General features: G+C 43.6%; 1 long non-coding RNA gene across 1 annotated transcript; it reads left to right on the forward strand.

Moving 5' to 3' along the window:
* The first annotated feature begins 20,434 nt into the window (after positions 1-20,434).
* LOC143793064 (uncharacterized) lies at positions 20,435-90,549 on the forward strand. The gene is made up of 3 exons (XR_013220045.1): positions 20,435-20,515; positions 88,222-88,278; positions 90,268-90,549. It is a non-coding gene; the product is annotated as an uncharacterized LOC143793064 (long non-coding RNA).
* Positions 90,550-144,179: the final 53,630 nt, after the last annotated feature.

Consider the following 144,179-nt stretch of genomic DNA (forward strand, 5'->3'; position numbering starts at 1 on the left):
CCAAGATCTTATAAGGACCGATGAAGCGAGGCTTGAATTTAGGAGAGGAGACCTTCATAGGAACATACCGAGAAGACAGCCACACCAAATCCCCAACACGAAGTCGGGGACCCACACCGCGGCGGCGGTTGGCAAAGTGCTGAGCCTTCTCCTGTGACAACCTCAAATTGTCCACCACATGGTTCCAAATCTGCTGCAACCTATCCACCACAGAATCCACCCCAGGACAGTCAGAAGGCTCAACCTGACCCGAGGATGGAAACCAGAATTGCAGAAAAAAGGCGAAACCAAAGTAGCAGAACTAGCCTGATTATTAAGGGCAAACTCGGCCAATGGCAAAAAAGTCACCCAATCATCCTGATCAGCAGAAACAAAACATCTCAAATAAGTTTCCAACGTCTGATTAGTTCGCTCGGTTTGGCCATTAGTCTGAGGATGGAAGGCCGACGAAAAAGACAAATCAATGCCCATCTTAGCACAAAAAGTCCACCAAAACCTGGACACAAACTGGGATCCTCTATCAGACACAATATTTTCAGGAATGCCGTGCAAGCGAACCACATTCTGAAAAAATAGAGGAACCAAATCGGAGGAAGAAGGCAACTTAGGCAAGGGCACCAAATGGACCATCTTGGAAAAATGATCACACACCACCCAGATGACAGACATTTTCTGAGATACTGGAAGATCCGAAATAAAATCCATGGAAATGTGCGTCCAAGGCCTCTTTGGAACAGGCAAAGGCAAAAGCAAACCGCTGGCACGAGAACAGCAAGGCTTAGCCCGAGCACAAACCCCACAAGACTGCACAAAGGAACGCACATCCCGCGACAAGGAAGGCCACCAGAAGGACCTAGCCACCAAATCTCTGGTACCAAAAATCCCAGGATGACCCGCCAACACCGAAGAATGGACCTCGGAAATAACTCTGCTGGTCCATCTATCCGGGACAAACAGTCTCTCTGGTGGACAACGGTCAGGTCTATCCGCCTGAAATTTCTGCAGCACTCGTCGCAAATCTGGGGAAATGGCAGACAAAATCACTCCCTCTCTGAGAATACCAGCCGGCTCAGAAACTCCCGGAGAGTCAGGCACAAAACTCCTAGAAAGTGCATCAGCTTTCACATTCTTCGAACCAGGCAGGTATGAGACCACAAAGTTGAAACGGGAGAAAAACAATGACCAACGAGCCTGTCTAGGATTCAGGCGCTTGGCAGATTCAAGATAAATCAGATTTTTGTGATCAGTCAAGACCACCACACGATGTTTAGCTCCTTCGAGCCAATGTCGCCACTCCTCAAATGCCCACTTCATAGCCAACAACTCCCGATTACCAACATCATAATTCCGCTCGGCAGGCGAAAACTTTCTTGAAAAGAAAGCACATGGCTTCATCACAGAGACATCAGAGCTTCTCTGCGACAAAACAGCCCCTGCTCCAATCTCAGAAGCATCAACCTCGACCTGGAAGGGGAGAGAGACATCTGGCTGACATAAGACTGGAGCTGAAGAAAACCGGTGCTTCAGCTCCTGAAAGGCCTCCACGGCTGCAGGAGACCAATTAGTCACATCCGAACCCTTCTTGGTCAAATCCGTCAAAGGTTTAACCACGCTAGAAAAATTAGTGATGAAACGACGGTAAAAATTAGCAAAACCCAAGAACTTCTGAAGACTCTTAACAGACGTGGGCTGAGTCCAGTCATGAATAGCCTGGACCTTGACTGGGTCCATCTCCACAGTAGAAGGAGAAAAAATAAAACCCAAAAAGGAGACCTTCTGTACTCCGAAGAGACATTTTGAGCCCTTCACAAATAAAGCATTAGCACGCAAGACCTGAAACACCATCCTGACCTGCTTCACATGGGACTCCCAATCATCAGAAAAGACCAAAATATCATCCAGATAAACAGTCATAAATTTATCCAGATATTCTCGGAAGATGTCATGCATGAAGGACTGAAACACAGAAGGAGCATTAGAAAGTCCAAAAGGCATCACCAAGTACTCAAAATGGCCTTTGGGCGTATTAAATGCTGTTTTCCATTCATCTCCCTGCTTAATGCGCACAAGGTTATACGCACCACGGAGATCTATCTTGGTGAACCAACTGGCACCCTTAATCCGAGCAAACAAATCAGACAATAGTGGCAAAGGATACTGAAATTTGACTGTGATTTTATTCAGAAGACGATAATCTATACAAGGTCTCAAAGAACCGTCCTTCTTGGCCACAAAAAAAAATCCTGCACCAAGAGGGGAAGAGGATGGGCGAATATGTCCCTTCTCCAAAGACTCCTTTATATAACTCCGCATCGCGGCATGCTCTGGTATAGACAAATTAAAAATTTGTCCCTTAGGAAATTTACTACCAGGAATTAAATTTATAGCACAGTCACAATCCCTATGAGGGGGCAGGGCACTGGACCTGGGCTCATCAAATACATCCTGGTAGTCAGACAAAAACTCAGGGACCTCAGAAGGAGTGGAAGAAGCAATAGACACCAACGGAGTATCGCCATGAATTCCCTGACAACCCCAACTTGACACAGACATAGCTTTCCAATCTAAAACTGGATTATGAGCCTGCAGCCATGGCAGACCCAAAACAACAACATCATGTAAATTATACAAAACAAGAAAGCGAATCACCTCCTGATGTACGGGAGTCATGCACATGGTCATTTGCGTCCAATACTGAGGCTTATTCTCAGCCAATGGCGTAGCATCAATTCCCCTCAGAGGAATAGGAAATTCTAAAGGCTCCAGGACAAAACCACAGCGCCTGGCAAACGACAAATCCATCAGATTCAGGGCAGCACCCGAATCCACAAAAGCCATAACCGGGTAGGACGACAAAGAACAAATCAAAGTAACAGACAAAATAAATTTAGGCTGTATAGTACCAATGGTGACAGGTTTAGCGAATTTTTTTAAGCGTTTAGAGCATGCTGAGATAACATGAGTAGAATCACCACAGTAAAAGCACAACCCATTTTGACGTCTATGACTTTGTCGCTCAATTCTGGTCAGAGTTCGGTCACATTGCATAGACTCAGGTCTCTGTTCAGAAAATACCGCCAAAGGATGAGCAGATTTGCGCTCCCGCAAATTCCGATCAACCTGAATGGCTAAAGCCATAGAATCACTTAGACTTGTAGGGGTGGGAAACCCCACCATAACATTCTTAACGGCCTCAGAAAGACCTTCTCTGAAATTTGCAGCCAGGGCACACTCATTCCATTGAGTAAGCACCGACCATTTCCGAAATTTTTGACAATACACCTCTGCTTCATCCTGACTTTGAGAGATAGCCAGCAATGCTTTTTCTGCCTGATTCTCAAGATTAGGCTCCTCATAAAGCAGTCCAAGAGCCAGAAAAAATGCATCTACATTAAGCAATGCAGGATCTCCTGGCGCCAGAGAGAAAGCCCAATCTTGAGGGTCCCCACGCAACAAGGAGATAACAATTTTAACTTGCTGAGCGGAATCACCAGAGGAACGAGGTCTCAGAGATAGAAATAACTTACAATTATACTTAAAATTTAGAAACCTAGATCTATCTCCAGAAAACAACTCAGGAATGGGTATCTTTGGTTCTGACATAGGGCTATGAATAACAAAATCCTGAATACTTTGCACCCGTGCAGTAAGATGATCCACACTAGAAGTCAGAGTCTGAACATTCATGTCTGCAGCTGAGCTCAAAACCACCCAGAGTTCAAGGGGATGAAAGAAGCTAAACAGACTGCAGCAAAGGAAAAGCGGGAGGAGAAAAAAAAAAATGTACTCAGGTCTTCTTTTTATCCCACTTCTGCGATGCATTAAACACTTTTTGGCCTACTATACTGTTATGATCCTTAGTGGTTGAGGATCACAAATTACTCCAGCTAAGTAACAAACATAGGACAAGCTCTAGGGAGGTGGCAAACTGGACTGACCGCAAATCTGAACCTATCCAAACACACTAGAAGTAGCCGGTGAACGTGCCTAAAATCCTAGACGTCTCGAGCCAGCCTGAGGAACTAATTACCCCTAGAGAGAGAAAGACCTCACTTGCCTCCAGAGAAATAATCCCCAAAGATATAGAAGCCCCCAACAAATAATAACGGTGAGGTAAGAGGAAGGCACATACACAGGGGTGAAAGCAGATTCAGCAAATGAGGCCCACTAATACTAGATAGCAGAAAATAGAAAAGGGGTCTGTGCGGTCAGTAAAAAACCCTTACAAAATATCCACACTGAGATTTCCAGAACCCCCGCACCAACTAACGGTGTGGGGGGGAGAAACTCAGTCCCCTAGAGCAACCAGCAAGCGAGGAAATCACATTTTAGCAAGCTGGACAAGAAACACGATGAATGCTGATAATCAAAAAATGAACAAACAAAAACTTAGCTTGTCTTGGAGAGACTGGGAGCAAGGTAGTCACAAGGAATCTGAAGAGCACTGAATACATTGATAGCAGGCAAGGAACTGAGTATCCAGGTGAGCTAAATAGGAAACCAGCCAAGGATAACGAACCAGCTGATGCTGCCAACCTGCAGAAAGACAACACTACACAGTACCGCTTGTGACCACTAGAGGGAGCCCAAAAATAGAGTTCACAACAGATGGGTCTCCGTATAAAGTAGCCCTATTGGTAGCCCTAACCTCAGCTAGGAGGGTTAGTGACATCCAGGCCCTATCAGTACACCCACCTTTCTTGCTAGTATTTCAGGATCGAATAGTCCTAAAACATGATCCCTCATACCTCCCTAAGGTAGCATCCACCTATCACAGATCTCAGGAAATATTTCTCCCTTCCTTTTTTGATTCTCCTGTAACCCCAGAACAACATAAATTCCACACCTTAGATGTCAGAAGAGCCATCCTGACTTATATAGAGAGGTCTCAGATATAGAGGCAGAGTAGGGCTCTGTTTATCTCCTTTCAGGGCCGCAAGAAAGGACATGGGGTTACAAGAGCTACCATATCTCAGTGGATCAGAGAAGCAATCTGTTTGGCCTATACGTCAAAGGGTGAAGTTCCTCCGGTGGGCATAAAGGCACATTCAACACGAGCCATGGCTTCCTCCTGGGCAGAACAGGCGGATGTACCAATCCATTTGATATGTAAGGCGGCAACTTGGTCTACAACTTCTACCTTCTACAACCATTATAGACTTGATCTATCCACATCTTCTGATCTAACCTTTGGTAGAGCTGTTCTTAGTACAGTAATCCCACCCAGATAATGACTCTCTGAAAATCTCTCATGTGGGGTGCTGTCGTGGCAAAGGGTAAAAAGCCGGATTACTTACTGGTAATGCTCTTTTAATGAGTCCACGACAGCACCCATTTACAACCCTCCCTGATTATACACAGCTCTTTCTTTTAAGTTCACAAATAATGGTTGTATAGAGTTTAAGAAATTGATGTTGTAGAATAAGAATTAATACTAAAGCTTTTTGCGGTTCCCTTTTTATACTCTGTAAACTAAACTGAGGAGGAGAGGGGACCGCCTCCTTTTATTCTGTAGGTTTCCTGTTCCTATGGGGCGGATCCCTCTCTCTCATGTGGGGTGCTGTCGTGGACTCATTAAAAGAGCATTACCGGTAAGTAATCCAGCTTATCACGGACTTGCCCTCCTCAGCTGGGAACACAGTCATCTTGGTGATTGTTGATCGGTTCTCAAAAATGTCGCACTTTGTGTCTTTGCCTTCGTTGCCTAACGACGTTAGCCTAACGCTAAGACTCTGGCTCAGGTATTTGTGCAGGAGGTGGTCAGACTTCACGGGGTCCCATCTGACATCGTGTCTGATAGGGGTACTCAGTTTGTGGCAAAATTTTGGAAAGCATTTTGCTCACGGCTGGGGATCAAGTTTGGCATTTCATGCTCAGTCAAATGGTCAGACCGAGCGCATGAACCAAAATTTGGAGCAGTACCTACGCTGTTTTGTTTCTGACAACCAGGAGGAGTGGTCGACGTTCCTTCCTTTGGCTGAGTTTGCCATAAATAATCACCGCCAGGAATCTTCTGGGGAGTCTCCGTTCTTTTGTGTTTACGGGCACCATCCTCAATTTTGTACTTTGAGTCAGGGGGGCTCTTCCGGCGTCCCGGAGGAGGACCTGTTAGGAGCACAACTGTCTTCCGTCTGGAGGAAAGTGAAACAGCGCCTGTTGAGCGTGGGTGCAAGGTACAAACGTGTGGCTGACAGTAGATGTGTGCCAGGTCCAGACCTGAGTGTGGGTGACTGGGTGTGGTTGTCCACAAAAAACATAAGACTCAAAATACCATCCCTTAAATTGGGTCCTAGGTTTATTGGTCCGTTTAACCCGGTTGCCTACCGATTGGAGCTCCCTACTGTAAATAAGATTCACAACGTGTTCCACAGATCGTTATTAAAAAAGGTGGTGGGTTCTGTGGACGCGGCGCCGATGCCTCCTCCAGTCTTGGTGGATGGCAGTTTAGAGTTTGAAGTCTCCAAGGTGGTTGACTCTCGAGTGGTGCACCGCACGTTACAGTACCTGGTACACTGGCGTGGTTATGGGCCGGAGGAGAGGTCTTGGGTACCAGCCTCGGATATACATGTGGACCAGCTGGTCAGTATGTTTCACCGCCGCCATCCGGACAAGCCGGGTCCTATAAGTCGTGAGGGCCCTGGGGTCCCTCGTAGAAGGCAGGGTACTGTCATGTCAGACGCTGTTCACACTAGGGCGTCTGACAGACAGCGGTAATTCCTCATTCGTCCACTATATGCTCAGTGGCGCCGGCTAGATTGATCCAGATTGTCCGGGGTTAATCTGGCTGGTACTCGGGTTGGAGGCTTAGTCACGCCCACTGCCTTTAAATAGTTTTGCTGGGCTTTGGGCATCGCCGATTATAGCTTGTGTCTTGTGCCTGGTGATCTCGGTCTGGAGTGGTGGTCTAGGAGAGGAAATCGTATCTGGTGGTGTATTATCCTTCGTTATATTTCTCCTTCCTATATTTGTATTGTTTTGCCCTCTGCACATTATAGTGTTTTCCTGTGTGTCTGTGGCGTGGTGCGTTTTTTAGTTTTCCCTGTCTGTGCTTTCTGTAGGGGTTGGTGAGAGGTCTTATCACTGGGTGGCGGGTGGAGGTTTCAGCTTAGTACTGAAACAGGACTCAGGGTCTGGCCTGGCGGCCCAGACATGCACACCTTCAGTGTAAACTCTGGGAGAGGGACAGACAGGGTTTCCCTAGTTTGAGGGATATTGCAGGGGCCCGGGTAATCAGCTGTAGTCTACCCAGTACCCCCGTGACAGAGGCCTGCCATTTTCTTACGATGACGTCCTCTTACAGAATGCTGTAAATAAGCCCCTGATGCTGGTGGGCTTAGCTCATCTTCGATTTTGGGGGTGACAGGTTCCCTTTAAACAACCCTATTTTACTAACTGAATATTTGGTGAATATGCGCAATCAGAGAGATCCCCTCTCCTAGATACAGCTCACACACTTTTTGCAACCTTAAACCACGCCGATCCATTCACTCCCACCATTTAGCACAGGAGTTGCTCTTACAAATTACTTATCTATTTGCTCACTCTCTCTATTCTCCTTCTCCAAGTTACAGGAGACATCTACCTGAACCCCAGCCCTTCTTGTACTAGTAAGTTGCGGACGATGTGCTCAGCACGTTGACAGTAAGGGTTGGCTGCCATGACTGTACAACTGAGACGAGTGCAACCTGATAAAAACAAGAAACTGCACCAATGTTGTTCAATGAGGCGGTGCAGATCTATGTTTTTATGTGAAGAAAAAAGAACAACATGTAGCAATTTCACTCCGAAATCAGATGGGTGCAAGAAAAAAATGGGAGGCCATGCGGGCCAGCAGAGTGGCATCTGAGTTTTACGACTACATTCCCCATCCTGTAATATACAGTAGGTAACTGTAAATGATCCTGTAAAAGATTAATAGCTACTGAGCTAAAAAAAATAACGATTGCATAAGGATAACAAGTGAAAAAAAAAATTGTCCCACTCAGCAACATGCTGTAAAAAAAAGTACCAGTTTTATTAGCATTAATATTTTTTTTTAATTTCCTTTAAGGGTTTTTCAGAAAAAAAAAATTCCCATGTCTACACAGCAGAGGAGCGCATGCTCGACCTCTATTGCAATCATTGTGTATGGTACTGCAGGAAATAGTCACATACAGTTCTCGGCTTTCTGTGATAGTCCCATAGACAATGAATGGAGTGGAGGCCGAGCGTGTGCACCATCTGCTCCATTCAAGATGGGGTTGCTGAGCATCAATCTTGGGATTGCTGGGGATGGCAGCTGTTGGACCATCTGAGATCATAAAATTTTCCCATATCCATTTTTTATGGGGGGCGGGAAAGCATGGGGGTAGCCTGGGCAATGAGGGCATTAATCAGAGAGGCAGTGCAGAGGCCAAAGGTGACCCTGAAGGAGCAGCAGAGTTCCCAAGCAGAGACTGGATTATCTGTCCATATAATGACAATAAGCTGTACACTCCACAGAGGTGGCCTTTACGGAAGAGTGGGAAGAAAAAAGCCTGTACATACACACAAAAGTTGTAAGGCTCATTTTGAGTTTGCCAAAAAACATGTGGGAGACTCCCCAAATGTATGGAGGAAGGTGCTGTGGTCAGATGAGATCAAAATTGAACTTTTTGATCACCAAGATAAGCATTATGTCTGGCATTAAAACAACATAGCTCATCATCCAAAGAACACCATCCCCACAGTGAAACATGGTGGTGGCAGCATCATGCTGTGGGGGAATTTTTCAGGAGCAGAGAGAGAGGGAAAATGGTCTGAGTTTAGGGGATAATGGATGGTGTTAAATACATTGATAGTCTTGAGTAAAACCTGTTTCAGTTTGTCAGTAATTTTAGATTTGGACAGAGGTTCACCTTCAAAAAACACAATCACCCAAAGCATACTGCTAAAGCAACACTCGAGTGGTTTAAGGGGAAACGTGTAAATGTTTTGGAGTGGCCTAGTTAAATCCCAGACCTAATTCAATTGAGAATGTTTGCTCAAACATGAAGATCGCTGTTCACCAGAGGAAACATCTAACTTGATGGAGCTGGAGCAGTTTTGCCTTGAGGAATTTGCAAAAATCCCAGTGGCAAGATGTGGAAAGCTCATAGAGACTTATGCAAAGCGACGGGCAGCTGTAGTTGATCAAAAGGAGGCTCTACAAAGTACTGACTTTAGGTGGGTGAATAGTTTTGCACACTAAAGTTTTCAGTTATTTTGTCCTATTTGTTGTTTGGTTCACAATAAAAGGAAAACCAAATGTTCACATTTATAGGCATGTTCTTTACATGAACTCTTGGCAAACCCTCAAAATACTGAAACTCCAGATTGTGAGGTAGAAAAAAGTGAAAAATGCCAAAGGGGTGAATACTTTTGCAAGCCACTGAATATTTTTTTTTCAATCTGGGAAAGCATAGCATTTAAAAAGGGACTTTCCAGTAGTGAACAACCATCTTTAATCCACAGGATAGACGTCAGGTCACATTCTCACATCAAGTTTTTTCACATACGAGAAAAACTGACCGAGTTTCGTTGGTGATTTCTGTCAGAGGTTGGTCCAAGTTTCATCAGTTTTTTCCATAAGTGAAAAATAAAAGTTTTTCCACCTTTTCAAATCTAACAGTTCTTAAAAACCAAGCCGTACTCAAATGGCAACCAAGTGCTGTCCAATTTTTTCATGGACCTGTAGACTAGTATTGCCTATTTCGATTCAGCACTTGGGTCAAAATCAGACACGACTGTCAGATTTCTACCCACCCTTATCCACCGTGACCAAGTGGGGTTCATACCTAATAGACAAGGTCCCGATAATATTAGAAGAAATCTAAATATTATACATTCAGCAAACTACCATAAGCAACCCCTACTACTATTAGCTTTAGACATAGAAAAAGCTTTCGACTCGGTCTCGTGGTCCTATTTATTTGAAGTCCTTTCCAGATTTGGCATCCCTCGCACCCTTATTTCATGCCTCCAACTATTGTACGACAGTCCTACAGCCTATCTGAAACTCCCGTCAACTAAACCTACTCCTATCAACATACAAAGGGGGACGAGGCAGGGCTGTCCACTTTCTCCAGCCCTGTTTGCCATGGCCATGGAACCGCTAGCCGAGGCAATAAGGCTTAATCCAAACATACTTGGGCCTATAGGACTTGGCGCACAGTATAAGGCAAGCTTATTTGCAGATGATTTACTGTTGACTCTATCTAGCCCACTCACCACTCTCCCAAATTTATTTTCAGTTTTACGTAAATTTGAGTCGATCTCAGGACTCAAAATTAATGTTGACAAATCCGAAGCTTTATTCCTTAACACCAATAAGGACATGCAAACAAATATTATCTCCCAGTTTAAATTTACAAAGAATGAGCACTATATAACTTATCTCGGTGTCAACCTTACCTCTCATAAGTCGACCCTATTTAAGTGGAATTATCTCCCATTAATAAAAAATCTCCGAGCTGACTTAGCTAGATGGTCTGCCATGAAATTAACCTGGTTGGGCAGATTGCATGCAATTAAAATGGTCTCTTTGCCTAGATTTCTGTACTTATTCCGCTCTCTCCCCATATCATTACCCCATGAGACCCTACATGAGGTTCACTCTATAATTTCAAAATTTATCTGGCAGGGGAAAAAACCCAGAATCCGTCAAAAAACTATGTTCATACATAGAAGACTGGGGGGGCTTTCCATGCCTAACTTCACACTGTACTACAAAGCGGCTCAGTTAGCCCAATTGACTAATGCCTGCGCTGTCAACCGTGCTCCGAGATGGGTTGACCTGGAATCGTCCCTTCTACTTCCATTTTCCTTGCCGGGCCTTATGTGGTCCACACAAAAACTACCAAAGAGTCTACACATCACAGCACCTTTCACAGCACATTCCCTGATCCTTTGGAGGAAGGTAAGATTTAAATTCGAACTCCAATCTGGGTCTGCCCCTCTGACCCCCCTCTTCTGCAACCCCATGTTCCCACCAGGACTTGACCCACGTTCTTTTGCTTGGTGGAAAGTAAACGGAATTACTACTCTAAAGCACCTCTGCTCACCCTTTAATATAATTTTATCTAGACAAGAATTCCTTCATAAATACAACCCACCCATTAGCGAAACCTTCCGTACCTATCAGGTTTTCCATTTTGCGGAACAGTTTCTACAACGGAAAATCCCTTTTCGCGCGACTGGCTTTGAACAGAGATGCATGGATGACCCACTGGGAAGGGGAACTATTTCTCTGCTGTACGGATGCCTCAATGCAGCACATGGTGTTGACAAACTGCAATACATGAAACAGTGGGAGGAAGATCTAGGTTTCCAACTAACTTTGGAAAATTGGAGACGATGCTGTGACACAATTTCCAGGGGTAGTCATCAAGCCTCCCTGGCAGAGACGTCCATTAAGGTCTTACACAGAACATACCAAGTCCCAAGTAAACTTCACGCTATATACCCCAACATTTCAGATCAATGCTTTAGAGGATGTGGCGCAGTGGGAGATATGAAGCATATTTGGTGGGAATGTCCGATAGCCTCGGCTATGTGGCAGGAAGTAGGATTAATAATTGGAAAAATGTATGGCGGGACAATACAACCTGACCCGGCCACATTCCTCTTGGGAGCCAAATACCCTGGATTCACTAATAAATTCCACAAGCTGATAGGCCAACTGCTTATGGCTGCTAAGCTACATATAGCTACCAGCTGGAGGTCGCCGTTTCTCTCTGTCCAGACAGTTAGAGATAAAATGAATTCAATCCTCTTATATGAACGTATACATGCGACTAGGGAAGATGTGTGGGAAACCTTCTACCAGGTTTGGAAACCGTGGATAGATCTTAACGCGAACTTAAATCTTGAACAAACCCTGACTCTATCTATTTGAGACTCTATCCTGTGGGTGACTCTGATGACACTAGGGTCGAGCCGGCGTGGGGTGGGGTGCGGGGAGGTGGGAGGCAGAACTCATAAAATGGAACATAGTATATCCTTGTCTGGTAAATATACTGCAGCTTATCACGAAATAAAGTGCAGCATCTCATTACCCTCCCCATTTTCCCTCTTTTATGTCTCCCCATGTTCTTGTCTTGTCATATTTGTATCTTGGAATTTGAGTTAATATATGTATGTTTTTTCTTATTGAATTCCCTTGTAAGGGAAAGTGTTGTTCAATTACTATGTTATTGAAAATAAAAATTATTGAAACTAAAATCAGACACGACTGTGATTCTACGTGCAACGGACAAGTCAATGACCCCATTCACACTTATAGGTACGAGTTCTATCCATGAACATCGTGGACAGCATTCATCTGTGAAAAACAAATGAGGCCTTGGGTCCAGCTGCTGTGTCCACCATTTATCCCAAGACCAAGACTCTTGAATATCCATTTAGAGTTGCACCACTGCTCCATTCATTGTCTATGTATGGGACTGACAAAATAGTTGATGCCTACCTCTGCAGTCCTACTATCCAATGGGACATTTCAAAGCCCTTTTTTGGGGGGATTATGGGGTCACAGCATCAATCAAGTTTGGACAATCTCTTTAATTCTCACGCCCTATGTTTTGCCCCAAAATACTCCAGTCGGTCCCCTACAGACACTGTGCATTTAATTTACCAGTACGAAAACATCATAGAAAGGAACTGATGATTAGCAGTCATGATTTCCATCACAATGAATCTTTTAACCCTACGTCACCTTAATTATTTCTCATATTTCGGTCCCTGGTGTCAGGATAAATATGCACGCCTTACTTTCTTCCCAGCGAATGCTGCATGGTTATCCAGTGCATGATGCGATCAAGAAAAGCATGAAATCCAAATATTGTGTTGCGTTAATGAAACTTATACGCCATGAACCTAATTTCATCGTATTATCAATATACAGCTCTGTGAACAACATATGCTGCGGCAGATGGCTCCGAGTCAATCTCGGTAAAGAGATAGGATTTCACATACGCCATTTATTTGGGTTAAGTACGGGTGGTATGAAGAGGAGGATTTGTTCGTTTCTTTTCATGGATCAGAAAGCTGAATATTTACAATATGTGGGAACATAATAGCCATAGAGCTTAACACAAGTGGGATTATTATATAAGTGCACCTTCATTAACGAGTCCAATTATCACTCATTGAATAAGACAGAAATGAGAAAAATGCTCGGGTCTCGTACGTTTCTTAGAAATCTTAAAGCATCCCATTTATTATGTATATATCAGTAATACATGAGTATCATATTTCCAGACTGCAAAATTAAAAACAATCGGTATTAATAGTATAACTAGAGGACAGGGAGGTGGGGAGGGGAGGAGGGGTGTGCAGCTGCAGATTTTCTTTTTTTTTATCTCCATGTTTTTCTTCTTCCTGTAAGTGGAAAGAGAAAAGGTTAGGAAGATATCACTAAAGTGCTGTACTTTAATGGTATGTGTGGAGAAGGAGACTAAAAGGTAGAACAGGCAATCACATTGATAGAACAAAGCAACTCCAAGTGGCCATGGCAGTAATCTATGGTTACCGGATGGTAGCCTCATGAGCCACCTTCTACGTGCCATCATCCGCATCTCTTCTTTTGATTTGCCAGCCTGGAGCGATGCCACATGTGAGTCACACTGCTACACTGACACCACTTCAAGGCGGTTACAGATTTTTCGTCCTGACTGGTGGACCTCTCTCTCTATATAGGAGCCTTGCACAATGATGGAAAAAAAGCCTCAAAATTTGCCTCTACTGTAAAGAGTGAGACCGCTGCTGGAGTCCGAGAAGAAGAATCTTTAAGGCTCATTCACACGTCACTTATTTTTCCACACGGGAGGACTATCTTTGTTTTTCCTGGTGAGCACTTGTACCTTAGACAGTCTATGGGACTGTTCACATGTCAGCGATTTTTTTTTTTGTGGACTAAGTAGCCCGTGCAAAAACGTGGAGAAATGTCCAATGCTGAGCCATGTGTCTGATTAAAATCAGCAATGAAAGTCTATGGGTCTGTGAACAAAAATCAGACAGCACTCAAGTGTTGAACGTTTTCAAAGACTGAGAGCAGAAGTTGGAGAAACTTTTTTTTCTCATCAGAAAACAAAATTTTAATAAAACTGTGAGGAGTGGCTTTACTCAGGAAGGTTTAAAGGGGTTGTCCCTCAAATGAGAATTATGTCCTAACCAGATAATAGGGTATACGTCGTGTCTAATGAGGGTCTGGCATCTGGGACCCCCAGAGATCCTCAAAACAGGGATCTGGATCCTGAGAATTGAGAACCCCATCCTAGTGAAGAGGAGGAACACATGCCAGACCTCCAATCTAGTCATTGTTTGTGGGACATCAGACAAGCCCTGCTCCCAGGATTGCTGGGGATTGCCACTTTCAGACCCCTAAATTATCTCCTGTTCTACCTATTGTCTACCCATTTTTCCAATAACAGGTAGGCGATGCGAAAACCTTTAAACAAACTCTCACCCCAAAATGTCCAATTTCTCAAGAATTGAAAATTGTTTAGGGGGGATTTTACACTCCTCATCAGCTAGGCGTTTGTTACAGAAAGAGACTAGCATGCATGCCTATCCTTTTGAAGACCAAGAGTTTTCTTTTTTCTGCTCTTGACATCGAAGCCGTAGTGGAGGTCCCAGTCAGAGGAGGATGTTTGTGGTCACAAGTCAACACCAGAAGAGCAGGACGAGAGATGAGAAGATAGGTGACTAGCAACAATGGCTGCCATGTTGGCAGCATGTGGAGAGGAAAGTCTCACCTGCGGCCTCCATCTTACACTCTATTGTTTGTTATCAAATGTTTATGGAAATAAAAACTGAAAGTAGACTAGTAGAGTAATTGATACAAGGACTAATATTTGGTTGGGGGGAAATATTGATTTTATAAGAAGATATACTGTATGTGTACCTCGCCACTTACAATGCCAGAGTTAGAATGACGTTCTGCATAGAGGAGTAAATCTTCACCACTGAGCGCTATCTGTGGAAACACACGGACTGCTACTTTACATTTCCGTGCTGTGCATCTTAAGCTGGCTGCCGGCTCAACAGAAAACTGCTAAACTTAAGGAGATTTTTGTAAAAGCCAATTTCCCTGTGAGTGAGTGAGCGAAGGAAACAGATTTACAGTTTGATCCTGAAACTGTGGTGAAGGGAACTTCAAAGGCGATCAGCGACACATCTACTAACGAGGCTCATATTGTATGTATGTGCCAAAGTCTAGAAAATGGTGTTATGTTGCCTTAGTTTTCCAACAATGAAGCACAGAAGATCCTTGGTTTTCTACTATACATCACTTTAGAGACATTATTATCATCACTGCCCCTATCGGGGCTCACAATCTACCTTCCCTATCAGTATGTCTTTGGAGTGTGTGAGGAAACAGGAGTATGTGGAGGAAACCCACGCAAACACAGGGAGAAGACACAAAATCCTTGTTCTTGTTGGGATTTAAACCCAAGACCACTGCGTTGCAAAAGATAACCACTGACCCACCAAGCTGCTCATGTCATTACCATTCTTAGCATAACAAAAATATCCAATCACAAAAGAGTAACTCAACACCCAATAATGAAATGTTTTGGAAGTGCATTTGAACAGCAAGGTGGCTTGTTGTTGAAGGGAAATAGAGGAAAAAAAAAATCTATAAATCTTCAGCTTAGCGAGTGTGAGCGAGCTGAGTGTGACCTGAGCGTAAGTGTGGACGGCGGTAAGTGTGACTTGTGATTCAGTGACTTTGGAATCAGGGAGTTTCCAAGGGAGGAATTACTGAATTACTGTCTGTTTTTAATTAATACTTGTATTTATTTTTAATTAACGTTTATGTCTGGTGCAATCCCCATTAGGAAATGTGTTCCACTATTGTTAATGCCATCCAGTGCACATCTTGCCACATGTATGCAGTCCTTGATCAGCTGGTCGAGGGTGCATACTGCTGTGCGAGATGTGAGCACATTGTGCATTTGGAATCCCAGATTCTGAATCTAAATGTGCAGCTGGCAACACTGAGATCCATAGACAACATGGAGAGGAGTCTTCTGCTCACTGAGCAGAATCTCAATGGGATAGATGAGGAGGGGGATGGTAGGATGGAGCTGCAGGACAGTGAAGTAGGTAGCTGGGTGACATTCAGAAAGCGGGGTAGAGGGAAGAGTGCCAGGGAGGCTAGTCCTGATCTGGCTCACCCCAATAAGTTTGCTTAGTTGGCAGATGAGGGGGGTACCAGTACAGGGGTAGCACTGCTGCAGCCAGGCATGTCCTCTGAAAGCCGGAGGAGTGACTGCTCCAGTAAGGAGGGAAATAGGAGAGCAGGGCAGGCCAGACAGGTGCTGGTAGTGGGGGACTCAATTATTAGGAGAACAGATAGGGCAATCTGTCACAAAGACAGGGATCGTCGAACAGTGTGCTGCCTACCTGGCGCTCGAGACCGACACATCGCTGATCGGGTGGACAGATTACTGGGAGGGGCTGGTGAGGACCCAGCGGTCATGGTGCACATTGGCACAAATGACGAAGTTAGAGGTAGGTGGAAGGTCCTTAAAGATGATTTCAGGGAATTAGGCTGCAAGCTGAAAGCAAGGACCTCCAAAGTGGTATTTTCCGAAATACTGCCTGTACCACGTGCCACGCCAGAGAGGCAACGGGAGATTAGGGAGGTTAATAAGTGGCTCAAGAATTGGTGTAGGAAGGGGGGTTTGGGTTCCTGCAGAACTGGGCCGACTTCTCAGTTGGCTACAGGCTCTACGCTAGGGACGGGCTGCACCTCAATGGGGAAGGTGCAGCTGTGCTGGGGGAGAGAATGGCTACAGGGTTGGAGGAGTGTTTAAACTAGGGATTGGGGGGGAGGGTATTCATTTTATAGGAGGGGAAGATAGTGCAGATAGAGACCTGGGCACAAATAAGGAAGTTGGGGGTGGCGGTGGCATGGGGGGTGGGGTTAGAATAGTTAATAATTTAAGAAAAAATAGAAGTACAGAGAGGAACATCAAGTGCATGTATACTAATGCCAGAAGCCTCGCCAACAAAATGGAGGAATTAGAATTAATGTTGTTGGAGCATAATTATGACATGGTGGGGATATCTGAGACGTGGCTGGATGAGAGCCATGACTGGGCTGTTAACTTGCAGGGCTATAGCCTTTTCAGAAATGACCGTACAGATAAGCGAGGGGGTGGGGTGTGTCTGTATGTAAAATCGACCTTAAAACCCATCCTGCGTGATAATATAGGTGAATCTAATGAAAATGTAGAGTCCCTGTGGGTGGAGATAAGGGGAGGGGGAAAAAGTAATAAATTACTGATAGGGGTTTGTTATAAATCTCCAAAAATAATGGAAGCAATGGAGAATATCCTTGTAAAGCAAATAGATGAAGCTGTGACTCAAGGAGAAGTCATTATTATGGGGGACTTCAACTACCCTGAAATAGATTGGGGAACAGAAACCTGCAGTTCCAGTAAAGGTAATCGGTTTTTGACAACTATGAGAGACAATTACCTTTCACAACTGGTTCAGGACCCAACAAGAAGGGGGGCACTGCTAGACCTAATATTAACAAACAGGCCAGACCGCATAGCAAATATAAGGGTTGGGGGTCACTTGGGGAATAGTGATCACAAAATAATAAGTTTTCATGTCTCCTTTAATAAGATGTGTAGTAGAGGGGTGACAAGGACACTAAACTTCAGGAGGGCAAATTTCCAATGGATGAGAGAGGATCTTGGTGCAATTAACTGGGACGATATCCTGAGACATAAAAGTACACAAAGAAAATGGGAGACGTTTATTAGCATCCTGGATAGGGCCTGTGCACAGTATATACCGTATGGGAATAAACATACTAGAAATAGGAGGAAACCAATATGGCTAAATAGAGCTGTAAGGGGCGCAATAAGTGACAAAAAGAAAGCATTTAGAGAATTAAAGGAAGTAGGTAGTGAGGAGGCATTAAATAAATACAAAAAATTAAATAAATTCTGTAAAAAGCAAATCAAGGCATCAAAGATTGAGACAGAGAGACTCATTGCCAGAGAGAGTAAAAATAATCCCAAAATATTCTTTAACTACATAAATAGTAAGAAACTAAAAAATGAGAGTGTTGGCCCCCTTAAAAATAGTCTGGGGGAAATGGTGGATGAGGATGAGGAAAAAGCCAATATGCTAAATGACTTTTTTTCATCAGTATTTACAAAAGAAAATCCCATGGCAGACAAAATGACTAGTGATAAAAATTCCCAATTAAACGTTACCTGCTTAACCCAGCAGGAAGTACGGCGGCGTCTAAAAATCACAAAAATTGACAAATCTCCGGGCCCGGATGGGATACATCCCCGAGTACTGCAGGAATTAAGTACAGTCATTGATAGACCATTATTTTTAATCTTTAAAGAGTCCATAATAACAGGGTCTGTACCACAGGACTGGCGTATAGCAAATGTGGTGCCAATATTCAAAAAAGGGGCAAAAACTGAACTCGGAAATTATAGGCCAGTAAGCTTAACCTCTACTGTGGGTAAAATCCTGGAGGGCATTCTAAGGGATGCTATGCTGGAGTATCTGAAGAGGAATAACCTCATGACCCAGTGTCAGCAAGGGTTTACTAGGGACCGTTCATGTCAGACTAATTTGATCAGCTTCTATGAAGAGGTAAGTTCCGGACTGGACCAAGGGAACCCAGTAGATGTAGTGTATATGGACTTTTCAAAAGCTTTTGATACGGTGCCACACAAAAGGTTGATACATAAAATGAGAATAATGGGGACAGGGGAAAATATGTGCAAGTGGCTTGAGAGCTGGCTCAGGGATAGGAAACAAAGGGTGGTTATTAATGGAGCACACTCGGACTGGGTCGCGGTTAGTAGTGGAGTACCACAGGGGTCAGTATTGGGCCCTCTTCTTTTTAACATATTTATTAATGACCTTGTAGGGGGCATTCAGAGTAGAATTTCAATATTTGCAGATGACACTAAACTCTGCAGGGTAATCAATACAGAGGAGGACAATTTTATATTACAGGATGATTTATGTAAACTAGAAGCTTGGGCTGATTAATGGCAAATGAGCTTTAATGGGGATAAATGTAAGGTCATGCACTTGGGTAGAAGTAATAAGATGTATAACTATGTGCTTAATTCTAAAACTCTGGGCAAAACCGTCAATGAAAAAGACCTGGGTGTATGGGTTGATGACAAACTCATATTCAGTGGCCAGTGTCAGGCAGCTGCTACAAAGGCAAATAAAATAATGGGATGCATTAAAAGAGGCATAGATGCTCATGAGGAGAACATAATTTTACCTCTATACAAGTCACTAGTGCGACCACACTTAGAATACTGTGCACAGTTCTGGTCCCCGGTGTATAAGAAAGACATAGCTGAACAGGAGCGGGTGCAGAGAAGAGCGACCAAGGTTATTAGAGGACTGGGGGGTCTGCAATACCAAGATAGGTTATTACACTTGGGGCTATTTAGTTTGGAAAAACGAAGACTAAGGGGTGATCTTATGTTAATGTATAAATATATGAGGGGACAGTACAAAGACCTTTCTGATGATCTTTTTAATCATAGACCTGAGACAGGGACAAGGGGGCATCCTCTACGTCTGGAGGAAAGAAGGTTTAAGCATAATAACAGACGCGGATTCTTCACTGTAAGAGCAGTGAGACTATGGAACTCTCTGCCGTATGATGTTGTAATGAGTGATTCATTCATTACTTAAATTTAAGAGGGGACTGGATACCTTTCTGGAAAAGTATAATGTTACAGGGTATATATATTAGATTCCTTGATAAGGCGTTGATCCAGGGAACTAGTCTGATTGCCGTATTTTTTTTGCCTTCCCCTGGATCAACATGTTAGGGCATGTTAGGTTAGGCTATGGGTTGAACTAGATGGACTTAAAGCCTTCCTTCAACCTTAATAACTATGTAACTATGTTTTGTTGTTATCATATCCATACCTGGTCCTGCTATTTACTCGGTGGTTGATTCTTAAGATAGGGAGATGTTATGGCCAATGAGCTTTTGGTGGCACAAACATTGTCCAACCAGGAATACTGATGTGACTTGGATGCGGCGTTATCTATATAGGCTAATGGGTATGTGTGCTCAACAACTGCCCAGGAACAGTAATCAGCTCCCTGCTTTGACCAATGTAGCAGCACCACCAGTTATTGTTTGGTTTTCTTGTCATTCTTTATTGCTACTCCCGATGTTCCATCCTGATTCTTACCAGTCTCATGACCTGATCACATTTATTCTATTTTACATTCTGACTTTGACCTGGCATGTCTGACTTGGCTTTAACAGATCATTTAGTATCTAACCCCTTCTGTTTTCCTAACTATAGCTTGTCTATTAATTCTGCCCATAGATCTGTCCCTCCTGATGCTGACCTGGCTTTGTTTGACAATCCTTATCTCTGGATCACTTCTCCAGGGAGCAGCTACTCCATGGATGCAACAAAGGTGCCCAGCTGTACAGTAAAGTCCAGATCTGTCCATAGGAGTTTAAGGGTCAAAGATAGTTCTTGTAAGTTCTAGATGAAGTGCCTAGTGTCAAGTCTTTCTGTGGTAGCCTTTTTGAGTTGACGAGTTTGGACAGGCTTTACAGTTACCGTATGTTAAGTGTGGAGAGTTAACGTTCTCCACTGTTATATCATTTTTGCATATTAGCTTAAAGCACCATTCCAGTGGTTTTTTTTAATTTGTTTAAGCACTGGAGAGGTGGCACTAATCTAAGTTCTCTGATCCTTGTATTATAGTCACCCACTGCTGTTTTCCGTTTTTCCCGATGCCACCTTGTTACTGCAACTTCTGACTGACCAGAAGTCATAGGTAACGGTCATAATAAGTTCTCAATGCAAGTTTATGAGATCCACTTTCAGGCCCCATTCTGGTTCTCATGGTCTTACTTTGAGTAGTGACTTCCGGCTCACCCAGCAAACACCGGAGTGATCCGGCAGGTCACAACCTGCAGAAAACTGACCACAATAGTGGCAATAACAGAAGAAGATGGCGGCTCTGACTATAATACTAAGACCAGGGAACTTAGATTAATGCTAACAATTTAGTGCTGCAATAAAAAAAAAACACTGGAGTGCTGCAATAATGACGGTAACATCAAGTAACAGGTGTTTTTTTGCCCACCCAGATGTCTAGAGTCAATGGGCACTGTGAAGGTCACCTCATCACGTTGATCATCTCTGTATTATATTGAAGCTGACTTATAGTTTTTTCTTGACATTGCTTTAAAAATATTATTTCTAATATTTTAAAATTAATTATTCTATTTGAATATTTTGGAACTTTTTGTGAAGAACATGAGAAACTTTTTTATAATTGATAAAATAAGTCATTGTCGACTTCAGGTAATTACAGTTTTCGTAGTAGTTTCAGCTGCCAGTCTATCCATGGTCATTTATACTTATATCTTTCATCATACAATATGTCAGTAAATCCAAATCAAACTGCTGCTACATGCAAGCTTATCATGCAAATTGTGATGTGTATCATTAGGGACCTTTTGCTATAAGAGGATCTGTCACAAAGCCATAATTTAGGTTGTTTTTTTAGTTTTCGTCTTCTTTTTAAGTCACATAGATTTTCTTGACATTAATTTACACTGCCTCAAACATTTATGGGCACAAATTTATATCCCAGTAAAACCCTAAGTCAATTAAATGTCAGAGATGTCAATCTGAACCAGAAGTGATGAGGGATCAATGTCACTTTATTACAAATGTAAGTGACAACAGGAGAACCGGAGAGGAACATCAAGACATCCCCCCCAAAATTGTGGTATCCTTATCCTTTCTTACTGATTCTTCTCAATCTTTGACCCTACTAGTAGCAGACACGATGCATTGAGCCTATTCATGTTACAGAGGTCATCCAGCAATTCCAAGATGGCACATCCATACATACAGACACAAGAAGTTTTGCTGCGCTTCCAAGTCTAAGGAGGGAATTTGGCCCACAACTATTCCCGCCTCCCAAAACACCTTTCATTGGGGTCCCCGGGTGTGTGCATGCCATTGTGGTTCCATTATGGATACCCTCAGGATATGTTTTGGCACAATTTGTTGGCGATTGACCCCTTTAAATCCATGATAAAGAAAACATGGTTTTTCAAAAATAAAGTCTTGTTGATTGGGTTTAGAACATATATTCACAGGATAGCAGGAACAATGTTTGACTTTCTCTTCTGCACAATAAAGAGGCACATTCTTAGTGATTTTGGACGGTGACAAATTACTTGTGAAGAATGTTAGATATGCATAGCAGGTTATGCTGGGGGCCTGCATCTTCATGGTACAGGGACACATGGGTCAATGTGTTACACCGTGCCCACTACATCCTAGCTGCACTTTTGTGAACTGTGTAAGGGAGCTCTCACTAGCTACTACCTTACGGACGTGCCCCAGCCTTGCCGACCCCGTATTCTTTCACGAAGACCTCCAGGTATATCTAACACTGAGACTTGCATAAAATCTGATTGCATACAACTTGCCTGCTATAAGGAAAACTGCCGCCACTGTAGATTGCTTGCTTTAACTTTCTCCCTTGGAGATCTGTTTCTTCACACACACACCCAATGATGGCAAAACTCTCCTTCTCACTCTCTCTCTAGACTATCTATAAAACCAAGAACTAAAACACTAGTTCCCATTACTCCTCCCCAACTATGGGCCGGCCCTACAGATAAGCCTATCACTCCTGACTAGCTGGAAACGGCAGCCTACGTGAGGGTAAAACACCCAATAAAATACAATTCACACACACAATGCAACAACAGGCGTCTTGATACAGGGTGTAAGCCATCTTCAGACAACGTCATGTGATACCGTGAGGATTGTTCATCAATACCATTGTTCTGGACAGCCCTTTTAATTTTCTTCCACAGTCTAGTCTGGGGTTTTAATTTGGAGTCTTCCCTGCATCTGAATTAATTTTTGGAGTGTGTTTTGTGGTTTTATCTCATTTTGGGGTCTCAAATATTTTGTCTGAGGATTCAAAAGTTTGTTACGCATCATAGCCTATACTGGTCAACTGTTCTGAAATGTTGAGGTGGTTCGCAGAAAAAAAGAGAGACCTTCCAAACTCACTAAAGTTTGGTCCTTCTGATACCAATTCTTTTGGAAAAGTTCTTAGATGGATGGGGCAAAGAAGAGTGTTATAGAGGTATGGAAGATTTAGAATTGTTACGGTTAGGGTTAGGGTGTATTTTCAACTCATACTCTTTTTTTCTGGACATCTTTGCCAGAAAGTTGGGAATTTTATGCTTGAGATAAAACCCTGCAACTGACTGATTTGCACACGATCAGCCATGCTTATGGAGACAATATAGCCCATTATGACCTAGGATGACTTGAGAGTCCATATGCCAACATAACAGTAAAGTCCATGATGTGTCTATATCGGGTATGGTTCATTATAAGATGTCTGAGTAGTGTCAGATAGGACAGGATGCAATATTTTCATCACGCAGAACGTCCGCTCCAGAATTATTATTTACTTGTCCACTTGCGATACATACATAACCGAAGTGGTGAACGTCTTTGATGCTTTTTTTTGCAGCCTTATCACAAAGTACAAGCTGTCATTTATGAGTTGATGTCACTATGGGCCATTATCTCACTCACAATGTACTACTATTTTTGAAAGCCATGTTGCTTTGGCAACCCGCTTCACAGGGAAAACAGGTAACATTGCTCTTTCAAGCTGTAATAACCGAGGCAATCTAAGTGCAGGAAATTGTTGACCGCAAGTCTTCATAAACACAATTTATGCACAAATGCTTATTTTCTGCACTGACATTATTTTTCCTTTCTAATTTCACTGAACTATTTCTAATGGATGGAGAGCTGCTGTTCTTTGCAGCCCCATGCAAGCACAATGTTACTTTCAGGTCTAAAGGCCGCTAATCCCGGTGATTAAACTTTTCAGATATTAAACTGAACTGTACAATCTGTGCCATACCTGAAAGAGAAGGGGTCTCATAGCAAAAATCATAAAGCGCCCCCTCTTTATATATCATATTATTTACGCCTATAGGCCCTTTTCATAATATGGAACAACAGAAGAGATTGCAGAAACCCTACCCATATCCTAATTCCCTCAAATCCATAGGATTTTATGCACAAGTAATAGCAGAGGTACTACTTACATGATTGTTGGAAAGATCTATTGAAGTGCCGAATGTGTGATGTGAAGGATTTGTTATGTGTGAACGAGTACATTATATGCAAGAGACACAATTAGTCAGAATATTCCCATGTCAGGTGCTACTCCTTATCACTAATGAGTAGACATGGCAAACCATAGCGGTAAAGTTTGGGGTCTGTACTGAATACCTACTATTCGGGAACGGACCACGAACACAGACTTCTCCGGGAAGTCAGTGCTACTGTTCGAGTTCGGCACCCTGTTTCCCAAGCTGTCATCTACATGATAGCGTGAGAAACACCGGCGGCTCTGATCAGTGGTAAGATTATTGCCACAGGTCAGAGCGCCATGGTTCCCACGCTATCAGATGACAGCGTGAGCCAGCAGCTGTGACCAGCGGTAAAAAATTTACCACCAGTCACAGGCATCGTCTGATGTATTCATCAGCCAGCGTCTGCACTATAAATAAATCTAAAAAGAAATGGCATGGGTTCCCCTCTATTTTTGATAACCAGCATGGCAAAACTGACAGATGCGGGCTGTAATACTCAACTGTCAGCTTTATCATTGCTGGTTATCAAGAATAGAGGGGTCTCCAGGCCATTTTTTTAATTATTTTAATAATTTAAAAAAAACACCATGAAGCCCCCTCATTATTGACAGCCATGTAGTAATCCTATCAGCATTGTCTGACCATTCCCTGAGTATATACAGAGAGTTTTGAAACTTCTGTGTTCTTTTTTGTAAAGAGCAAATATATGCAGACTAGCAACATGCCAGAAGAGTAAAAGTATTAGCTAGCTAGTAAGTTGGAATTAGTATAATTTGCTTATGTGGAGCACTATCCCAGGGTTTTAGAAGGCTATGTAAAAAGCTCTAACCTGAGCTGCCTGCTAATGTAGTTTGTCCCAGGTAGATAAGACCACCCCACTTGCATGAGACTATTTTTATTATGATTGTTACCACAGCAGGGAACATAGAGGCTTGGATTATAATTTATGAGTCTTGGCACAACAAAAGAGTCTGAGCGCTGATGATGAATCCAATGATTAGCCTATTCACAACAGTTGGCTGAAGATTGCTGCATGTATGTGAAGGACTGTTATCTGGTAAATGTTTGAGTAGGTTCCAAGAAGGCAGAAATTGCCAGACAAGAGCAGCATAATTCTTGTTGGTAACTTGTTACACGGTAGTCCTGCCACTGCTTTGCCACAAACCCACAATGACCCATCCATTTTTGGATGAAGTTTGTAGGTAACCCTGCCCTTCTTGGCTCAGGTTGTCAAAAAAATCATGGAATACTTTCCAAAGAATCAGGACAGGCTTGTCAGATTTGGTATATATGTAACTTTTGAGGGGCATTGCTACCAAAATAGTGACCATAAGAAGGAACTTTGTGAGCGTGTGCACTGCTATATTATGAGAGACACAAAGACTAAGTGAAGGAAGTGCTGCTGAAGTCATTATTTATGAAGTCTGCAAGCAGGTGTCTTCTCAACTTTCTACCATTATTCAAAGCCTGTTGCCTCAGAAAGAGACTCTGTAACTATCAAACTTTTTGTCTTCCCTCCAGACCCATCCTTTTATGGATGGAGTTTGTAGGAAACCTTGTCCTTCTAGGCACAGGTTGCTAAATATTTCCTGGGATGCTTTCCAAGGAACCATGACAGACCTGGTTGTATGGCATGTATTGGACATTTGTGGAGCATTCCTACCAAAAAAGTAACCATGCAGAGGGATTTCGTAGATGGGTGTACTGCAGCATTATAAGAAGCACAAACATTGTGCTTGGGTGAAGGAAGTGCTGCTAAAGTGATTACTTGTACTCTTGCAAGTATGCAAGCAAAGTGTTGCAGGTGTCTTCCCAACAGTCTAGCATTGTTCAAGCCTGTTGCCTTAGAATAAGACTCTGTAACTATCAAGCTCCTTTCCTCCCAGTAAACACTCCCTGACGTTAAATTCATCCATTGGTTGTATAAATTATTGTTTTGATAGCTGAATCCCTCCAAAATGTTCTTTAGGTTAAGAAAATAAATTGGCATCAATGCAGAAATATTGATCAGTTAATGGACACTGAATGGTCAGATTTTGGCAAGAAAAAAGTTTTGTCGCCTGGTCATATAATGCATCCAATTCTAGTTTACATCCTCACCTGTGCTCAGTAAATGATCAGTTAATTAGTGTGTGTGTACAAAAAGAAACCCTGCACCCCAGACCTTCACTTGAACTGCAACTTGAGCTCTGACAACATGCCAAAAATCCACCCTGCGACCAAAATCTGGATTATCAAAAGGTTGAAGACCAGATCCACTGCAGAGGTGGCTGGCACCTTTAATGTGTCTCAGAGTCAAGTACAAAGAATTAAAAAAAGATTTGAAGATACTGCAGATGTGTTTGACAAGCCCAGGTCCGGCAGACGCCACAAGACAACTGCTCAGGAGGAACATTTGTTGGCTAGAAAATCCAAAGCAAACCCCTCTTCCACTGCAGCAGAGCTCTAACAGGCCTGGTCACCTCATGTCCCTGTGTCAACTAGAACAGTTTGTAGTATTCTGTCTGGAAATGGCCTCCATGGTCGAATCAGTGCCCAGAAGCCAGCACTAAACAAAAGGCAAATAAAAAACTGTGTGGCATTTACAAGGTCCCACAGCCTGCTAAACAGATGGACTCTGGAAAAGTGGCAGAAGGTGGATTTCTCTGATGAGTCTTCAGTAGAATTACACCACAGCCACCGCAAATACTCCAGGAGACCTACTGGAGCCCATATGGATCCAAAATACACCCCGAAAACAGTTACATTTGGTGGTGGAAAGATCATGGTTTGGGCTTACATTCAGCATGGGGGTGTGTGAAACATTTGCAAGGTGGAAGGCAATATCAATAGCCTAAAATATCAAGAAGTATTAGCTACCTCTTATATTCCAAATCATAAAAGGGGTCAAATTCTGCAGCAGGATGGTGCTCCATCTCATACATCCATCTCTACAACAAAGTTCCTCCAGGCAAAAAAGATCAAGATACTGAAGGACTGGCCAGCCCAGTCACTAGACATGAACATCATTGAGCATGTTTGGGGTAGGATGAAAGAGGAAGCTTGGAAGACAAAACCAAAGAATCTAGATGAACTCTGGGAGGCAGGTAAGACTGCTTTCTTTGCTATTCCTGATGACTTCATTAATAAATTGTATGAATCATTGTTGAACCGCATGGATGCAGTCCTTCAAGCTCATGGAAGTCACACAAAATATTAAATATGACTCTAATAGCATCACAACTTCATTCACCAATGTTATGCAACATATATTTGTATTTTAAGTTAATTATTTGTTTGAATATCACATTACTTTCTGTGGGCAACAAAACTTTTGTCTTGCCAAAATCTGACCATTCTGTGTCCATTAACTGATCAATATTTCTGCATTGATTCCAATTTATTTTCTTAACCTAAACCACATTTCGGAGGGTTTCAGCTTTCAAAAGAATAATTTATACAACCAATGGATAAATTTAACGTCAGGTTATAAGCTTTTATTTACATACTATGGATAAGTGACATAAAGTCTGTCAGGGAGTGAATAATATCTTTCTAAACTGTTTTTAGTGTTTGTTGTGCATTAATGGCCACCATATCCTGAATATCATAAAGGCACACGTCACATCACCTGAGCATACTCCTTACTCATCTCATTTTAACTCTAAGTGAATTTGTCAACCCAGAATCCAATGTTATCACTTGATGCAACTAATGAGATGTAACTTTTTTAACCTCGTTTCACTTTTTCTCCAAATTCTCCAATAAATGCTCCGATATGATACACAGCCAGGCAGCCAGGTCTCCTGAATGTTTTTGTAATGATATTACTGAATTGTTTGCTTGCAAACGGGAATCTGTCCCTCACAGCTAATTCCATCCTCCCGCGGTCGACTCTTAATCCTCTTTCTGTGACAGTCAAATGATAATCTTTGCAAATTGTATGACCAAGCTTTAGCACAACTCCAGGCGAAACATCCAGGCCGGCTTGACACAAGTAATTGAAGTCAGCCTCATGGAAGGCGAGAATAACACAATTTGAAAGGTAATAATATTTCAGATTCATTTTCTGATTTAGCCCACACAAATATTAATACTAATAAGCCGGTGTCCACATTGTTTTACCATATTATTCAGACCGCATTGCAGATTACATCGATGGACAAACAGCTGACGGAGGGAATTTTCCCACCAGCTTTAAAATCAAGATTTATACGATAATGAGGGAACAATATAAGATGGGATTTAATGGTTTTATAAGGGATCTTTAAAAAGCGGAGGATGGGTAGATGAAAAGTCTCGAGAAATATATTCAACATGTTGGACGTGGCTTTAGTACCTCGTTAGAAGTACGGAAGTTTTATTTCTGAGATCTGTAGGTTATAAAAAGATTGAGTAAGAATCTTTTATCCTTAAAGACGGTTTGAAGGAACGATAGTCCAGAGACGATATGTGCCTGCAATATAATTAATGGGGAGAAGGGCAAAATTAAGCAAAAGAAGAGCATGAACTTTTTGAGATGATGCTAAAGTCGTGCCATAATATGGTTCCCAAACAGCAGTGCGACATGTTCACTCTATAACACTTCTAGATAGTTGTCCAGACAGCCAAACTATGCCATCACCAGGGCCACCCTTTTCACAAGTCACTGGGAGGTCAATGATGAGGGCCAAAACTGTGGGGACAACTTCTGTGCCAGTTAAAAAAAAACCCTTTACGTTACTTTATTACTCGCTCCCCTACACTTGTTCAGATTGACATAATGGAAAGAATGCAGACTAGTTCTGCCCGGTATGTCATGTTGTAACTGAAACAGTGCGCCGATGTCACCTTACCACTGGTTCCAAGCAAAGTCCATGTTCTTTAGAAACTCTGCTCTCTCTCTGGTCACACTTAGTTACTTTGCAGTTCATCTCTCTGTAAGTATGGTAAAGCATGTCCAACTTCAAAAAACTGATCACTGCTGATTACTTTTACATCCTTCCAGTTCCCATCAGTTTTCCGTGACATAAAACAACAACAGTTGCACAGGTTATATGCACGTAGGCACGTAGGTCATCATTTGAGATACTTATTAAAGAAAACCTGTGGTTATTCTGCAGGTTAACAGCATTCTAAAACTGTGCAGTGCCCGCACTGAGAGCCCCACTTGTTATGATCCGGTGACCCTGGAGCCGCATGTGACTATCTCTGGAGTAGTAGTATCTGTACTGACCGCAATCCTAATACTGACAACGCAACTAGAAGTAGCCGTGGGATGTACCTAACATGGCCTAGACACCTCGACACAGCCAGAGGACTAAATACCCCTAAAGATGGAAATGGGAAATCCTATCTGGCCTCAGAGCAGCGCCCCAAAGGATAGACAACCCCCACAAATATTGACTGTGAGTCTAAGAGGAAATACGTACACAGGCAGAAAAGACAGAGTTTAGCAAAAGAGGCACTACTAGCTAAAATAGAAAAGGATAGGACAGAGTACTAAGCGGTCAGTATTAAAACTCTAGAAAATCCACAGCAGAATATACTATCTACTACATCTTACTAAAGAAGATATGGGTCAAAACAGACCCAGAAAAACGACCAAAAAAACCCAAATAAAGGTGTATAAAAATCAGCTTTATTATTGCACAAAAATATATATACATATATAAAACATACCATTTATAGGAAACAGGTGAGGCTCAATACCGCAGGATGTGCAAGGACACCACTGAAAGAGCATATAAGGGACGCACGGAGCCGGGATCAGAGTTTAACCCATAGTTGTACATGGTGGGCTATAAAGCCCATACTGCTATGCTAAAAAATGCTAGCACCAACAGACATCCACATAACCAGACCAAAGGCCCAAGTAAAACAGTATCATGAGTATGTACACATTACCTCAGATAGGGCAAGCAGGTCAACCAGATCCAGGGTCCGTGCGCCCTCCCCTAGCATTTTTTAGCATAGCAGTATGGGCTTTATAGCCCACCATGTACAACTATGGGTTAAACTCTGATCCCGGCTCCGTGCGTCCCTTATATGCTCTTTCAGTGGTGTCCTTGCACATCCTGCAGTATTGAGCCTCACCTGTTTCCTATAAATGGTATGTTTTATATATGTATATATATTTTTGTGCAATAATAAAGCTGATTTTTATACACCTTTATTTGGGTTTTTTTGGTCGTTTTTCTGGGTCTGTTTTGACCCATATCTTCTTTGTTCTATATTTAATAGCGACTTACCCGCATTTATGCATTAGTCCTCCTGGCATGGCATTTTAATCTGGATCATCTGATTGATAAATATCATCTATTGCTATGCATATCTTTGTTTTGTGCTTAATTTCTTACTACATCTTACTAAAGACATAGGATGTATATCTGCATCTCCAAAGAATCCAGCATGACAGAAAAATCCAAACTAAAGTCTAAGCTGGACAAAAACACATTAGATAGCACTGCACATAAAAGCACACTGAATGCGTGCTACAGAGAACAAAACCAGACACTTATCTTATCTGAAATGACAGCAGGGCAAGTGGAGCCAGACAGAGATGCAATACCTCCAAGATACAATGGACAACTGGCAGGGATTGATGGATCCTACAAACCTAAATACCTAATAGAACTGCAATAAGCAGAAACACCTTCTCGAAAAACGAAAATCCAAAATCTTCTCAACCACATACTCCAACTCCCCATCAACCAACACAGGAGCCGGAGGATCAATAGAGGGAAGAACGGGCGTCATATATTTCCGCAACAAAGATCTATGGAAAACATTATGGATGGCAAAAGATGCTGGAAGGGCCAAACGAAAAGAAACCGGATTGATAATCTCAGAAATCCTATAAGGACCAATAAACCGAGGCTTAAACTTAGGGGAAGAAACCTTCATAGGAACATGACGGGAAGACAACCAAACCAAGTCCCCAACCCGAAGCCGGGAACCAACACACCGACGACGATTAGCAAAACGTTGTGCCTCCTCCTGAGACAACACCAAATTGTCCACCACATGAGCCCAAAATGCTGCAACCTGTCAACCACAGAATCCACACCAGGACAATCAGAAGGCTCAACCTGCCCTGAAGAAAAACGAGGATGAAAACCAAAATCTAAAAAAAGGGCGAAACCAAGGTAGCCGAACTAGCCCGATTATTAAGGGCAAACTCGGCCAATGGCAAGAAAGCCACCCAATCATCCTGATCAGCAGACACGAAGCATCTCAAATAAGTTTCCAAAGTCTGATTAGTTCGCTCGGTTTGGCCATTTGTCTGAGGATGAAATGCAGAAGAAAAAGACAAATCAATGCCCAGCCTAGTACAAAAGGCACGCCAAAACCTAGAAACAAACTGGGAACCTCTGTCGGACAAAATATTCTCCGGAATACCATGCAAACGAACCACATGCTGAAAAAACAAAGGAACCAAATCAGATGAGGAAGGCAACTTAGGCAAAGGCACCAAATGAACCATCTTAGAAAACCGGTCACAAACCACCCAGATAACCGACATCCTCTGGGAAACTGGAAGGTCTGAAATGAAATCCATAGAAATATGCGTCCAAGGCCTTTCAGGGACCGGCAAAGGCAAAAGCAACCCACTAGCGCGGGAACAACAAGGCTTAGCCCGCGCACAAGTCCCACAGGACTGCACAAAAGAACGCACATCCCGTGACAAAGAAGGCCACCAAAAAGACCTACCAACCAAATCTCTGGTACCAAAAATACCAGGATGGCCAGCCAACACAGAACAGTGAACCTCCAAAATCACTCTACTAGTCCATTTATCAGGAACAAACAGTTTCCCCACAGGACAGCGGTCGGGTTTGTCAGCCTGAAATTCCTGAAGAACCCGTCGTAAATCAGGGGAGATGGCAGAAAGGATCACCCCTTCCTTTAGAATGCCGACCGGTTCAAGGACCTCCGGAGAATCGGGCAAAAAGCTCCTAGAGAGGGCATCAGCCTTAATATTCTTAGAACCCAGAAGATACGAGACCACGAAATCAAAACGAGAGAAAAACAAAGACCATCGAGCCTGTCTAGGATTCAGCCGCTTGGCAGACTCGAGGTAAATCAGATTTTTATGATCGGTCAAGACCATAATACGGTGCTTACCTCCCTCAAGCCAATGTCGCCATTCCTCGAACGCCCACTTCATAGCCAACAATTCCAGATTGCTGACATCATAATTACGTTCAGCAGGCAAAAATTTTTGGGAAAAGAAGGCACATGGCCTCATCAAGGAACCATCAGAATTCCTCTGAGACAAAACGGCCCCTGCCCCAATCTCAGAAGCGTCAACCTCAACCTGAAATGGAAGAGAAACATCTGGCTGACGCAACACCGGGGCCGAAGTAAATCGGCATTTAAGCTCCTGAAAGGCAGAGACAGCGGCAGAGGACCAATTCGTAACATCAGCACCCTTTTTCGTCAAATCGGTCAGGGGTTTAACCACACTGGAGAAGTTAGCAATGAAACGGCGATAAAAATTAGGAAAGCCCAAAAATTTCTGAAGACTCTTCACGGACGTGGGCTGAATCCAATCATGAACAGCCTGAACCTTAACCGGATCCATCTCTATAGATGAGGGAGAAAAAATGAAGCCCAAAAAAGAAACATTCTGCACCCCAAAGAGACACTTAGACCCCTTCACAAATAAAGCATTATCACGAAGGATCTGAAACACCATCCTGACCTGTTTTACATGAGACTCCCAATCATCGGAAAAAATCAAAATATCAACCAAATATACAATCATGAATTTATCAAGATAATTCCGGAAGATATCATGCATGAAGGACTGAAAAACAGAGGGAGCATTTGAGAGCCCGAAAGGCATCACAAGGTATTCAAAATGGCCCTCGGGCGTATTAAATGCAGTTTTCCATTCGTCACCCGGCTTAATACGAATAAGATTATATGCTCCTCAAAGGTCAATCTTAGTAAACCAACTAGCCCCCTTAATCCTAGCAAACAAATCGGAAAGCAAAGGCAAAGGGTATTGAAATTTGACCGTAATCTTATTCAAGAGGCGATAATCAATACAGGGTCTCAAGGAGCCATCCTTCTTGGCAACAAAAAAAATCCCGCTCCCAATGGTGAAGAAGATGGCCGAATATGGCCTTTCTCCAAAGACTCCTTAATATAACTCCGCATGGCGGTATGTTCAGGTACAGACAGGTTGAAAAGTCGACCCTTAGGAAACTTACAACCTGGAATCAAGTCAATAGCACAATCACAGTCCCTATGCGGTGGAAGGGAACTGGACTTGGGCTCATTGAACACATCCTGAAAATCAGACAAGAACTCTGGAATTTCAGAAGAGGGGGGTGAGGAGATTGACATCACAGGAACGTCACCATGAACTCCCTGACAACCCCAACTAGTCACAGATATAGATTTCCAATCCAACGCTGGATTATGTACCTGCAACCATGGAAAACCCAGCACAATAGCATCATGCAAATTATGCAACACCAGAAAGCGACAATCCTCCCGATGGGCTGGCACCATGCACATGGTCACCTGTGTCCAAAACTGGGGTTTATTGTTAGCCAAAGGTGTAGCATCAATGCCCCTTAAAGGAATAGGGTTCTCCAAAGACTGCAAGGGGAAACCACAACATCTAGCAAATTCAAAGTCCATTAAGTTCAAAGTGGCGCCAGAATCTACAAACGCCATGACATAAAATGACGACAATGAGCAGATCAATGTCACAGATAACAGAAATTTAGGTTGTATGGTACCAATGGTAACTGAGCTAGCGATCCTCTTAGTACGCTTAGGGCAGACTGAATTGACATGAGAAGCATCACCACAGTAAAAACACAACCCATTCTGGCGTCTGAATCCCCGTTGTTCCGCTCCAGACAGAATCCTATCACACTGCATAGGCTCAGGTGTCTGCTCTGAGGACAACGCCACAGCGCGCACAGCCCTGCGCTCACGCAGGCGCCGATCAATCTGAATGGCCAGAGACATAGAATCGCTCAGACCAATAGGCGTGGGAAACCCCACCATAACATCTTTAACAGATTCAGAAAGACCCTTTCTGAAAATTGGCGCCAAAGCATCCTCATTCCAATTAGTCAGCACAGACCATTTTCTAAATTTCTGACAATACGATTCTGCCGCTTCTTGACCCTGAAACAAGTTCAACAAGATCTTCTCAGCATGATCCACAGAATTTGGTTCATCATACAATAACCCTAGAGCCTGAAAGAAAGCTTCTACATTAAGCAAGGCAGGATTCCCAGATTCCAGGGAAAATGCCCAATCCTGAGGATCGCCACGCAGCAGGGAGATGACAATTTTTACCTGCTGTATGGGATCACCAGAAGAACGAGGTTTCAGAGCAAAAACAGTTTACAGTTATTTTTAAAACTCAAAAGTTTAGACCTTAGAAAAGGATAGGACAGAGTACTAAGCGGTCAGTATTAAAACTCTAGAAAAATCCACAGCAGAATATACTATCTACTACATCTTACTAAAGACATAGGATGTATATCTGCATCTCCAAAGAATCCAGCATGGCAGAAAAATCCAAACTAAAGTCTACGCTGGACAAAAACACATTAGATAGCACTGCACATAAAAGCACACTTAATGCGTGCTACAGAGAACAAAACCAGACACTTATCTTAGCTGAAATGACAGCAGGGCAAGTGGAGCCAGACAGAGATGCAATCCCTCCTAGATACAATGGACAACTGGCAGGGATTGATGGATCCTACAAACCTAAATACCTAATAGAACTGCAATAAGCAGAAACATCTGCCCAGATTACAATCCAGAGACCACTGCACTACCACTAGCAACCACCGGAGGGAGCCCAAGATCAGAATACACAACACCCACTGCTGGGAGGAAATGAACTTTATTCCACTGGCAGCATTGGCTGTCAGCATTAGGGTCGACCGTGAGTCAGGGCCGGGGCACGGTCACAGCCACCTCTCTCTATACAATGAGCCGTGACTGAAACCATGCCGGCATTGCTCCTGTTAATAGAAGCTGAATGCTGATGGGAGGAATATAGTTAATTTCCTCCCGGCAGCGGGGCTCTCAGTGCCGGCCGCCACCGCATAGTATCAAAATGCTATTAACCTGCAGATTAAGCCCATATATATGTTATTTACATGACCGGTTTCATTTAAAAACTAAGTATATTGCATTTAATTCATAGTGGGCAAACAGGGTTTAGACCTACCGCCATCAAAGTGATGAGGGAACAAAAAGCAAAGTAGTCAGTGCCTCCCATGACAAAGATTGCTGAAGAGTAACATAAAGATCCTGGGCTGCTATACAAAGTCTATAACAGGGCCCTTAATCATGACAAGCCTTTTCTAACACTGTTCTCTGATGGGACAGACAGAACCTGCTGGGCTCAATGAATTGAGTGCCACTGCAATCTCTATATCAACACTTCTGAATAATTGGGTTTTGGGCACAATATTGGTCTTCAATACTATATTGGTAAGTATTCAAGGTGGGAAACATTTTGTAAAATTGGTGCACCCTTAGTTTGTGTCAATAAGGATATGACAGGGGACTAGAGGTTAGAGGATTAGGCAAAATTTGAAGTTGCTCTTTCATGCTATTTCTCAGGAAATAGCATGAATTATTATTATTTTCTGCAGTCTCTCCAGTCCCAAGAGCATAATAAACATATTATGTAAAAAAGATCCTTATACACACCCTCCCCTCACCCCTTTGGCTCCTCTGATATTCACCACCAACTGTCCTGTCCTCACCATATCTTCTGATCTTTCATCCCTCACATTGAAACTTTTATTCCTCTTGCACTGTGCCAGACTTCTGGGTGTCATGGAGTCTGGGAAGATGCTCAAGACTTCAATGGGTTATGATGTCACGACATGTGTCTTGACCTTGATATTGGTGAATGCAAATTTATGTGAAATATGAGCAGAATTATATTTGCTCAAGTTTACTGTGGACCAATAGTTCTCTAGACTCCAACGTTAAATTGTCAGTAGCTTGCAGTATCTCCCTTGGCATGAAAGCACTGAGCATGTTTCATTCTTCGACAGTTGGGAAGCCTCACAACAAATTGTCAATATGAGATGGAATAATTTTATCAAAACTTTATGGCCAATGTAACTTATACTATAAATCCACCTTGCAAAGCATCATACCCCAAAAGGTTGGATGCTCCTCTACTGCACTGGTCTCCAACCTTTGGCTCTTCAATGGTTGCAGAACTTTAACTACCATATTTATCTTTTTGTAGCAGATGGAGCGGTAGAGTTTGGAGACATCTGCTAAAGAGAAATGCCCAACAAGTTTCTTCCCCCCAACTTCTCTAATCATTGCGGTAATTGAATTCTGCATTTGGTATAGATATGTATTTGTATTATTTTCATAAATGTCAGACGAAACAAATTAGAAATTAAATTAAAAATGTACAATCTCTTAACTGACTTTCAATATGGGATTGTTTGTCCTCGGCTCTCTTGACGTGTGAAGACAAAGCCACATTTATTCTTCATCCTGATCATTTGTTTTATTTCGCTTTACCAGATTTTAATTATTGTATGCAAAAAAAAGATCCATAAATCACAACAATGTTCAATAATTTGCTTGGGATGACAATCCGACGGCGCTTATAATTTTGCATGAAAAATGGCAGGTGTGGTAGAAGTAAATTGCATGTGTCAAATTAAAACACATTTTCCTGGTAATTGCTCTATTTTTTCTTCTAACATCATTAGCTCTGAAGTTATAATTAGGTCACCCAAATTTGCTGTAATCAACGATTAATTCAAGTTTCCTCACAAATTGAGACAATCTGTAGAACATGAGTTATGGCCAAATGAGAATATCCTTCAATGGAATTCTAATAAGCCGAGCTGGTTACAATATATACATAAATGTTGCTGATATATATATATATATATATATATATATATATATATATATATATATATATATATATATATATATATATATACGGCTACATACATGGATGTACGGTCATTGATCAACAAATAAAATAATTGTCTTCTTGATCTGATTCTAGGATGATTCAACCTTTGGCTCCCTAGCCGGTAACATTAAGATCCTTGGCCTTAATACAATATTTGTGATAGTCGGTCACATGACTGGCCTTCGCATATCAAACAGAGATGCAATTTGGAGGAAATTTCTCATGGCAGACATTTCATACACCAGTCTTGAAAAAAATATCCAGTGGGGAAAGTTGTGCCAAATTTTACATGACAGATATTTCTGCTATAGTAAATTTTCTAGACTGCGTTTCGCCATTTTTATTTTGCCAAGCCTTTCCCATTTTTTTTACAGTGATGAGACTGGTAAAAAAAATGGTAAACTGTTGCAACATTTTTAAGCAAACATTCATACATAGAGGGGATGATAAATTCTCCTTTTGTGGCTATTCAGATTCTAAGTCCAAGGTGCAACTGTAGTGTTGTTACCCACTTTGAATAATTGTGCCATGGACAGCTTCGTAATTACCACTCCATGCCTCAGTACCATCCTCTGGCACATCCTTAGTGCCATGGAATGGGGGCACGGATACTAGTAGTCTAATAAAGCAGACTGTTGCTGGCTTACCATTATGACACAGTACATCACCTACACAGGATGAGAGGTACAGGTCCTTCTCAAAAAATTAGCATATAGTGTTAAATTTCATTATTTACCATAATGTAATGATTACAATTAAACTTTCATATATTATAGATTCATTATCCACCAACTGAAATTTGTCAGGTCTTTTATTGTTTTAATACTGATGATTTTGGCCTACAACTCCTGATAACCCAAAAAACCTGTCTCAATAAATTAGCATATTTCAACCGTCCAATCAAATAAAAGTGTTTTTTAATAACAAACAAAAAAACCATCAAATAATAATGTTCAGTTATGCACTCAATACTTGGTCGGGAATCCTTTGGCAGAAATGACTGCTTCAATGCGGCGTGGCATGGAGGCAATCAGCCTGTGACACTGCTGAGATGTTATGGAGGCCCAGGATGCTTCAATAGCGGCCTTAAGCTCATCCAGAGTGTTGGGTCTTGCGTCTCTCAACTTTCTCTTCACAATATCCCACAGATTCTCTATGGGGTTCAGGTCAGGAGAGTTGGCAGGCCAATTGAGCACAGTAATACCATGGTCAGTAAACCATTTACCAGTGGTTTTGGCACTGTGAGCAGGTGCCAGGAAGCATGAAGTGCTCCAAAATCTCCTGATAGCTAGCTGCATTGACCCTGCCCTTGATGAAACACAGTGGACCAACACCAGCAGCTGACATGGCACCCCACACCATCACTGACTGGGTACTTGACACTGGACTTCAGGCATTTTGGCATTTCCTTCTCCCCAGTCTTCCTCCAGACTCTGGCACCTTGATTTCCGAATGACATGCAAAATTTGCTTTCATCAGAAAAAAGTACTTGGGACCACTTAGCAACAGTCCAGTGCTGCTTCTCTGTAGCCCAGGTCAGGCGCTTCTGCCGGTGTTTATGGTTCAAAAGTGGCTTTACCTGGGGAATGCGGCACCTGTAGCCCATTTCCTGCACACGCCTGTGCACGGTGGCTCTGGATGTTTCCACACCAGACTCAGTCCACTGCTTCCTCAGGTTCCCCAAGGTCTGGAATCGGTCCTTCTCCACAATCTTCCTCAGGGTCCGGTCACCTCTTCTCGTTGTACAGCGTTTTCTGCCACATTGTTTCCTTCCAACAGACTTACCATTGAGGTGCCTTGATACAGCACTCTGGGAACAGCCTATTTGTTGAGAAATTTCTTTCTGGGTCTTACCCTCTTGCTTGAGGGTGTCAATGATGGCCTTCTTGACATCTGTCAGGTCGCTAGTCTTACCCATGATGGGGGTTTTGAGTAATGAACCAGGCAGGGAGTTTTTAAAAGCCTCAGGTATCTTTTGCATGTGTTTAGAGTTAATTAGTTGATTCAGAAGATTAGGGTAATAGGTCGTTTAGAGAACCTTTTCTTGATATGCTAATTTATTGAGACAGGTTTTTTGGGTTTTCAGGAGTTGTAGGCCAAAATCATCAGTATTAAAACAATAAAAGACCTGACAAATTTCAGTTGGTGGATAATGAATCTATAATACATGAAAGTTTAATTGTAATAATTACATTATGGTAAATAATGAAATTTAACACTATATGCTAATTTTTTGAGAAGGACCTGTATTTATCTAATCTTTGCTTCCGTGGGCCCAACTTCAACTCTGTTCACTCCATGTTCCAGCACTCAACTCTTAATTTGTTTGCTTTTTCCAGTTCCTAGACTGTTCATAAACTCCATCCTCCTGTCCTCTGAGGACATCGGTCCTGTTGTCTTCCCTTATTCACACTCTGAGGTCAACTTTGACGCATGGTAAGGCTTTTAATATTAGACAGTGTAGGACCTCCTGATCAGAGCCACCTTGTCGATGGCAGGATGGTTTAATGCTATTTTTGATCAAAAACAGTATCACTAAAAACTCTGTGTTATTTAAATGTACTTTTTCTTTTTACTTATTTAGTTACAGCAGGGTTTTTGCAGGTTTTGTCTGTTTTATGGCCAATGGGAACATGCGTTTATGTGCTGCATGTATACGAACTCCACCCAAGCTCAATTTTTGTGTTTTTTCTTTCTATTTTTGTGTTTTTTCTTTCTATTTTTGCATTCTGTACAATCCAGGGTGTGGCCTCCCTCTCCTGAGCTGGAAATCACATTTAAAGATTTCCCAAGACTGGTGTCCACTGGTTGGGACTCGGTCCTTTTGTCTGCTCTTATTCACACACTGAGGTCAACTTTGAAACATGGTAAGGCTTTTAATATTAGACAGTGTAGGGCCTCCCGATCAGAGTCACGTTGTCGACGATGGGATGGCTTTTATGTTATTTTTGATCTAAAACAGTATTACTAAGAACTCTGTGTTATTTAAATGCACTTTTGCTTATTACTTATTTAGTTACAGCAGTGTTTTTGCTCATTTTGTTCCTTGTAGGTTTTCCTCTGAGCATATCATAGTCTGGTGACCACATTCATGCCCTTCAACAACATTCCTATTCCACTCTCGGAGGAGTCTATCCTGTGATGGTGATCCAGTTAAATCCTCCATGTCTGGTACTTTACCATTTGCTTCATCCACGCTGTTTTAGTTTGCAACCTGGGGACTTGTGATGTGATCTCCTTCTGAGACTTCTTACTAAAAAGTTCATTGGATTTAAGGTTGAAAAACAGGCCTTTTAGACTTCACACCCCAGTCTCACCAACATAAAACCATTTGCAACCTAGGGACCAACCATTTTCTTCTCATCTGAAAAATTACAAATTGGATCTTGGGTCGTTTTAGACTCAGCAATTATCAATAATACAAAAGATTGTTTTCTGGTTCCATATTGGAGACAAGCGAAAAGCTTAAAGTCTGGTAAAACACATAAGAAGCCAGTAATTGAGAATGGCTCAAACACATCAAATCTCTGGCCAATCTCACCGGTATCATTTAAACAATTTTACCTACTATAAATGGATAATATAACTTATGTTCTTCTAAATATACCCTACAGAAAAGTAGCCTACGGTGTTCCAGTTGTCCATGGTCTATATGTCCCAACATGACTATAGAGGATCCTTAAAACATAACACGGGTTATTAGCCAAGCCTGAGATGCCCATTCATGGAAAACGTTGATATAGAGATCTTGGAGGCTACAGGAAATGTTGATATGTTTTGCCTGCAATACCCCTTCCAACCATCGGGGGTGCTGTTAAAAAAATAGGTTGCTTAGAGAAATGTAGCACACACCAATTATTTTCAAGCCCCTAGAATATAAACCCATAAGCACTGTAAAGTGATAGAAATAATAAGTGTAATTTTCTATTTAGAAGAACATACCCAATCTAGGAAAAATCAATGCTAACTTTTGTTTTGTGTGTAGAGATCTAAAGAATAATATTTACCTACTGATATCAAACATTTTCTACCATTATTTACTGAGTCGCTGTTTTGCTTTATATATCTATTGAAAACAAGTGGGTGGCTTTAGTATATATTGTTAACCTTCTTCTTTCTATTACTTGCTATTCAAACATACAATGTTAACCCTTTGAAGACTAGAACAGAACAGATAGCTGTAAACTATTGTCCACAGAGAACCCGCTCCGTACTACTACAGAATTTCAACCACTCGTGCACTGCCAATGTGCAAGCATGATTATAAGCAGAACCATGTGTAATGGGCATAATGCCCTGTTCCCCATTGAAGACATCAATGGTGAGTATCATTTAAAGTGTGGCGTGTATAATGTCATGCATTCTGGATGATGATGATGATGATGATGATGATGTGCAGTGTGGATTGTGATATTGTAGAAATCGCAGAAAAGCGGGATGTCGTCACGGACATGAGACAGATCAAGATTTAACACTTTTATTTAACAATAAACACACACTGCTCGCAGGGAGTGATAGATTGCAGGGTAGTGGTAGGGAATAGACTAGAACTGGGAGAGTGGCAGGTTAGGACAGGGACAAACGATATTTCAGTAACTAGAGAGGTGAAACTTATCAGACTGAAGTCTTCTTGCGTGCAGCGTCTCAGGGTTCCAACGGTGGCACCGACATTAGCGGCATGTGATGTCTCGATGAAGTCTGTGACGAACGTGGATCCAACGGTGGCACCGACAACAGCGGCATGTGATGTCTCGATGAAGTCTGTGACGAGCGTGGATCCAACGGTGGCACCGACAACAGCGGCGTATAGCATCTTGACGTAGTCTTTGATGGGAGAGTGTAGCATCTTGACGTAGTCTTTGATGGGAGAGTAACTTTTGCATGCCCACGTGTGTGTATGGCACGGTACTGAGTCCAACGTATGAAACCGCTGGAACAAGACTTCACTCCGTGGTGTACACTGATCCTGGGTAACAGGGCACGGGCCTAGTCGCCTGTCTCTCACTGTGTCGCTCACCCGGTGCAGTCTCTGGTGAGTCACCTCCAGACTCAGAGGATGTTGGGGTTGCCGGTTAGTGGTCCACCAGCGGTGGACCTGTATGCAGGGATACTGTCTAGTCAGTTTGTATAAACGGATCGCTCTGCCCTGTCAGCAGACACAGCACCCGACTCACCGCTCAGCTTTCCCGCCCGGGCTCTATCCCTTCTCCTGAACGCAGTGCTATCTATGTCAGCCCTGCCTACTATGGTCACATGTAAGGGTTCGTCCTGGACTGAAAGTCTTCCCTCATTCAACATAGGTGACAGCCCGGCAGTTCCGGAGACGGCATGAGAAAGGTACCCCTGTATTGGTCCTTCCTCTTACATTATGGTGTATTGTAATGTTTGCAGTGTACTGTTAGGAAGCTGAATTCTGCACAGCAACAGACAGTGAGTAGGGTAAGACACAGTTAAGTGTTGGGACTAGCACACAGAGGAAAGGCCTATGTAGAAGGATCAGATAGGACTTCCTGGTAGTGACTCAGGCAGGACCTAGCTTGCAGCTAGAGCAAATGTTTGATTTGAGTGCTCAGCAAAGCCGCATGCAGTGGCTGTTTTCTGTCAAGAGAGAAAGGAGATCGGGACAGAGATAGCATGGTCCTGAGGATCAGACTGAGACAGAGAGAGTTACAGAGATTCAGAGAGAAATATAGTGATAGCTCATAGTTTGTTAAGAACTGGTGGTGTCCTTCCATGAACTGGCTACTGGAGATGAGCGGTGTTCGAGTCGAACTGTTCGCCAATTTCAAGTTCGAGCTGTTTTGGGCGGTGTTCGAGTGGTTCGACGAACTCGAACAATTTGCTTAAAATTCGGCTGTTTGAGTTTCTGTTCGATATCTGTTCGTTCACCAAAAGCCTAGCTTGATTTTCACTTTAAAACTGTTTATCAATGTTAATAAACTGTTTCAGTGTATAGTGGGCGGGGGGGGGGGGGATAGATCTGTGCTGAAATAACGCCGATCTCCATTTGTTTTTTCCCGCATTTGCTTGCACACAAGCAAGGGCATGTGTCATTGGCTGTGTATGTCACATGTCCTTGCCCTATAAGAACCAGCCATTTGCCACGTCGCCACCATTTCCTCACTGCTGCAGCTTAGTGATAGACGGCACCGCTGCTGCTGTGGGTGCTATACAGTATAAGAGTGTGAATTTGCGAGCGAATTTGCAGTTAGATAGAGAGAGATAGGTTTAGGGAGTCGGGACTAGTTGTAATATCAGCCCTTTTCAGGGAAGGTTACAGCAGTTCATAGCACTGTTTGCCAGGCAGGTCTGAGCCAGTGCTGTGTAAGTGTTAGTCACAGCATTTGGTGTAATCTAGCTCAGCCAATCCTTTTGGGCTAGTAGCATTGTCTGGTAGTCATCTGAGTAGCTCGCCTGTGAAGCTAGCCACAACGCCTGCGTATCTAATAATTTTTAACTGCACCTAACCCAGTAAATCGTTTTGGGCCCAATAGCAGTGTCTGCACGTCAGCGGAGTAGCCCGCCTGTGAAGTTAGCTACACCACCTGTGTATCTAATAATTTTTTACTGCCTCTAACCCAGTACATAGTTTTGGGCCTAATAGCAGTGTCTGCACGTCAGCGGAGTAGCCCGCCTGTGAAGCTAGCTACACTGCCTGTGGATCTAATAATTTTTTACTGCATCTAACCCAGTAAATCATTTTGGGCTAGTACCACAGTTTGGCCACTCAGTTCTGCTCGATTTCCATAAATTGTTTTTTGTGCCAACAACTACAGAGTTGCCAATTAGTTAAGCACCAAAATGAGTGGCAAAAGGCCTGCTGCTCGTGGAAAGGGGAATAGGCGTGTTGGAAAGGGAAAAAAAGGTTGTGTCCGTGGGGTAGGTGGTAAAGCAACAGTAACATCTGCAGAAGAAAGACCAGCTTCCAGGCAAAGTAAAATGTCTACTTCTTTTTGTGGACAATCTGATGTGATCCCTTCCTTCGCTACGAGCATCGCTACAAATTCCAGATGAGGCACAAAAAGAGCAGGTGCTTGAATGGATATCAAGTGCTCCTTCAAGTGGGCTATCCTCCACCTCAACCTCAGCATCACAAATACTCCAGTCCTCAGAGTTGTCACCCCAATCGCACATGCTTCCTCACAGCTCCCAAGTCTCCAGCCGCCCGTCTGAGTATGGGGTAACACAGATGGTTGAGTCTGCAGAGCTGTTTATTAATACTATAGCCTGGGAATCAGAGGTCTGCTCCAGAGTTTCTGTGAATCCAGACAAGGAAATGATCTGCACTGATGCCCAGAATCTTTGTGAGTTGGATCCAGGCCCAGATGAAGAAGGTTCTGAGCATAATGTAGACCCTCGTTCCCAAACTGTAACTCCTGTTGGTGGAGACAATGAGGAGGATGATGATGAGACTGAGATACCTGATTGGAACGAAAACTTAACTTTTTGGTCAGGGCAGGAAGAGGTTGGCTCTGAGGATGACGGGTGTGAGAACACACAGGGTGATGATGAAGAGGTTGGAGACCCCACTTACCATCAACCCACAGTCCGCCAGTCCATGAGGTCAGCAGAGGAGGTGGAGGAGGATGCTAGTGACGATGAGGTTAGATTGCGCCTTCCTAGACAGAGACAGAGCACTGGAAGCACGTCAACAACTGCATCCTCAACCACAACTGTGCCTCTGAGCACAAGTCGTGGTGGCTCTTCAGGTAGCATTGGCTCTAAGCATTGCATAGCCTGGGCATTTTTTGGAGATCGCAAAGGATGACAAAACTCATGGTGTCTGTAAGATTTGTCACCAATATCTCAGTAGAGGCCAAAAAATGAATAGTTTGAGTACTTCATGCATGAACCGGATCATGGATATGAGGCATAAGTTGCAGTGGGAAGCTCACTGTGCTACAATGCGGCCTAGTGGGCGACGTCTGGGTGTTAGTAGGCTGATTTTAGATTTTTACTCCAGCCTTTCTTGATTTTAGAAGGGCATGACATGCCTATATCTGTGTCTCCTCCTCCTTTTACTCCTCCACCTCTTTTCTTTTCATATGTCTATATGTACTTGTGACTTTTTCATGTGTTTGTTGTGTCTTCTGAGCAGTTTGTCAGCTTTTGGACACCTTTTAAGGTGTTTTCTATGTGTTTTCTATGTGTTTGTATGTGTTTGTGTTTGCCTGCCATTGGTTTCAATGGGGTTCGACGGTATTCGTCGACCATGCCCCAATTCAACGAACCGAACTCGAACACTAGGGGGGTGGCTTAACACTACTGGTTACATCCGATTTTGTCAAATCTGCATCATATGTTCTAAGCGGCTAAAATTTTAAAAAGATTTTTAAAAAATTACAATTTAAGTAAACCAAAATAGATTTTTTTTAAATTTAAAAATAGGAAATTTCAGTTTACTTTATTACATAGTTACATAGTTATTAAGGTTGAAGGAAGACTTTAAGTCCATCTAGTTCAACCCATAGCCTAACCTAACATGCCCTAACATGTTGATCCAGAGGAAGGCAAAAAAAACCCCATGTGGCAAAGAGTAAGCTCCACCTTGGGGAAAAAAATTCCTTCCCGACTCCACATACGGCAATCAGACTAGTTCCCTGGATCAACGCCCTATCAAGGAATCTAGTGTATATACCCTGTAACATTATACTTTTCCAGAAAGGTATCCAGTCCCCTCTTAAATTTAAGTAACGAATCACTCATTACAACATCATACGGCAGAGAGTTCCATAGTCTCACTGCTCTTACAGTAAAGAATCCGCGTCTGTTATTATGCTTAAACCTTCTTTCCTCCAGACGTAGAGGATGCCCCCTTGTCCCTGTCTCGGGTCTATGATTAAAAAGATCATCAGAAAGGTCTTTGTACTGTCCCCTCATATATTTATACATTAAAATAAGATCACCCCTTAGCCTTCATTTTTCCAAACTAAATAGCCCCAAGTGTAATAACCTATCTTGGTATTGCAGACCCCCCAGTCCTCTAATAACCTTGGTCGCTCTTCTCTGCACCCGCTCCAGTTCAGCTATGTCTTTCTTATACACCGGAGACCAGAACTGTGCACAGTATTCTAAGTGTGGTCGAACTAGTGACTTGTATAGAGGTAAAATTATGTTCTCCTCATGAGCATCTATGCCTCTTTTAATGCATCCCATTATTTTATTTGCCTTTGTAGCAGCTGCCTGACACTGGCCACTGAATATGAGTTTGTCATCTACCCATACACCCAGGTCTTTTTCATTGACGGTTTTGCCCAGAGTTTTAGAATTAAGCACATAGTTATACATCTTATTATTTCTACCCAAGTGCATGACCTTACATTTATCCCCATTAAAGCTCATTTGCCATTTATCAGCCCAAGCTTCTAGTTTACATAAATCATCCTGTAATATAAAATTGTCCTCCCCTGTATTCATTACCCTGCAGAGTTTAGTGTCATCTGCAAATATTGAAATTCTACTCTGAATGCCCCCTACAAGGTCATTAATAAATATGTTAAAAAGAAGAGGGCCCAATACTGACCCCTGTGGTACCCCACTGCTAACCGCGACCCAGTCTGAGTGTGCTCCATTAATAACCACCCTTTGTTTCCTATCCCTGAGCCAGCTCTCAACCCACTTACACATATTTTCCCCTATCCCCATTATTCTCATTTTATGTAACAACCTTTTGTGTGGCACCATATCAAAAGCTTTTGAAAAGTCCATATACACTACGTCCACTGGGTTCCCTTGGTCCAGTCCGGAACTTACCTCTTCATAGAAGCTGATCAGATTAGTCTGACATGAACGGTCCCTAGTAAACCCGTGCTGATACTGGGTCATGAGGTTATTCCTCTTCAGATACTCCAGTATAGCATCCCTTAGAAAACCCTCCAGGATTTAACCCACAGTAGAGGTTAAACTTACTGGCCTATAATTACCGAGTTCAGTTTTTGTCCCCTTTTTGAATATTGGCACCACATTTGCTATACGCCAGTCCTGTGGTACAGACCCTGTTATTATGGAGTCTTTAAAGATTAAAAATAATGGTCTATCAATGACTGTACTTAGTTCCTGCAGTACTCGGGGGTGTATCCCATCCGGGCCCGGAGATTTGTCAATTTTTGTGATTTTTAGACGCCGCCGTACTTCCTGCTGGGTTAAGCAGGTGACATTTAATGGGGAATTTTTATCACTAGTCATATTGGCTGCCATGGGATTTTCTTTTGTAAATACTGATGAAAAAAGTCATTTAGCATATTGGCTTTTTCCTCATCCTCATCCACCATTTCCCCAAGACTATTTTTAAGGGGCCAACACTATCATTTTTTAGTTTCTTACTATTTATGTAGTTAAAGAATATTTTGGGATTATTTTTACTCTCTCTGGCAATGAGTCTCTCTGTCTCAATCTTTGCTGCCTTGATTTGCTTTTTATAGAATTTATTTAATTTTCTGTATTTATTTAATGCCTCCTCACTACCTACTTCCTTTAATTCTCTAAATGCTTTCTTTTTGTCACTTATTGCGCCCCTTACAGCTCTATTTAGCCATATTGGTTTCCTCCTATTTCTAGTATGTTTATTCCCATACGGTATATACTGTGCACAGGTCCTATCCAGGATGCTAATAAATGTCTCCCATTTTCTTTGTGTATTTTTGTGTCTCAGGATATCGTCCCAGTTAATTGCACCAAGATCATCTCTCATCCGTTGGAAATTTGCCATCCTGAAGTTTAGTGTCCTTGTCACCCCTCTACTACACATCTTATTGAAGGATACATGAAAACTTATTATTTTGTGATCACTATTCCCCAAGTGACCCCCAACCCTTATATTTGCTATGCGGTCTGGCCTGTTGGTTAATATTAGGTCTAGCAGTGCCCCCCTTCTTGTTGGGTCCTGAACCAGTTGTGAAAGGTAATTGTCTCTCATAGTTGTCAAAAACCGATCACCTTTACTGGAACTGCAGGTTTCTGTTCCCCAATCTATTTCAGGGTAGTTGAAGTCCCCCATAATAATGACTTCTCCTTGAGTCGCAGCTTCATCTATTTGCTTTACGAGGATATTCTCCATTGCTTCCATTATTTTTGGAGATTTAGAACAAACCCCTATCAGTAATTTATTTTTTTTCCCCCTCCCCTTATCTCTACCCACAGGGACTCAACATTTTCATTAAATTCACCTATATTATCACGCAGGATGGGTTTTAAGGACGATTTTACATACAGACACACCCCTCCCCCTCGCTTATCTGTACGGTCATTTCTGAACAGACTATAGCCCTGCAAGTTAACAGCCCAGTCATGGCTCTCATCCAGCCATGTCTCAGATATCCCCACCACGTCATAATTATGCTCCAACAACATTAATTCTAATTCGTCCATTTTGTTGGCGAGGCTTCTGGCATTAGTATACATGCACTTGATGTTCCTCTCTGTACCTCTATTCTTTCTTAAATTATTAACTGTTCTAACCCCACCTCCCAAGCCACCACCACCCCCAACTTCCTTATTTGTGCCCAGGTCTCTATCTGCACTATCTTCCCCTCCTATAAAATGAATACCCTCCCCCCAATCCCTAGTTTAAACACTCCTCCAACCTTCTAGCCATTTTCTCCCCCAGCACAGCTGCACCTTCCCCATTGAGGTGCAGCCTGTCCCTAGCGTAGAGTCTGTAGCCCACTGAGAAGTTGGCCCAGTTCTGCAGGAACCCAAAGCCCTCCTTCCTACAACAATTCTTGAGCCACTTATTAACCTCCCTTTATGAAGGAAACAAGAATAGACAAAAATAAGGGACTCAGATACACCCGGTATTAGACATAAAGGAGGACCTCATACACATTCTGGTCACATTGCCATGTATTGGTACTGGTAGATTCATAAAAGCTATGCATTTTTGAGTGTTATATACTGTACCAAGTAAACGTCCTACAGACCACATAATAGTCTAAGGCTGCCGTCACACTAGCAGTATTTGGTCAGTATTTTACATCAGTATTTGTAAGCAAAAACCAGGAGTGGAACATATAGATGAAAAGTATAATAGAAACATATGCACCACTTCTGCATTTATCACCCACTCCTGGTTTTGGCTTACAAATACTGATGTAAAATACTGACCAAATACTGCTAGTGTGACGGCAGCCTAAGGATGAGTAATATATAACTGATATAGGTATGTGCACACATTGAGTAAAATTTCTGCACCATTTCTGCATCTCTCGGCAGGAAAACACAGCTGCAAAAAGACGTGCATTTGGTGCATTTTTGCCTGCGTTTTTCATGCTTTTTTGCCTTGTGTTTTCGGTTGATTTGAGTGAAGTCAATGGTGAAAAACACTGAGCAAAAAGCCCAGAAAATTGACATGCTGCAGATTATTTTCTCCACTAAATCTGCAAGTCAAAAATACTTAACTTGTGCATGACAACTTAGGTTTCTCATTCACTTTGCTGACATCAGGTTTTGGTTCAGGTTTGTGCACCCAAGAAGAAGTAATACCCTATGGATGAGCAATATAATAACGATAGATTTTGAACAATTTTTTGAGGGTTGTATACAAAGGAAATGTACTCCAGACCACAGAATAATGTATGGAAGTTCAATATAATAACATTAACATTTTGAAAATTTTTGAGTGGTTACATAGCAACGAAATGTACCCAAGAAAACATAATAGTATATGCTGAGAAATGTAACCCAGCAACATTTTTAAATGTTCTTTTGAGGCTTATATATCACAAAAATGTACCCCAGAACACATAGTGTATTGGTAAGAAATGTGACGAAACATGCAACATTTTCAAACGCTTTTTTCTGCTGTTATATACCATCAAAATCTGACAGAAAGCACGTAATACTGTATGGATTAGTAATCTAAGCGTGAACTATTTTCTACGCTGTTTGTACATATTGCATACCACCGTTATATAACAATACCGTGTTAAACTGTATGGATGAGTCTTTGAATACATACTGTAACAACATTTTGAATGAAAATGTTTTGAATGTACTTATACAGTCATGCAGGCTTTGTAGAAAGTTCAAAGCCAAACAGAAAATATGATGAGGCTCATCCATAGACCAGGGAAAGGCAACAACTGGCAGGCCTCATTAAAATATTGAATATTATACACACTTTATGTGCTGCTGTCATCTTGTGGTGTGGAAAAGTGTGGGCTAATCCAGGCTTTGTTCATTTTTATGAGAGTGAGCCATTCTGATTTCTCTGTCGACAGGCGAAAGCGCAGGTCTGTTATGACCCCCCCGCGAAGCACTAAAAGCCCACTCACACAACACATTAGCGGCAAGGCAGCATAGCACCTCCAGGGCAATAGTTGTAAGTTGCAGGTTAATTAGGGAGTACGCTGGTTTAGTCATCCAAATATTGCTTGACCATCTTTAAAAACTTTTCCATCCTTGTCAAAAATACATAGTCCTCATACCCTGAGCACTGGGCTGGTGTCATGAAATTGGCCCAAACCATAGGCAAGGACAAGGACTTTGCTGGACAAGAAAGCTTGCACCCTGCATCTAGCATTGTCTGATGGGAATTTTTTCAACATACTTTCCACAATGGCCTACTGGTATAGCATGATTTTCTAAGACCTCTCCACCTCATGAAGAAGAGATGCAAAGTTCTCCGTGTAGCGTGGCTCTGGCAGGGTGAACAACCAGTATACTTTTTTTATGTCAAGATGAGTGTAACTTGAGGGTCATAGGAAAGGCAGCGGTACATAAAGGCAGCCATATGTGCCAATCTCCATACAGCCAAAAATTCCTTGTCTCCACCATGATGACAACTTTCCATCTCCTCCTCCCTGTCTTCATTCTCATTTCCACCCTCAGCCCATCCATGTAGAAGACATAGAACAAAGGTGGTGTGACTACTAGCCTCTGTTGCGCTAGCCACCAGCTCCTGTTCCTCCTCTTCCTCCTTCTCAGAGTCCACCTCCTCATTGTTACCCAATCTGCGCTGAGCACATGAGATGAGGCAGGGCTGGCTACAATCTCTCTGTGCTATGTCTTCCTCCATCCCTACCTGGTCCGCATGCAATACTTCATCTTTAATTGTGAGCAGCAACTTTTTAAGTAGGCTCAAAAGCCGGATAGTTGCACTGACTATGGCATCATCGCCGCTCACCATTTTTGTGGAGTCCTCAAAGCCTTGGAGAACCAAACAAATGTCAGACATCCATGCTCAGTCTTCACTGCAGTTAATAGCCTCTGTGTCTGTACTGTTACATACTTAGGCAGTTAACTGGTTCATGCAGCTTTACATGAACACCCGAGCCTTACAGTATGGCTGGTCCAAATAACTAAAGCAATTGTTACCATCCACCTCTCGTGTCTCCCCTTTTCCTCATAGTTTGTAAGCTTGCGAGCAGGGCCCTCATTCCTCCTGGTATCTGTTTTGAACTGTGATTTCTGTTATGCTGTAATGTCTGTTGTCTGTATAAGTCCCCTCTATAAGTTGTAAAGCGCTGCGGAATATGTTGGCGCTATATAAATAAAATTATTATTATTATTATTATTATTCACTATTTATGTGCATAGGCTGGCCAGAATACTGATGGGTGTATTGGAGCTGATGCTCAACTACTGGCCTCTTCAGCTCACAAAGCCTTGCCAGCATGTGCAGTGTGGCGTGCCAGTGTGTGTAGATGTTGCACACCAAGTGTTGAGCACTGCTGCAGCAAGACCAGTGCGGTGGCAGCTGTAGCCGACTTTCGGAAATGGGCGCTGACATGGCATACCTTGACCAGAAGCTCTGGCAAATCTGAGTATTTGGTAATCTGAGAAACCACAGAACCACCAAGTTGAGCATGTGTGCCAAGCATGATATGTGTGTGAGCTTGCAAGCTACAGTCTCTCTGTGTTATGTCTTCCTCTATCCCTACCTGGTCCACATTCAATGCTTCATATGAGCAGCCACTGTTTAAGCGGGCACAAAAGTGGAACAGTTGCGCTGACTATGGAGTGATCGCCACTCACCATCTTTGTGGAAACCTCAAAGACTTGGAGGGCCAAACAAATGTCAGACATCCATGCTCACACTTTAGTTGTTATATATGGAGGCTGAACAGAATAATGAAACGCTGATGTGGCATACCCTGACCAGAATCTCTGGCAAATCTGGATATTTTTTCAGACAACCGCTGAACAACCAAGCTGAGCACATATGCCATGCATAGCATGTGTGTGAGCCTCCTGAGCATCACAGCTGCTACAAGGTTATGACCATTTTCACACACAAGCATACCTGGTTGTAGGCTCAATGCAAAAAAAACCCAGATGTGTCTAGTCTGCTATTGCTTTAAATATCTGTTGCGGTGCGCAGTTTGTCTCCTAAATTGTCTTCAGCATAGCCTGTTGCCTCTTTGCTGAGGACATGCTGCAGAGGTTCCAGCTGATGTGGACCATGTGCTCTGAGATACCACATCGGAGATGGAGAATGATAAGGAGCAGGAGGGGGTGCAGGAACTGTGGAGGAAACCCTGATAGAAGTAGGGCCAGCAATCCTTGGCATCAGGAGCACATGCATCATGCCAGAGTGTGACTCGACACCAGCACCACAATGTTCACCCAGTGTGCTGTCAGGGAAATGTAGCATCCTTGGCACAAGTGCTTGTCTACGTATTGGTTGTTAAGTGGACAACACCAGAGCATGTGTTGGTAATGGCATGGGTGATGTTCCTGGACACGTGTTGTTGCAAGGTGGGGTCATCACAGTGGGAGGAAAAAGTGGTGGCTGGGGACTGAGTACTGAGGGACGACTGCCGCCATGAGTTGGTGGAAATCCTCTGTGTCTACCAGCCTAAATGGCAACATTTGCATGACAAGCAGCTCTGCATGTCAGCTTCCCAGGTTAGATCAGTGACATCATCATCCACCAGCTCAACATCCACCACCACACCCTGGACTTCCTCACTTTGTGATTTAACAACAAGACTTAGTGGCAACTGTGTCTCATCATCATCTTCCTCCTCCTTTTCCCAAATTTGCTATTCTGCACCATCATGTTCCTGTGGCCGTGGCTGCTCTAAGTTTTGCGCATCACTAAACAGCATGTCCTCCTGTCCCTCTTGGAGCATGCAAGTTGAGAGGACACAATAAAGAAATGTTGTGTTAAAGAGCTCCTCCGAGTGCCCTTGTCAGGACTCTGAACATTTTTTATTACCTTTTGTGCATTACTGCCCTTTTCCAAGATGGCGTCTTTGGTCTTATGTGCACTGTGTCTTCCTGCTATAAAACTCCACCCCAGCCTTCAGTCTGTGCTAGAGTATTCAGCCTTGCATCCAGCTCCTGACCCTGGTGACTCCCTGGCTATATACCTGCTCCTGTGAACCTGTGTGGTGATCCTGCTACTCTGCTCTGAGTTCCTGCTGCATTCACCAGTTTCCAGTAATCCTCCTTCATCTGCTGCTCGTGTTTACTTCCATCTGTATTTGCTGGACATGTAAGCTGTTGCTGCTCTGCAAAAACCTGAGACTATTACCCAGGCTTCCCTGGTTGTGCTAAGATATTATTTGAACTGCCTTATAAGCATAGCTATCTGTGTTTGGACTAAAACAAAGACTTATTCGTGTCAAGTATCCTCAAGAATAATGAGGGTAAATGAGTATATCACCTGCGCTGAATGATGGTGTTGCTGATACGTAACCTGCAATAGTGCCTCCACTACGGGAGAATTGAGGAGAAGACTAAGTTTAGTAGATTGGCGTTAAGCCAGATCCTCAGTGTTATATGCACAAATATACAAAGGTGTTTATAGCGGAGTGAATCACACCCAATAGTGATTAGCCATGCGAGAATGCTTATAAGCATGAACAAATGCACTTACTAGATACTGTGACTCAGATGGTCCCAAGGATGGAAGGCAGCAGTCCTCCTTGCAGGTTAATGTCTCAGAGCTACACCGTGGAGTTGCGGGGTAGTGCCAGGGCTAGCTGGGCTGAGAAAGTCGCTGCTAGCGCGGCTACAGAAGTGAGCAGAAGCCGCCAGCTCCTAGCGTGCTCCGGCCGAAAGCTACGCCGGAGCGGAGGCGGAGCATGTAGGGGGCGTGGTACCTGTTGTGACGTCACAAGGTTGAGGGGCGGGCGTGTATCAGGGCAACCAATCTGACGCGTTTCGAAGGATACATTCCTTCTTCGCCCTGACGAAGCGGTGTGATTCACTCCGCTATAAACACCTTTGTATATTTGTGCATATAACACTGAGGATCTGGCTTAACGCCAATCTACTAAACTTAGTCTTCTCCTCAATTCTCCCATAGTGGAGGCACTATTGCAGGTTACATATCAGCAACACCACCATTCAGCGCAGGTGATATACTCATTTACCCTCATTGTTCATTCTAGACGGAGTTCAGCACAGACTCCGTCATCTCACCAGCAGCTTAGATTCCCATAGTCCCCCTCTACCACACATATCCATTTCCCCTATTTTTGTTCTATCAGTGCAGCGCCAGTGTACATTTTCTTTTATATCCTATCCTCAAGAATAATTGTCCTTCATAGACTTTCTGCGTGATTGCATTTTCCTCTGAAGTTCCCTATAGACTGTTAAGCTGCGTTTAATATTTACACCAAGTGTTGTGGACTTGAGTTTCTCTCTGCACCTTTTTGAATCACCGTGTGATAATATAGACTTTACCACTTATAAAACTGTGTCCTGTAGTTGTCTTGTTCCACGCAAAGAGTCTCCTGAGTTATCCCCTATAATTATTACAGGATACTCTAGCCAGAAAAGGGGAGACTGCTGGAACAATGACTGCAGAAAGCAGATTAGAGCAGGTGTATTCCATAACTAGATCACTGCAGAAAGATGTGGAAGGTCTGCAAAAGAAGTTTGGAAGCTTTGAACACAATCAACAAGTGTTTGGACAAACTTTGCAGGACTGGATGGGGTTTTCAGGACATAAGCACGCAAATAGCTGCACAAGTGACTTTACCCTCTGGGCAACCGCCACTAGCTAGCCCACCTAAGTTGCCCCCATTCAGATTTAATGGTGATCGCGACAAATTTTGTGGCTTTGTGAATCAATGTATGCTATATTTTGATGTGCATGCTGACTGGTCTCCTAATGATAGATATCCAAAGAATTGTGTGTAATAATGCTTCTGACCGCACGAGCGCTTGCCTGGGCGAATCCGATGATTGAGTCTCGTGAACCACGGTTAAATAACTTGGATGATTTCTTGGCCGCTATGGCATCAATGTTTGATGATCCTAATCGCCGTGCAACTGCTGAATCTGCTTAATTATCTTTACGCCAGGCTAAATGTTCTGTTATTGAGTATGCTACTGAATTCAGGAGATTAGCGGTAGATACCAATTGGGACAGTTATGCACAATTGCCTATTTTTAAAAGGGGTCTGTCTAGTATTGTAAAAGATGAATTAGCTCGCTTTGAGTCACCACAAGAGCTAGAAATGTTTATACAGCATTGTGTGCGCATAGATATTCGCCTTACTGAGCGAAGCCAGGAGAAGTTTGCTGCCTTTAACTGTATCTCTAACTTTTCCCTTCCTTCCAAAGAGCCTGCAGGTAAAACATCTCGGGAGGTGGAGGAGGTGCCCATTCAAATTGATTCCGTTCAGAGGCATGAGATCAATGAGCGCCGGGAGCATCGCCTTTGTGAAAGTCTATGTTTCTACTGCAGCCAGTCTGACCACTTCCTGATCAATTGTCCTAAGTGTCCTAGACGGCCTAACAAGGTGCTAGCAGCAGTAGGGGAGTATGACAACTGTGATGATGAATCTGACATCTCTGAATATAGCCTGCCTTTAAACGCTGTATTCCATTCACTTTCTATGACTTCACCTCCCAAGGACCTTAAGGAAAAGAACTCTCACTGTTCTCTAACTATTAAGATCCTATGTTCAGGACAGTGGATTTCCAGTGCAGCTATGATTGACTCTGGTGCAGGTGGCAATTTCATGGATATCGCATTTGCCAAGGAACATGGTATTGAAATTCAGCAAAGAGCCTCTCCAATTACCATGGAAACATTGGATGGGTCACCTTTAATCTCTGGGCCTGTGGATCAGGAGACCGTACCCCTTGAAATTTTGTTGGAGCCTAATCATCAGGAGCAACTTTCTTTCTTGCTAATTTCTTCTCATTTTCCTATGATTTTAGGCATTCCTTTGTTGCATTCTCAGAACCCAATTATCAGCTGGGAGACCAAGGAGATTATCTTTCCAACAAGAATAAAGAGTTCTCTGACATCTGTGACAAGGAGAATGCAGATCAGCTTCCTCCACACAGGCATTATGACTGTCCCATTGAGCTGCTTCCTGGGGCAGCTATACCTTTTGGTAACGTATACCCTTTGGCGGCACCTGAGCTTCAAGCCTTAAAGGAGTATATTGATGAAAATCTGGCCAAAGGCTTCATACGTCCTTCTTCCTCACCAGCAGGGGCACCTATATTTTTTGTAAAAAAGAAGGATGGGACCTTGAGACCCTGTGTTGACTATCGGGAACTCAATAAGGTAACCGTACGAAACCATTACCCTTTGCCTCTGATTCCAGAATGACTGGAAAGTGTCCGCCATGCTAAGGTGTTCTCTAAACTGGATCTTCGTGGGGCTTATAATTTGGTGCGTATTCGTCCAGGGGATGAGTGGAAGACAGCATTCAGATGTCGGTATGGACACTTTGAATATCTTGTGATGCCCTTCGGGCTTTGTAACGTCCCTGCAACGTTTCAACACCTTGCTAATGACATTTTCAGAGATTTGTTGGACCAGTTTGTGGTGATCTATTTGGACGATATACTAATCTTTTCTGACTCTACAGGAACATGAAGAACATGTCAAAACTGTTTTAAGACGTTTGAAAGAGAACCATCTGTATATTAAGCCGGAGAAATGCGAGTTCCATCATTCTGAGATACAGTTCTTGGGTTATATCATGTCTCCCCAGGGGCTGAACATGAAATCTGGTAAGATTCAGGCTATCCTTGACTGGCCGGTACCCAAGAACGTTAAGGAGGTTCAAAGTTTTATTGGTTTTGCAAATTTCTACAGATGCTTCATTCGAAATTTTTCTGATATTGTCCGTCCCATTACTTCCTTGACAAAGAAGGAAAAGCCCTTTAAGTGGTCATCAGAGGCTCAAGAAGCTTTTGATCGGCTTAAGATCTGTTTCACATCAGCACCGCTGTTGATACACCCAGAACCAACACTTTCTTTCACTGTGGAGGTGGACGCTTCTGATAATGCTTTGGGAGCTATTCTCTCCCAAAGAACTGGAGAGAAGGGTCTGCTACATCCTTGTGCTTTCTTTTCCCGTAGACTAACCTCAGCAGAGAAGAATTACGATGTGGGAGACAAGGAATTGCTGGCTATTATTGCGGCTTTCAAAGAATGGAGGCATCATCTGCAAGGAGCTGCACAACAGATCATAGTGCTAACTGACCATCGCAATTTAGAGTTCCTTAGATCCGCTAGATGTCTTTCTCCTCGTCAGGCTCGTTGGAACTTATTTTTAAATCAATTTAACTTTGTTATCTCGTACCGTCCAGGTTCTCGTAATGGGAAGGCTGATGCTTTATCCCGAATCCATGCTGCGGATTCCGTACATGGAGCCCCGTCCAAGACCATTCTATCTAATGCCAATTTCATCAAAGTTATCCACGATCAGGACTTGTGGAAGGAGTGCAGGGAGGCTTATGACGGTGATGTATTTCTGGCCAACCCACCTGTGGATATTAATCTTGTCTTTAAGGGTGGCATGTGGTTCAGAGATCGACGTATCTACGTCCCTGAGGTCGTCCGTCTGCAGATCCTCAAGTTGGTACATGACTCCAAGTTGGCTTGTCACAGGGGGTACAGAAGACACAAGAGTTCCTGAGCCGATTCTTCTGGTGGCCAACTTGCCTGAAGGATACCAAGGACTATGTTCTCTCTTGCGAGGTATGTGCTCGTTACAAGACTCCTCATGTGGCACCTACAGGTCTTCTACAACCATTACCTGTTCCGTCCCGCTCTTGGGGGTCTATATCAATGGACTTTATTGTGGAGCTGCCTACATCGGGGGCATGAATACAATCAAGGTGATAGTTGATCGCCTGACTAAAGCTGCTCATTTTGTTCCGTGCACCGGCCTCCCCTCAGCTAAAGATACAGTGAACTTGGTTATACAGAATGTCTTTCGGTTGCATGGGGTCCCGGATGAGATCATCTCTGACCGTGGAGTACAGTTCACTTCAAGATTCTGGAAGGGGTTTTGCTCTGCACTCAATATTAATGTCTGTCTCTCTTCCGCTTACCATCCCCAGACAAATGGTCAGACTGAGCGTACCAACCAGATGCTGGAACAACATCTAAGATGCTATGTCAGCCATCTGCAAGATGATTGGTTGGAGTTGCTACCATTAGCCGAATTTTCATATAACAATTTTTAGAGCGCCTCCACTAAATTTACACCTTTCTTTGCCAATCTGGGTTATCATCCGTGTATCTTACCTGGGTCTCCAATTAATTCTCCAGTTCCAGCAGTGGAGGAAAGGCTGACTGCGATGAGGCAAAATCTGGAGCTTCTGAAGGAATCCCTGGCCACAGCTCAAGAACGTTATAAGAGATCGGCTGATAGATTCCGTAAACCTGTACCCATGTTCAAGGTAGGAGATTCCGTGTGGTTAACAACTAAGAATCTGAAGTTAAAAGTTCCTTCACAAAAACTTGGACAGAAATTCATTGGCCCTATCAAGATCAACGGTATTGTGAGCTCTGTGGCCTGCCGGCTGAAGCTGCCTAGGACTATGAAGGTACACCCAGTTTTTCATGTATCTTTACTAAAGCCTGTATCTCCTAATACCTTCCAGGGATGTGTTGTGCCACCTCTGCAGCCTATGGTGATTGATGGGCAAGAACAATTTGTGATGGAGGAAATTATTGATTCCAGGATTCATAGGAATCGGCTGCAATATCTGATAAGATGGCAGGGATATCCCCCTGAGGAAGACTCTTGGGAACATGTGGAAAACATCAATGCCCAAAGGAAGATTTCTCGTTTTCATCAGAGATTCCCTGAGAAACCAGGTACAGGATCATCCTGAGGCCGCTCCTAAGGAGGGAGTAATGTCAGGACTCTGAACATTTTTTATTACCTTTTGTGCATTACTGCCCTTTTCCAAGATGGCGTCTTTGGTCTCATGTGCACTGTGTCTTCCTGCTATAAAACTCCACCCCAGCCTTCAGTCTGTGCTAGAGTATTCTGCCTTGCATCCAGCTCCTGACCCTGGTGACTCCCTGGCTATATACCTGCTCCTGTGAACCTGTGTGGTGATCCTGCTACTCTGCTCTGAGTTTCTGCTGCATTCACCAGTTTCCAGTAATCCTCCTTCATCTGCTGCTCGTGTTTACTTCCATCTCCATTTGCTGGACATGTAAGCTGTTGCTGCTCTGCAAAAACCTGAGACTATTACACAGGCCTCCCTGGTTGTGCTAAGATATTATTTGAACTGCCTTATAAGCATAGCGATCTGTGTTTGGACTAAAACAAGGACTTATTTGTGTCAAGTATCCTCAAGAACAATTGTGCTTCATAGACATTCTGCGTGATTGCATTTTCCTCTGAAGTTCCCTATAGACTGTTTAGCTGCGTTTAATATTTACACCAAGTGTGGTGGACTTGAGTTTCTCTCTGCACCTGTTTGAATCACCGTGTGATAATATAGACTTTACCACTTATAAAACTGTGTCCTGTAGTTGTCTTGTTCCACGAAAAGAGTCTCCTGAGTTATCTGTTGTGAATTCCGCTCTTGGGCTCCCTCCGGTGGTTGTAAGTGGCATTTTTGTGAATTCTGTTCTTGGGCTCCCTCCTGTGGTTTTGAGTGGTATGGCTGCTTCTGGGATTTAGCATCAGCAGCTGTTTTCACTGATCGTCTTTCTGGCTCGGCTATATTAGTCTGGCCTGTTTCCTCATTCAATGCCAGTTGTCAATTGTTCCAGCCTGGAGTCACGGCTCTTTGGATTTCCCTGACACTCTGACCAGTTCAGCAAAGCTAAGTCCTTGCTTGTCCTTTTGCAGTTCTCTTGTTGTGGACTTTGTTGTTCAGCACTTTCTATGTTTTGCTCATTTGTCCAGCTTATCAGTATGAACCTTTTCAGCTAAGCTGGAAGCTCTGGGCAGCAGAGTTTGCCCTCCACACCTTTAGTCAGGTGTGGAGATTTTTGCATTTCTCTGCGGTGGACTTTTTCTAGTTTTTATTACTGACCGCACAGTGTTCTGTCCTGTACTATCTATCTAGCTAGAAGTGGCATCCTTTGCTAAATCTTGTTTCATACTACGTATGTCATGTCCTTCTCCTCTCACAGTCATTATTTGTGGGGGGCTGTCCTATCCTTTGGGGATTTTCTCTGAGGCAAGATAGCTTTCCTGTTTCTACCTTTAGGGGTAGCTAGTTCTCTGGCTGTGACAAGGTGTCCAGGGAGTGACAGGAACATCCCACGGCTACTGCTAGTGTCTGTGTTAAGATCAGGAACTGCGGTCTGTATAGTTACCACCTGCCCAGAGCTAGTCGCATGTCGCTCCTAAATTACCAGTCCATAACAGATTCTTTACTGTTAGGGCAGTGAGAATCTGGAATTGCTTGTCTGAGGAGGTGGTGATGGCGAACTCAGTTGAGGTGTTCAAGAGAGGCCTGGATGTCTTCATGGAGCAGAACAATATTGTATCATACAATTATTAGGTTCTGTAGAAGGACGTAGATCTGGGGATTTATTATGATGGAATATAGGCTGAACTGGATGGACAAATGTCTTTTTTCGGCCTTACTATGTTACTATGTTACTATGTATTTTGCCAAGGCATTTTTACTTCACAATGGACAGCGTAAAAAGAAATCTGCTCAGAGCTAGTCGCATGTCGCTCCTACATCACCAGACCATAACAGTTATCCCCTATAATTATTACAGCCCTAGTGTTGAATCACTAGTCTCCTGGAAATCAATATGGGGGGAAGAAGGAGAATCAGAGAACTGTGTGGGAGAATGAGTGGTGCTGCCAAGCCTGCTGGAAGCATTATCTGATATCTAATCGGCCACCTGTTTGCACTGCTCTGGCTTTAGAAGTGGTGTATTGTGCTGCTTTAGAAGTGGTGTACTGTGTTACCCTTCAAAGTGGGACAGAAACCTATGTGTTGTGAATGGGCATGTTTCTTGTGCTCCAGCAACAGATGTAGTCACACTTCCCCACGTTCTTGGCATCTGCGTACACCATCATCGGCACTTCCACTTCCCCATCCCTTAACACATGCCTTCCACATTTTGAAATTGCTATGTCTCTTGAAACCAAGTTTATTTTTAATAAAATAAAAAATTGGTCACCTGCAGTAATCAAAGCGGTTTTTGTGAGTTTACTCCATCATAATGTAACCAAAATGATGCAAAATTGTATGGATGACAATCAAATTTAATCCAGAAAAATATTTCAATATTTTTTCTCAGATTTAGAGATCACAGAAATGCTTACTCACCACATTACACTGTATGTCTGCATTAGCAGTTTTAGAGATTCAAGAAATGTTCACAGACCATGTAGCACTGTATGTCTGAGAAATGGATGTCTAGAAATTTTTTTAAAGGTTTTAAGCAGTTTTACGGATCACAGAAATGTTCACAGACCACATGAAACTGAATGTCTGAGAAATGGAAGCCTACAAAATTTGTAAAAGCTTTTGTTCACTTTTAGAGATCACAGAAATAATTACAGACCAAGTAACACTGTATGTCTGAGAAATGGAGGCCTACGACATTTTTTGAAAGCTTTTTAGCAGTTTTACAGAACACAGACCGCATAACACTGTGTGTCTCAGAAATTGAAGCCTACAAAATGTTTAAAAGCTTTTTGCAGTTTTAGAGATCACAGAAATGTTCACAGACCACATAACACTGTCTGAGAAATGTAGACTTACAATATTTTTTAAAACTTTTGTTCCTTTTAGAGATCAGAGAAATTTACTCCACACTATGAGAAATGTAGCTCAGGAAAATGTTTTGACAATTTTTGGGTGTGTTATACAACACAAAAAAGGAGCTCAAAACACGTACTACTTGATGGATCAAAATATATTCAATTTTTACAACACCCACAAAAAAACTGTAGCTATATATCTGCCAATGGACTGTGGAGGCCGCAGGACTAATCTCTGTCTACAGACTGGATTCTGTTACTCTTCCTGCTCCTGCTACTTTCTCTCCCTCCCTAGGCTAAATGTAGATTGTATGTGCTGCAAATGATTAGCCCTTAGAAGGGCTGTTAGTATGATGGCTCTGCTTCAGCACAAATATCAAAACTACAAGCCTCTGATTCCTTATACTGTACACACACAGGCCTAGATAAGCACTCTTTCCCTCCAATACAAAGAGTCACAGAGCTGTACAATGGCTACAGGAGAGAGAGAGGACCCCACTGACCATAAGAGCTTACACTCTACAGGAGAGAGAGGACCCCATTGACCATAAGAGCTTACACTCTACAGGAGAGAGAGGACCCCACTGACCATAAGAGCTTACACTCTACAGGAGAGAGACGACCCCGCTGACTATAAGATCTTACACTCTACAGGAGAGAGAGAGGACCCCGCTGACCATAAGAGCTTATACTCTACAGGAGAGAGAGAGGACCCCGCTGACCATAAGAGCTTACACTCTACAGGAGAGAGAGAGAGAGAGAGGACCCCACTGACCATAAGAGCTTACACTCTACAGGAGAGAGAGAGGATCTCACTGACAATAAGAGCTTACACTCTACAGGAGAGAGAGAACCCCGCTCACCATAAGAGCTTACACTCTACAGGAGAGAAAGGACCCTGCTCACCATAAGAGCTTACACTCTACAAGAGAGAGAGAGGACCCCACTGACCATAAGAGCTTACACTCTACAGGAGAGAGAGAACCCCACTGATCACAAGAGTTTACACTACAGGAGAGAGATAGAGGACCCCACTGACCATAAGAGCTTACACTCTACAGGAGAGAGACGACCCTGTTGTGAATTCCGTTCTTGGGCTCCATCCTGTGGTCATGAATGGTATTTTTGGGAGTTCTGCTCTTGGGCTCCCTCTGGTGGTTTCAAGTGGAACTTAGCAGCTGCTTTCACTAATCGGTGCCCTGGCCTTGTTATTTAACTGGGCTTTAGGCTGTAGTTGATGCCAGCTGTCAATGTTCCTTCCTGTGGATTCAGTCCTTTCCTGGAAGTTCTTTGTTGGCCAGTCCATTTCAGCTTAAGATAAGTTCTGCTAGTTTTTGGGTGTTTCCCTGCCTATGAACTTTTGTTCAGTTTAAGTTATGTCTCTTTTGTCCAGCTTGTCATCATGAAATATTCCGGCTAGTTGGAAGCTCTGGGGTTGCAGATTTGACCCTCTACACCGTGAGTCGGTGTGGAGGTTATTTTTGTAAACTCTGCGTGGACATTTAGTTTTTATACTGACCGCGCAGTAGCCTTTTCTTTCTCTGTCTATTTAGATAGTAGTGGCCTCCTTTGCTAAAATCTAGTTTCATTTCTGAGTTTGTCATTTCCCTCTTCACTCACCATCAATATTTGTGGGGGGTTATCTTTCCTTTGGGGTTTTCTCTGAGGCGAGATAGTTTTCCATTTCCATCTTCAGGGGTAGCTAGTTCTTAGGCTGTGAAGAGGCGTCTAGGCAGAGATAGGAACGCTCCACGGCTATTTCTAGTGTTGGTGTTAGGAGTAGGGATTGCGGTCAGTAAAGTTACCACCTCCTCAGAGCTAGTACATTATTTGTTTTACCCACTAGGTCATTTCAGTGCTGCTCCGTAATCACTAGGTCATATAGGTGATTACTGTCTGTAGAGCTCCCACCTCCTCTGAGCTTGTCCATGATTGGTTTTACCCACCAGGTCATCTCAGTACCACTCCGTAACCACCAGGTCATAACAGTACAGCTGGCCCACAAAGTGTTAAATGCATCTCAAAAGAGGGAAGAGAAAGTTCTGAGTCATAGTCTTTTTTTTTCCCCTTGAATTTTGGATGGTGCAGGAGCTTGGTACTGATATGGAGGTTCAGGGTCTGTCTGCGCATGTTGATCATCTCGCTGCAAGGGTACAGAGTATCCAAGATTATGTTGTTCAAACTCCTGTATCTGAGCCTAGAATTCCTATCCCTGATTTGTTTTCTGGGGATAGATCTAGGTTTTTGAATTTTAAAAATAATTGCAGATTGTTTTTTGCTCTGAGACCCCATTCCTCTGGTGACCCCATTCAGCAGGTGAAGATTGTTATTTCTCTGCTGCGTGGTGACCCGCAGGATTGGGCATTCTCCCTTGAGCCAGGGAATCCTGCATTGCTCAATGTAGATTCATTTTTTCGAGCACTTGGATTGCTTTATGACGAACCCAATTCTGTGGATCAGGCAGAAAAAATTTTGCTGGCTCTGTGTCAGGGTCAGGAAGCGGCAGAGATATATTGTCAGAAATTTAGGAAGTGGTCTGTGCTTACAAAATGGAATGAGGATTCCCTGGCGGCTATTTTCAGAAAGGGTCTTTCTGAAGCTCTTAAAGATGTTATGGTGGGGTTTCCCACACCTGCTGGTTTGAACGAATCCATGTCTCTGGCCATTCAGATTGATCGGCGCCTACGTGAACGTAAGGTTGTGCACCATATGGCGGTGTCCTCTGGACAGAGTTCTGAGCCTATGCAATGTGATAGAGTTTTGACAAGAGCAGAACGGCAGGAGTTCCGACGTCAGAATGGGCTGTGTTTTTACTGTGGTGACGCTACTCATGCTATCTCTGATTGCCCGAAGCGAACTATGAGGGTTGCTAGTTCGGTTACCATCAGTACTGTACAGCCTAAATTTCTCTTGTCTATTAATCTGATTTGCTCATTGTCGTCCTTTTCTGTAATGGCATTTGTGGATTCTGGCGCTGCACTGAACTTAATGGACCTAGAATTTGCCAAGCGCTGTGGTTTTTCCTTGGAGCCTTTGCAGAGTCCTATTCCCTTAAGGGGGATTGATGCTACGCCATTGGCCAAGAATAAACCTGAGTACTGGACACAGTTAGCCATGAACATGGCTCCAGCACATCAGGAAAATATTCGTTTTTTGGTGTTGCATAATTTGCATGATGTGGTTGTGCTGGGGTTTCCATGGTTACAGGTACATAATCCAGTACTGGATTGGAAATCTATGTCTGTGACTAGTTGGGGTTGTCAGGGGATACATAGTGACATTCCTCTGATGTCAATTTCCTCGTTCCCTTCTTCTGAAGTTCCTGAGTTTTTGTCGGATTTCCAGGATATATTTGAGGAGCCTAAATCCAGTCCTCTGCCTCCTCATAGGGACTGTGATTGCGCTATTAATTTGATTCCTGGCTGTAAGTTCCCTAAGGGTCGACTTTTCAATCTGTCTGTGCCAGAGCATGCCGCTATGCGGACTTATGTAAAGGAGTCCTTGGAGAAGGGGCATATTCGCCCGTCTTCATCACCATTGGGAGCGGGATTCTTTTTTGTTCCCAAGAAGGATGGCTCCTTGAGGCCCTGTATAGATTATCGCCTTCTCAATAAGATCACGGTCAAATTCCAGTACCCTTTGCCTTTGCTCTCTGATTTGTTTGCTCGGATTAAAGGGGCTAGCTGGTTTACCAAGATTGACCTTCGAGGGGCGTATAATCTGGTCCGCATCAAACAGGGTGATGAATGGAAAACAGCATTTAATACGCCCGAAGGCCATTTTGAATATCTTGTGATGCCTTTCGGGCTCTCTAATGCTCCATCTGTGTTTCAGTCCTTTATGCATGATATTTTTCAGGAGTATCTGGATAAATTTATGATTGTATATTTGGACGATATTTTGTTTTTTTCCGATGATTGGGAGTCTCATGTGAAGGAGGTCAGGATGGTATTTCAGATTCTTCGTGCTAATACACTGTTTGTGAAGGGGTCTAAGTGCCTTTTTGGAGTTCAGATGGTTTCTTTTCTGGGGTTCATTTTTTCTCCCTCGGCTATTGAAATGGACCCTGTTAAGGTCCAGGCTATTTATGATTGGACGCAGCCCACATCTGTGAAGAGCCTTCAGAAGTTTTGGGGCTTTGCTAATTTTTATCGCCGCTTCATTGCAAATTTTTCTACTGTGGTTAAACCTCTGACCGATTTGACCAAGAAAGGTGCAGATGTGGTGAATTGGTCCTCTGCGGCTGTGGAGGCCTTTCAGGAGCTTAAGCGTCGTTTTACTTCTGCCCCTGTGTTGCGTCAGCCAGATGTCTCTCTCCCTTTTCAGGTTGAGGTTGACGCTTCTGAGATTGGGGCAGGAGCTGTTCTGTCTCAGAGAAGTTCTGATGGCTCTGTGTTGAAACCGTGTGCTGTCTTCTCCAGAAAGTTTTCGCCTGCTGAGCATAATAATGATGTCGGCAATCGGGAGTTGTTGGCTATGAAGTGGGCATTCGAGGAGTGGCGACATTGGCTTGAGGGAGCCAAGCATCGTGTTGTGGTCTTGACCGATCATAAGAATCTGATTTACCTTGAATCAGCCAAGCGGTTGAGTCCTAGACAGGCTTGGTGGTCTTTGTTTTTCTCCCGTTTTGATTTTGTGGTCTCGTATCTTCCGGGATCTAAGAATGTGAAGGCTGATGCCCTGTCTAGGAGTTTTTTGCCTGATTCTCCTGGAGTCCGTGAGAAGGCTGGTATTCTCAAGGAGGGGGTGATTCTTTCTGCTATCTCCCCTGATTTACGGCGGGTGCTTCGGAGTTTCTAAAATGGTCCATTTGGTACCTTTGCCTAAGTTGCCTTCCTCCTCTGATTTGGTTCCTTTGTTTTTCCAGCATGTGATTTGTTTGCATGGTATTCCGGAGAATATTGTGTCTGACAGAGGTACCCAGTTTGTTTCTAGGTTTTGGCGGTCCTTTTGTAGTAGAATGGGCATTAATTTGTCTTTTTCTTCGGCGTTTCACCCTCAGACAAATGGACAGACGGAGCGAACCAATCAGACCTTGGAAACCTATTTGAGATGCTTTGTGTCAGCTGATCAGGATGATTGGGTTACCTTCTTGCCGTTGGCCGAGTTTGCCCTTAATAATCGGGCTAGTTCTGCTACCTTGGTTTCGCCTTTTTTTGTAATTTTGGTTTTCATCCTCGCTTTTCTTCAGGGCAGGTTGAGCCTTCGGACTGTCCTGGGGTAGATTCTGTGGTGGACAGGTTGCAGCGGATTTGGACTCATGTGGTGGACAATTTGACATTGTCTCAGGAAAAGGCTCAAAGTTTTGCTAACCGCCGTCGGTGCGTTGGTCCCCGGCTTCGGGTTGGGGATTTGGTCTGGTTGTCTTCTCGTCTGGTTCCTATGAAGGTCTCTTCCCCTAAGTTCAAACCTCATTTTATTGGTCCTTATAGGATTTCGGAAATTATCAATCCGGTGTCTTTTCGTTTGGCCCTTCCAGCTTCGTTTTCCATTCATAATGTGTTCCATAGATCTTTGTTGCGGAGATATGTGGTGCCCGTGGTTCCCTCCGTTGACCCTCCTGCTCCGGTGTTGGTTGGCGGGAGCTGGAGTATGTGGTGAAGATTTTGGATTCTCGTCTTTCAAGGCGGAAACTTCAGTATCTGGTCAAGTGGAAGGGTTATGGCCAGGAGGATAACTCTTGGGTTTTTGCCTCCGATGTCCATGCTGCTGATTTGGTGCGTGCTTTTCATTTGGCTCATCCCGATCGGCCTGGGGGCTCTGGTGAGGGTTCGGTGACCCCTCCTCAAGGGGGGGGGGTACTGTTGTGAATTCCGTTCTTGGGCTCCATCCTGTGGTCATGAATGGTATTTTTGGGAGTTCTGCTCTTGGGCTCCCTCTGGTGGTTTCAAGTGGAACTTAGCAGCTGCTTTCACTAATCGGTGCCCTGGCCTTGTTATTTAACTGGGCTTTAGGCTGTAGTTGATGCCAGCTGTCAATGTTCCTTCCTGTGGATTCAGTCCTTTCCTGGAAGTTTTCTGTTGGCCAGTCCATTTCAGCTTAAGATAAGTTCTGCTAGTTTCTGGGTGTTTCCCTGCCTATGACCTTTTGCTCAGTTTAAGTTATGTCTCTTTTGTCCAGCTTGTCATCATGAAATATTCCAGCTAGTTGGAAGCTCTGGGGTTGCAGATTTGCCCCTCCACACCGTGAGTCGGTGTGGAGGTTATTTTTGTAAACTCTGCGTGGACATTTAGTTTTTATACTGACTGCACAGTAGCCTTTTCTTTCTCTGTCTATTTAGATAGTAGTGGCCTCCTTTGCTAAAATCTAGTTTCATTTCTGAGTTTGTCATTTCCCTCTTCACTCACCGTCAATATTTGTGGGGGGCTATCTTTCCTTTGGGGTTTTCTCTGAGGCGAGATAGTTTTCCCGTTTCCATCTTCAGGGGTAGCTAGTTCTTAGGCTGTGAAGAGGCGTCTAGGCAGAGATAGAAACGCTCCACGGCTATTTCTAGTGTTGGTGTTAGGAGTAGGGATTGCGGTAAAGTTACCACCTCCTCAGAGCTAGTACATTATTTGTTTTACCCACTAGGTCATTTCAGTGCTGCTCCGTAATCACTAGGTCATATAGGTGATTACTGTCTGTAGAGCTGCCACCTCCTCTGAGCTTGTCCATGATTGGTTTTACCCACCAGGTCATCTCAGTACCACTCCGTAACCACCAGGTCATAAGATGACCCCGCTGACCATAAGATCTTACACTCTACAGGAGAGAGAGAGAGGACCCCACTGACCATAAGAGCTTACAATCTACAGGACAGAGAGGACCCCACTGACCATAAGAGCTTACACTCTACAGGAGAAAGAGAATCCCGCTCACCATAAGAGCTTACACTCTACAGGAGAGAAAGGACCCTGCTCACCATAAGACCTTACACTCTACAAGAGAGAGAGGACCCCGCTGACCATAAGAGCTTACACTCTACAGGAGAGAGAGGACCCCACTGACCATAAGAGCTTACACCCTACAGGAGAGAGAGGACCCCACTGATCATGAGCTTACACTGTACAGGAGAGAGAGGACCCCACTGACCATAAGAGCTTACACTCTACAGGAGAGAGAGAACCCCACTGATCACAAGAGTTTACACTCTACAGGAGAGAGATAGATGACCCCACTGACCATAAGAGCTTACACTCTACAATGCAGGGCATTATGGAGAGGCCGCATAGTAATGCAAAACTTTGTTATTCCACTCTACGATGCTTCAGCAGTGTGGGAAATGGTGTCGGGCAAGTTTTTTCTTGGAGAACCACAAATAGAATTTTGAACTGTTAGAATTTGATGGAAATCACGATTTTCAGGGAATTTGACTCAAACTCGATCCTCCATGATACATTTTGCTTATCTCTAGTGGATGTGATTAGCTTAATGAGCCAATGAGCTCTATAATTCAGATAGATAAATTGTGACTGTGCTACAAACTCACTCCAGTAGGGCAGTGATGTAAAAAATTAACTAAAAGATGCATCTTTTATTAGCAAACATCGTGGGACAATTTGATAAATTTGCCTATTACTATAATGCCGGCACACACAAAACTGATTTTAAGAAGTCCCCTTATGTTAATTGGACTCCTATGACTAGTTTCCATTTAGTAAATGATTTTGGAGAATTTTTGGTTCCATATTTTTTCTTCCTCTATTAAAAATAAGAAATTGCTGACTTTGTTTTCTCTAACAGCAAAGCTTTCAATTTCTGCAAATTCCTTTATACATTCAGAGTTCAAAGGGTTGAATGGATTGTACTTTTCCTCTGGGAAATTAAACTTTACCTCAACACATATTTTACACTTTTTAATGTCACTGGGGAGTTGTGCCAAGTACGTGATAAGATGTCCAGTATGTGATGTAGTTCACCTTGTCTGGGTACAAAACAGCTAAGTTTTCTTTTTGAAGCCATCAAACATTTTCTTTCCAAAGACTCATCTATGTATGCCAAATGAGTCTCCACAGAGCTTCTCCTGGGGCCCCACATGACACCTTCTGGTTTCCATGCTATTATCAATCTTCAGCAGTTCTCCAGTCCACCACAATTCATGATGTTGAGTAGGCACCATATGTGGACCTTTCGCTTTCCACCCTATAGGCATCAAACTTTCCTTATATCTCTTCTTACCTGCTCCTCCCAGCAGGTACTTGGTCTGGGCGTGGTGGCACAATACCTGGCAATCCCTGTACACATTTCTCCAGCAATTCCAGCCTCTTCACGGCTTCACAATCTGTTCATCGCTATGTAGCTGGCAGCCAAGAAGACTGTTATTTTCTCAGCATCCTCATTCCACCAGACTATAGATTATAACAATACACATTAACATAGCTGACAAAAGCCCTGGATTTGCCAGAGTAGTATGGATTTTTTTTTATATACAATCCCAACAATCTTTGGGTCATCCTAAGTTGGAGAAGGAGGTGGAAGGTTTCTGTAAACTTCCCTAAAGGTCAATGCTCCCCGGTTGGTCAGGGGCAGTTCTAGGTGAGTCGGGGGCACTAACTAGTGAGGATTTGGGCAGGACTTAAACATTACACTACACTATCAACTCAAATGTTTGCAATACACAAAAGGAGGATGAAAAAGTGGAAAAAAGAGGCACTCACCACTGGTGCATGAAAAAACAGCAACTTTACTAGGACGTCATATGAGGACATGACACAAGAAAGGAAGGACACAAACTACGCTTCTGCCTTTTTCAAATGTAGGTAAGTATCTATCATCCGTATTTTCCAACATAATTCATAAAATGAATGCACTACATGATGGAGCAGACCCCCATGATAAAGGTTGAGGCAACACAGGTGCAAAATACTGATGAATCAACCACTCGTAAACCTCCCAATTTATGGAGGGAGTGGCCACCTAGTATTAGGGTATGTTCCAACGGTCAGTAAATGCTGCGGGTTGGACACTGCGCACATCCACAAAGTCCAACCCACAGTGACCAGATGTTACAGTATAGTGGATGGAATTTAAAGAAATCCCATCTCCACTATGCGTACACCGGAACCTGCGGCTTCCTGGGGAGACGCACATGCGGCACATCTTTCCAGACTGCAGCATGTGCAAGATAAATGTCCCCATACAATGTATTGGGTGCGGTGATTCCACATGGTTCAATGAACACATGCGGAATCACCTGCATTCAAAAGCCAGCAGCGCTTTTGATGGAGCGGACATGTGCTGCATCCAAAGCGCTTCAGGTTCCTGACCATGGGAACATACCCTTAGAATTGCATACGGATAAGGCTTGTATAGGGTGCCAGTCAAACAGATACATGTAGTGTACAGTGTCTGGTTTACAGCCTGTTAGTAACACACATACTATTACATCAGGTGGGCTGCCCAGCAATAAATATAGATGCTTTTGTTTTACTATATTTTTTTATACTCATTTATTCAGTTTTTGCTTTCGATTTTAGTGTAGGGTCTGTCAAGAGAATGAGAACCCTTGACTTGGGTTGCGAGCTTTAGTTTTCTGACCTGTGTTGTGAAATATAGCTGCCTTTTCCTGCTATCTATATATATAATTGTCTAAGGGGTACTTCCGTCTGTCTGTCCCAGATATTCATTGGTCGCGGCCTCTGTCTGTCATGGAATCCAAGTCGCTGATTGGTCGCGCCAGCTGCCTGTCATGGCTGCCGCGACCAATCAGCGATCGCCACAGTCTGATTAGTCCCTCCCCTATTCCCCAGCAGTCACTACCTGGCGCCCGCTCCATAATCCCCTTCCCCTCCAGTCACCGCTCACACAGGGTTAATGGCAGCGGTACGGGCCGCGGTGTAACGCACTCCATTACCACTGCTATTAACCCTGTGTGTCCCCAACTATTTACTATTGACGCTGCCTATGCAGAATCAATAGTAAAAATATGTCATGTTAAAAATAATAATAATAAAAAAGACCTGCTATACTCACCATCCGCTGCCTTTCGCGCTCCTAGCGACGCTACGGTGACCGCTCCATGCAAGCAGCAGGTTCCGGTCCCAGGATGGTATGCCAGAAGGACCTTCCATGACATCACGGTCATGTGACCGCGACGTGATCACAGGCCCTGCGAGAAGGACCTTCCATGACATCGCTGTCACATGACCGTGACGTAAAGGAAGGTCCTTCTTGCAGGGCCTGTGATCACGTCGCGTTCACATGACCGTGACTTCATGGAAGGTCCTTCTGGCATACCATCCTGGGACCGGAAGCTGCCGCCTGCGGTTGTCACGGTCATGTGACCGCGACGTCATCACAGGTCCTGCGCGCCTGCGCGAAAAGGACCTGCCATAACGTCACGGTCATGTGACCACGACGTTATCACACCCTGGAACTGGAAGCTGACGCCTGCACCGCGCACAGGGCCAGGACTTCAACGAGCCTTCGGAGGGTGAGTATATGTTTATTTTTTATTTTAACTGTGTATACTACAAGGCTCTGTGCTGTATACTCCATCGCTGTGCAATATACTATGTGGCTGGGCAATATACTACGTACGTGGCTGGCCAATATACTACGTGCATGGGCAATATACTACGTGACTGGGCAATATACTACATGGCTGGGCAATATACTACGTGACTGGGCAATATACTACGTGACTGGGCAATATACTACGTGGCTGGCCAATATACTACGTCACTGGGCAATATACTACGTCACTGGGTAATATACTACGTGACTGGGCAATATACTACGTGACTGGGCAATATACTACGTCACTGGGCAATATACTACGTGGCTGGGCAATATACTACGTGGCTGGGCAATATACTACGTGGCTGGCCAATATACTATGTGACTGGGCAATATACGTGACTGGCCAATATTCTACGTGGCTGGGCAATATACTACGTGGCTGGGCAATATACTACGTGGACATGCATATTCTAAGATTAAGCTCACTGTTGGTGACTACAGACTTTCATCCGAAACCTGGACAACCCCTTTTACGCCTTCACACTCCATCTATCTATATATATAATTGTCTAAGGGTTTTTCTGTCTGTCTGTCCTGGAAATCCCGCGTCTCTGATTGGTCGAGGCCGCCAGGCCTCGGCCAATCAGCGACGGGCACAGCATGGCGACGATGATGTCATAAAGGTTGCCTCGACCAATCAGTGATGGGCACAGTCTGCCGCGAATTCGCCTCGACCAATCAGCGACGGGCACAGTATCAACGTAGATGTCACAATGGTTGCCATGGCGACGATGATGTCATAAAGTTTGCCTCGACCAATCAGCGACGGGCACAGTCTGCCGCGAATTCTGGAATCATCATTGTCCATATACTACGGGGACATGCATATTCTAGAATACCTGATGCGTTAGAATCGGGCCACAATCTAGTATATATATAATTGTCTAAGGGGTACTTCCGTCTGTCTGTCTGTCCTTCTGTCTGTCTTTCTGTCTGTCATGGATATTCATTGGTCGCGGCCTCTGTCTGTCATGGAATCCAAGTCGCTGATTGGTCGTGGCAAAACGCCCACGACCATTGCCACGACCAATCAGCGATGGGCACAATCCGGCGGCAAAATGCCGCTCTTTCCTCCCCGCAGTCAGTGCCCACTCCATGCTCCCCTCCAGTCAGCCCTCATACAGGGTTAATGCCAGCATTACCGGAGCGCGGTGTAACGCACTCCGGTTATGCAGCTATTAACCCTGTGTGACCAAATTTTTACTATTGATGCTGCGTATGCAGCATCAATAGTAAAAAGATCTAATGTTACAAATAAGAATAATAAAAAAAAAAGGTTATTCTCACCCTCCGACGTCACCCGCTGTCCTCGGCAGTGCAAGCGGCAGGTTCCGGTGCCAAGGATGCTATGCAAGAAGGAACTTCCATGACGTCACGGTCATGTGACCGCGACGTCATCACAGGTCCTGCGCTCATACCAACCCTGGGACCGGAAGCTGCCGCGTGCACTGCACACAGGCGCCAGGACTTCAAGGGGCCTTCGGAAGGTGAGTATATGTTTATTTTTAATTTTAAGTCTTTTTTAACCACGCATATAGTGCCCACATTGCTATATACTACATGGGCTGTGTTACATATTGCGTGGGCTCTGTTATATACTACATCTCTGTGCTGTATACTAACGTGGCTATGTTATATACTGCGTGGCTGCTATATACTGTGTGGGCTGTGTTATATATTACGTGGCCAGTGTTATATACTGCGGGGGCTGTGCTATATACTGCGTGGCTGCTATGTACTGCGTGGGATGTGCTATATATTACGTGGCCAGTGTTATATACTGCGGGGGCTGTGTTATATACTGCGTGGCTGCTATATACTGCGTGGGCTGTGCTATATATTACGTGGCCAGTGTTATATACTACGTCACCTGTGTTATATACTGTGTGGCTGCTATATACTGCGTGGGCTGTGTTATATAGTACATGGGCTGTGTTATATACTGCGTGGCCTGTATTAAAGCAGCGGGTATTCTACAATATTTATGTATGTATGTATATAGCAGCCACATAGTATATAGCACAGGCCACGCAGTATTTGTCTGTTATATACTACATTCCTCCTATATACTGCGTGGCCTGTGCTATATACTATGTGGCTGCTATATACATACATACATATTCTAGAATACCCGATGCATTAGAATCGGGCCACCATCTAGTGTTTTTATAATTGTTTTTGTCCTTTTGCAGTGTTTAAACATTTATCATATTGTGATGCAGTGACCCCTGTAACAGGTAGGGGGCGCTGCATGGTCTCTCCAGCATATGCACGGAGGCATATTGAGGCCACGGGTATGCATGGATGTGGTAGTGAGACAGTGTCCGGCATTGTGGTTAATGGGAGATATGTGTCACAGGGATGGATGCTCCCTGCGATGCAACCCGGAGTATCTTGTCATTAGAGCACATAAGCACCAATGATGTCATTTAGTGCACCTGGGTCCGGGTTGTGGGTAGCTATGAGAGATGGGAGGGTCTGGCTACCCACATACCTCACCACTGGGTGAGGGCACTCACTGTACCTTTTTCCCTGCAGGAATATGAGGACCTGTAGTGATGTCATGATCACGTGATCAGCCCATGTGATATACCTCACCTATGGGGTGTGGTTACAAGGTATATAATGTGACCAGGGTGTGGGTCACAGCTCTCTGTGTAAGTTCCTGTGTTGGAAGACCTGGGAGGAGGCTTCCTGAAAGCACACGCTGGTGTTGGGAGGTCCTGGGAGGAGGACCGGATCCCTGAGCAGCACAAGGAAAGGACTATGTGTTATATTGAAGGTCAGTTACTGAACTGTGCGGCATGCAGTCCCCCAGGACAACTGGACAAAGTAAGGTCCTGCATGTTTACTGACTGTGCTTCAAAGCCATATACTGTGAAGTGCTAAGTATTATGTGAGGTCTGTGATGTGGAACATGGCCTTCCGTGGTTTATGCTGAGTGGATAATAAACCACATGGACTATTTATGAGAAAAAACCGTGCCTGTCTATGTTTATCCTGCTGCCAAGCGAGTATTCCCCAACCCGCAAGTAAGTGCAATCTTACATATGGTGCTCGAAGCGGTCAACGGTCCAGGCACATGTGGAGTTAATTGCTGTGGCTCGGCGGTGCCACGAAGATTGTGTCTGGCTGTAACTCGGCGGGGTTACGAAGCTGACAAGCGGCTTGCTGTGGATCGGTGGGTCCACGAAGGGGACAAGCGGCTTGCTGTGGATCAGCGGGTCCACGAAGGGGACAAGCGGCTTGCTGTGGATCGGCGTGTCCACAAAGTCTGCGGTAGAGCCTTGTGGAGTGTAACCACGGTTGCAGCAAGAGGTTCCGCAGCAGCTGGAGCTGCAGTGGCAGCAGCAGCGGCTTGTGGTCGGCAGCCGGAGGTGCCAGTTGTGTGTGACTGCAGCGGGAGCTGTGGCGGTACCAGCAGGAGCTGGTGAAGTGACATATAAAAAAAAATAAAAAAATAAAAAATTTGTGCAGACTCTTAAAGGGCCAGTACAAGCCCAGAGACATAGGGGTGTACTGGGTGAACTGGGGCCTGAGTGCCGTGGGGAAGTCCACGGGGTATAACCCAAGGAAGGGAGTATCCCTAATAGTGAGTGGTGACTCCCATTCAGACGGTGACGAAAGCGGAAAAGAGGGCAGTAAGACTGACTTTGGTATAAATAACAAAACTTCCTCCCGTCGCCGGAGACGTAAAAGAGGAAAAGGGGCTGAACAAATTGCACCCTTGGAGAAGAGTGTTAAAGAGGAGACAGGGACAGATGCCAACAAAGATAATGTCCCTGAGATAGAAGTCGCCAACTCCGTGCAGCTGGATCAGGTGCGTTACCTGGAGTCCGAGCTCTCAGCAGTCAAGGCCTGGCTTGTAGTGAAGGAAGCATAGGGATTCCAGGAACTCGCTAAAGGATTATCTTGTGAGAAAGAAAAGGTGGCAGATCTACAGGCCAAAATAAAAACACTAAAAGGGCATGTTGAACGAGAAAAGGCCCTGAGACATATGGCGGAGCACAGGTTGGGTGAGCTAGAGAAGGACGTCTCTGAGCTCAGAAGTCACCTGACAGCGTGGCACACTGAGAATAAGGCCTTAGGCAAAAATGTGGTAGTGCCGCGAGAAGCAGTAAGAGATCTTCTGCCAGAGGAGAAGTTACGAGTCCGAGACGTACAGCTGTCAACCCCGAGTGATAACAAGGCGGAGTTGCCGATGCCCATCTTGGCAAAGGATGTTGAGAAGTGTAAAACTGAGGAAGAGCTCGCGCTAAAGGCAGAACAAGACAGTCGCCCGGTCGTGACAGATGTCTTGATGGAAGTTTCGGAGGTAAACCAGGAGCCATCTGTTCGTGAAGAAATTGAGACCTCATTCTTCAAGTGTGTGGTGGAGATACCCGAAGACATGCAAGAAGCATGTGCCAGGAAGGGTGTGCATGAGGCCTTTAGAAAGGCAGTAGAGGCGTGTAGTGTGCACTGGGCGCCTGAGACTCAGCAATTGGTCATACTGTCGACTAAGGAAGTCACAGTGAAGCAGGTGGCTGTCCTGAGGGATATGCACCTACACTGCCTCCGTACCAAACAGAGGATCATTCTGAAGAATAATGAAGCCGTTCGACATTTGGAGCGTGAAAGGAAAACTCTTAGTCGACTGGGCTTAGTGGAAGATACAGTCCAAGTACCCAAAGTTCTGGTGGCGAAAGTCATTGGGAGACTTGGGAGAGTGATGCAGGAGATAGTGAATAAATCCGGTGTAAAGAGACTGAGGATTCCGGCTGATGACGAGGCCCAGGACGTGGGTGAAGATGGGATGGTTCCATTCCTTATTGTCGGGTCCATGGAGAGTCTTGAGAATATCCGGATGCTCCTGGGGTATCGCGTAATGTATAGTGTTGAGCATTCCGATACCGCAAGTATCGGGTATCGGCCAATACTTGCGGTATCGGAATTCCGATACCGAGATCCGATACTTTTGTGGTATCGGGAATCAGAATCGGAAGTTCCCAGTGTATGGTTCCCAGGGTATGAAGGAGAGGAAACTCTCCTTCAGGCCCTGGGATCCATATCCATGTAAAAAATAAAGAATTAAAATAAAAAATAGGGATATACTCACCCTCTGACGCGCCCTGGTAGTAACCGGCAGCCTGCTTTGCTTAAAATGAGCGCGTTCAGCACCTTCCATGACGTCACGGCTTCTGATTGGTCGCGTGCCGCTCATGTGACCGCCACGCGACCAATCACAAGCCGTGACGTCATTCTCAGGTCCTAAATTCCTAATTCTATCCGATACCGATACTTTCAAGTATCGGATGGTATCGCTCAACACTAGTAAAGTACCTGAAAGAGATTGAGCAGCTAAGACGTGAGAGAGAGCAGATGAATAAAGAGCTGCAGAAAATGGGAAAGAGATGGCCGCCAGCTTCATCTCATGGGTTAGAGAGGCGAAGAGGTTCGCTAACGGCTGAAGGTCCTCAAGGTGAAGCTAGCAGAGGACATAAAGACCATGGAAGAAATGGCCAGCAGAGAGGTTACAGAAAGAGGCCTGATGAAAGAGATAAAAGAAGTGTTGTCTCAGTTAGCTCAGGGCTGTTTGACTTAGGTGGGACACCCGGTAGAGGACATGTTGACAAACAGTCAGTCCAGACAGGTCATATGGGTGCAAGGGGATTGCGACGCCAGATTGACCATGATGCCCAAACCCGACTGAGAGGGCCCTCTCGACTAGTAGGACAAGGTGACGTGGGTTCCCGGTAACGGAACCCCGGGTTTATGTCATGTGTCCACCCCAATAGGGTTGAACAAAGGGGGGAGGTATGTGATGCAGTGACCCCTGTAACAGGTAGGGGGCGCTGCATGGTCTCTCCAGCATATGCACGGAGGCATATTGAGGCCACGGGTATGCATGGATGTGGTAGTGAGACAGTGTCTGGCATTGTGGTTAATGGGAGGTATGTGTCACAGGGATGGATGCTCCCTGCAATGCAACCCGGAGTATCTTGTCATTAGAGCACGTAAGCACTGATGATGTCATTTAGTGCACCTGGGTCCGGGTTGTGGGTAGCTATGAGAGATGGGAGGGTCTGGCTACCCACATACCTCACCACTGGGTGAGGACACTCACTGTACCTTTTTCCCTGCAGGAATATGAGGACCTGTAGTGATGTCATGATCACGTGATCAGCCCATGTGATATACCTCACCTATGGGGTGTGGTTACAAGGTACATAATGTGACCAGGGTGTGGGTCACAGCTCTCTGTGTAAGTTCCTGTGTTGGAAGACCTGGGAGGAGGCTTCTTGAAAGCACACGCTGGTGTTGGGAGGTCCTGGGAGGAGGACCGGATCCCTGAACAGCACAAGGAAAGGACTATGTGTTTTATTGAAGGTCAGTTACTGAACTGTGCGGCATGCAGTCCCCCAGGACAACTGGACAAAGTAAGGTCCTGCATGTTTACTGACTGTGCTTCAAAGCCATATACTGTGAAGTGCTAAGTATTATGTGAGGTCTGTGATGTGGAACATGGCCTTCCGTGGTTTATGCTGAGTGGATAATAAACCACATGGACTATTTATGAGAAAAAACCGTGCCTGTCTATGTTTATCCTGCTGCCAAGCGAGTATTCCCCAACCCGCAAGTAAGTGCAATCTTACAATATATAGACAGGAACAAATAACTAACTAATCTGTCAATTAGATAAAACAGGAATATGTTATTATAGCCACTTAAGAACAGAGATAATTTTTCACTTTTGCACTTCAATTTTTTCCAAGAACCATAACATATTTATTTTTCTGTTGACATAGTAGTATCAGGGCTTGATTTTTGAGGGACGAGTTGTAGTTTTGAATGAGATCATTTAAAATTTTCAAGTGAGATGAAATGGTGAAACAAAAACAGTAATTTTGCAATTTTTTTTATTTTTTATTCCTTTTTTTGTACACTAAAATGACTGAAACCCAGAGAATATAATTTCAGGACAGTTGTTTATTCAAAATCTAAAAAAAAATGTTTTTCAAAATCAGAATAAAATCTCCCAAAAAAATTCCATTACTTTCAAATGCACTTTAATGAGAACATCACATATACGGTAGATAAATGGACATCAGAGCAAAGTAGAGGGCTGCCACTAGGAATTTCAGGGCCCCATACTAGCAAAATTTTCAGTGCCTTCTTGAGACTCTGCCCATGCTCCACCCCAGCTCCACCTCCACCCCTCAAACCTTCCACAGTCCCACTGCCCACTCACGGAAAAACTAAACACCTGCTCCACATCCTCACCAATCACACATTAACAGTTCCCATCATGAAATCACACATATAGCCGATACCACAACAAGGTAGACTCTTTTGGCCGGGCCCTACTCTACTCTAACCTATTAAACATTTGGTAAAATATGCAATACAATTTAGGTATTTTTTAATTTATTTTTCAATTTTTAAAATGACCAATGTTAACACATACAAGGGACATATACCATAGCACCATGACCAGATCACATCTTACCACCACAGTGACCAGTTAATATCACATACAAGGGACAAATACCACCGCAACATGTCCAGACCACATATTACCACCACATGGTGACCAATAATACCACATACAAGGAACAAATACCACCACACCATGACCAGACCACATATTACCACCACATAGTGACCAAATAATAGCACATAAAAGGGACAATACCACCACACCATGACCAGACCATATATTACCACCACATAGTGACCAAATAGCAGCACATACAAGGAACAAATACCACCACCCCATGACTGGACAACATATTACCACCACATAGTGACTGAATACTACAAAACTGATCATTAATACAAAAAACACAATACTAATATCACCATAAGTGCTATTTTACACAGGAGATCTGCACTTAGTATGCAGTGTCCTGGTACCGGCAGAAGCCTGCCATTGTAATGCAGTGATTTTCGGTGACATTATACACAGGAGCTCTGTCTACAGTGTCAGTGTACAGGTAATATAGTGATTACCAGTGACATTATACACAAGAGCTCTGTATATATCCTGCAGAATGTAAGTCCACAAGGACAGGGTCCTCTCCCCTCTGTACCAGCCTTTCTCTTGTTATCTAGAGCACCTCTTTCAGAACACATTACTTAATTTTTCTCAACTTCTACACTACACCAGATGAAGAAAAAAAGGCAACAAGGTGTCGCTCTGCAGAGTAATAGGACCGCCCCCATTTAAAACCTCAAAAAACTAGATAAATACATCACTGCAGTAATAATATCCCTTAATTACACTCTATGATAATAATATCCCCCATCCTGGCCCCCATGTGTCTCATTCCTGGCTCCAACCATATGTTCTCCCATCCTGACCTCATGAATATCCATTCTGCCCCATGTCTCCATCCTGCCCCATGATCCTGCACATGGACCTACTTCCTGCCCCATCTGTTTCCATCCTGCCCTCTGTGTCTCCATCCTGCCCCCTGTGTCTCTATCAAGCCCCCTGGGTCACCATTCTGCCCCGTGTCTCCATTCTGCCCCATGTCTCCATTGTGCCCCGTGTCTCCATCCGGCTCCCTGTGTCTCCATCCTGCCCCCTGTGTCTCCATTCTGCACCGTGTCTCCATTCTTCCCCATGATTCCATCCTTCTCCCGTGTTTCCATCCTTCCCCCTGTGTTTTCATCCTGCCCCCTGTGTCTCCATCATGCCCCCTGTGTCTCCATTCTTCCCCCGTGTCTCCATCAAGCCACCTGTGCCTATATCAAGCCCCCTGTGTGTCCGTTCTGCCCTGTGTCTTCATTCATCCTCGTGTCTCCATTCTGCCCAATGTCTCCATTCTGCCCCGTGTATCCATCCTGCCCCCCGTGTCTCCATCCTACCCCCTGTGTCTCCATTCTGCACCATGTCTCATTCTGCCCCGTGTTTCCATCTTGCCTTCCTGTGTTTCCATCCTTCCCCCTGTGTCTCCATCAAGCCCCCATGTCTCTATCAAGCCCCCAGTGTCTCCATTCTGCCCCATGTCTCCATTCTGCCTTGTGTCTCCATTCTGCCCAATGTCTCCATTCTGCCCAATGTCTCCATCCTGCCCCCTGTGTCTCCATTCTTTCCCCTGTGTCTCCATCAAGCCACCTGTGTCTTTATCAAGCCCCCTCTGTCTCCATTCTGCCCCGTGTCTTCATTCTGCCTCGTGTCTCCATTCTGCCCAATGTCTCCATTCTGCCCCATGTTTCCATCCTTCTCTGTGTTTCTATCCTGCCTCCCTGTGTTGTCATCCTGCCCCCAGTGTCTCCATCATTCCCCCTGTGTCTCCATCAAGCCCCCTGTGTCTCTATCAAGCCCCCTGTGTCTCCATTCTGTCCTGTGTCTCCATTCTGCCTCGTGTTTCCATTCTGCCCAATGTCTCCATTCTGCCCCGTGTCTCCATCCTGCCCCCTGTGTTTCCATCCTGCCCCCTGTGTCTCCATCCTGCCCCTTGTGTCTCCATCCTGTTCCCTGTGTCTCAATCCTGTCCTCTGTGTCTCCATTCTGCCCTGTATTTCCATCCTGCCCCCTGTGTCTCCATCAAGCCCCATGTCTCCACTCTGCCCCGTGTCCCCATTGTGCCCCATGTCTCCATTCTGCCCCATGTCTCCATCCTGACCCATGTGTCTCCATTCTGCACTGTCTCCATTCTGCCCCGTGTTTCCATCTTGCCCCCTGTCTCCATAAAACCCCCCTGTCTCCATCAAGCCCCCTGTGTCTCCACTCTACCCCGTGTCTCCATTCTGCCCCATGTCTCCATTCTGCCCCATGTCTCCATCCTGACCCATGTGTCCATCCTGCCCCTTGTGTCTCCATTCTGCCCCGTGTTTCCATCCTGCCCCCTGTGTCTCCATCAAGCCCCCTTGTCTCCATCAAGCCTCCTTGTCTCCATCAAGCCCCCTGTGTCTCCACTCTGCCCCATGTCTCCATTCTGCCCTGTGTCTCCATTTTGCCCCATGTCTCCATCCTGCCCCCCTGTGTCTCCATCAAGCCCCCTGTGTCTCCATCAAGCCCCCTGTGTCTCTATTCTGCCCCGGGCTTGCCTCTTTGAATAAGAATGAAATAAAATTTTCTCCCTTCTTGGCCGCGCTCCAGCGCTGACATCCACCCCAGGCATTTCCAGTGCGTACTCGCCAGTGAATGACAATGACGCCGGCGACGTGCATGCTGATGTTAGCTGTCAGCCTCCAATTGTCTGGTGGCTTTTAACTATTGCTGTGTGGGCCCACACAGCAATAGAGCTTATCTGAACCTGCGTCTCGAATGCATGTTCAGTTACTGCACCGGCAGAAGCCTGCCGCTGGGGCCTGATAAGCAGAAGAGATGGGGTCCAATGCGATAATGCTCTGATGTCGGCTCTGGCGAAGAATACTTACATTTTATTTAATGGTTAAAGTCAATGTATTTTGCAGAATAATCATAAAGTCAATACACAGATGCCTCAAGATGCCTTCAAAATGAAACCCAGGAATCAAATATTCTTGATAACTGAAGGAAGTGTCCCATGACAGACCCGTTTCACAAATGCTTCATCTGGAGTCATAAAAATGACCTATCAAAATGATTCCCAAGGCTGATATGATTGCAGCTATACTAACCTTGTCGAGTTTTCTCTAGTCACCTTCCACGACGGCATACGGAGGTTGCCTCTTTGCCCTAATGGGGAACAGGAAATATGGAGAGGTTAAAAGGCCCTCCAACCTCCCCCTCACCAGTGTCTTTCCTGTTCCCCATGGGACAGAGAGAGGTTCCGTGTGCTGTGGTGGCCGGTAACTGCAGGACCTCACTAGGCTTTGCCTATTAAAACCGGGCAGCATGGGTCGTGTCTCACCTCCCCCTTGTGCTGCTCCCGTCGCGCTGTGCTGTGGTGTCCTCGGGACCATTCCCTGGCCTTCCCGCACCCCCTTGAGGGTAAAGCAGGCCAGTAATCTGACCGGAGTCCTCCCTGAGCTCTCCGGTCACCTCTCCTCTGCGCGCTGCCAGGCGACCCGGAAGTGATCGCACGCGTCACTTCCGGTCTTTTCTGCCGCTCTGTGGGGCACTTCCGCCGGTGGCGCCTCATGCAGGACGCCGTTCCTCCACCCAGGACCATGGAAGGGAGGAGAAAAATCGATAATCGCTGGGGGCAGGGGCCTGCTACATAGCATAAAACCTGCCTGAAAACGTCGCAGGTAAGACTTTCCTGTCATGGAAAGCAGTTCCTGCCCTGCGCCTGCAGAGCCCAGTGCTGCCCCTGCCACAGTAAGTGCTGCAGGGACAGGGGTCCTTAGTTAGTGATCTAGGGGGATCTTATTATTTCTGACACTCTCTCTCCCCTCTTGTTGCAGGGAGACAAGTCCACCCCTAAAACTACTACTAGTAAAAACAAATGTGCCATCTGCAACATTAAATTACCCCCATTATGGGAGAAAAAACTCTGCAGATCCTGTACTGACAAAATAGTCAGAGCAGAGCAACCTTCCCTATTGGAAGAAATCCGCTCCCTAGTCAAACAAGAGGTGCAAACTTCCCTAGCGGCCTTTACCCCTCCACCCCCAGCACCACATTCTCCAGAAAAATTCAGGATGAGAATTCTGAGTCTGAATCAGACCTCTCCTATGCCTCATCCTCGGGTAGACGGGAGGAACCTATGTCCTCTATAACCTCTGAAGCCAGAAAATATCTGTTTTCTTCAGAATGGATTGAGGATTTAGTATCTGCCGTACGCAGTACTATGGGGCTGGAGGAGGAGTCAGAACCACAGTCCATACAGGACCAGATGTTTGGTGGAATAACTAAGGGAAAACGTGTAGGATTCCCGGTACATTCTAATATAACTGATATGATTAATCAAGAGTGGGATCTGCCAGAAAAACGCCTCAGTATTCCATCTGAGATGAAGCATAGATTCCCCTTAGAGGGAGATTCGACCAAGTGGGATGTCCCCAAGGTCGACTCACAAGTGGCAAGAGTGGCTAAAAGAATGGCTCTTCCATTCGAAGACTCTTCACAGTTAAAGGATCCAATGGACAGAAAAATAGAAAGTCTATTGAAAAAATCCTGGGAGACTTCCACAGTAGCCCTTAAAGCCAATATTGCTTCAACTTGTGTGGCTAGAGCCCCTTTTCGCTGGTTGCGGGAACTGGAATCGCATATATCCCGGGGTACTTCTAGAGGTGAATTGCTAGATTCTCTACCCAGTCTTCTTGGAGCTACTGGTTTCTTGGCGGATGCCTCTATGGAAACTGTCAGAGTTGCTGCTAGATCATTAGTGCAAACTAATTCAGCTAGAAGAGCTCTTTGGCTCAAAATGTGGTCTGGCGATATCACCTCCAAGCCAAATTATGTGCCATACCATTTAAGGGTAACTATGTTTTTGGGCCTTCCCTAGATGACATCTTGGAAAAGGCAACCGATAGGAAAAAAACTCTTCCAGAACAAAAAACTCCTAAGAAAAAGTTTTTTTGTCCCTTTCAGTCTCAGACCTCTCAAAGAGGAAAAGGCTAGTCCGGAAGGTGGAGTTACCCGAAGGGAGGGGGGAAAAATATCCTTATCCCTCAACAACAACAGTCTCCGCAGGAGAAGTGGTGACTTCGACCCGGTGGGGGGGAGACTCTCAAATTTTGTGCTTCAGTGGCAAAATATCACCAATTGCCCCTGGGTCCTCAATGTCATCAAAGAGGGCCTTCTAATAGAGTTCATCTCCTCCCCTCCACGGGGTCTAAAGATTACTTCCCTTCCCTCCTTAAGAGACCAGTCGATATTGGAAGCGGGCCTCAGGGATCTAAAAAAATCAAATGTGATATCTCAGATTCCGGAATCAGAGAGAGATCGGGGGCTTTACTCCTGTCTTTTTCTGGTACCCAAACCTTCGGGCGAGTCCCGTATTATCATAAATCTGAAAGGTCTCAACCAGCATGTGAAATATCGAAGATTCAAGATGGAATCAGTAAAAACTGCCATTCCCTTGATAAGCCCTCACTCCTTCATGGCTACTATAGATCTGAAAGATGCATACTTTCATATCCCAATTCACCCAAAACATCGACAGTATCTCAAATTTGCAGTACAAAGGGGACATCTGATAGAGCACTATCAATTCAATGTCCTTCCATTTGGAATCTCCTCTGCACCAAGAGTATTTTCCAAAATAATGGGGGAAGTAGTCTCCTTTATCAGGAGGCAAGGCATCTGTATAGTGCCTTATCTAGACGACCTTCTGATAGTGGCTTCCACCAAAGTGATCCTGCAGTCTCATGTCTCAAAGACTCTCAATATCCTGACGTCTCTTGGAAGGGTCCCGAATCTGAAAAAATCACAGCTACGACCCTCCAAATCCAGGAAATTCCTCGGAGTTCTTCTAGACTCTGCAAGACAAATGTCCTTCCTTCCAGAGGACCATCGTCGGCTATCGAAGATCAAGACTTTCAGAGATATCAGATCCCCTACAATCAGAGAAGGCATTTCACTTCTAGAATCCATGACAGCCTGCATCCAATCGGTACCCTGGGCTCAGGCCCACTCCAGAATTCTTCAGGCACACATCCTGCAGAATTGGAACGGTCATCCCAGTTCATTGAACAAAAGATTATACACGCCGGGTCGTGTCAAAGCCTCCCTGGCATGGTGGGTAAACCCGAAAAATCTACAAAATGGGGTCAATTAGACCCAAGTCCCATTGGCTACAGTTACGACAGATGCCAGCAAGAGGCTGGGGGGCCATGATAAATCATACCCATTTTCAAGGTCTCTGGGACCGGACAACAAGCAGGAAGTCGTCCAACTACAGAGAACTAAAAGCTGTAGAGGAAGCCCTTCTAGTAGGAGGTAAGCTTATCAGGGGACATCACATTCGAGTATATTTGGACAATATGACTGCAGGTGCTCACATCAGACATCAGGGCAGTTCAAAGAACAACAACCTAAAGAACATATCTACCCGATTATGTTCCTGGGCAGAAAGACATCTACTATCCCTGACAGCAATTCACCTGAAAGGCTCATCCCACACCCAAGCAGACTACCTGAGTCGCCAGGATATACATCCAGGGGAATGGTGTTTGAGCAACAGGAAATTCCAGACGCTTGTGAACAGATGGGGTCTTCCAGAAATCGACCTCTTCGCATCCCGCCAAAACGCAAAATTCGAAGCCTTCTTCTCCGTAAACCCCAGGGACGGCTCCAGAGGAGTGGATGCGCTGGTCCAGAGGTGGAACTTTCGTCTGGCCTATGCGTTTCCACCAATCCCAATATTGGCAAAAGTCTTACAGAAAATCCATGAAGAACAAACACCAACTATATTGGTAGCGCCGTTGTGGCCAAAAAGAAGCTGGTACAACCTGATAGTGGATTTACAGGTAGACGGAGCGATCTAGTTTCCGATGGAAGGCGACCTTCTTTCACAGGGACCAATCCATCTCCTAGATTCTCACAAATGGAATCTGGTGGCATGGTTACTGAGGCGTTGAGAGCTAAGGGACTATCAGAACCGGTGGTTTCCACACTTCAAAAATCAATGAAACCAGTAACCAATGCCATATACAATAAAGTCTGGAAGAAATTCTCATCATTTTGTCTTCCTGAATTACCAGATCCCTTCAATCCAAATTTATCACAAATTCTAAATTTCCTACAAAAAGGCTTAGAAATAGGCCTCAGGCCTAGCACCTTAAAAGTCCAAGTCTCTGCCCTCAGTTCAATATTTGACCAGGATCTGGCAAATCATCGCTGGATTAAGAGGTTCATGACATCAGCTTCTAGGATGAATCCTAAAACACAGATAACGGTGCCCCTATGGGACCTCAATCTGGTATTACAGGGGCTTACAGGTCCACCCTTTGAGCCGTTATCCTCCTGTTCTCCAAAAAATCTTATCTACAAAACAATTTTTCTAGTGGCCATAACCTCAGCAAGGAGGGTAGGAGAACTACAGGCCCTCTCAATGAGAGAGCCCTATTTGTTCATTAGAGATGACTCTATAATACTGCGTCTCGACCCTTCTTTTCTTCCAAAGGTTGTGTCAGAATTCCACCGCTCCCAGGAAATTGTTCTACCTTCTGTTTGCCAAAATCCATCAAATCCAAAAGAAGAAAGATTTCATACTCTGGACGTCAGACGCATTGTATTATTTTACCTAGAGCAAACCAGCTCTTATAGACTTGATCAAAATCTATTTGTTCATCCCTCAGGACAGAATACGGGGAAAAAAGTAGCAAAGAGTATTATTGCTAACTGGATTAAGAAAGCTATAGCAGAAGCATATCTTGCTCAAAACAAGACTCCCCCAGTGGGGATTAAGGCCCACTCGACCAGATCAACTTCAGTCTCCTGGGCAGAAAGAGCAGGCGCATCAGCAGAGCAAATCTGCAGGGCAGCTACATGGTCCTCATTACATACTTTCTCCAAACATTATAGATTGGACATAATGCCCAACAAAGAATTAGCCTTCGGAAGGAAAGTTCTCCAGGCCATTGTCCCTCCCTAGCGCCAAATTAGTTGGTATTCCTCCGTATGCCGTCGTGGAAGGTGACTAGAGAAAATAGAATTAATCTTACCAGTAATACGGTTTCTAGGAACCTTCCACTTCGGCGCTAGTTCCCTCCCTATACTCCTGGATTCAAATCTGGGATTCAAGGTAAACCGGTGCTATGGTTTTCAGGTATAAGTCACTGGTGAGGGGGAGGTGGGACGGCCTTTTAACCTCTCCATATTTCCTGTTCCCCATTAGGGCAAAGAAGCAACCTCCGTATGCCGTCGTGGAAGGTTCCTAGAAACCGAATTACCGGTAAAATTTATTCTATTTTTTCTTATATACGGTAATTTTAATAGCTTTAATAAAATTCAGAAAAAAATGTGAATTACGTCATCATTTTCTTAGACGTGTAACTTTTTACTATTTTCTTCGATTGAGCTGAATAAGACAATGTTTATTTTTACATTTTAACCCCTTAGTGACGGAGCCAAATTTTTGAAATCTGACCAATGTCAATTTATGTGGTAATAACTCTGGAACGCTTCAACAAATCCCAGTGATTTTGAGATTGTTTTTTCATGACACATTATACTTTATGATAATGGTAAAACTAGGTTGATATGTTTTGTGTTTATTTATAAAAAATATCAGAAAATTGAGAAAAATGTTAAAAAATTAGCAATTTTCAAACTTTGAATGATTATCCCTTTAATCCAGATAGTCATGCCAGAGCAAACCATTAATAAATAAGATTTTCCTCATGTCTGCTTTGCATCAGCACCATTTTTAAAATGTTATTTTATTTTGTTAGCATTTTAGGAGGTTTAAAAATGTAGCAGTAATTTTTCATTTTTTCAAGGAAATTTACTAAATTTATTTTTTACGGACTTATCCATGTTTGAAGTGACTTTAGGGGTCCCATATATTGGGAAACCCCCCAAAAGTGATACCATTTTAGAAACAGCACCCCCTGACATATTGAAAACTGCAGTCAGATAGTTTATTAACCCTTCAGGTGCTTTTCAGGAATTAATGCAAAGTAGCATGACAGAAATGAAAAAAATTATTTTTACCACCTAAATGCTTCACTTCTGAACAGATTACTACAGCCGTCAGACTCTAAGGCCGCAATTTGGTCATGAATTGCCATGGCAAACATCAGGACCACACAATCATGATCTGAGGGCACCAATTGGGATAAAGAGGAAGCCCCCACACTCTGTTAACCATTTATAATGATGTAGTCACTTTTGACAGCAGCATCTACGGGGTTAAACAGATTTGGACGCTGCAAACACTGATCGTGGCTGATACAGCAAGTTGTCAGCTATAGTGCACAACCGACAGATGCTGGATTGTCACCTGTATGGGGAGGCTATTCTCTTATATCTCAGGTCAGTTAAAAGACGTATTGGCTGTCATTAAGGGGTTAAACTGTAAATCACTTTCTTAGCTTCTATTGTAGGGATGTTCAGTGTTTTTTATGCCACTTACCATGTGCTTCATATAATTTTCTATATTGATAGAACTGACTTTTCTGGCCATGTCGATACCAAATATTCTTTCAGAAAAAATTTTTACATTATTTTCAACTGGGAAAAAGTAAAATTATTATTATTTTTTAAAATTTACTTTACACTTAATTTTTTAGTCCCTTTAGTCCCTAATCATTTGATCATTTTTTCTGCACACTGCAATATCTCAGAATATTGTTTAAATCTTGGTCAGCTATTAAACTTAGCCAGGTCCCCAGCAGATCCCCAGCTGTCATGAAAGCTATGGATACCTTGCTTTGGGTGGTATTTAAATACCTATTTAAATGGTTAAGCAGCAGCAATCAGAGCTAACTCTGGTCACTGCTGCTAGATGCAGGTGATGGCTGTATAAATCAGATGGAACCTTTCCTGTATGATGCAGGCTCAGCTCTTGAGCTTGCTCCATACTTTATACACTTCATGGTGCCGGAAGGAGTTGTTGGATGTCTTCCCAGTTCAGAGTTGTGTAGGGATGATACAAACGTATACTCTAACCATTTACTGAGTTACTTTTTGTAGGGTATATACTCATTTTTGTTTTTTGTTTTGTTTTTCTTGGGTTTTGTCTATGGATATGGCCATCAATAAAATAGTTTATAACATTTCCAAAAATTTTAGGAATAAAATGTTTGAAATAAAAATATACATGTATTATAGTGGCAGCTGGCTAGTAAAAAACAGTTAGAAAACTTAGAGGGAAGCTTGCACAATCTAACCCATGTAAATTTGTTTACTGCTTATTTCAAACACTTTTTATTAATTTTAGAACCAGCTGCCAATCTGGATCACTTCCTGTCTGCATCCAAACATCGCTCCGAGCTATGGCTGCAATTTCAAATGAATGGAAAGCAGCTCAAGCTGGCTCGAAACATTACACAGTAGAAGAGCGCTCTTTCCTGACCGAGGTCTTTTATGTGGCCACTCGTCATTTGCATCAATGCTGCTACTGCTTCTTCATAGGAGGTGGAAGTGTGGTTCTGTTATTGCGATGCCGCATCTAACTATCGTTCTTTAAAATGTAATTTTGAAATTAAGCTCCTAACTTACTAATGCGATTTTCATTTCCCATATTGTCTTTTTAGAAAAAACAAAAATCAGTCTTAAAATAAACTTCAAAATTAAGTTTAAGTTTTTTTAAAAAAAATTTTAATTAGCGATTTGTTTTTTTTTTTAACTATGGTCCCATTTCCTCAAAATGTTTTTGCTAGAGTTGTGGCTTAAAACTGAAATGCCACAAATGTTTAGCTTGAATTGTAGTTGTGCTAAAAATTAGTTTGTGGAACATGATGTCAGTCCTGGCCAGCTTTGAGAACTTTCAGAAAAATGTTTAGACCTTAGTTAGGAGGGGGTAAAGCCAAGCTTCATAATTTCATCAGAATTTACAGGACAAAAAGAGGCGTAAATTCTTACAAAATCTGCTCCCGCCCCAACAAGACTGTAGCTGAAAGATGTGCAAATTTATTAAAAGGCGCTCTCCTCACTCTTGCATATTTTTCAACAAGAATGGCGAACAAAATGCCAATCTTGACATTTCAGGGCCATGTGTGAAGGAAGTCTTAGGCTATGTTCATCCAAAGTTTTCAAGGAGGTTTTTTTCAAGTGGATTTTCTCCAAAAAACATCTGAAAATTGCAAAACAAATCGCTTTTAGACTACTTTCAGCTTTTGGTGAGTTTTTGATGTTGCAGATTTTCTGGACCATTTTGCACCCATTAAGTAAAACAGGTTAATTGTATTCTCTTGAAAACTCATCAATTATTCATCCTGGAAATATAACCCAAAGACTATTTTAGTCCATTTATATTGTAATACTGCTTTGCTGTTCACTTTCTCAGTATTGTGAGTGACTTTTTTCTGATTCAGTTTAAAAAGAAAAAAAAACACCTTGATGGGGGGAAGGCATGGCATTTCTATGAAGTGGCTCCTCAAGGAATTTACTTGAAACTTTGCACAGTTTAATCAATATAAAAAAAACAGATAGAAACCGCTCCTTGTGTGGATCAGCAAATAATATTAGGTTAAAGGGTTTTTCCCACAAGCAAAGATGATTTTAAAATTGATTTCAATCAATACATCTCGGAATAATAATACAGGTGCATCTCACAAAATTAGAATATCATCAGCAAACTCTCCTGACCTTAACCCCTTAGAGAATCTATGGAGTATCGTCAAGAGGAAGATGAGAGACACCAGACCCAACAATGTAGATGAGCTGAAGGCTGCTATCAAAGCAACCTGGGCTTCCATAACCCCTCAGCAGTGCCACAGGCTGATCGCCTCCATGCCACGCCGCACTGATGCAGTAATTGATGCTTAAGGATTCCCGGCCAAGTATTGAGGGCATTTACTGAACATACAATTCAGTAGGACAACATTTCAGATTTTAAAATCATTTTTCAAGCTGGTGTTCTAAAGTATTCTAATTTACTGAGATAATGACGTTTGGGTTTTCATTGGCTGTAAGACATAATCATCAACATTAACAGAAATAAACACGTGAAATAGATCACTCTGCGTGTAATGACCATATAATATATGAGTTTCACTTTTTGTATTGAAGAACTGAAATAAATTAACTATTTGATGATATTCTAATTTTGTGAGATGCACCTGTAATTTCCACAACTGGATGTGTTGATAAAAAATGTTCCTGTGCTGAAATAATCTTATAAATGTGCCCCTGTATGTACTGTGTAATGGCCGTGTCTGACTGTACAGGAACATGGTCTGATCATACCATATCTCATGGTCAGGCGGGGAAGCACACATCCAGTAGGCTCCAGAATCTGGTGAATAGGGAGTCATATTTGCGCTATCCACCCTGTCACCTGATGGTCTTAATGGATGTATGGACAACACGGTTCAACAAGAATTTCCTTGGATACTATTATTGTAACCGTACAATTTTTTTTATACTTTATACTCTAGCTGTTATAGGTCTAATATTTTACTTTCTTTTCGTCTGCAAATAATTTTTTGTGTGTTTTGTGGTGAACCTAGGAATTTTAAATGTTATTAACATATGTAAATTTTTAACACATGCAAATTGATATGATTGGAGGCTATCCAATCATTAAGGGTGTGGTGTCATTATTAGTGATGAGCGAGTATGCTCGTTGCTCAGGTTTTCCCGAGCACGCTCGGGTGACCTCCGAGTATTTATGACTGCTCGGAGATTTCGTTTTCATCATCTCAGCTGAATGATTTATGACTACTAGCCAGCTTGAATACATGTGGGGATTCCCTAGCAACCAGTCAACCCCCACATGTACTCAGGCTGGCTAATAGCTGTAAATCATTCAGCTGAGGTGATGAAAACGAAATCTCCGAACACTAACAAATACTCAGAGATCACCCGAGCGTTCTCGGGAAAACCCGAGCAACGAGTACACTCGCTCATCACTAGCCATTATGAATAATATAAATGACGGTATGTATTACTCAGCCTGACGTAGGAGCTGGACTGGCTCTGTAATGCGTAGCTCAATGAAAATCATTTTAATTAGAAATCAAAACTCTCCAATAATCCTTGGCAGCACGTTTGGGAGTCCATTTTTTACATATATTTTTATACAGTTTAGACAGAAGCCTGCAAAAAAAACATCAGGTTAAAAACTCTTATAAAATATTTAAAAAAATACTGTGTGCAATAGCCTAATGTTAGGGGACTAGTGATGAGCGAATATACTCATTTCTCGAGATTTCTCGAGCATGCTTGGGGTCCTCCGAGTATTTTTTAGCGCTCGGAGATTTAGTTTTTCTTGCCCAGCTGAATGATTTACATCTGTTAGCCAGCATAAGAACATGTGGGGGTTGCCTGGTTGCTATGGAATCCCCACATGTACTTATGCTGGCTAACAGATGTAAATCATCCAGCTGCGGCAAGAAAAACTAATTCTCTGAGCACTAAAAAATACTCGGAGGACCCCCGAGCATGCTCGAGAAATCTTGAGTGACGAGTATATTCGCTCATCACTTGTTAGGACTCAGCAGATGAGATGGACCCACTAAGTTGAAGGTCAAGGTGAAAAGATGAATTGAGAGAGAGGACATGAGCAATGGGCTATGCTGGACAGGAAGCAAGCAAGGAATGCCATTAGGGTATGGATCCAAATTTATCCTGCAGCAGGACATCGACTTCGAACATCCGGTCAATGTCATTAGAAAAAAGGAGTCCTAGAGGTGATGATCCGGCCCCACAGAGCCATGATCTCACATCATCCAGTCCGTCTGGGATCACATGAAGAGACAGAAGGATCTGCACAAGCCTCATACATAGAAGATCTGGGGTTGATCTCGAAGATGTTTGGAACAACCTCCCACCGAGTTCCTTAAAAAAGTATTTGCAGGTGTACATAATTAAATTAATGCATTGATGCATTGAGGCAAAGGGCAGTCACCAAATGTTGATGTAATTTATATATTCTCTTTGTTTATTTTCACTTTCCATACTTTTATCTTTACTTTGCTAACTTTTGTACAGTGTTGAAGATTAGGGTAAGAATATGGATTTGGCATTAATATACTGTATGCAAAAGTGGAAGATATTTTTGTAATAAATTGATGCATTGAATTACAAATCTGCAAAAAAAGAAAAATGTAATATTTTACCATTACTGCCCATTTTTCTCTGTATAAAACTTAATTTGTTATTGTCATCACATGTCTTCATGAGCGCACTGCTCCTCTGCCTCCCAGCTCTATGTTGGCTGAGTGGCGGTGCAATCTTAAAGATTGATATTTTGAACCAAACTCTCCCTGGCCGCTACCAGAGTCAGCTTTGCTTCTACAGCCTCATTTTTGATGTAGCAAAAACCCTTTTAAAAAAAAAACAAAAACTTTTTTTGGTATCATATAAAAACCTGTGCATCAAAAATATTGCAAATATAAAAACAAAATTCCACCCAAAAATTATGATTTGAAAAAAAGTTATAATTTTGATTTACATATATAGGCTCCAAACTTTGTGGTCATAAAGGGGTTAATAAACCCTAAATACTTGTTTACATTTTTTTTAATTACTGCTTTGCAAGTCATGGTATTAAAAAAAAGTGTAGGATAACAGAAGGCATATTTTTGTGCATTAATTTTCAGCATGAAAATGATATTCATGTGTAGCTGTGGGTACATCACACAACTGACTTAAAAAGACATTTAGGATAAGAAACAACAGGAAAAAAAAGGAAAAAAAACAATAAAATACTTTGAAATAAGAATATACCAATCTCGGCTTTGCTTGCTGTGCAAAGTGAACTCCAGAGTAAAATAAAAATATGTTACTACTTAAGAAAAGCTTTCATGTGTGCCTTTGACGAGCCCAGTATGGCAGTTTTCACCAAAGCATGCATAAATGCAAAAAGTACGAAGATGTTGAAAGCACAATAAACTCAATCTGTTTTCTTTCTGCTGATGGCATGGAAAAGAAATAATATCCCCTTGATGCATCAGATACATTTTTTTTATGTTTTATATTGTTTTTCCCTTTTTGTTCAACATCCTCTCAATTTGTTTGTAGTCAGAGATGTTATGCTGAGAAAGTTTGGAAAACAAAATTTTCTATGTATTACTCGTGATGAAAGAATGTCAAAAAAGGGAAGAGTATTTGTACAGTCAAGGGAAAATGTTAATTTTCTTTATAACCAAATTCTATAAAACAAACATAAGCTAATAAATTGTGTTATTTATATTATAGGTGTGATGGGGTACAGAAAAAAATCAAAGTGATTCCCCCATTACTGTGCCAGGCTATGCTATTTGGAAAGTCTTTGTGATAAAAAAAAGTTATCTGGTTTATTTTGTAAAGACTCTTTAAGCAAATTGTGACGACAGAGCATTTAATCTTAAACTATTTATTTTCAGTAAATACCTCTTATATCAGCTACTACGGTTTATTGTACTGTTATCTTTGCAAAACAGGGATGCCGTGTCCCTAAACAATTATATTTGCTGATATGTTCATTACACATTATTACAGGCCATGCAGCTTGTTGACTTGTAACCATTAAAGGACGATCTAAATAATCAAACAATGCAAAGTTAATCTCATCATCCCTTCTCCTTGACCTATGAATAATTGCTTGAAGAACAGTGAACTATAGAAAGGGAAATGCCTCTGTAACACTATACACATCCAAAAAAAACAGAAACCCAAAGAACCAGGGATTCTTTCCAAAACAATAGCCAGGAACACTTTACAGGATAGCTGCCAGATCATGGCTCCTTCACAAAGGACACAGACATTCTACAGGATGCCAGCTTAGAGGACCATGGACCCTGCTGAAAGAATACAGATCTGCTCCTTTGAACATCACTGAATCCATGGATATGTTTAGGTTAGTCAGTATTTGGACCCACTGGTCACCTGAACCCCATGGAAACTTTTGTGAAGGCCAGGATTGGGACCCACCGGTCACCTGGCTCCATGGAGATGTTCAGAGAAACCAGGTTGTCACCTGGCCTTGTACCTGAATGGACTGTCAGCTGCCTAAGCTTTTCATTACTTCCTCTCTGTGTGTGTGCCACAGGTGGGGGTAGTCGGCCCTCAAAGCTCTGAAGTCACAGCTGCTCTTATCCAAGCGAGTCAGCGGAAGGGTAAGACTGTGTAATTTTGCACCGTCTTGGGTATTTTTCTTGGACTTTTCTATGTGTTAGTTGTCTATTTTGTGGTTCAATAAAGTATTGCCACACTGTGTTACCCTCTCTCTGTGTAGCAGACTAGGGCACCTGTTGTTCCCCTGTATCTCCACATGAACCTGTTATCAGGATTTTACTAAGTAAACTACAGGCATTGTCACAATACTATATGTGAAGGCACAGTATTTACAATAGGAGGCAGGTCACTGAAGGTTTATGTTCTTTACCCTGCACCTATCTTCTGTTTCTTTTTAGGAAGTATGCAGCATATTCTCTAACAGTATGTACTTAATCCTTTATTTTGGATTTTGTGCTTTGTTTTTTACTCACTCTGGGAGCTCTTTCCACTTCAGCACACTTTCCCTTATGTAGGTAATTTGCACTCTGCTCTGCCCTCTGATTTATTAAGGAGGAAAGTGAAGCATCTGAAGGCCCTTAAAGCAGCATAGGTCCGAGTTGCAAATACCTAGGGATAGAAACCTGTCAGTCTACAGAATTAGGGGGGAAATCCTGCCTTGAACTAGTCATCTGAGATGCGTGGTCTCTAGCTGGTGGGTTCAAGACCAACATTTTAAAGTACGTTTTCTCTGAAATTCTTCAGCATATAGAGTAAAGGCAATGTCTGAGTCTTGCTAGTTTGGGTAGCATGAATGGGCAAACAGGTTTACTTTAAGAACTTTTACTGCTTCTTGCGCCTTGGGAGGTGCATGAACTAAAGTTTAAGGGATTTACTAAGGATCATCAGATAGACCTACTGTGGATCGCCTTTGAGTTGAATTTCTCCAAATTCGCAAGATTCCTTGAATCTAAACACTTTGTAATTCGATTTGTGAGGACCACAACAACAATTCCCGGCTGGAGACTGGAGCAGCCAGAGAGCGTGCTAATGATATCAGGCCCAGCTGTGGGGGGGCTTCCCCATAATGACTAGCAAGTGTGACATCATAGAGTCTAGGCAAACCAATCATGGGAACTATCACAGCCAGTATAAAATATGAGGGCAGTAGAAGCAGCTGCCATTGTAGGGTTTTACAGTAATAGGAGGTCAGAGAACACAGCGTGATAAGTGACACATCCTTGAATTCCGTGTTTTAACTGATACTTTACACTGTTCTCGGATTACATATCAAAAACCTGTTGACAGATTCACTTTAAGACAGTAGAATTTAAACGAAAAATATTAATAAAATAAAAAATATTTTTCAACACAACTATAGTATCATGTTGTCTGTTTATAGCTAAAAACGAAAGCTGAAAAAACAGAACCCCAAAAATAAGTTTTTTTTTCTTACCATTTCACCACACTTGAATTTTGAAAGTTGAAAGTTTCTATCATATGGTAAAATGACATTCAAAACTACAATTAGTTTCCCCCTACAATCAATCCCTCATGGCACTTTGTTGAAAGAAAAATAAAAATATTATGACTTATGACTCTTGGAAGAGGGGTGGGAAAAAGCAAAAGTGCAAAGATTGAAAAACCTCGGTCTTGAAGAAGTTAAAGCTCAAAACTTTAATAACTTTTTTCTTTGGATTATCCATTGTTTTCGTGAGAGAGTGTGTGAACTATTGGGGACTCATCACCACATTCCTCTTGTAAGTGGCGGCAGCTTCTTGTGTGTCTGGGGCGTGTGGATTGCGCTGCAATTTTTGCTCAATTTTTGCTCAATTTGCGACCTGTGTGGAAGATAAATATAGGACTGCGTGAGTGAAGGCTGCATTTGTTTTTGCCTCTCGGTAGTAAACAAATCAATACGCTCCACGGCCGGGTCATCTTGAGTGACTCATTTTTATAAAAAAACTATACAAAAAAAGCAAACAAAACAAGTTTCCAAAAACAAATTGTCAAAGAATTTTTCCGATAATGTCTTATTATCAACAAAATTCCTAATATTGGTTTGATAATTTGCTCGTTTTCTACTCCAGTAAAAGATGTGGGACAAGTACTAAATTCATCCAATAATTAGAGGCAAAATTACATAGGAAAATTACCAGATAACGAGCAAATTATATCTGACATTTTGAGCCTATTTATTACCTGTAAATGCTTTTTGAATGCATTTTTTTCTTCTTTTTCCTCCTACTGAAATTGATGGGTTCACAGATTTCAACAAAAAGTAGGAAAAAATCAGGTAAATTACATACAAAAATGCATTACAGTTGCATAATATCCTATAATTTGGTCTAAACAACAGACATAGAGATTTATAATACCCTAGATTTAAGGTAATGCATTGTGCGTCACATTCCTATGTATTTATTATGATTCTTTATGAATGTTTTAGCATTTTGGAAGTAAAATAAAGGAAACAAAAAATCGCCATTTATTTTATAGGAAACTAAGGGCCGGTAATTCCGATGAGAATAGAAGAATTGAATCCTGTGTTACAGCTGCCTAGCAACCGAATATCTGACAAACACGCAGAACAATTACCAACATAACAATTAGTAAGAACAGGAAATGTGTTTAAATTGCATATTATAATTTTCATTCAACATAACAGTAATTAAATCTCTTCCAGCGAATTGTGAAAATGAGCAATTAGAAAAATGGAGGGGAACCGTTCACATAAGAGGATTGCGGGAGTCTACTGTTTATTCTATAGACTAAGTATCCACAAACAATAATACATGAAAATTAATAGAGGAGACGCCTTCTCCAGAGTCATGACAGACGCTCTTGCCACCAAAAAAGAAGTGGTTGTAGAAAGGAACAAGACGAAGAATAAGACCGGCTTGATACTATCAAGATAATGGCAGAGAAGACCTTGGTGGACTTATTTAGGCGTGCACAAGATCGATCTTCCTGCAGAGTGTTCATCTATCAAGTCGTCATGGCTCAAGATCGAACAGAAGGTCGTCAAAACAAAAAAAGTTGTAATTCCTGAGAAAAAACTGCCTTTATTTCATCTTACTTGTTCGTCTGCCGGTGACCCTTTCCACTGAGGTCAACTCACCTAGATTTCATAAGAGAGAGTTTGCCAGTTCTCTATGGCTAGAAAGGATCACTGGATCACCATCAGTAAGTTCCAGCTTTCTAAATACGTGGGGGTCCTAGTAGGGTATAGACTGCAAGAGTCATATTTTGAAAATGTTGGCTGACGAAGGGTGTCAAGACTCTGAACATTTTTTACCTTTAGTGCATTACTGCCCTTTTCCAACATGGCGTCTTTGGTCTCATGTGCACTTGTCTTCCTGCTATAAAACACCACCCCAGCCTTCAGTCTGTGCTAGATTATTCTGCTTTGCATCCAGCTCCTAGTTACTCCCTGCCCTTGCACCTGCACCTGCTCCTGTGAACCTGTGTTGGAGATCCTGCCACTCTGCTCTGAGTTCCTGCTGCATACACCAGTGTTCAGTAATCCTCCTTCATCTGCTGCTCGTGTTACTTCCATCTGCATTTGCTGGACATGTAAGCTGTTTCTGCTCTGCAAAACCTGAGACTATTAACCAGGCCTCCCTGGTTGAGCTAAGTTTGATTTGAACTGCCTAATAGCATATCTATCTGTGTCTGGACTAAGTCAAGGATCTATTCGTGTCAAGTTTCCTCAAGAATAACCGTGCTTCATAGACTTTCTGTTTGTTTGCATCTACCTCTGAAGTTTCCTATTGACTGCTAAGCTGCGTTTATTATTTGCACCAAGTGGTGTGGACTTAAGTTTCTCTCTGCACCTGCTTGAATCATCGTGTGATAATATAAACGTTACCACTTATAAAACTGTGTCCTGTTGTCTTGTTCCATGCAAAGAGTCTCCTGAATTATCCCGTATAATTATTACAGGATACTCTAGCCATAAAAAAAAAGGAGACTGCTGGAACAATGACTGCAGAGAGCAGATTAGAGCAGGTGTTTTCCATAATTAGATCACTGCAGAAAGATGTGGAAGGTCTGCAAAAGAAGTTTCGAAGCTTTGAACACAATCAACAAGTGTTTGGACAAACTTTGCAGGACTTCAGCAATCGCATGGCAGCCCAGGAAAACAAACTCGCTGGCATAGAGTCCCAGTATGGACGGGCTTTTCAGGACATAAGCACGCAAATAGCTGCACAAGTGACTTTACCTTCTGGGCAACCGCCACCAGCTAGCCCACCTAAGTTGTCTTCATTCAGATTTAATGGTGATCGCGACAAATTTCGTGGCTTTGTGAATCAATGTATGCTATATTTTGATGTGTATGCTGACCGTTTTCCTACTGATAGATCCAAAGTATTGTGTGTAATAATGCTACTGACCTCACGAGCGCTCGCCTGGGCAAATCCGATGATTGAGTCTCGTGACCCACGGTAAAATGACTTGGATGATTTCTTGGCTGCTATGGCGTTAATGTTTGATGACCCTAATCACCGTGCAACCACTGAATCTGCTTTGTTGTCTTTACGCCAGGCTAAACATTCTGTTATTGAATATGCCACTGAATTCAGGAGATTGGCGGTAGATACCAATTGGGACAGTTATGCACAATTGCCTATTTTTAAAAGGGGTCTGTCTAGTATTATAAAAGATGAACTAGCTCGCTCAGAGTCACCACAAGAACTAGAGACATTTATACAGCATTGTGTGCGCATAGACATTCGCCTTACTGAGCGTAGGCAGGAGAAATTTGCTGCATATAACCGTATTTCTAACTTTTCCCTTCCTTCCAAAGAGCCTGCAGGTAAAACATCTCGGGAAGTGGAGGAGGTGCCCATGCAAATTGATTCCGTTCAGAGACGCGAGATCAATGAGCGCTGGGAGCATCGCCTTCGTGAAAGTCTATGTTTCTACTGCGGCCAGTCTGACCACTTCTTGATCAATTGTCCTAAGTGTCCTAGACGGCCTAACAAAGTGCTAGCAGCAATAGGGGAGTATGACGACTGTGATGATGAATCTGACATCTCTGAATGTAGCCTGCCTTTAAACGCTGTATTTCATTCACTTTCTATGACTTCACCCCCCAAGGAGCTGAAGGAAAAGAACTCTCACTGTTCTCTCCCTATTAAGATCCTGTGTTCAGGAAAGTGGATTTCCAGTTCAGCTATGATTGACTCTGGTGCAGGTGGCAATTTCATGGATATCGCATTTGCCAAGGAACATGGTATTAAAATTCAGCAAAGAGCCTCTCCAATTACCATGGAAACAGTGGATGGGTCACCTTTAATCTCTGGGCCTGTGGATCAGGAGACCGTACCCCTTGAAGTTTTGTTGGAGCCTAATCATCAGGAGCAACTTTCTTTCTTGCTAAATTCTTCTCATTTTCCTGTGATTTTAGGCATTCCTTGGTTGCATTATCAGAACCCAATTATCAACTGGGAGACAAAGGAGATTATCTTTCCAACAAGGAGCAACTCAGCGTTAACAGAAGCTGTCCCTGAGTCCACGGCTACGGAACCACATGTACAGATATCTTCTTTACCGCCAGCATATAAAGAGTTCTCTGACCTCTGTGACAAGAAGGATGCAAATCAACTTCCTCCACACAGGCATTATGACTGTTCCATTGAGTTGCTTCCTGGGGCAGATATTCCTTTTGGTCACGTATACCCTTTGGCGGCACCTGAGCTTCAAACCTTAAAGGAGAATATTGATGAAAATCTGGCCAAAGGCTTCATACGTCCTTCTTCCTCACCAGCAGGGGCACCCATTTTTTTGTAAAGAAGAAGGATTGGACCCTGATTCCCTGTGTTGACTATCGGGAACTCAATAGGGTAACCGTACGAAACCGTTACCCTTTGCCTCTGATTCCCTAATTACTGGAAAGAATCCGCCATGCTAAGTGTTGTGAATTGGGTTTCTGGGCTCTCCCGGTGGTCACTGGTGGTACTGAACTTGTGTGCTTCATCTCCTCTGTTCACCTGTTTCCATCAGGATGTGGGAGTTTTCTATTTAACCTTGCTCCTCAGTCATTTCTATGCCGGCCAACAATGTTACCAGAAGCCTTTCTGTTGCATGTTCCTGCTCCTAGACTACTATCAGCTAAGTTGGACTTGTAGTCCTAAGTTTGTTTTGCATTTTTGTTCCAGTTCTCTGTGTTTGAATATTTCTGAGGCTGGAAGCTCTTGTGAGCTGAAATTGCCACTCTAGTGTCATGAGTTGATATTAGAGTCTTAAAGTAATTTCAGGATGGTGTTTTGAAAAGGGTTTTCAGCTGACTGTGAAGTTCCCTTTTCTGTCTTCCTACTATCTAGTAAGCGGACCTCAATTTGCTTAACCTATCTTCATACTTCGTATGTCAATTTCCTCTAAAATCACCGACAATATATGTGGGGGCTACTGTCTGCCTTTTGGGGAAAATTTCTCTAGAGGTAAGCCAGGTCTGTATTTTCCTCTGCTAGGGTCAGGCAGTCCTCCGGCTGGCGCTGGGCGTCTAGGGATAAAACGTAGGCACGCTACCCGGCCACTGTTAGTTGTGCGGTAGGTTTAGCTCACAGTCAGCTCGAGTTCCCATCTTCCAAGAGCTAGTCCTTTTGTATGCTTTACTACGGTCTCTTGCCATTGAGAACCATGACAGTTTGGCCGGCCAAGGGTTAAAATAATTGGCAGAAGAAAGGAGAGAAAAGAAGTCTGCAGAGAATTATTATTATTTTTTTTTTCCTGAGTTTGCTCATTAGTTGATTTCTTGCATCTCTGCTTACTGCAGCCTTCATCTCTCTCTCCTTCTAATCCTTGAATGGTTCTGATTTCACCTGATAAAAATGGATCAGCAGAGTTTAGCTACAGGTTTGAATAATCTCGCTATGAAGGTTCAAAGTTTACAGGATTTTGTAATTCATGCTCCTATATCTGAACCTAGAATTCCTTTACCTGAATTTTTCTCCGGGGATAGATCTCGCTTCCAGAATTTCAAACATAATTGTAAATTATTTTTGTCTCTGAGATCTCGCTCCGCTGGAGATCCTGCACAGCAGGTCAGGATTGTAATTTCCTTGCTCCGGGGCGACCCTCAGGATTGGGCATTTGCTTTGGCACCAGGGGATCCTGCGTTGCTCAATGTGGATGCGTTTTTCCTGGCATTGGGGTTGCTTTATGAGGAACCTCATTTAGAGATTCAGGCTGAAAAAGCCTTGATGGCCCTGTCTCAGGGGCAAGATGAGGCTGAAATATACTGCCAAAAATTTCGTAAGTGGTCTGTGCTTACTCAGTGGAATGAGTGCGCCCTGGCGGCGAATTTCAGAGAGGGTCTCTCTGATGCCATTAAAGATGTTATGGTGGGGTTCCCTGTGCCTACAGGTCTGAATGAGTCCATGACAATGGCCATTCAGATTGATCGGCGTTTGCGGGAGCGCAAACCTGTGCACCATTTGGCGGTGTCTACTGAGAAGGCGCCAGAGATTATGCAATGTGATAGAATTCTGTCCAGAAGCGAACGACAGAATTTTAGGCGAAAAAATGGGTTATGCTTCTATTGTGGTGATTCAACTCATGCTATATCAGCATGCTCTAAACGTACTAAGAAGGTTGATAAGTCTGTTTCAATTGGCACTTTACAGTCTAAGTTTATTCTGTCTGTGACCCTGATTTGCTCTTTATCGTCTATTACCGCGGACGCCTATGTCGACTCTGGCGCCGCTTTGAGTCTTATGGATTGGTCCTTTGCCAAACGCTGTGGGTTTAATTTAGAGTCTCTGGAAGTTCCTATACCTCTGAAGGGTATTGACTCCACGCCATTGGCTAGTAATAAACCACAATACTGGACACAAGTAACTATGCGTATTAATCCGGATCACCAGGAGATTATTCGCTTCCTTGTGTTGTATAATCTACATGATGTGTTGGTGCTTGGATTGCCATGGCTGCAATCTCATAACCCAGTCCTCGACTGGAAAGCAATGTCTGTGTTAAGCTGGGGATGTCAGGGGACTCATGGGGACGTACCTTTGGTTTCCATTTCGTCATCTATTCCCTCTGAGATTCCGGAATTTTTATCTGATTATCGTGACGTTTTTGAGGAGCCTAAACTTGGTTCACTACCTCCGCACAGAGATTGCGATTGTACTATAGATCTGATTCCGGGCAGTAAGTTTCCAAAGGGTCGTTTATTTAATCTATCTGTGCCTGAACATGCTGCTATGCGGGAATATATTAAGGAGTCCTTGGAAAAGGGACATATTCGTCCTTCGTCATCTCCCTTAGGAGCCGGTTTTTTCTTTGTGTCTAAGAAAGACGGCTCTTTGAGGCCGTGTATTGATTATCGGCTTTTGAATAAAATCACGGTTAAATATCAGTATCCTTTGCCACTGCTTACTGATTTGTTTGCTCGAATAAAGGGGGCCAAGTGGTTCTCTAAGATTGATCTTCGTGGGGCGTATAATTTAGTGCGAATTAAGCAGGGGGATGAGTGGAAAACCGCATTTAATACGCCTGAGGGCCATTTTGAGTATTTAGTAATGCCTTTTGGTCTTTCAAATGCCCCTTCAGTCTTTCAGTCTTTTATGCATGACATTTTCCGTGAATATTTGGATAAATTTATGATTGTGTATCTGGATGATATTTTGATTTTTTCGGATGATTGGGACTCTCATGTCCAACAGGTCAGGAGGGTTTTTCAGGTTTTGCGTTCTAATTCCTTGTGTGTAAAGGGTTCTAAGTGTGTTTTTGGGGTTCAAAAGATTTCGTTTTTGGGGTACATTTTTTCCCCCTCTTCCATTGAGATGGACCCTGTCAAGGTTCAGGCTATTTGTGATTGGACGCAACCCTCTTCTCTTAAGAGCCTTCAGAAGTTTTTGGGCTTTGCTAATTTTTATCGTCGATTTATAACTGGTTTTTCTGATGTTGCTAAGCCGTTGACTGATTTGACTAAGAAGGGTGCTGAGGTTGCTGATTGGTCCCCTGCTGCTGTGGAGGCCTTTCGGGAGCTTAAGCACCGCTTTTCTTCCGCCCCTGTATTGCGTCAGCCTGATGTTACTCTTCCTTTTCAGGTTGAGGTCGACGCTTCAGAAATCGGAGCTGGGGCGGTTTTGTCGCAGAAAAGTTCCGACTGCTCCGTGATGAGACCTTGCGCGTTCTTTTCTCGTAAATTTTCGCCCGCTGAGCGAAATTATGATATTGGTAATCGGGAGCTCTTGGCTATGAAGTGGGCTTTTGAGGAGTGGCGTCATTGGCTTGAGGGGGCTAGACATCAGGTGGTGGTATTGACCGACCACAAGAATTTGATTTATCTTGAGTCTGCCAGGCGCCTGAATCCTAGACAGGCGCGCTGGTCGTTATTTTTCTCTCGGTTTAATTTTGTGGTTTCTTACCTACCGGGTTCTAAAAATGTGAAGGCGGATGCCCTTTCTAGGAGTTTTGAGCCTGATTCCCCTGGTAATTCTGAACCTACAGGTATCCTTAAGGATGGGGTGATATTATCTGCTGTTTCCCCAGACTTGCGACGGGTCTTGCAGGAGTTTCAGGCGCATAGACCTGATCGTTGCCCGCCTGGTAGACTGTTTGTTCCGGATGATTGGACCAGTAGAGTCATCTCGGAGGTCCATTCTTCTGCGTTAGCTGGTCATCCTGGAATCTTTGGTACCAGGGATTTGGTGGCTAGGTCCTTCTGGTGGCCTTCCCTGTCGCGAGATGTGCGAGGTTTTGTGCAGTCTTGTGATGTTTGTGCTCGGGCCAAGCCTTGTTGTTCTCGGGCTAGTGGATTGTTGTTATCTTTGCCTATTCCGAAGAGGCCTTGGACTCACATCTCCATGGATTTTATTTCTGATCTCCCTGTTTCTCAGAAGATGTCTGTCATCTGGGTGGTGTGTGACCGTTTCTCTAAGATGGTCCATTTGGTCCCCTTGCCTAAATTGCCTTCCTCATCCGAGCTGGTTCCTCTGTTTTTTCAAAATGTGGTTCGCTTGCATGGTATTCCGGAGAATATCGTTTCTGACAGGGGAACTCAATTCGTGTCTAGATTTTGGCGAGCATTCTGTGCTAGGATGGGCATTGATTTGTCTTTTTCGTCTGCTTTCCATCCTCAGACTAATGGCCAGACCGAGCGAACTAATCAGACCTTGGAGACTTATTTGAGGTGTTTTGTGTCTGCGGATCAGGATGATTGGGTTGCCTTTTTGCCCTTGGCGGAGTTTGCCCTCAATAATCGGGCTAGTTCTGCCACCTTGGTTTCTCCTTTCTTCTGTAATTCGGGGTTTCATCCTCGTTTCTCTTCCGGTCAGGTGGAGTCTTCGGATTGTCCTGGAGTGGATGCTGTGGTGGAGAGGTTGCATCAGATTTGGGGGCATGTGGTGGACAATTTGAAGTTGTCCCAGGAGAAGACTCAGCAGTTTGCCAACCGCCGTCGTCGTGTTGGTCCTCGTCTTTGTGTTGGGGACTTGGTGTGGTTGTCTTCTCGTTTTGTCCCTATGAAGGTTTCTTCTCCTAAGTTTAAGCCTCGGTTCATCGGCCCGTACAAGATATTGGAGATTCTTAACCCTGTGTCCTTTCGTTTGGACCTCCCTGCATCTTTTTCTATTCATAATGTCTTCCATCGGTCATTGTTGCGCAGGTATGAGGTACCTGTTGTGCCTTCCGTTGAGCCTCCTGCTCCGGTGTTGGTTGAGGGTGAGTTGGAGTACGTTGTGGAGAAGATCTTGGACTCCCGTGTTTCCAGACGGAGACTTCAGTATCTGGTCAAGTGGAAGGGCTACGGTCAGGAGGATAATTCTTGGGTGACAGCCTCTGATGTTCATGCCTCCGATTTGGTCCGTGCCTTTCATAGGGCTCATCCTGATCGCCCTGGTGGTTCTGGTGAGGGTTCGGTGCCCCCTCCTTGAGGGGGGGGTACTGTTGTGAATTGGGTTTCTGGGCTCCCCCGGTGGTCACTGGTGGTACTGAACTTGTGTGCTTCATCTCCTCTGTTCACCTGTTTCCATCAGGATGTGGGAGTTTTCTATTTAACCTTGCTCCTCAGTCATTTCTATGCCGGCCAACAATGTTACCAGAAGCCTTTCTGTTGCATGTTCCTGCTCCTAGACTACTATCAGCTAAGTTGGACTTGTAGTCCTAAGTTTGTTTTGCATTTTTGTTCCAGTTCTCTGTGTTTGAATATTTCTGAGGCTGGAAGCTCTTGTGAGCTGAAATTGCCACTCTAGTGTCATGAGTTGATATTAGAGTCTTAAAGTAATTTCAGGATGGTGTTTTGAAAAGGGTTTTCAGCTGACTGTGAAGTTCCCTTTTCTGTCTTCCTACTATCTAGTAAGCGGACCTCAATTTGCTTAACCTATCTTCATACTTCGTATGTCAATTTCCTCTAAAATCACCGACAATATATGTGGGGGCTACTGTCTGCCTTTTGGGGAAAATTTCTCTAGAGGTAAGCCAGGTCTGTATTTTCCTCTGCTAGGGTCAGGCAGTCCTCCGGCTGGCGCTGGGCGTCTAGGGATAAAACGTAGGCACGCTACCCGGCCACTGTTAGTTGTGCGGTAGGTTTAGCTCACAGTCAGCTCGAGTTCCCATCTTCCAAGAGCTAGTCCTTTTGTATGCTTTACTACGGTCTCTTCCAGGGGATGAGTGGAAGACAGCATTAAGATGCCGGTATGGACACTTTGAATCTCTTGTGATGCCCTTCGGGCTTTGTAACGCCCCTGCAGCATTTCAACACCTTGTTAATGACATCTTCAGAGATTTGTTGGACCAGTTTGTGGTGATCTATTTGGACGATATACTAATCTTTTCTGACTCTCTACAGGAACATGAAGAACATGTCAAAACTGTTTTAAGACGTCTGAAAGAGAACCAACTGTATATCAAACTGGAGAAATGCGAGTTCCATCGTTCTGAGATACAGTTCTTGAGTTATATCATCTCTCCCCAGGGGCTGAACATGGAATCTGGTAAGATTCAGGCTATCCTTGACTGGCCGGCACCCAAGAACGTTAAGGAGGTCCAACGTTTTATTGGTTTTGCAAATTTCTACAGATGCTTCATTCGAAATTTTTCTGATATTGTCCGTCCCATTACATCCTTGACAAAGAAGGAAAAGCCCTTTAAGTGGTCATCACAGGCTCAAGAAGCTTTTGATCGGCTGAAGATCTGTTTCACATCAGCACCACTGTTAATACACCCAGATCCAACACATCCTTTCATTGTGGAGGTGGACGCTTCTGATAATGCTTTGGGGGCTATTCTCTCCCAAAGAACTGGAGAGAAGGGTCTGCTATATCCTTCTTGTGCTTTCTTTTCCCATAGACTAACCTCAGCAGAGAAGAATTACGACATGGGAGACAAGGAATTGCTGGCTATTATTGCGGCTTTCAAAGAATGGAGGCATCATTTGCAAGGAGCTGCACAACAGATCATAGTGCTAACTGACCATTGCAATTTAGAGTTCCTTAGATCCGCTAGATGTCTTTCTCCTCGTCAGGCTTGTTGGAACTTATTTTTAAATCAATTTAATTTTGTTATCTCGTACCGTCCAGGTTCTCGGAATGGGAAGGCTGATGCTTTATCCCGAATCCATGCTGCGGATTCTGTACCTGGAGCCCCGTCCAAGACCATTCTATCTAATGCCAATTTCATCAAAGTTATCCATGATCAGGACTTGTGGAAGGAGTGCAGGGAGGCTTATGACGGTGATGTATTTCTGGCCAACCCACCTGTGGATATTAATCTTGTCTTTAAGGGTGGCATGTGGTTCAGAGATCGACGTATCTACGTCCCTGAGGTCGTCCGTCTGCAGATCCTCAAGTTGGTACATGACTCCAAGTTGGCTTGTCACAGGGGGTACAGAATACACAAGAGTTCCTGAGCCGATTCTTCTGGTGGCCAACTTGCCTGAATGATACCAAGGACTATGTTCTCTCTTGCGAGGTATGTGCTCGTTACAAGACTCCTCATGTGGCACCTACAGGTCTTCTACAACCATTACCTGTTCCGTCCCGCCCTTGGGGGTCTATATCAATGGACTTTATTGTGGAGCTGCCTACATCGGGGGCATGAATACAATCAAGGTGGTAGTTGATCGCCTGACTAAAGCTGCTCATTTTGTTCCGTGCACCGGCCTCCCCTCAGCTAAAGATACAGTGAACTTGGTTATACAGAATGTCTTTCGGTTGCATGGGGTCCCGGATGAGATCATCTCTGACCGTGGAGTACAGTTCACTTCAAGATTCTGGAAGGGGTTTTGCTCTACACTCAATATTAATGTCTGTCTCTCTTCTGCTTACCATCCCCAGACAAATGGTCAGACTGAGCGGACCAACCAGACGCTGGAACAATATCTAAGATGCTATGTCAGCCATCTCCAGGATGATTGGTTGGAGTTGTTGCCGTTAGCCGAATTTTCATATAATAATTCTCAGAGCGCCTCCACTAAATTTACTAAAATTGCCAATCTGGGTTATCATCCGTGTATTTTACCTAGGTCTCCAATTAATTCTCCGGTTCCAGCAGTGGAGGAAAGGCTGACTGCGATGAGACAAAATCTGGAGGTTCTGAAGGAATCCCTGACCACGGCTCAAGAACGTTATAAGAGATCGGCTGATAGATTCCGTAAACCTGCACCCATGTTCAAGGTAGGAGATTCCGTGTGGTTAGCAACTAAGAATCTGAAGTTAAATGTTCCTTCACAAAAACTTGGACAGAAATTCATTGGCCCTTTCAAGATCAACGGTATTGTGAGCTCTGTGGCCTGCCGGCTGAAGCTACCTAGGACAATGAAGGTACACCCAGTTTTTCATGTATCTTTACTAAAGCCTGTATCTCCTAATACCTTCCAGGGATGTGTTGTGCCACCTCCGCAGCCTGTGGTGATTGATGGGCAAGAACAATTCATGGTGGAGGAAATTATTGATTCCAGGATTCGCAGGAATCCAATATCTGATAAGATGGCAGGGATATCCCCCTGAGGAAGACTCTTGGGAACCTGTGGAAAACATCAATGCCCAACAGAAGATTTCTCGTTTTAATCAGAGATTCCCTGAGAAACCAGGTCCAGGATCGTCCTGAGGCCGCTTCTAAGGAGGGAGTAATGTCAGGACTCTGAACATTTTTTACCTTTTGTGCATTACTGCCCTTTTCCAACATGGCTTCTTTGGTCTCATGTGCACTTGTCTTCCTGCTATAAAACTCCACCCCAGCCTTCAATCTGTGCTAGATTGTTCTGCTTTGCATCCAGCTCCTGATTACTCCCTGGCCTTGCACCTGCACCTGCTCCTGTGAACCTGTGTTGGAGATCCTGCCACTCTGCTCTGAGTTCCTGCTGCATACACCAGTGTTCAGTAATCCTCCTTTATCTGCTGCTCGTGTTACTTCCATCTGCATTTGCTGGACACGTAAGCTGTTTCTGCTCTGCAAAACCTGAGACTATTAACCAGGCCTCCCTGGTTGAGCTAAGATATGATTTGAACTGCCTAATAGCATATCTATCTGAGACTGCCCTGACCAAAATTACTAACGACTTACTTACAGCCAAAGCTAACAGACAGTTCTCTATTCTCCTCCTCCTAGACCTGTCCTCTGCCTTTGACACAGTTGACCACTGCCTCCTACTACAGATCCTCTCTTCCTTTGGGGTCAAAGACCTCGCCCTATCTTGGATCTCCTCATACCTTGCCAACCGCACATTTAGCGTTTCCTACTTCCATACTACCTCTTCATCTCGCCCCCTCTCTGTTGGTGTCCCTCAAGGCTCTGTCCTAGGACCCTTACTCTTCTCAATCTATACACTCGGCCTGGGACAACTCATAAGGTCCTATGGCTTCCAGTACCATTTATATGCCGATGACACTCAGATCTACCTCTCTGGTCCAGATGTCACCTCCCTGCTCTCCAGAATCCCAAAGTGTCTATCAGCCATATCCTCCTTCTTCTCCTCTCGCTTCCTCAAGCTCAATGTGGACAAATCTGAACTAATTATCTTTCCTCACTCTCGCATATCTTGCCTACCTGATCTATCTATCAAAATAAATGAAATCACACTTTCCCCTGTCCCCAAAATCCGCTGCCTCGGAGTAACCCTTGACTCTGCCCTGTCCTTCAAACCGCACATCCAAGCTCTCGCCACCTCCTGTCGCCTCCAGCTCAAAAATATTTCCAGAATCCGTCCTTTCCTCAACCCACACTCTACCAAAATGCTCGTGCATGCCCTAATCATCTCCCGCCTCGACTACTGCAACATACTCCTCTGTGGCCTACCTTCTAACACTCTCGCACCCCTCCAGTCCATCCTTAACTCTGCTGCCCGACTAATTAATCTCTCTCCTCGCTACATTCCTGCTTCCCCTCTTTGCAAATCCCTTCACTGGCTCCCAATTTCTCAGCGTATCTAGTTTAAATTACTAACACTGACCTACAAAGCCATCCATAATCTTTCTCCTCCGTATATTTCCACACTAATCTCTCAATATCTTCCCTCACGTAATCTCCGGTCCTCCCAAGACCTCCTCCTCTCCTCCACGCTTGTTCGCTCCTCACCCAATCGCATCCAAGACTTCTCCCGAATATCACCCATCCTCTGGAATTCAGTGCCCCAACACATCCGGTTATCCACTACTTTTGGATCCTTCAAAAGAAACCTGAAAACCCATCTCTTCAAAGAAGCTTACAGCCTGTAAAGACTACACGGCCACCTCAACACCAATGGAGCTACTGCAACCCTCGACCTACTGTCTCCTTCCCCATAATCCTGTAGATTGTAAGCCCGCAAGGGCAGGGTCCTCTTCCCGCTGTACCAGTCAGTCATTGTTAGTTTTGTTTACTGTAAGTGATATTTGTATTTTGATGTAACCCCTTCTCATGTACAGCACCATGGAATTAATGGTGCTATATAAATAAACAATAATAATAATAATAATATCTATCTGTGTCTGGACTAAGTCAAGGATCTATTCGTGTCAAGTTTTCTCAAGAATAACCGTGCTTCATAGACTTTCTGTTTGTTTGCATCTACCTCTGAAGTTTCCTATTGACTGCTAAGCTGCGTTAAATATTTGCACCAAGTGTTGTGGACTTGAGTTTCTCTCTGCACCTGCTTGAATCACCGTGTGATAATATAAACTTTACCACTTATAAAACTGTGTCCTGTTGTCTTGTTCCACGCAAAGAGTCTCCTGAATTATCCCCTATAACTATTACAAAGGGTCTCTAGATGCGTAAGTGGTGGAATCCTGGGACATTTTCTCTAGTATATCTTCAAGCCATGGTTAATGGTATTAATGACAGAAAAAATTATCTTGGAATCTAAGGTTGAGAGATTTCAACTACAGCTCAAGAGATATTTTTGTGGCAAGAGTTTCAACCTACAGGTCACTAATGATGCATCAGTCATGAAGATTACATTAAGGAGTTATCTACTTTAGACAACCATTAATCAAATGTCTTAATAGTGGAAATTATGTAACAAATACAGAATACTCAACTGTAGTGGTTGCAATTACGCTACATTTTGTGGCCACAGAACACTGTTGTGGTTATGGTCAGCTTTTTAGTGTAAGTAATGTTGTTCTCAAACTGTTAACTTGCCAATAAGGAACCACTGGTATTTGCTTCTTCCTAGCTCTTTGGTTGCGTAAGTGCAACCTACTAATCAATAATTGTATCTCTTACCTTCTCATGGTAACTCACATATGGCAGCTTGATACAATAACTTCTACCCTGCTCCACAATCTCCGAACTCTCCATTTATATATTCCAAGGACTGATCTGTTCAAGTGGCAAATGACAAAAGGCACCATGATAGTTCTAAAAAAGACTCATCACTGGCACTCTCTCTTGAGGAGCCCAAAGTGACTCCTGTTTGTGCATAAATCATATGCAGGTTCTTCTAACAAATTAAAATATTATCAAAAAGTTAATTTATTTCAGTTCTTCAATACAAAAAGTGAAACTCATATTATATAGAGTAATTACAAACAGAGTGATCTATTCCATGTGTTTATTTCTGTTAATGTTGATGATTATGGCTTACAGCCAATGAAAACCCAAAAGTCGTTATCTCAATAAATTAGAATAACTTAACACCAGCTTGAAAAATGATTTTAAAATCCGAAATGTTGGCCTACTGAAATGTATGTTCAGTAAATGCACTCAATACTTGGTCGGGGCTCTTTTTGCATCAATTACTGCATCGATGGGGCGTGGCATGGAGGCGATCAGCTTGTGGCACTTCTGACTTGTTATGGAAGCCCAGGTTGCTTTAGCTCGTCTGCATTGTTCTGGGTCTGGTGTTTCTCATCTTCCTCTTGACAAGACTCCATAGATTCTCTTTGCGGCCAATCAAGCACAGTGATACTGTTGTTTGTAAACCAGGTATTGGTACTTTCGGCAGTGTGGACAGGGGCCAAGTCCTGCTGGAGAATGACATTTCCATTTCCACAAAGCTTGTCGGCAGAGGGAAGCATGAAGTGCTCTAGAATTTCCTGATAGTCGGCTATGCTGACTTTGGTCTTGATATAACACAGTGGACCTACACCAGCAGATGAGATGGCTCCCCAAACCTTCACTGATTGTGGAAACTTCAGAATAAACCTCATGCAGCTTGGATTGTGGCCTCTCCACTTTTCCTCAAGACACTGGGACATTGATTTCCAAAGGAAATGCAAAATTTGCTTTCATCTGAAAACAACACCTTGGACCACTGTCAACAGTCCAGTTCTTTTTCTCCTTGGCCCAGGTAAGACGCTTCTGGCGTTGTCTATTGGTCATGAGTGGCTGACACAAGGAATGTGACACTTGTAGCCCATGTCCTGGATACGTCTGTGTGTGGTGGCTCTTGAAGCAATGACTCCAGCAGCAGTCCACTCCTTGTGAATCTCCCCCAAATTTTTGAAAGGCCTTTTGTTAACAATCCTTTCAAGGCTGCGGTTATCCAGGTTGCATGTGCACCTTTTTCTACCACACTTTTTCCTTCCACTCAACTTTCCATTAATATGCTTGGATACAGCACTCTGTGAACAGCAGACTCTTTAGCAATGACATTTTGTGGCTTACCCTCCTTGTGGAGTGTGTCAATGACTACCTTCTGGACATCTGTCAGGTTAGCAGTCTTCCCCATGATTGTGGAGCCTACTGAAACAGACTAAGGGACATTTTTAAACTCTTAAGAAGCCTCTGCAGGAGTTTTTTGTTAATTATTCTAATTTACTGAGATAATGACTTTTGGGTTTTCATTCGCTGTAAGCCATAATCATCAACGTTAACAGAAATAAACACGTGAAATAGATCACTCTTTTGGGATATACTTTATGTCCCTTATCCTGGGCCCCATCCTGGTATATACAGTATATCCCCCATCCTGGTATGTATGTTCCTTATCCTTGGCCCCATCTTGGTATATATATACCCCATCCTGGTATATATCTTCCATCCTGGTATATATGTCCCTTATCCTGGTCCTTATCCTGGTATATATGGCCCTGATCCTTGACCCCATTCTGCTTAGATATCCTCCTTCCTGGAGTATTTACTCCATCCTGGTACATATGTCTCCCGTTCTGCCAATGTTCTTTAATGCATAGAAAAAAATTAAATAATTCAATTAATCTTCCCCCTGCCCCTCCCGGCGCATGGCGTTCCCTTCTTAAGCCGGCAGTAGACTTTAGCATGCAAGCAATGGGAGGGCATGACGTCACTGCAATGTGCCCCCAGTCACTTGCATACTGACATCATATGCTGGCCTCTTATTGACCAGCAGCATGTATTGCCACTCACTGATACAACAGGTCTGTGCACCGCACTACACTTCAGCTAAATGTGTGTCCGAAGAGGAACATCCAGTTGAAGGTTCCGCCGGCGTTGGGAGGGCCTCCACCTGCACGAGCCTGGTAACGACCTCTATGACCGCGATCATTATGCCCCTTGTGATATACATGTAAGAAGATGTACCGGACCGGGGGTACCTCTCGTGCCGGTTCCAGAACTGTCGGGACTGTCACCAATGTTGCACAGGGGAGAGCTTTCTGGCCCGGACCGACCTTTACACTTGCCAGCAGGGGGCAGGTCAAAGATACAAAGGGCTGCGCGTGGGAGAAAGGCAGGAGTTCTGGCAGGAAGACAGAGTGCACAGCAGGGTGAGGTGCAGGCCTTGATAGCGGAGCACCTTGCAAGCTGAGGCTCACCTAGTGCAACTCCTGTAAGTGTGTCCACTGCTTGCGGACATCAGACAGCGACTCTCCTGACGTCCCCTGTGCTGGGAGGTTAGTCACACATGAGACCAGTGACTGCGTGCGGCCTAGCCTTGTACCGTTGACTGAGCTAGGACGTGCCAACTACTACCCCGCATGCACTGTGGAGCAGAGTCATGCTCCGGTGCTATCGTATAAAAAACTGAGACCAGTACAAGGAAACCACAGGTACGGGAACCTTCCTAGTGTAGCAAAGACTCTCTATCTGCATAGAGGAGCCGGACCTCCATCTATCCAGGATCACCCCGAGACATCACGTGCCGCTGTTGTCGGTGCCATCGTTGGAAACCGAGATGCTGCAATCAAGAAGCCAACAGACTGATAAGATGTAGACTTCCTTTTTCCCTTTTTGAACATTCGCCTAACACCTGTTTACCCCATTCTCTCCTCCAGTGCCCATATCGTTATATCCCTTGCCTCCCATACCCATTTTCTCCCTGTGTGGAGTTCTCATCTGTTAATAAATTTGTTAACTCTTGATCTGCCTCCTGTCCGTGACGACATCCCAATCTCTGCAAGTCTACATACACATAATTTAACCTGAAGGGAGGACATGATGTTCATACCAACAAGAAATATTCCTTAATGAGGCAATTAAATGGGTCATTTCAAATGTTGCAAACCCAACTTTGTTATATAGCTGTTTCAACTCTGATACACCTCTGTGCTATCTCAGCAATTGAGGACTCTGTTGCAAACCCAGCTCTGCTTGATCATTGACCCTACTCTGCTATAATATGGACTTAGCTCGGCCTCTGAAACGCTTGTGCAATTCAGAGACGGCTACCCTATAAGTCAATATTTCACCTAGGAGTCACTAGAGAGTCATCTATATTCTTCAAGGAGCGTTATTACACCTCTTAGTTACATATCGTCCACCGTGTGAATATCCTTGGTGTTCTCTTCTAGCCTTAAGTTGCACACTAGTCTTGAAAATAAAAATATCCAATATTTTCCACATCACCTAAAAGTTTTTCTCTCCTTTCCCTCTGAATTCAAATTTTATGTAGAAGTCAATAGACGTTCTGTATGTGGATTATTGACATTAATATCTCTGTTTGCTCTACGTCCCTGCAGACGTTTTATGTCATTAGTATTGAAATTACAAGGAGGTCAATAAGCAATGTTTGAACAATTTCCTGTTTGGCTTTATAGAGGAATTAGAATGGACGTTTTAACAGCTATTGTCTCCGTTATCTGAGAGCAGAACCATATTACCGGCTCATAAGTGTGAATTCTCAATTACTGTGACTGCTCAGCAAACAGCAGCACCAAATCTTCCAGTATATTACTATTTGACATAAACAAATCGATTTGAAAGAAATGAAATTTATTATGAATTACTGGAAAATATGTATTCACCAAAAATCTGAATTTTTCAGGATTCAATTTCCATGGATCCAGTCAGTCAGTGTGTTCATACGCAACCTCCAAATGTACGTAGCTTCCATCTCCTCCCATAACTCCATATCTTTTAAGGCTACTCTCTATTATTTTGACGTATGGAGAGATCCATAGTCACACAAGGTAATCCTCTTTATTTCTTTACAAAGAATTACATTGCAATGCCGTTCTTCCTCTCACACAGTTTCATCTGGCTTGGAAACTATATTTTAAGGTCAAAGTCTTTTTCCCCATATACAGTAAATAGGTAGGAGGCTATTTGGGGCTCATACTATACAGAGGAGGCTATGTGGGGGCTCATATTGTATATAGGACATTCCTGACATTGCTGACATTCCTACCATCATCATGGGTGACTTCAATATCCCCATTGACACCCACCAGTCAGCAGCCTCCAAACTCCTGTCCCTTACTTCATCCATTGGACTTACTCAGTGGTCCTCCTCAGCCACCCACACAGACGGACACACATTGGACCTGGTCTTCACCCGTTTATGCTCCCTATCTAACTTCACCACCTCCCCTCTCCCTCTATCTGACCACCATCTACTCACTTTCTCATCCCTGTCCTCCTCACCTGTCACCCATATCCAGCACCATGCGCACCCACACAGGAACCTCGCACACCTAGACACCCACACACTCTCTGACTCTATCCTACCACTGTCCTCTATATCCTCACTCCACGACACAGACACTGCCACTGCTTTCTACAATGCCACTCTTGCATCAGCTATTGACACGGTTGCCCCTGTCATGCATAGCAGAGCGCAACGAACCAATAGACAACCCTGGCACAATAACATCACTAAAAAGCTTCGTTAAGTATTGAGATTTGCAGAACGGCGTTGGAAGAAAACGCATTCACAAGATGATTTCACTGCACTCAAACAAGCAACACTGGCATTCAAATCAGCTCTCACCTCTGCTAAACAGGCCTACTTCACAACCCTCGTATCTTCCTTATCCCACAACCCCAAACAGTTGTTCAACACTTTTAACTCCCTCCTCCGCCCACCACTGCCCCCTCCGACTTCCCTAATCGTTGCCGAGGACTTTGCTACGCACTTCAAAAATAAGATAGACCAAACAAGGCAAGTCTTTGTTGTCCATCCACCACAACCCCTTTGTATGAGAGACCAATGCCCAAACTCCATTACTTCACTCTCCAAAATCTCTGAAGGGGAGCTTGCTCATCTTCTCTCCAAATCACACCTCACCACTTGTGCACTTGACCCCATCCCATCCCACCTCCTCCCCAACCTCACCACCACACTAATTCCATCCCTAACCCATCTCTTCAACCTTTCACTAACTTCTCGTACCTTCCCCTCTGCCTTCAAACATGCCACAATCACACCTATCCTCAAAGAGCCATCCCTTGACCCAAGCGGTATGTCCAGCTATCGCCCCATATCTTTGCTCCCATTTGCATCCAAACTCCTTGAGCAGCACGTCCATGCTGAACTTTCCTCTCACTTTGCATCTAACTCTCTCTTCGACAACCTACCATCTGGCTTCCGTCCCCACCATTCCACTGAGACTGCCCTGACCAAAATTACTAATTACTTACTTACAGCCAAAGCTAACAGACAATTCTCTATACTCCTCCTCCTAGACCTGTCCTCTGCCTTCGACACAATTGACCACTGCCTCCTATTACAGATCCTCTCTTCCTTTGGGGTCAAAAACATTGCCCTATTTTGGATCTCCTCATACCTTGCCAACCGCACATTTAGCGTTTCCTTCTCCCATACTACCTCTTCATCTCGCCCCCTCTCTGTTGGTGTCCCTCAAGGCTCTGTCCTAGGGCCCTTACTCTTCTCAATATATACACTCGGCCTGGGACAACTCATAAGGTCCTATGGCTTCCAGTACCATCTATATGCCGATGACACTCAGATCTACCTCTCTGGCCCAGATGTCACCTCTCTGATCTCCAGAATCCCAGAGTGTCTATCAGCCATATCCTCCTTCTTCTCCTCTCGCTTCCTCAAGCTCAATGTGGATAAATCTGAACTAATTAACTTTCCTCCATCTCGCATATCTTCCCTACCTGATCTATCTATCAAAATAAATGAAATCACACTTTCCCCCGTCCCCAAAATCCGCTGCCACGGAGTAACCCTTGACTCTGCCCTGTCCTTCAAACCGCACATCCAAGCTCTCGCCACCTCCTGTCGTCTCCAGCTCAAAAATATTTCCAGAATCCGTCCTTTCCTCAACCCACACTCTACCAAAATGCTCGTGCATGCCCTAATCATCTCCCGCCTCGACTACTGCAACATCCTCCTCTGTGGCCTACCTTCTGACACTCTCGCACCCTTCCAGTCCATCCTTAACTCTGCTGCCCGACTAATTAATCTCTCTCCTCGCCACACTCCTGCTTCCCCTCTTTGCAAATCCCTTCACTGGCTCCCAATTTCTTAGCGTATCCAGTTTAAATTACTAACACTGACCTACAAAGCCATCCATAATCTTTTTCCTCCGTATATTTCCACACTAATCTCTCAATATCTTCCCTCACGTAATCTCCGGTCCTCCCAAGACCTCCTCCTCTCCTCCACGCTTATTCACTCCTCACCCAATCGCATCCAAGACTTCTCCCGAATATAACCCATCCTCTGGAATTCAGTGCCCCAACACATCTGGTTATCCACTACTTTTGGATCCTTCAAAAGAAACCTGAAAACCCATCTCTTCAAAGAAGCTTACAGCCTGTAAAGACAACACGGCCACCTCAAGACCATCGGAGCTACTGCAACCCTCGACCTATTGTCTCCTTCCCCATAATCCTGTAGAATGTAAGATCGAAAGGGCAGGGTCCTCTTCCCTCTGTACCAGTTTGTCGTTGTTAGTTTTGTTTACTGTAAGTGATATTTGTATTTTGATGTAACCCCTTCTTATGTACAGCACCATGGAATTAATGGTGCTATATAAATAAATAATAATAATAAGAAGAATAAGAGGCTATGTGGGGTCTCATACTGTATATATGAGGTTATGTGGGCTTATACTGTGTATGAGTCTATGTGGGGCTCATACTGCATATAAGAAGCTATATAGGGCTCATACTGTATACATGGGCATATTGGGCTTATACTGTATATAGGAGAGGCTATGTGAGAGCTCATACTGTATATAGGAGGCTATGTGGGGGCTCATACTGTATATAGCAAGCTATATGGGGTCTCATCTATATATATAATTGTCTAAGAGTTTTTCTGTCTGTCTGTCTGTCTGTCTGTCCTGGAAATCCCGCTTCTCTGATTGGTCGAGGCCGCCAGGCCTCGACCAATCAGCGACGGGCACAGCATGGTGACGATGATGTTATAAAGGTTGCCTCGAACAATCAGCGACGTGCACAGTCTGCCGCGAATTCGCCTCGACCAATCAGAAACGGGCACAGTATCGACGTAGATGTCATAATGGTTGCGATGGCGACGATGATGTCATAAAGGTTGCCTCGACCAATCAGCGACGGGTACAGTCTGCCGCGAATTCTGGAATCATCATTGTCCATATACTACGGGGACATGCATATTTGTTGTGAAATTGGTTTCTGGGCTCCCCCGGTGGCCACTTGTGGAATTGTACTTGTGTGCATCATCCCCTCTGTTCACCTGCTCCTATCAGGATGTGGGAGTCGCTATATAACCTTGCTCCTCTGTCAGTTTCATGCCGGTCAACAATGTAATCAGAAGCCTTTCTGTGCATGTTCCTGCTACTAGACAACTCCCAGCTAAGTTGGACTTTTGTCCTTGTGTGTTTTTGCATTTTGTTCCTGTTCACAGCTGCTGTTTCGTTACTGTGTCTGGAAAGCTCTTGTGAGCGGAAATTGCCACTCTGGTGTTATGAGTTAATGCTAGAGTCTTAAAGTAATTTCTGGATGGTGTTTTGATAGAGTTTTCTGCTGACCATGAAAGTGCCCTTTCTGTCTTCTTGCTATCTAGTAAGCGGACCTCGATTTTTGCTAAACCTATTTTCATACTACGTTTGTCATTTCATCTAAAATCACCGCCAATATATGTGGGGGCCTCTGTCTGCCTTTTGGGAAAATTTCTCTAGAGGTGAGCCAGGACTGTCTTTTCCTCTGCTAGGATTAGGTAGTTCTCCGGCTGGCGCTGGGCATCTAGGGATAAAGAAACGTAGGCATGCTACCCGGCCACTTCTAGTTGTGCGGCAGGTTTAGTTCATGGTCAGTATAGTTTCCATCTTCCAAGAGCTAGTTCTCATATATGCTGGGCTATGTTCTCTCGCCATTGAGAATCATGACAGTTTGACCGGCCCAAAAAAAAAGGGGTTAAATTACTGGCTGAGAAAGGAGAGAAAAAAGAAGTCTGCTACAATTTTTTTTTTTTTTTTCCTCTAGTTCTGAATGTGCTCTTAATTGAATCACTTGCTAGTCTGCCTATACTGCAGCCTTCCTCTCTTTCTCTCCTTCTAATCCTTGAATGGCTCTGTGTTCACCTGTTTCAAATGGATCTTCAGAGTGTAGCTACAGGTTTGAATAATCTCGCCACAAAGGTACAAAATTTGCAAGATTTTGTTGTTCATGCACCTATGTCTGAGCCTAGAATTCCTTTGCCTGAATTCTTCTCGGGGAATAGATCTCACTTTCAAAATTTTAAAAATAATTGCAAATTGTTTTTGTCCCTGAAGTCTCGCTCTGCCGGAGACCCTGCACAGCAGGTCAGGATTGTAATTTCCTTGCTCCGGGGCGACCCTCAAGACTGGGCTTTTGCATTGGCACCAGGGGATCCTGCGTTGCTCAATGTGGATGCGTTTTTTCTGGCCTTGGGGTTGCTTTATGAGGAACCTCATTTAGAGCTTCAGGCGGAAAAGGCCTTGATGTCCTTGTCTCAGGGGCAAGATGAAGCTGAAATATACTGCCAAAAATTCCGCAAATGGTCTGTGCTTACTCAGTGGAATGAGTGCGCCCTGGCGGCGATTTTCAGAGAAGGTCTCTCTGATGCCATTAAGGATGTTATGGTGGGGTTCCCTGTGCCTGCGAGTCTGAATGAGTCCATGATGATGGCTATTCAGATCGATAGGCGTCTGCGGGAGCGCAAACCTGTGCACCATTTGGCGGTGTCTACTGAGAAAACGCCAGAAAATATGCAATGTGATAGAATTCTGTCCAGAAGCGAGCGGCAGAATTTTAGACGAAAAAATGGGTTGTGCTTCTATTGTGGTGATTCAACTCATGTTATATCAGCATGCTTTAAGCGTACTAAGAAGCCTGACAAGTCTGTTTCAATTAGCACTTTACAGTCTAAGTTTATTCTATCTGTGACCCTGATTTGTTCTTTGTCATCTATTACCGCGGACGCCTATGTCGACTCTGGCGCTGCTTTGAGTCTTATGGATTGGTCCTTTGCCAAACGCTGTGGGTATGATTTGGAGCCATTGGAGGCTCCGATACCTCTGAAAGGGATTGACTCCACCCCATTGGCTAGTAATAAACCACAATACTGGACACAAGTGACTATGCGTGTTAATCCGGATCACCAGGAGGTTATTCGCTTTCTGGTGCTGTATAATCTACATGATGTTTTGGTGCTGGGATTGCCATGGCTGCAATCTCATAACCCAGTCCTCGACTGGAGAGCTATGTCTGTGTTAAGCTGGGGATGTAAAGGAACTCATGGGGACGTACCTTTGGTTTCCATTTCATCATCTATTCCCTCTGAGATTCCTGAATTCTTGTCTGACTTTCGTGACGTTTTTGAAGAACCCAAGGTTGGTTCACTACCTCCGCACCGGGAGTGCGATTGTGCCATAGACTTGATCCCGGGTAGTAAATACCCTAAGGGTCGTTTATTTAATCTGTCTGTGCCTGAACACGCGGCTATGCGAGAATATATAAAGGAGTCCTTGGAAAAGGGACATATTCGTCCTTCGTCATCTCCCTTAGGAGCCGGTTTTTTCTTTGTGTCTAAGAAAGACGGCTCTTTGAGGCCGTGTATTGATTATCGACTTTTGAATAAAATCACGGTTAAATATCAATATCCGTTACCACTGCTTACTGATTTGTTTGCTCGTATAAAGGGGGCCAAGTGGTTCTCTAAGATTGATCTCCGTGGGGCGTATAATTTGGTGCGAATCAAGCAGGGGGATGAGTGGAAAACCGCATTTAATACGCCCGAGGGCCATTTTGAGTATTTGGTGATGCCTTTTGGTCTTTCAAATGCCCCTTCAGTCTTCCAGTCCTTTATGCATGACATTTTCCGCGATTATTTGGATAAATTTATGATTGTGTATCTGGATGATATTCTGATTTTTTCGGATGACTGGGACTCTCATGTCCAGCAGGTCAGGAGGGTTTTTCAGGTTTTGCGGTCTAATTCCTTGTGTGTGAAGGGTTCTAAGTGTGTTTTTGGGGTTCAAAAGATTTCCTTCTTGGGATACATTTTTTCCCCCTCTTCCATCGAGATGGATCCTGTCAAGGTTCAGGCTATTGGTGATTGGACGCAACCCTCTTCTCTTAAGAGTCTTCAGAAATTTTTGGGCTTTGCTAACTTTTATCGTCGATTTATTGCTGGTTTTTCTGATGTTGTAAAACCATTGACTGATTTGACTAAGAAGGGTGCTGATGTTGCTGATTGGTCCCCTGATGCTGTGGAGGCCTTTCGGGAGCTCAAGCGCCGCTTTTCTTCCGCCCCAGTGTTGCGTCAGCCTGATGTTGCTCTTCCTTTTCAGGTTGAGGTCGACGCTTCTGAAATCGGAGCTGGGGCGGTGTTGTCGCAGAGAAGTTCCGACTGCTCCGTGATGAGACCTTGTGCTTTTTTTTTCCCGTAAATTTTCGCCCGCCGAGCGGAATTATGATATTGGGAATCGGGAGCTTTTGGCCATGAAGTGGGCTTTTGAGGAGTGGTGTCACTGGCTTGAGGGGGCCAGACATCAGGTGGTGGTATTGACTGACCACAAAAATTTAATTTACCTTGAGTCTGCCAGGCGCCTGAATCCTAGACAGGCGCGCTGGTCGTTGTTTTTCTCTCGGTTTAATTTTGTGGTGTCTTACCTACCGGGTTCTAAGAATGTTAAGGCGGATGCCCTTTCTAGGAGTTTTGAGCCTGACTCCCCTGGTAATTCTGAGCCCACAGGTATCCTTAAAGATGGAGTGATATTGTCTGCCGTTTCTCCAGACCTGCGGCGGGCCTTGCAGGAGTTTCAGGCGGATAGACCTGATCGTTGCCCACCTGGTAGACTGTTTGTTCCTGATGATTGGACCAGTAGAGTCATCTCTGAGGTTCATTCTTCTGCGTTGGCAGGTCATCCTGGAATCTTTGGTACCAGGGATTTGGTGGCAAGGTCCTTCTGGTGGCCTTCCCTGTCACGAGATGTGCGAGGCTTTGTGCAGTCTTGTGACGTTTGTGCTCGGGCCAAGCCTTGTTGTTCTCGGGCTAGTGGATTGTTGTTACCCTTGCCTATCCCGAAGAGGCCTTGGACGCACATCTCGATGGATTTTATTTCGGATCTGCCTGTTTCTCATAAGATGTCTGTCATCTGGGTGGTGTGTGACCGTTTCTCTAAGATGGTCCATCTGGTTCCCTTGCCTAAGTTGCCTTCTTCTTCCGAGTTGGTTCCTCTGTTTTTTCAAAATGTTGTTCGTTTGCATGGTATTCCGGAGAATATCGTTTCTGACAGAGGGACCCAATTCGTGTCTAGATTTTGGCGGGCATTCTGTGCTAGGATGGGCATAGATTTGTCTTTTTCGTCTGCTTTCCATCCTCAGACTAATGGCCAGACCGAGCGGACTAATCAGACCTTGGAGACATATTTGAGGTGTTTTGTGTCTGCGGATCAGGATGATTGGGTTGCTTTTTTGCCTTTGGCGGAGTTTGCCCTCAATAATCGGGCCAGCTCTGCCACCTTGGTGTCCCCGTTTTTCTGTAATTCGGGGTTTCATCCTCGATTTTCCTCCGGTCAAGTGGAATCTTCCGATTGTCCTGGAGTGGATGCTGTGGTGGAGAGGTTGCATCAGATTTGGGGGCAGGTGGTGGACAATTTGAAGTTGTCCCAGGAGAAGACTCAGCTTTTTGCCAACCGTCGTCGTCGTGTTGGTCCTCGGCTTTGTGTTGGGGACTTGGTGTGGTTGTCTTCTCGTTTTGTCCCTATGAGGGTTTCTTCTCCTAAGTTTAAGCCTCGGTTCATCGGCCCGTACAAGATATTGGAGATTCTTAACCCTGTGTCCTTCCGTTTGGACCTCCCTGCATCCTTTTCGATTCATAATGTTTTTCATCGGTCATTGTTGCGCAGGTATGAGGTACCGGCTGTGCCTTCCGTTGAGCCTCCTGCTCCGGTGTTGGTTGAGGGTGAGTTGGAGTACGTTGTGGAAAAGATCTTGGACTCTCGTGTTTCCAGACGGAAACTCCAGTATCTGGTCAAATGGAAGGGATACGGTCAGGAGGATAATTCTTGGGTCACTGCCTCTGATGTTCATGCCTCTGATCTTGTCCGTGCCTTTCATAGGGCTCATCCTGATCGCCCTGGTGGTTCTGGTGAGGGTTCGGTGCCCCCTCCTTGAGGGGGGGGTACTGTTGTGAAATTGGTTTCTGGGCTCCCCCGGTGGCCACTTGTGGAATTGTACTTGTGTGCATCATCCCCTCTGTTCACCTGCTCCTATCAGGATGTGGGAGTCGCTATATAACCTTGCTCCTCTGTCAGTTTCATGCCGGTCAACAATGTAATCAGAAGCCTTTCTGTGCATGTTCCTGCTACTAGACAACTCCCAGCTAAGTTGGACTTTTGTCCTTGTGTGTTTTTGCATTTTGTTCCTGTTCACAGCTGCTGTTTCGTTACTGTGTCTGGAAAGCTCTTGTGAGCGGAAATTGCCACTCTGGTGTTATGAGTTAATGCTAGAATCTTAAAGTAATTTCTGGATGGTGTTTTGATAGAGTTTTCTGCTGACCATGAAAGTGCCCTTTCTGTCTTCTTGCTATCTAGTAAGCGGACCTCGATTTTTGCTAAACCTATTTTCATACTACGTTTGTCATTTCATCTAAAATCACCGCCAATATATGTGGGGGCCTCTGTCTGCCTTTTGGGAAAATTTCTCTAGAGGTGAGCCAGGACTGTCTTTTCCTCTGCTAGGATTAGGTAGTTCTCCGGCTGGCGCTGGGCATCTAGGGATAAAGAAACGTAGGCATGCTACCCGGCCACTTCTAGTTGTGCGGCAGGTTTAGTTCATGGTCAGTATAGTTTCCATCTTCCAAGAGCTAGTTCTCATATATGCTGGGCTATGTTCTCTCGCCATTGAGAATCATGACACATATTCTAGAATACCCGATGCGTTAGAATCGGGCCACAGTCTAGTACTGTATATAAGAGACTATGTGGGATCTCATACTGTATATATGAGGTTATGTGGGGGCTCATACTGTATATAGGAGGCTATGTGGGCTTATACTGTATATAAGAGGCTATGTGGGGCTCATAATGCATATAGGGGCTATATAGGGACTCATACTGTATACAGGGGCATGTGGGGCTTATACTGTATATAGGAGGCTATGTGGTAGCTCATACTGTATATAGAAGGCTATTTCCTGGCTCAAACTATATGTAGGAGGCTATGTGGGGGTTCATACTGTATATAGGAGGCTATGTGCAGACTCATAGTGTATTTAGGAGGCTATGTACGGGCTCATAGTGTATATAGGAGGCTATGTGAAGGCTCATCTATATATATAATTGTCTAAGGGTTTTTCCGTCTGTCTGTCTGTCTGTCTGTCTTTCTGTCTGTCTGTCTGTCCTGGAAATCCCGCGTCTCTGATTGGTCGAGGCCGCCAGGCCTCGACCAATCAGCGACGGGCACAGTATCGACGTAGATGTCATAATGGTTGCCATGGCGACGATGATGTCATAAAGGTTGCCTCGACCAATCAGCGACGGGCACAGTCTGCCGCGAATCACATACTACGGGGACATGCATATTCTAGAATACCCGATGCTTTAGAATCGGGCCACAGTCTAGTATTGTATATAGGAGGTTATATGCTGGCTCCTATTGTATGTAAGAGGCTATGGACAGGCTCATACTGTATATAGGAGGCTATGCATGGGCTCATACTGTATAGGAGGCTATGTGGGGATCATAATGTATATAGGAGGTTATATGGGGTACATACTGTGTTTAGGAGGCTATGTGAGGGCACATACTGTATATAGGAGTCTATGTGGAGCTCATATTGTATATATTAAGCTGTGTGGGGGCTCATACTATATGTAGGAGGCTATGTAGGGGCTCAAACTGTATTTAGGAGCCTATATGAGGGCTCATATTGTATAAAAGAGGCTATGTGTGGGCTCACACTGTATACCGAGCTATGTGGGGGCTTACACTGTATAGAGGAGGTTATATGCTGGCTCCTATTGTATGTAGGAGGCTATGAACAGGCTCATACTGTATATAGGAGGCTGTGTAGGGATCATAATGTATACAGGAGGTTATGTGGGGACTTATACTGTATATAGGAGGCTATGTGCAGGCTCATACTGCATAGATCAGGCTATATGGTGGCTCACACTGTATATAGGAGGCTATGTGCGGGTTCATACTGTATATGAGAGGCTATGTGAGGGCTCATTTTGCATATAGAAAGTTATGTGGGGGCTCATACTGTATATAGGAGGCTATGTGGGGGCTCATATTGTATATAGGAGGCTATGTGCGGGCTCATACTGTATATAGGAGGCTATGTACGGGCTCACACTGTATATAGGAGGCTATGAAGGGACTCATACTGTATATATCAAGCTGTGTGGGGGCTCACACTGTATGTAGGAGCCTATATGTGGGCTCATATTGTACAAATGAGGCTACGTGTGGGCTCATACTGTATATCGGAGGCTATGTGAGGGCTTACTCTGTATAGAGGAGGTAATATGCTGGCTCCTATTTTATGTAGGAGGCTACGAACAGGCTCATACTGTATATAGTAGGCTATATACAGGTAACACTTTATATTTGAGAACTGGAGGCCTACAATTTTTTTTAAAGCTTTTGTTCACTTTTAGAGATCACATAAATATTCAAAGACCAAGTAACACTGTATGTGTGAGAAATGGAGGCCTACAAAAAATTTTAAAAGCTTATGCTTACTTTTAGTGATCACAGAAATTTACTCAACACTATGGAATAGTGTATTGTTGAGTAATGTAGCCCAGGAAAATGTTTCAACGATTTTTGGGTGTGTCACATAACACAAAAAGGACCGCAAAACACTCAATACTTGATGGATCTAAAACCATTACATTTTCCAGCAACCACAGAAAAAACTGCAGCTATGTATTTGCCAACAGACTGCACACGCCTAAGCCCTGTCTGCAGACTGGATTCTGTCACTCTTTCTGCTCCAGCGACTCTCTATCACTCTCTAGACTAAATGCAGATTGTATGTGCTGCAAGCGATTATCCCTTAGAAGGACTGTTATGATGATGGCTCAGCTCCAGCACAGTATCAACACTACAGGCCTCTGATTCATTATACTGTTCACACACCGGATTAGACAAGTACTTTCTCTCACCAATACGAACTGTCACAGAGTGGTGCAATGGTGTCAGTGTGCCGAGCCGGGGAGTGCCTCTCCTTTTATAATCTCTGCTGATGTCACACGGCCAGCCAATCACAGTAATGCCACAACCAATATGGCTACGACATTACTGTGACTCACAGGCAATTCCCGCATGCTCACTGGCTGTGTAGCCAAAGATGGGGGGGGAAGATTTAAGCTTTAAATCGAGCACCGCCCATTACTCGCCAAGTATTGAGCAGACTGGAGCACCGTGATAAACGAAAATAACTACGCATCTTCACTCATCCTTATTCACCCCCTGGCTTTTTACCTATTTTGTTACACTACAACCAGTGTTTAAGTATTTTTTGTAATGCAATTTGTGTGTGATGCATTACCACTAAATAGTCTAAGTTTGTGAAGTGACGTGAGAAAATTATAGACATAAATTAAATTTATGAGATTAAAAAAAATTAAAAATTGGCATGTGCATGCATATTCACCCCTTTTTCTGTTAAGCCTCTAAAAATTTCTGGTGCAGGCAATTACCTTCATAAGTCTCATGGTTAGTGAAAAGAAGTCCACCTTTGTGCCATCTAAGTGTCACATGTCTGTCAGTATATACACTTTATCTTTTCTGAAAGACGACAGAGGCTGCAACACCATTACGCAAGAGGCACCACTAACCAAACACCATGAAGACCAAGGAGATCTTCAAACAACACCATGAAGACCAAGGAGATCTCCAAACAACAACATGAAGACCAAAGAGATCTCCAAACAACACCATGAATACGAAGGAGATCTCCAAACAACACCATGAAAACCAAGGAGATCTCCAAACAACAACTTGAAGACCAAAGAGATCTCCAGACAACACCATGAAGACCAAGGCGATATCCAGACAACACCATGAAGACCAAGGAGATCTCCAAACAAGTAAGGGACAAAGTTTTTTGAGAAGTACAAGTCACGGTTGAGTGAAAAACAATATCCCAATCTCTGATGATCCCCAAAACACCGTAAAATCCATTGTCATCAAATGGAAAGAACATGGTACCACAACAAATCTGCACAAGAGAGGGCCGCCCACCAAAACTCTCTGCCCGGGCATGGAGGGCATTAATAAAAGAGGCAGCATAGAGACCAAAAGTAACCCTGAAGGAGCTGCAGAGTTCCTAAGCAGAGACTGGAGTATCTGGCCATGCAACCACAATAAGCCGTACATTCCATAGAGGTGGCCTTTATGGAAGAGTGGGCAGAAGAAAACCTTTACTTGCACACAAAAATTGTAAGGCTCATTTTGAGTTTGCTAAAAGACATGGGAAACTTTAAGTAGCTGAAGCAGTTTTGCCTTGAGGAATGGGCAAAACTCTCAGTGGCAATATTTGGAAAGCTCATAGAACTTTGCAACTGTAATTTCTACAAAAGGTGGCTCTTCAAAGTACTCACTTTAGGGGGTGAAAAGTTAAGCACACTGAAGTTTTCAGTTATTTTGTTCAATTTGTTTTTTGCTTCACAATAAAAAGAAAACCAAATGTTCACAGTTGTAGGCATGTTTTTTACATGAACTGATGCAAACCCTTAAAAAATAACTGTGAAATTCCAGGTTGTGAAGTACAAAACACGAAAAAAGCCAACAGGGGTGAATATTTTCCCAACCCACTGCATGACGACCACAATGTCCACCCTTATTAGCTATAACCACCACACTGTCTGCCCTTCTTACCTAGAATCACCACAATGTCTGTCCTTCTGAGCTATAACAGCCACACTGCCAAGTTTCTTCAAAACGGCACCTAGAAGAAATGATACTTCGATGCTATTTTAAAGGCAAAGGGCGGTCACCAACCATTGACTTGATTTAGATTTTTCTTTTGGTTATTTACTTTGCATTTTTTAGTTCATAAAAATAAACTATTAACACTTCTATATCTGAAAACATTCTTACTTTGCAGTACTATATCCTCTCTTGCCTAAAACGCTTGCACAGTACTGTTCCTCTGTGACTTGTCACCCAAGTCATCCCATCTTCAGTCAACATTATAAATCTGTTTTCTCTGAAATGCAGCGGCTTTTTGACTTCTGTATGGGATGTAGTGTTTGGTACATGCTGCCTGTAGTTTCAGTGCATAAATCAGAAGACAGGTTCCTTGTAAATCAGAATTTTAAAAAGTTCCAAAAAAGTTCCAAACTCACTTCAGCAAGCATGTGACATGAAATGGAAAAATTCATTTTTGATAAGTTTTCTATCAAACATCATGCAATATTTGGGGCAAATAGCGACATTGCAGTCACAAGAAAAAGTGACTCGTTCATAATGTATTCCCTCCTATATTCTCGAGCTAAACTTGTCCCCATATTTTACTATTCCGTAAATAAGTTGACCCTCCTCAAAGCCCAGTAGCAAAGTTCATAAAACATTTGAAACAGTGAAATTTCATACCGTCAATTTCATTGTATTTTTAGAAATCCCCACAAGCGAAGAAGCCGCATGGATACTTGCTCTGTTCAAACATTTAGAAGTCACACTGTTTGAAATACATTTCCTCTTAAATTAATGCCACAGGGAGAACATGTCCCCATTAAAAATATAAAACAGCTGTTAGAAGTTACATTGAAAGGAAGAAGAATGTCTCCATCTCGTACACACCGGAGCCCTTTGCTTATGTTAAAAGACTTTTACAATTGGACACATTCTGCCGTTAGATGTAATGAATCCGATCATCATTCTTTTTCTTCCACCAGTTTGACCACTATAGACATCTTTCCGCCTATTAAGTATTTATATAGGAAAGTGACCGAAAAAAAGACCCGAAAACGATTTATTAACTCAACATATGCATATATAGTGGTATACCTAGCTTAAATTTTAGGTCTGCCCCTTCTATTAGTGTTGTGGCCAAGAGAGTTAAAAGGTTTGTCCCTCACAAATTACAAAACTGATAATCTCAAAGACCCTTTGGTGAATGGAGCCGTAGTGGGCAAACGCAATCATTGCTCTAGTCACTGTCTATAGGAGTGGAGGTGGGACTTGCTTATTACCTTGGGTGGCTCTGGGACCCAAATTCTTCAGATCTACAGAGGACTCAGCATTCAGGCGGTTGACAATCATACATTATCATTTACCCAATGCATAAATGATGAATGTTGTCTGTATGATTGTCTTTTGTGTGTCTGGGAAATATTACATAGCGCTATGCAATTGGAACTTGAGAAGAAGGCAAAACCACTGTGGTACCTGTACTCCTGAGGTGACACACAATATACATCCCATTTGTCCATAATAAGGACTTTTCACCATTCTACTATATATGAATAATATAAATAATAAAAACCATATCATGGTCAAAAGGATTAAGCAAATCGCTTCGATTAGCCATACTGTTGGATTCAAATGGACAGGAAGGGGTTGGCACTCACCTATCTTCTTCGGTCTGGTCACTGGTGTGGTCTTTGGAGAGCTATGTTTGGCATTTTCTGGTTCCTGGCATCTTTGGCTTCTCCTCCTCTGCCCTGCGCACAATATGACATCATGACAAGTAGAGCGCAATGTCATAACTTTACAGCCAAGTCAGTGCAGGAGATGCTGAACATGCTGAGCGCCAGTAGTGGCCAAAGATGGCCCAGTAGAATCCACTCCGGTCACTTGACTTAAGAAGGCGACAGGAATGGAGTGAGGCTCTGCAGCAGGAAAGGTGAGTGCTGGGTGAATATAATTCTTTAATATTTTTTTATGTATGTTTATAATACTTTGGGGTCTGAAGAGAACTGAGCACAAGACACATTTAAATTGCATCGGATAGATTTGATACTTATTTCCTGGCCAAATTCGAGCGAATCTGAAAAATTTAAAATTTGGCAAATTCCCTCTTTACTAACAGTAAATTATTACCACTATGCCCCTAATAAGTAAATACACATGGTGAGGTGAAGTACAAGAGTTAAGTACCGCCCCGTTTGGGAACACCTTTTCGTGGTGCGATGGCTTTTGCACTTTTTTATCAACATATTGTCATCTAAGTACCCCATGTTATTTACATGCGTTATTACTATTCGCTTACTTATTACAGGGTATTTGCTAATTTTGTTTTTATCTTACGTTCTGTCTGTTAAATGGGCACAGTTTGAGTGCATAACCATGCACTGCACTTATACCAACATACGCTATGGCTCATTTTTTTATTTAGTCACAGAAAAAGCCAGAACTAAGAGACTCATACTGTATATGATAAGTTCTCTATTTGTGGTCATCATGCCATCATGTTAGCTGGCCATCACAGTGCCTCAAATTAGTTACAGTTCCCTCTGAAATATTCATAAAACTATTCCACTATTCCCTTATAACTGGTGGTGGAACAACGCAAAGGTCCCCAAGGTTGTTAATAATAGGAACATATAGAAACATGATATGAGTTTGTGTAGACATCTTCTGATCTATCCTTGGGTTGTCCTTTGCAATACTTTGAAGTTTAGGAATCCAAGAACACAAATAATTACACTGAGAAACCAATGCTTTTCCATGCTGGGAATTCAGATGTTATAAATTATTGGGGGAGTGGGTGGTTCAGACTACAACAAAATCTTTGTTCAGTGAAACAAGTTCTTAAAGGAGTTATCCTGGATTAGAAACCAGCTTACTGACTCTACTATGCATGAATATGGAAACTCCCTCGACTTGGTCTTCTCTCGGCTTTGCTCAGTGTATGATTTTACCAACTTCTCTCTCCCGCTCACTGACCACAACCTTCTTTCATTCTCTGTCAAGAACTGTCACCCTGGTCAGAACACCCCCACTTTCCACACTTATAGAAATATATGTGCCATTAACACCCAGAAACTTATGAAGAATTTGCAGTCATCATTGGCCGCAATCTCCTCCTTCTCATGTCCTGACTCTGCACTGAAACATTATGATGAAACACTACAAAGTGCCCTGGATGAAGCTGCACCTCCTATACATAGAACACCTTGGCACAGACGGTGACAACCCTGGCACAAGCTGCAAATATGTCTTCTACAGCAGTGCCCCAAGTGCACCGAACATCTGTGGAGAAAATCCAATCTGCATGAAGATTTCATCCATAAAAAGTTTATGCTTAAAACATACAACTCTGCCCTCCAACTCTCCAAACAAACCTATTTCAACACCCTCACCACCTCACTATCCAATAATCCTAAATGTCTCTTTGACACTTTTCATTTCCTACTCAACCAAAGAGTGCAGGCCCCAACCACAGATCTCCACGCTGATGATCTGACCAATTATTTAAAAGAAAAAAATGACCATATCAGACAGGAAATTTTCTTCCAATCCCCGCATACCAAGCAGGGTCCACCCTCCCCCACTGCATCTACCCAGAGGCATTTCTAGGAGGTTATAGTACTCGCGTCTAACAGATGCGAGTACAATTGAAGCTCTGACTGCCGGGTGAGACTGACACCAGCAGCGTGATCAGGTCATGGGATCACACTGCTTATGCCACTGGCCCGCATTGCAGAGGCGAACACTAGTGGTAAGTGCTCCAGTGGAGCTGAAGACACCGAAGATTAAGTGCACTGGGGGATTTAGTGTGGAGATGGGGGGATTTGGAGTGGGGATGGGGAAGATTTGGAGTGGGAATGGGGAGATTTGGAATGGGGAGATTTGGAGTGGGGATGGGGGGAGAGTTGGAGTGGGGATGGAAGAGATTTGGAGTGGGGATGGAGAGAGATTGAGAGTGGGAATGGGGGATTTAATGTGTGCGGGGAGATTTGGAGTGGGGATGGGGCATTTAATTTGTGGTTGGAGATCTGAAATGATGATGCGGGATTTAATGTGTGGTGGAAGATTTGGAGTGGGAATTTAATGTGTGGAGAGAGATTTGGAGAGGGGATGGGGAGATTTGGAGGAGGGGTGGGGGAATTTGGAGTGGGGATGGGGGCATTTAATTTGTGGTGGGAGATCTGGAGTCGGGCTGGGGGATTTAATGTGTGGTGGGAGATTTGGAGTGGGGATTTAATGTGTGTGGGGATATTTGCAGTGGTGATGGGGGATTTAATGTGTGTGGGGAGATTTGCAATGGTGATGGGAGGATTTAATGTGTGGGAGGAGAATTGCAGTGGTGATGGGGGATTTAATATGTGGGGAGATTTGGACTGGGGATGGGTGGATTTAATGTGTGGGGGAGATTTGGACAGGGGATTGGGGATTTAGGGCATGTATAGGGAAACAGTATGGGGGAATTTATGAGGAAACCGTAGGAGGGATAGGTGCAGACACAGTATGGTGAGTGTGGAGAAGTGTTCAGACAATATGGGCGCAAACGGGGGAATGTTTGTGGACACAGTATGGGGAGTAAGGGTGAGGGGATGTGTGCAGACACAGTATGTGGAATCGGGGGTATTTTTGAGCAGGCAATATAGAGAATGAGGGGGAATATATATGAGGAGACAGTATGGTAAACAGGGGCGATGTGAGAGGAGACAGTATGAGGAGGGGAATGGTGTGAGGAAACAGTATGGGGGGAGAAAAGTAAGTGGGCATAGAAAAGACACTGAGCAGTGGGGGCATAGCATGGGGGGACAGTGCAAGGGTACAGCCAGGAGGGAACAGTATACCAAGGAGGGGGGGAGTGTGATGAGAGAGAACAATATAGAGACTGAGCCCTCTAGAGAGGACACATTGTGAGAGGACAGTGTGAAGAGGGGTCCCAGTATGGAAAGAAAAAGTCATATTTTGTGCAGACAATATAGTGAAGGGCAATTATTTATTCTGGGGCTCAGCGTAGGGGAGATATTTTTTATTCAGGAGCATTATAATAATACTGCTATCTTTAAGGGCATTATATGGAGATTGCAGCAGAAGACCGGAGAAGATGGAAGTCTGCAGAGATGGCTGTGGATGAGAAAACTCATCATGGGGTCTGGACAAGATGAAGAAAAAAGAACGACTCCAGAGACGTCATCTATAAGGTCCCTGGATATAAATATTATTTGTGATACTGACATTCTATTTTTTTTATTTATGTTAGGAGCATTAAAGGGGTTGTCTAGGGTTCTGCTGAGTCTGCAGTCATTCTACGTGACTGCAGACTTCTGAATTCTCACAGTGCTCACTGCACGCTGTTAGGATTCTCTCATACTGGTGAATTTCATACATGCAGTCACGTGCTGACTAGACATGCATGGCTTCACTCAATGAAAATTAACCAAATGAGGCTGGGCATGTCTAATTGTAATGTGGCCAGAAGTATACAAATCACAAGCTTGCGCTGACATGACTGTCCACCGGCAAGGGAGAATCCTAAAAAGTGTGCAGTGCATTTGTTGTGAGAATTCAGAAGCCTGCAATGTCAGGATTCAGCTCACTGTCAGGATTCAGCTCTGCAGATTCCAGTAGTCATCATATGGATACTTCTCTCATATGCGATTTTCATACTTATGGTCCTGTGGTAACCAGCTTCTCTTCTTGCTTCTCTCAGTTTTTCACTGAACATTGAGAGCATTATTTAGAGCAGCTCGTCGGTGCATGACTAAGTGTGCAAATAGCATATGTGCTTGGGAGGGGGGGAGCCAAACTGAATTCTTGCCCTGGGTGCCAGAAAAGCTAGACACTCCTCTTCATCTCCCTAACTCTCTGATTTTGAACAAGTTATGAAAGAAGTGATCAGGCTCCTTGCATCTTTTCGCCCTACTACTTGCACCAGAGACGCTATACCCTCACATCTCCTCAAGTCTCTTTCCCCTGCTGTCACCACTCATCTAACAAAAATATTCAACCTCTCTCTCTCTTCTGGTATCTTACCCTCCTCATTTAAGCATGCCAGCATACATCCATTACTTGAAATGCCATCCTCGACCAAAACTGTGCTGCTAACTATAAACCCGTTTATAATCTTCCTTTCATCTCTATACTCCTGAAATGCTTGGTCCACTCTCGTCTAATCCGCTATCTCTCAGATCACGCTCTTCTTGAGCCTCTTCAATCCGTTTTCCGCTCTTTACACTCTACTGAAACTTCCCTAATTAAAGTCTCTAATGATCTACTAACAGCTAAATCTAATGGTCACTACTCCATGCTAATTCTCCTAAATCTCTCTGCAGCATTCGACACTGTGTATCATCAGCTCCTCCTCACTATGCTCTGCTCCATCAGCCTCAAGGACACCATTCTCTCTCGGTTCTTCTCCTACCTCTCTGACTGCTCCTTCACTGTTTCTTTTGCTGGTTCCTCCTCCTCTCACCTTCCCCTTACTGTTGGGGTTCCTCAAGGTTCAGTTCTAGGCCCCCTCCTCTTCTCTTTGTATACTGCCCCTATTTTGAAATCAGTAGATTTGGTTTCCAGTACCATCTCTATGCTGGCGACACCCAATTATTCACCTCTACTCCTGACTTCACGCTTGCATTATCAAAAAACACCAGTGATTGTCTTACCGCTGTCTCCAACATCATGTCCTCCCTCTATCTGAAACTGAAACTGTCTAAAACTGAACTCCTTCTGCTTCCTCCCTCTACTAACCTACCTATGCCCAACATTGCCATTTCCACCATTACTCCTCAGCAACATGCCAGCTGTCTTGGGTTCATACTTGATTCAGAGCTTTAATTCACCCCCCACATCCGATCACTGACTTGCTCCTGTCATCTGCACCTCAAAAACATTTCTAGAATTCAAACTTTTCTTACTTTGACTCTGCAAAAACTCTTACTGTTTCTCTTATTCATTCTCGTCTGGACTATTGTAACTCTTTAATCGGTCTTCCTCTTACAAAACTCTCCCCTTTCCAATCGGCATTGAATGCTGCAGCCAGGATCATATTCCTCAACAACTGTTACACCCATGCTTCTACCTTGTGTCAGTCATTGCACTGGTTACCCATCCACTGTAGAGTTCAATATAAACTTATCACTCTCACCTACAAAGAGCTCCATGACTCAGTACCACCATACATTTTCTGCCTCGTCTCAGTCTACCACCCTACACATGCCGTCCGTTCTGCTAATTACCTAAGATTAACAACCTCAATAATCAGAACCTCCCACTCCCATCTCCAAGACTTCTCACGAGCTTCGCCAATTCTTTGGAATGCACTATCCAGGATAATTCGATTAATCCCCAATAGCCAGAGTTTTAAGCGTGCCCTAAAAACGCATTTCTTCAGACTGGCCTACCTCCTCAACAGATTTATTTAACTAACCCTGTGTTGCCCATTCAGAATGTTCTTCATAGATAGGATCCTCGTATATTGTTCTCACATGTTTTATGCATTTAATAGCCCTCTGCGTCTGTACTTTTACACATACTGGTTGGTAACCAGTTCATGCAGCATTACATGAACACCCGATTTATTACATTATGGCTGGTCAGAAAAATGAAAGCAATTGTTACCATCCACTTTTTGTTTCTCCCCATAGATTTTTTTGGTTTTCCGCATAGATTGTAAGCTTTCGAGCAAAGCCCTCATTCCTCTTAATATCTGTTGATTTATGTGATTATTGTTATGCTGTAATGTCTATTGTCTGTACAAGTCCCTCTAAAATGTAAAGTGCTGTGGAAAATGTTGGCGCTATAGAAATAAAATTATTATTATAACCAGATTTTTTTGTTCGCAACAATGCCAATGACCTGAACTGTCAATCAATCAGGAGTTTACCACCCCCTGGCACAGTGAAAGCTGAGAGGAAGAAAACCAGTGTGTTCCTGAAGTTAGAAGTTGAAAAAAAAACCTTTGAAAAAAGATGCATTTAGAAGTTTTTAAAACCAAAAAGCAAAGTTAAGGCCATTTTTAGAATCTCAAAGTATTGTATAGCTAGGTCTGAAAAACCATTATTAATACCTTGATCAACATCATTGTCTCCAATCTCACTTAAAGCTAAAATTAAGACTCTTCTGCCCTCCAGTGTGATAACCTTGATTGATTCATTTCCCATTTATTTCACTGCTAACAGCTCAGTACATACAGCACATCAGCAGCTATTCATATAGAGCCGTGGCATTTTGACCTCTATTGTGGCAGAAAAAAAACTCAATAACACCGAGCGCCAAGGACAAGACTGTGAAATGTTGTGAATATAAAAGACCACTAAAAAAACATTTATCAGTATACTTGAATGCAATTCCAAAAGTTCTCTCTCTTTTACGAATAGATTCCTGCTATAGACGCCGGTAGATGCCAGAACAGCATGTGCTTAAATGGTAAAATGCTGCCTCACATATTCAGTAGCAACTGTGTCACTTTACAAAGAGCTTGTGCTACCGCTCCACGGTCGCAGCATGCCTACCGCCAGCACCGGACTGTCTTGGGAGGTCAGTGGTGTTCCCCATTCCGATCTTTGTAAGCAGATATGGTTGAGTACGATTGTAGCGGGGGGAAGATGAACTCCCCGCTCCTCCACTCACCTGTGAGTGCTGAGGCTCAGAGCAGGAGGCACAGTCACATCTCAGGCAGGATACCCATAGAGAGTGAACATTTGCTTGGCTCTTTATTGAAAAGGGGCTAGGTGAGGTTTTTTATTATCATTTGCCAGTGTAGGGAGGTCGCACAATGGAAGCATGGGGGGGTCATATGAGGCAAAATATTGTGTTGGGGCATCAAATGTGGACTTAATAGTGAGTGGGGTATTCTAAAGAGACTTAACACAGTGTGGGGGTATCATGTGGAGGAAGTCTACTGTATGGGGCATCATATGGGTACATGGCACCCTGTGGGTATATAAAATGGGGGCATCGTGCTGTTTAGGGGCATAATACTGTGTGGGTGCATTATTTAGGGGTACAATACTATGCAACAGCATCATATAGAGGCATAATACTCCATCATGTGGGACACATACTTTTTGGGGCATAATTCTAGGTGGTGTTGACTCTAGGGGCATCATCAGGGCCGGACTGGCCATCTGGCAATTCTGGCAAATTCCAGAAGGGCCTGTCTGATCATGGGCTGCCTTGTCTGCTATGTTGTTAACAGAATTGGTGTCCTCAAGATACCCATATTGTTAAGAGATGTGATGGAGCACAAAGTCATTTACCCCAGCAGGCCATGGGTTATCATTAGAAATATTGGTCTTGTAGTAAATCTTGCTTTCTTCAATCCAGGGTAATATTAGTAATATATCCCCATCTGGTGCTCGGGGCCGGGGATGGCATGGGCCTGTGTGATTTCAAATGCCAGGGCTGAAATTCAGTCCCAGTCCGTTCCTGGGCATCATACTGTGTTGTGGACACTGTGGGGGATTATAGTTATGTGTACGGGCACTGTGGGAGCATGAATGTGTTGTGGTTTTATAATATTTAAGGGAGGCAATGTGGGGGAATCCTACTGTGTTGAGGACACTGTGGGGGATAATAGTTGTGTGTGGAGGAACTATGGGAGCATATTTGTGTTGGGGCTTCATAATATTTAAGGAAAGCACTGTTGGGTTACTACACTGTGTGTGGACACTGTAGGGGCAGTCAATCAGTATGGTCACTTTTTGGATTCCCTGCTGGCGACATGACATCAATGCTACAGACAATAACAATTACCGGGAGCAGCGGTGGAGACTCAGCATTGCACCCAAGGACAGTAATTAAACCACAGATTGATTTTGCAGGCACACTGCAGGCAAGGGACAAGGGTTTTCCAAAATTCGAAAACTCATTTAAAGATAACAGCAGAAACCATATAATGTTTGAACAAATCTTGTAAAGAGAAGAATGGAGCATTATTGAGCCCTCTTACATGTGATGAAATGTAATTTATAATATCCTCTACTTCTCTGTAGTAAAAAATTAAGTTACAGGACTGAAATAGTACAAGCATCACAGTAGACGCTATTGTCAAGTCGAAAGTCTTTGTCTAGTAATGCCCTTAGGGCTCATGCACACAGCAAAGCTTGTGACATTGCACATAAAATAAGCATGGCCTTGTACCATGTGCTGCAATAAGGCAATTCTATGAAGTAAGATATTCTCCCCTAGATGTAGATGGATTTGCAAAATGGTTTATAGATAGTAATGTACAGTAAGATATGGGTTTATAATATGAACTGTAGGTACTGAAGTCCATAGATTCATTGGAACACTATGTCTATGAAATATGGATTCACAATATGGACGAGCGATGTAGAGGCATTGGGACCAGGCCGGCAGCTTGGCCATGATTTTCAGAGAACGGCAGTGATACCTTGTGCAGCCCTAGTCAGCGATAGAAGAGGACAACACTTGTTGTGGGAGCGGAGGAAGGTAAGAAGAATAATTTATTTATTTTTAAAATGTTCCGGAGAACAACAAAAGGGATCCAGGATGGGGGATTATACCAGGAAAGGGGACATTGTTATCAGACGGTGAGCATTATTACTTGAATGGCCCAGGATTGGGGACATTATAACTGAAAGTTGCCTAGGAAAAAGGATATTATTATAGGAAGGAGGATTGACATTATTAAATAAAGGGCCTTGAACAGTGGACATTATTGTATGGTTGGGAAACCAGGAAGGAGCCCAGGATGGCGGACATTGTTATAAAACGAGGCCCAAGAATGGGGAGATTATTATTGGAAGAGTCAAGAACGGAGATGTCATTACTAGAATGGGCCAGGTTGGGAGACAATATGCCTGGAAGGAGTCCAAGAAGGGAGATATTACTACAGTAAGGAGCCCAGGATGGCGGACATTGTTATACAACGGGAGGTTATTACTGGAAGGGTCAAGAACGGACAAGTCATTACTAGAATGGACTCAGGTTGGGAGACATTATTCCGGGAAGGAGTCCAAGATGGAAGATATTACTACAGGAAGGGGTCAGGATTTGGAAAATTAGTACATGGGGGGTGAACTTGATTGTCTTTACAGGATCTAGAATGCTATAAGGGCCCATATGTCTGATCAACATGTAGGTGGGGATTTTTACGCCTCAACACAAGTGGGCTTGCCTGTTTGTTAGAGAATCCTCACATGTGTTCAGGCTGTCTAGCAGCCACAAATCATGCAACCGCAGGGACTTGAACATAATGTATGAGCACGCCCAGATGCTTGGAAAAGACGTTGTCCGAGCACGTTCACTCATCACTATTGTCGATCAGTCCAAGCTTATGATCTATTCTACACTTTTCGTGGAATGACAAGATCATTTTAAAAGTTATTCAAGCATAAAAATTATTTTTGTGGAAAAGAAAATAATTTCTAATTAAGCAGAAAGCAGAACTAAAATTGTCCTCAAAGCGATGGAAGAAATTTTTTGACCTTTCATATATCAATAATCACTTCAGGAAGAAATATGAAAAAGTTAATTAAATAGTAATTGACTTTAAATATACTAAATACTTAATGATATGGTCTGGGATCCATATTGTGGCTGACTTAGTGACCTAGTTTAGTAACAGAAATTATTGCAATCTGTAGAGTCTGATTGCCCAATTCTAAAATCAAAGTCATATAATTGAGGATTAAGTCTCAATAATTATTGTATTTGTGAAAATATCAAATGATGAGGTCAGGACAATACAATTGTTATTTTGGCTTATTTAGAAGTGTTCATTCTTGTTATTGTACTCAATTTACCAGACACTAATTAAAGAAAACAGAACTTGATTATAATTTTCACAAAAAAGACAACAGGAAAGTAAATCGGAAAAACCATTAACTCTTAACATCAAAATGATATAAAAGTTTTAGAAACAAGGAGCAGTATTTATTTTAAGTTGGGGAATAAAGCAAAAAGTTTGACTTTCTAATTTTAAGTCTTTGCAGGAGATGGAAAAAGAGACTGTGAGAGTAGAAACAAAGATCACAGTGGTTACTATCATCCCCCCCCCCCGAATACAAACAAATTTCCTCATATTATCACCCATTTTTCCAATTACACCCCATTATTTCCATTCATTCCCCTGCACACTTTTACTTTCTAATTCTGTATGAGAAGGAGGAGAAGAGGAACTGCAAGTGAGAGCAGGAAGAAAAAATCACTGCAGTTATTGAGTATACCCCCTGGTGTATATATATATATATATATATATATATATATATATATATATATATATATATATATATATATATATTATACCCCCTGGTATAAAAACTTCTCTTCATGTTATCAGTAGGGATGAGCGAGCAATAAAATGCTCGGCTGATCATCACTCGAACCAAGCAATTCCTAATTCTCGGATGCTCCTTTTGAGTAGCGTCTTTAATGGAAGTCAATTCGGAAAACATTAAGAAACATTCTTTCCTGTATAATGACTTGTAGAAAAGACCAAGTTAAAAAGAATTTAAAAAAATAATAAAAGTTTAAGCAAGCCAAAAGTTAATTTTTTTTTTACAAAAATGTACATTTCATTGTAATTTATGAAGGTAAAAAACCAAACCAAATAATGTAGGGGTATAATCAATATAGCAACCAAAAAAGAAACAAAATACCCTAAAAGATAATGGAGCGCCCCCAGACACAGGGCCGCAGGGTACTCGGTACCGGGCCTCTCGGTCTCAGTTCTGGGGTTGTCACGGTGGCTAGACCTGGTCCGTGACCCTGCTAAGGGGCGTCCAATGAAAGGTGTGATGATGGTGCATGGTGCAAGTCGCGATGAATAACGAGGACACAGCGTTGCAGTCTCTTTACCTCTTTACTGAAGGCTTCAAGATCCTCAATCCAGAGCACTGCTAACAGGGCTGGCTGAGACCGGCCGGTCCGAAGGCACATCCAGAGTTCCCTTTGCAGGTGGAAATCAGTAGCCTACCTTCTAGCGCCTTTGTGTTGTAGTACCTCCCTGCTGAGCACCACGGGATAGTCCTCACAACTGTTGTGTCTGTTTCTGATGTTCTTCTCTCACAACTCGTATCTGTTCTGATGTTCTTCTCCGTCCCCCAGATGATATGACTAGGACGCACCCGTATGACGGGTAGGCCTGGAGTTCTTCCAGGACCCTAGAGTCGCCCCTCTCCCACAATTGCCCCCTATGTCTGCTTAGGTGATTTAGGTGAGACAGCCAACCTAAAATTAACTGTCCTGCCGCTGTTTGAAGTACTGCTTGGAGCCTAATACTTCCTCGGCGTTCCGGCCACCGGCTACGCGCCTCAGTAGGATGTTGCCTCGATCTTACGGCACGACTCCTACTGGCTTTATCTCCTTTTTGCTGTGATCTCGTTTCTCACTTCTCCACAGTAAACCTCGCTTCTTGTCCTTTCTTAGGATGCCACTGCATTCGAGTGCAGGCGCGGCTCCGTAACGTTCTGTTCTGTTCGCTAGGCCTCTGTCAGGATCCCACCCCTGACAGAGACCCCCCTGAATCTTCCCCTCGCAACAGCCTATGCCACAGGATGTTGCCTGGTTCCAACCCAGTCAGCTTCTGACAAACTTCCTATCCAGCCCCCAGTTTACCAGATTGTGAGGAGTGGCCTAATACATAGCACCCTTTGCTCCCCCTGGTGGCCAGAATGTGAAGTGTAAAGTGTGACTGTGATACCTGGTCAGGTGAACTCCTTAAGTGCCATCAGACGTACCATCACTCCTCTTAGTGGCGGAGCGTCAGTACTGCAACGACCAGGACTCTGGGGCGCCGCAATAACTTTTAATGAATGATATTAAAATCTCATAGATAAACACAAAATAACTACCAACACCATAAAACACTAGTTCTATGCGGGGTATATAAAGCCGCCAAGGAGCCACAGGAACTCTTTTAATGAAGAGATGTATTCCTGACTGAGTCCCTAATGATCACCCTAGTGGGACTCACACCTTCCTGACAGCGGAGGTTGGCACCCTATAATTTGATGTGGCGCCCCCACTCAGCGACGGCTGTCCCTCCTTACACTGATCGGGCCCTAGCAACTACCCATGCCCAGAGTCCAAAACACCATACACACAACAAAAACCTAGGTCACGCTGTGAATGTGAAAAATAATAAAACAGCACACAAAATGTTGCTGCAATGACTAAAATACATGCAGCAAATGATGCACAGTAATATGTACCTAATAGGCTCACTCTGTACATTGAAGGTTAAAAGAATAGTTTTTTTATATCAGCTAAACAGTAGTCTCCTTAGTCTATACAGTACAATATATGTTTTTACTGGAGAGTACAGATGAGCAAAAA

Source organism: Ranitomeya variabilis, chromosome 1, assembly GCF_051348905.1.
Source record: "Ranitomeya variabilis isolate aRanVar5 chromosome 1, aRanVar5.hap1, whole genome shotgun sequence".
Lineage (NCBI taxonomy): Eukaryota > Metazoa > Chordata > Amphibia > Anura > Dendrobatidae > Ranitomeya > Ranitomeya variabilis.